Raw genomic sequence first — 144,179 nt, forward strand, 5'->3', positions numbered from 1 at the left:
CCCCCCACCCCCCACCGCCCTCCCCCCCCTCCCCCGCCCCCCCCCGGGCACATGGACATTTAATATGTCTATCCATTTGTGGGTCTCCTACCACTTTCAGCATGATGCCACCATCACAGAACACATCTCCTTCTCCCCTTCACTTTCAGCATTCCTTCCACAACATCCTAGCCCACTCCTCAGTTATTCTCAACAACCTTTGCCTTTCCTACAGCACCTTTTTACACAAGTGCAATGGGTAGAACACCTGCCCTTTTACTTCCCCTCTTCTTGCCATCCAAAACCCCAAACTCTCCTGCCGAGTGGAACAGTGATTTATTTGTACTCCCTTCATATTAATATTCTATATTTGCTGTTCACGTATTGTTATCTGGGGAGGTTAAACGTAGACTGGATAACCGCTTTGGGGAATGTCTTCATTCAGTCTGCAAGCATGACTACCAGCGCCCAGAAGTGGCACGGTGGCACAGGGGTTAGCACTGCTGCCTCACAGCACCAGAGATCTGGGTTCAATTCCCGGCTTGGGTCACTCTGTGCGGAGTCTGCATGGGTTTCCTTCGGGTGCTCTGGTCTGAAAGACGTGCTGGTTAGGTGCATTGGCCATGCTAAATTCTCCCTCAGTGTACACGAACTGGTGCCGGAGTGTGGCGACTAGGGGATTTTCACAATAACTTCATTGCAGTGTTAATGTAAGCCTACTTGTGACACTAATAAATAAACTTTCAACTTTTAAACAGCTGCTTATCGTTTCAATTGACATGCTACAAGATTCCAATGAAGCTCAATGCAAGCTCGAGGAACAGCATCCCATCGTTCACTGAGCACTTTACACCATTTTGGGCTCAATAGAGAGTTCAACAATCATAAAATGCAACATCTACCCCCATTTTGTTCCATGTATCTTTGCTGGTTTTATTTTTTTTCTCTTTTTGTTTCCTTTTGAATGTCGGCTGTCCTGCCATTCATACCTTCTCTGGACACAAATTTTATTTCTTTACTTGTCCCATTACTACTCTGTTTGACCATGCAACATGAAACCTTTTGTCATTAATCTCTACCCTATCACAGACCTTCCATTTTGTTCTTCCCACCATCCTCTTTCACCGCCTTATAGCCTATTACATTTCTAACTTCTCCCAGTTCTGAGGAAAGGTCACAGATGTGAATTCTTTTTCCCTCTCCATGGGTGCTGCCTGACTTGCTGAGTATTTCCAGCTTTCCACCATTTTTCATTTTTATTGCCTGTTTTGTTTCTTCAGTTAGTATCTAGGTTTTCCGATTGTGAGAATCTTCCAGTATAATAATAATGCAGTTTAACTATCCTACAAGTGTGCTGGAAATTGAATATAAATTGGTTTTAAAATGATAATTAAGGAAACTAACTCCAAAGATGTGTGGGTTAGGTTGATTGGGCATTCTCAATTACCCCTTACTGTCAGGAAAATTAGCAGGGTAAATATGTGGGGTTATGGGGATTGTTATGGGTGAGATTGTTTTCGGTGGAGGCTTGATGGGCCGGATGGCCTCTCTCTGCACTGGAGGGATTCCTATGATTCTTTGAAATTGTGTTCTTCTATATGACTAACAATTTTAATTATTAAACAACTTCACTTCTGACTGTCATCCTCTCTTTTTTAATTTAATAAATAAATAAAGCCTAAGGCTTGGAGTTTCATTCCCGGGTCGATGCACAGAGTCAGGAGAATTCAAAGCGGAGCTGACTTTTAAAAATGGCTGCCCAGGCTTCAGATTTTCAGCTGGGGAGTGCAGGCTATATTAAAGGTTGGGGTGGATGACCCCAGAAGTGGTGAGGACAATGCTGGATGTGGAGGTGGTCAGAAGACCTTGCCCAGAACTCCAGCACTGTGTCCAAAAGTTTTAAAAGAGACAATTAAGCATGAAAGATCTCTCCAGCCTTCAGTCCTCATGCTTGCACACACTCCGTGCCCCATCCATGTCACCTCATGCTCTGTACCCACCAGTATGACTCTATATAACCCATATGCCAATCAATGCTTCTGTACCCACTCCCATGGGCCCCCATACCCTCCTTGCCAATATATGTCCCAGTATCCACCACTAGGCCCTTTAGTCCCTAAGTCAACTCATGCCAACACATACCTTTGCTCTCACACCAACGATGCTAACTCACCCATGGGCAGATCTCAGGACTCGTGCAGAGATGAGATAAAATAAAGTTCTTTACATTATCATTCTAAGTATCTATTGCAGACTTCAATATGTTGAAAAAAATACTCGCTTATAAAATACCATTTACTACATTTATATTCCTTCAACTACATAAAGTCTTATAACAGCAAATATTTTAGTCAAGACCACAAACCCTTTTAACAACAAGCATTGGAGTTCGTAGTCCCATTTTGAATAGTCTATAACACTTGTGGCTGTCACTCAAACAGTAAAATAGCAGGCAACTTACTGTGGCAATGGATGGTTGTAAAATCAGTCTTGCAGCACTAATCCAGTCCGAGAAACACTCAGGCATAAGTCAACAGACAGTGCTTTTTCCTTTTTTTCCCTTTCTCATTGCTGGACCAGTCAAGAAAAGCAGTGTAACCGGCCTTTCTCTCCATACCATCACTTAGCTGCACCCCACTCTGGCTCCGCTCTCTTTGCACTGCCCCTGGCACAGCTATGGTGCCTGTTGGGCAGTGCTAGAGTGTCAGGCAGGCTGGCAGTGCCCCGTGAACACAGCCTGGCCCTGCCTCCGACCATCCAGGGGCTTCAGTGGCCTCCAATCCCCATCAGTGAGGCTATCACGCCTAGTCCCCGTTGATGTGGACCATACGTGATTCTCGCTGGGGAGAACCTCGGCCAGCGAGGTGGTTAAGGTAAGTGAGCGCCTGGGACTCGTAACTTTTAAGTTATACCAGCATGTGAAGCCAATCAGGGGAGGTGAAAACCGGGTGCGTACCTGATTTTTCGCCTCCCACCCGATCTTACCACTTCACCAGTCGAGCAGGACAAGGTTGTAAGATCGTGCCCATAGAGTGCGGTGAGAGAGAGAGCAAGGGAGAGAAACAGACTGTGATGTGATGAGTGAGGGAAAAACACATGGGAGAGAGAGAGCGTAAAAAACAAATGGGAGAGAGAAAAAAACATGTGAGAAAGAGAGAGAGAAACACAAACATGGAAGAGAGAGGGAAACGCAGACTGTGATGGGTTCCATGGTTCAATGGGAGAGAAGGAGTCACAGACAGTCATGGGAGAGAGAGAGAGAGAGCAGATGTCGATGTGTGTATGCTGTTGTACAATGTATTTTGTTTAGGACTCCAAGCAGCTTTGATAATAAGTTTTGAGAATTGAGCCTCTATTCCCCGAAGCTGGGTTTCAGTGGCGGTTCAGGGAGTCATTACACTTGTTTTTTATAATTTTTACCTGTGTACTGTATAAAGTCGCAAAACTAAAAGACACCTTTCGTTACAAGTTACTTATATGATGTTTTTGTTAAATCAGTGGTATTTATTTGTTGTATTTCTTTGGATTTGATGATTTAGAACAGGAACAGGTTTTACTTACAATCTAGAGGTCCTTAAATCATTCTAGTCTTTTGAGTTCGTTCTCTTTCTTGCCTTTTAGTTTGTATTTTTCTGTCTCTCCCGCGCCAAGATACATTCCTTATAAATTATGCTATCCATCTCACTGTAAAATAAAAAGTCAAAAGACTGAATCTTAACCATCAAAAATGGATGGGCTGGGGAGGGGTCAGATGAGATGTTAAAATTTTAAACATCTCTAATCTGACCCCATGCCACATCTGTGCTTAACATTATCTTGCAATTGTATCTTTGTCTATACATGCCGTGTTCGTGAAATCTACGTCTCCACTAACCAGACGAAGGAGTAGCGCTCCAAAAGCTCGTGATTCCAAATAAACCTGTTGGACTTTAACCTGATGTTGTGAGACTTCTTACTGTGCCCACCCAGTCCAATGCCGGCATCTCCACTTCATGTTTAACAGAGAAGGAACACTCTCAGGAGGTGGGTTGATTATTTTAATGAGGCTGGGGGACTGTGTTTCAACCTGCATTGCAATTTTAATCCTTGCCTAGTGAAATCCGGAAGCTAAAGGGAGGTGAGGGCAGCTTTAATAAGAAGGCACATACTATTAAGGCACTGCTTGTGGGTCGGAGGAGCAGGAACGTTTCTTCCTGACCCCCAAGTTCCCCCACTATCAGCCAACCCCTTCTTCACAACGACCGCTGGGATCAGAGATTGGACCTCCCCAAACTTTCCTGGAGTTGCAGATCAGGCAATTCCACCCTCCCTGGGACTGAATCCCTTTGGAATTGGTCCCCTCAGTGTTGGGGACCATGTTGGGGAAGTGTTTCCACCTTCTCTCTCCACCCCTACACACACGAGCAGATGCCCAGCAGCAAACTGAGCGGCTATAGCCTGACTCAGTGTGTTCTCCGCTCTACTGGAAGCAATGCCTGCCAATCATGTTAACTTCCCAGTGGCAAACCTACAGAGTCAGAACTCCACAGCAAGCCAGGAAATCCAGACTTCCCAACCGAGCCCTGCCTCGTTACTGGTGCAACTCAACTCTGTCAAAACCAGGAGCAGATATGTTACTTGGATTTGCTGATCCTAAGATTCTCAAATAGGGTAAATGCAAAAAGTAGGCAAATGTCATGTGATGATGCATCCTATAAGTGACATCATGTCATTAAATGTGATATGATTAAATGTCTCATGATCAAATCATGAATATATTAAACCAGAAATGTTAGCCCATCAGGAGTGGAAATGTATGTGTTTGTCAAGGACCCGCTGAAATGGTTTGTGACATATTAGGGACATGGAAGCAGTAATTTCATGGTTGAAGGAGGAGGAAGGCTAGGGTATCCTTCGGGATGTGATTTTGTCATATAAATTAAACACCAACTCCTGGGGGGTGATTTCAGGTAAAGTTAAGATGATGCAGGGAGGTGGAAGCTGTCAGGAATGTGATGGGAAATCTCTCTCTCCCTTCATATCCCACCATCTTAACTCTCTGCTGACACCATTCTCACTGATAGGTGGTTTGGAGATAACCTTTAATCGCAGTCAAATATCACAACCGCAATGGGATAATATTTTATGATTTATGATCTCTGGCAGAGATTAGCATGAATCATAAAATGAAATAAATTTAGGGTGCAATAGCTTAGTGATTGTGTTAATGGACGAGTAGCCCACAGGCCCCGACTGATAACCGAGAGTCTGTGTCCAAATCTTACCAGCTCATGACAGGGAGGAAGTTGGGAAGGCATTGGAAACATGCTTGGTTGCCACTCCATTTTGCCAAAAACAGGAGAACTGGCAGATCAATCACTCTCTGGCAGCCCGCTTGAGCTATTTACGTGACCAATTAAGAGCCACGGAAACCTGGCACCCAGTGAGCTCTGGTGTGGGCTCGGGGGGGAGGGTGGGGAGTGCTCCTTTTTGGGCACCCCACGGTTCACGGAGAGACCTCCCACAATGGCCAACCACATGGCAAAGGTACCACCTGTGCATCACGACCACTGCACCCATCCGTCTTACCTGACTGGCATCATCCATTTGACCATCTTTAGCAGTGGTGCTGCTGAGTTGATGGCCCTCTGGTTGGACTGGCAGCTCCTGGGCAGGAGTCACTCACTGTTCCCCACAGGGACAGCAGCAGCCAACAGTTGGGGTATTCTTCCCTAAGTCCCGCTGCCTGTCAAGTCGGGACACATCCTGTTTTTTGGTCTGGTGGCGGGACTTCTGCCACCGACACAGAATCCAGCACCAAGGGTTCAGGTCCCACCTGGTAAGAATTTGAGAGAACTGTTTCAAAAAGGATATTAAAAAGTGGCATCAATAAAAGTGACCATGAAGCCATCAGATTGTTAGGAAAGGTTCAACTGGTTCATTAGTTTCTTTTGGAGAAGGAACCCAGTTGTCTCTACCCAGTCCACTCCTATGTGACTCCATTCTCACATCACTGTAGCCTTAGTCGCCCTCTAAACTCGCCTAGTGAGCTAGCCAGTTGTATCAAAATGGTACAGCAGTTTAAGAAGGTGACCCAACATCATCTCAGGGCAACCAAGAGTGGGCAAACAATGTGTGTCATGGTGACGACATGCAAATTCTGAAAATATTTTTGATAGAAAATTTGTCACATTGTTATTTATTAAAATGATAATAAATGAATGATTGTTAAGTTGCCGGTGCAGACTCAATGGGCCGAAGGGCCTTTTCTGTGCTGTATGACTCTATGGGGGCGATTTTACTATTTTGTTTCAAAGTCTGGGTGCACATGAAACTGGGAGAGTTTCAGATCAGATCTTTGGGTGTGTTTTCTGGGCCCCCCCATACACACTCTGCCTGCAAAATTCTAAGCGAGCCTGTTGCTCGCTGCAGAAGCCTGTGGGGGGGCTTACTGCACCCGAAAGCCTGCAGTGGGAGGTAGTTTGCATGTGCAGGCCTCTGATGCTGCGTTAACAGTGGCAGGGGTCTGACAGAAAAGGGAGAGCTGTCAGGCCCCCGCTGGTGCAGGCTGCCTGAAGCATCTGCCCTCCCCCCTGCCCGCGGCCCGAGATGTAGCCCCTGCTGACCCCCACCCCCCCCCCCCCCCACCCCCCCCCCCCCCCCCCCCCCCCACCACCATCCCCCGCCTGCCAGACTGATCAGGGGGGGTTCGGCAGGGGCCGTCCCTCCCCCCAACAATCGTGGACCCGCCGCCCTCCCCCCACCAAAAGCTGCAGAGTAGCCTTGGACATGCTCTCCCTCCCACCCCTCCACCAATAGCTGCAGAGTGGCAGCGGGTGCCTCTCCATCTCTTCCCCCACAACCCCCCGATCCCTGCAGAGTGACTGCGGGCCCCCTCTCCCTCCCTCCCCCCACCACCGATCTCTGCAGAGTGGCAGTGGGCCCCCTCCCCCCATTAGCCCCTCTCCCTACTGCCCCCTATTGGCTCTGAACCCCTGGCACTGCCCAGTGGGCATTGCCCAGATGCCTACTGGGCATTTCCCAGGTGCCAGGGTGGCACTGCCAGTCTGACAGTGCCCAAGGGCCACTTCTCCACATGCCCTCGGCCTCCCCAGGGGGCCGCTATGGCCTTTGGTTCCACCGGCGAGGCCAAGTTAACTGCTGCCTGTTTATGGGGAGCATGTCTATTCCTCACTGGCGAGAACCTTTCCCGGCGAGGTCATAAAAGGGGGTGAGCCTGGACGATTGCGCGCCGGGCTCACTAAGCAGATGTTAAACAGCATTAAAATAAATATACATACATTAACCTGCCCCTCCCCCATTTCCGGTGCGGTGGCCGCAAATCCAGCACTCATAAAATTGCACTGGTCGTGAAAACTGGCGCTCATCGCGTTAAGCGCTTTACGCCCAAATTTCCCACCATGCTGTGCCCCAAAACGGGTGTAACACGATGGTAAAACCGCCTGCTGTGACTCTAAGTGGTAAAAGATTCAGGAACATTGAAATTCTAAACGATAAATGTTTGAAAAGCAGTAAGTGACACAAGATACTATGACTATTTGTTAATCATTAATTCCGGTTATGATAGTTAAGTAATGTTTAAAGTAAAGAGATAAGAAACGTTTAATCACTTCATGACTCATGTTTATTGACTGTTCATCATTTCTTTGTCACGCCAAGGCACGAAAACCTTCTCACTTACCTCTTCTTAGGCAATCCCTTGGAGTCGAGAATGATATGCTTCCACACTAAAAATGAGTTCTCAGGTGCCTGAGAAGTCTCGTGCGATCTACAGTCTCTGTCACAAGTGGGGTAGATTGTGGTTAGAGGAGTGGGTGGGTGAGGTACCCGGGTTGCCACTGACGGCCTTTCACTGACGACGTTTGGCCTTAGTTTGCTGTAGACCATGAGTTTGGTGCCGGTCTCGGTCTTCAAACATATTCTTTCTCAGATGACCGACAGCTGCGCTGACACACAAAACCTCATCGTCAATGTCTGCCCTTGTTGACAGTAGGCTCCCATTGTATCAAAGTGGTCCACATTGTCCAAGGCCTTAGGGTGGATTTTGATAACTGGGGGGGCAGTGCTGTGTGGTGGAGGGAAGTTTGTAGAGGATCTCTGTCTTATCGATGTTGAGTATATGGTCCATACTCTCGTACGTTTCAGTGAAGGTGTTGACGATGGCTTGGAGCCATACTGTAGTCCAATGATAGAGGATAGGAAGACCTTGGATCTGCGTTGTGGGTGGTGCAAGTTGAACAGATTCCCATTTGTTCTGCAGTTTAGTTCCACTCCAGTAGGGAGCTTGCTGAGGGTGAGATGGAGCATTGCAGCAAGGAAGATTGAGAAATGCATCGGTGTGCAGACACTGTCTTGCTTGACCTCAGTCCCAAATTGAACTAAGTCTGTGCTGGATCTGTTGATCAGATTACAGGTAGCATATCATTGTGAAGCAGGCTGAGGAAGGTGATAAACGTTTGGAGGCAGCCAAGATGGAGGATGTCACTCCATAACCCTTCTACTTCCACAGATCTACTTCTCCACTGTCAGGTATGGTGCACCGATTTATGCCATTGTCATGGGTAGCTCAAGCTGGGAAATGTCACAAATTGGCAGACCAACCTTGTTAGGCACTAACCCATCAGACCCAATTTTCTGTCTGGTGGGAGGCACAGATGCAGGATAGAGTCAGGCCTGCTGCCCCGAGAAGCAGATCAGAGAGGTCACAGGGGTTTTAAACAGCCTGCGGTCCTCTAGGACTTTGTCTCAATTGTTTCATTTAAGTTTAGGCTTTCTATCCCTCATCCCTGACAGCGCATTGCGTGCCATCCCCTCTCGATGTCAACCTATGCACCCCACCCACCAGCCTTGGCCCTTATACCCTTGATGCCAACTCACCTAGTATCTGCTATAGACAGAACGCACCTGGAACAACATGGTGTGCCTAATTCGAAACTCAACAAAACAATGCCTGGGGCTGCTTTTGGGGTTTGGGATGGAGGCCGCAAGCATCTCTGGACCCTGGAACACCACAGCAGTGGCTGGGGGGGGAGCACCTACTATCTGTGTTGAGTTTGCATGTTCTCCCTGTGTCTGCGTTTGTTTCCTCCAGGTGTTCCGATTTCCACCCACATTCCAAAGATGTGCGGGTTTGGTTGATTGGCCACGCTAAATTGCTCCTTAGTATCAGGGGGACTTGTAGGGTAAATACGTGAGATTATGGGGATAGGGCCTGGGTGGGATTGTTGTTGGTCAGGCTCGATGGGCTGAATGGCCTCCTTCGACACTGTAGGATTCTATGATTCTATGGATCTTCCAGCTTCAGTGTCATGGAGGAGGCTCATCTTCCAACCATTGGAGAGCCATCGTCTTTTTCCGAAGATCCGTCGTCTTTCTTCAGTGGTGGGTCAGTGATGTTGGGCATATTTTCAGAATGGCACCCAGATATGATGACAGGAATTGGGCCATCATGCCCCTGCTACGGAATATCCCTGGGTGATGGTTAATTAAGTTGGGCGAATGACCTGGCTGTTCTTCCCATTGGCCTCTACAGCGCGAAATACTCCACGTTCCCACCCCTACCACAGCACTTTGTCCCAGGATAAAAAAGTTCTGCCAATAGAGTTCAAGAGTAAAGAAATAATGATAAATTTGAACAATAAATTGGTTATGTCGCAGCTGGAATACTGTGTTCAGTTATCGGTAGCCATTATAGAAACAATTATAAAGCCAGACGTCAGGGATGTGTAACCAGTTATGAAGTAAGACTTGAGATGCAGGAATTATTTCCATTGAAAAGGCTAAAGAAATGTGTGTACACAATCTCCCAATTCACTTAGATTTGCACTTCCAAAATCCCAACCGTCTAGGCTTTGGCCCCCCTGTTCATCATGACATTTCTGCTGCTATGACCTTCTCAACAGCACCCTCACCTATTTGTTGATGCTCTCGGCTGACCTTGGCAGAGGTACTGAGGAGGGGTTTGCCAGACCCCGCGGGGCCATTTGGGGAAGGGGGATGGTTGCATTGTTGGGTCAAGTCGGCTGGTCCTCAGGTGGGGGGGCTGCTGGACCTTGGGAAAGGCTGTCAGGGGGGAGGAGGTCAGGCCTCGGGGAGAGGAATGCAGCCCTCGGGAACCATTTGGGGGGTGGATAGTCTAGCCTCAGGCTGGGTGTGGGGAGAGGGGGGGTGGGGGATGTCAGATCAGGTCAGCTGGTCCTGGGTATATGTGGGGCTGATGGGTCTCAGTGGGGGGGGGGGGAAGGGGGGGGATGTTGGGGGGGCGGTTTGGGTCTCAAGGAGTGAGTGTCGAGTCTTGGGGAAAGTGTTGGACATTGATAATTGTGTTCATCTAATTCTGGCTTCATGGGCATCACTATTCACTCCAGCGTTGGTGGTCTTGCCATCAGTTGTCTGAGCTCGAAGCTCTTGAAATCCATCTCTAACCCTTTGAACCTTCCTCTCCTCCTTTCTGGTGCTTCTTAATACCTACCTCTTTGACTAAGCAGCCCTCATGTTCTCTAATGTGACTCAGTGTCATATTTTGTTTTATGCTGCCTCTGTAAGCACTTTGGAATGTTTTATTAGGTTAAACCTGCTATATAAAAATTCAAGTTATTGTTCCTGTTCAGTTGTTGCAGTTCAGGTCAAAAGAAGTTTTGAGGTCATGCATTGGATTGGGCAGCACAGTGGTTAGCACTGCTGCTTCTCAGCGCCAGGGACCTGAGTACAATTCCAGCCTTGGGTGACTGTGTGGAGTTTCCACATTCTCCCCGTGTCTGCGTGGGTTTCCTCCGGGTGCTCCGGTTTCCTCCCACAGACCAAAGATCTGCATGTTAGTTTGATTGACCATGCTAAATTGGCCTTTAGTGTCAGGGGATTAGCAGGGTAAATACGTGGGGTTACGGGGATGGGGCCTGGGTGGGATTGTTGTTAGTGCAGACTGGAATGGCTGAATGGCCTCTTTCTGCACTGTAGAGATTCTATGATTCTATGAAAATGCTTTGCTACAGTATTCCAGGCCGCGACCATTTGAATTTGTTCAGGAAAATTTGAAACAGAGCGATATATGGGAGGAGAGTGGGCCAGCAGGATTCAATGCGGATTGCTCTAACCGAGTTGGCACAGACATCATGAACTGAGTCCCTCTTTGCTGAAACCCTGCGTAATTAAAAATAGAAAGTGCTGGAAATATGCAGCAGGTTACAGCAGCGTCAGCGGAGAGAGAAACAAAGTTAACGTTCTGGGTCGTGACCTTTAGCAGGAAGTTAAGAGATGTAATAGGTTTTGAGCAAGAGAAGGACAGCAGGAAGGTCGTGACAGGGTGACAGGCTGAATGTCTTGCAGGGTCAAAGAGAATGGTGATGGGGAAAAAATAGAAACAAAGAAACAAAAGATGTGCCCAGAGCAGATGTACTTACTGACTGGAAGCAAAAATAAGAGAGAAAAATGACACAAGCAAAGAAAAGGAAACAAATAAGTCTGAAATTGCTGAACTCAATCTGGAGTCTGGAAGGCTGTAAAGTGCCTAACTGAAAGATGAGATGCTGTTCCTCAAGCTCACAGGCACTGGAACAGTGAAGTCGGCTGAAAACAGATGTCAGCATGAGAGCAAGGTGGAGAATTAAAATGATAGGCCTGTGGAAGCTCAGGGTCATTGTCTGAGGACTAACTGGAGGTGTCCTGCAGAATGCTCACCCAATCTGCTTTTAGTCTCCCCAGTGTAGAGAAGGCCACATTGTGAGCAGCAAATACAGTAAACTAGATTGATAAGTACAGGAAAATCTCTGCTTACCTGGAAAAAGTGGGCAAAAATGTGGGGTTGAGGTTACAATCAGATCAGCCACGATCTTATTGAATGGAGGAGCAGGCTTGAGGGGCCGAGTGGCTTGCTCCGGCCCCTAATTCATATGTATGTTTTTAAGTGTTTAAGGTCTTGGGCAGGAAGGAAAGAGTAAATAAAAGCATTTACATAGAAAGGTGCCTGGGGAGGGGGTGGGATGTTAGAAGTGACTGTGGAATGGACTAGGGTATCACAGAAAGAATGGTCCCTTCGAAATGCTGATAAGGAGAGGGGAAGGGAAGATGTATTTAGTGGAGGCGTCATGCAAGAGGTAGCAGAAATAGCAGAAAATGATCCATTGAATAAGGCTGGTGGGGTGTAAGGTGAACAAGGGGATCCCTATCCTGTTTCTGAGAGGGAGGGGAAGGGTTGAGGTGAGATGTGCAGGAAATATGGCGGACACAGTTGAGGGCCGTGTCAACAACAGTAGAGGGAATCCTGAAAAAAAAGAGACAACTGAGAAATGCTGTGGAAGCTATCTTCACCGGAACAAACGTGACAGAGAAGGAGGAGCTGGGAGAGTGGAATGGAGTCCTTACAGGGGGTGTTAGGTGGAACAACATTCTATTGTGAGAGTGTCAATACTGTCACAGAAAACAGTGAGATCTTCAGCACCCACAACATGATTTGCAGCAAAGCAAGACTAAAGGTAAAAAGGTTGGTTTAATGGAACACATTAGATCCATGTGAATGACCATGGGAAGTCCAAGACCTCGTGCAAATACAACATTTCTTTTGCTTGATGTGGCTTGAGTGCATTGCACGGTGCACATCTGGAAACTTTCCTTTCCATGCCTGCGTACATGGAGAGCCAGTATTGTGATTCCTTGGCACTGTATCTGGTTGCTCCATTCATAGAGCTTTTATCAAACAATGTTGATTTAAGATTATATTAACATGTAAAGTAAGAAAATTAGCAAGAACTTTTACCAATTATAAACAAGAAACAAATCAACCACTATAATGTATAACCCTTAGCAAAGATATCTAATGTGTCCTAATCAAACCAACCTCCATAAACAGCCCTTTAAACAGGTTCAATACAGCAAAGTCCACTGCTCACGTGATAATGGAAATTGAGTCCTTTGGTTGAAGTCTGCAGTTCTCTTGATTCACTGTGAAGAGTTTGAAGATGAGGCAGCTTCCCAAAACACCAGACAGACTCTGGTCCAGCCCCCAAAAACAGCAGATTTTCACCCTTCAGGAAAACAAGATCTTGTTTTCAGCGAACCAACAGAATTTTCAAAACAACAGGGAGAGAGGGAAAGCATTTATTTTTAGCTTGCTGTCCCTTCTAAAACTAAAACTCAAACCTGCAGCTCCAAACTGAAACTGAAATAAAACTGTCTGAAAATACATAACCGTCCTCCTGACAATACAGGATCATAAAACTAATCCCAGAGTAAACACAAACAATCCCATTTAAGCCACTTAAGTAGCAATAAAAGGACATTTCCAGTCAAGCCCGGCAACAATGACATCACTGAAGCTGTGAGCTGCAGAAATCATGTTTTTAAAGAAAAACCTTTCTTAAAGATACAATGAGATACGTAGGTTAGAGGGATCAGCGGGTAAATATGGAGGGATATGGGGGTAGGGTCTGGGTGGGATTGTGGTCGGTGCAGACTCGATGGGCCAGATGGCCTCTTTCTGCACTGTAGGGTTTCTAAGTTTCTAAGTTAAGATACAGGGCATACTGGCTCTCCATGTATGCAGGCATGGAAAGGGAAGTTTCCAGAATGCACTCAAGTCACATCAAATAAAAGAAACGTTGCATTTGCACGAGATCCTGGACTTCCCATGGTCATTCACAGTAGCTGATGTCTTCCAAAGGAACGGTAAACAACAATTAGTCTGATTTGATTTGTATTCCAAGTTGTTTGAGCTCCGCTAGCTGCCAAACATCACAAGTAACTAGTCATCATCAAGCTCAAGAGACGTTTCACCACACACGGCATTCCACGGAGACTCGTGACAGACAACACTTGCAATTTGTCTCCACTGAAGTTCAAAATATTGCACATGTGTGACTTTGAGCATATCACAAGCATCCCCCAGTACCCACAGTCAAACGGTCTGGTGGAATGGGTGGTACACTCAGCTAAACATCTTCGAGAGAAATGTGCCTGGATCACACAGACTACAATGCTGCACTCCTCAGCCTGTGAAATCTACCACGACAGAGCCTGCCCTCGTCAGCACAATGACTCTTTTCCAGGCACACCAGGACCACGATTCCTACTACCAAGGCTCTGCTGCAGCCCAAACTTAAACTAATGTCAATGATGTCCTCATGCAATGCTGCTTGAGAAGCAAAGTGCACTATGATCGAGATGCCAGACTCGGTCCTGTAACACCAGGTCAAATAGTCAGGTTTCAGTCTGCACGTGGTCATGACAAGTTGGCGTTGGACACAGCAATGTCCCACAACCGAACAGTTACATGGTGGCCTCAATGGTGCCCACTGCATAGGCAGTCGCCGTCACTTCCTCCAGGTTTTGGAACCAGCACTAATGGATGCTACAGCCCTCCAGTCATCCACTTACAACATAGACCCCCTACATCAGTGGACATGCAGACTCCTCCAGAGGCCAGTGCAGTGAGCCCTGCACCCACCAAACATATTGACGGAATACCTAAGGTCATCCACACTGAGGACACCAGCCTGAGAAAAACTACTGAACAACTACCCACATAACCACACGCTATGGGCATGTGATCAAACTAAACACAAAGTTCCAAGAATATATTACAATCCAGTCTAGAACTGGCCTATAAATCTTCTCTTTCTACAACAGAAAATTATGGGGCAGAGTGGGGGAGGGGGGAGGGCAGGGGGAAGGAGAGATAATGGGCTGTGCACCAGCTGCAACAACTTAACTGTGCCTCGCCATATGTAAATAGTTATGTATTGTTAGCCTATTTAATTTGTATGTTATAAAATGGTCTGTACACAGTTTCCATTCACACACACTGTTACATCTCATGCCACCAGTTGCCCAACTAAATGGGGAAGGTGCAGACTGAGTGGTCACATGATGATGTGATGATGCGGCTACAAAAAAGGTCAAGAGTCGTGAGTGTGGGAGTTTTGCCAGGGAGCACAGGCAAAGTGCAGCATGGAGTAGCTGCTCAGCTAGTGATTAAACTACTGTCTGTTGCAAGTCCCTGTTGTCAGTGTTTCAGGAACCCAACACATTTACAGTGCATGAAACCAGGGAATGGGCAAAGATAGAGGGCAATACGCCAGGAACAGAATCCTGACCCCTGCGGAAGAGCAGCCTGCAGAACAGGCAGGGCAGGCTCCATGGGCTGAATATCTACCCTTATTTCTGTGTTCCAGCACTCTTTATTCAGGTGCATAGTGAACTGTGAAACACCTATAGACACCTTGGTAGATTAGAAGTGCTATTAAATGTAAATTGTTCTTTCAGATTGAATTGGCCTTTGTAGGTTAATTAATATTGGGGGGATTAAATCTGAGTCCGCAAGTACTTTTACACTCCTGGGCAGACAGACAATTCCTTGTTCACTTGCCATTTCCATCCTTTCTCCTACTGATTTCTGGAATCCCTTCAGAATTAAATTTGGCAGCAAATAATTATTGCTCCTTGATTTATTTCACCTTATCATTTATACTTTATACTTATACTTGGACCAAGGAGCGGTACAGGCTTGGAGGGCCAAAGGGCCTGTTTCCTGTGCTGTACTGTTCTTTGTTCTTTGTTCTTTTCAGTTTTGGCAGTGTTCTACGTTGAGGGCCTTGGCCTCTGGCATTGATTTCTCATTTTAAATAAATCAAGTTGTAGTACAATATTACTGGTTGAATTTGCCTTGGGACTATCATGAGAAAAACAGCTGCACTTATTTGGATAATATGACAATGAGTAATTTGCAAATCTGGAGGCGTCGCAGGTACATATCGAAGTTCAAAAGGAGAAGCTATCTGTTCTCTAGATAAGTCTGAAGTGCAAACAGCCACCTGTGGGACACAGCAGGTTAGTATGTAATGGATTTGTTGCTTTTCGTTGTAACCCGCACGGTTACACATGACATTTTACCGCTGGGGTAGGGCGTCTTGTAGCACGGGTGCGTTTAGACATTTCCTTGCTGGAAGATTTGTTGCATCCTAGCTTGGTGAGCTGATAATGGGGCAGCAAGGGCAACAGGGCATCTGGGACCTCAATTATTGCAGTACCAACAATATATCTCCTTAATGATGCAGAAATAAAAAAAGGGAAAAACGATGAGTGAACGATTAAAAGAAAAAGAGAAAAGAAAGGGAAATGAAAAACAATAATAAAAATCAAAGTTTGGCATTTTTAAAATCAACAATTGACTTCATGTAGTAATGAAATTGGACATTTTAAATTGTTCTCTCTCTAGGTTAGAGAGGTTGATGGTAATTGCACGAACAATATCATGTCAGCAAAAATGTTCCAGCCCTAACTCCCTACAGCATATTTAATGTGAATTTAATGTGCGGTTCAGGACTAGTTACTGTTTGTATGATGAAAACAGCAAAGCAGCACAAATTGATCTGTAACTCACAGTGGATCCCTCAACTTTCTGGTCGATTTGTGAGTTGACAATGCAGGAAACCGTTAATGTGTTGCTATTTTACGAGCTAAAGAAAAACCAGCCCTTCATTTTACTTAAAGAAACAGATAAGTATGGCAGGTAGAAAGATATTACATTGAAGAGTATAGCAATAACTGGAATATGGCATGTCAGTGATTTGAACATGGCTGGAATTCTCCGATCTCGCTCGTCCTGCGACTGCTGCCAGGGAGAATGGAGGATTTAGCGGAATGGAGGATTTAGCGGAATGGAGGATTTAGCGGAATGGAGGATTTAGCTCTCAGCAAAATCTCCATTCACAGTAGCGGAACCGGATAATCCCGGCCGCAGGTGAGGTCTGAGAATTCCGGCCAATATCTAAGGAACCGCATGCTTAATTTTTTTAATTTTGAATAATTTGAATATTTTAAAGAACCTGAATTTTTCACTGAAGCAAAACTTATGCAGTTATGTTATTATTTCAGTTAACAATGCAACCAGAGGGCACAGATTTGAGAAATGATAATTTGAGCGAAGCAAAATATAAGGAAAAGCCCATTGAAGATCCCAAGAAGAGCAATAGACAAAAGTAAGTGGTGGGTTATTTTCAATAAAACTCTACAATAAAATTCAACACCATGTAAAATAATGATTTGGTGTCACTTGACAATAAAATATCAACATCACATCAGTCACTGAACTAAATTCTTAAGTGTTGACTGATAACACCACAATTATTCAGGCATCTCCTACTGGATGGGCTGACTCTGTGATCGCATACTCCCAACAGGAAAAATTCAAAGGGGTTGTTGGCAGACGTACAGGAATTGTATGATACTGTAGCGTTGAGTCTTCAAACCATTAGGTGGGATTTTCCAGCCCTGCCCACCATCAAGAATGTCCAGTCTTGCCAAAAGTCAATGAACTTTTAGCTGGGCCCCTGGTCTCCTGTGGAATGGGTCCCACCATGACGGGTCTGGAAAATCCCAGACATCCTTTCAACATGTCTCCCTGCTGGGAATGAGGTATAATGTAATTGGCCGCGATGCACCCGAATTGAGACTAAGTCCACGCCAGCAGGAAACCCTCCAGGTTTCCCACTGGTGTTAGCAGCACTGAAATGGTGGGATTCTCCCAAAAAATAGATGCTAATTTACTTATATTGGGCAACCCACCGGCCAGCCCCGCTGTTCCAAGACCAGGCTGTCATTGTAAAAGGGCAACCTGATCCCTGTGCTTGGGGAACCCCCCCCCCCCCCCACTGCCCCCCCCCCCCCCCCCCCCACTTCCACAGAAGCATAAATAGTAGTCCCTACACTGATCTGGGGAGCACCACTAAACCCTCAGCAAAGAGGGGCATCGTCTCCTCATCCACCAATAATGAGAATCTTCCCCCCCTCCCACACCACGCAGGCATGAGGATGACCCGATCATCACCCCCCAACTCAACTCCCTTTCCCCCTTAGACTCTCATCAGCCCCATTCCCCTCTGACCTCCCATCCAGCCCCTCTCTCCTCTCGGAGCCCCCTCTCCCCTCAGACCTCCAACTCAACCTTCCTTCAGACCAAGCATCTTGGCAGTACCAACAGTGCAATGTCCCCTAGCACCCTGAAACTCAGAGCTGGCACCTTGGGCCCCATGGGAAAGGGTCCCTCAAGCGTCCTGGGGGTTGGGTAGCCTCAGGCTGGCGTCAAGGGGAGTGGTTTGCAAAAGAGGAAGTGAAACCATAGGCTGTCAATTAGGATTAGACTTTGTGTAAATTGTGGTCAGGATCAAGGGGGTACTTGAGGTGCAGTCAACTATGAAGGGAAATAAAAATAAACACCAGTGGCTGGAGGATGGTAAAAATCCATTGAGCTGACAGCTGAACTTTTTACGAGGCACTGCAGGTTGAACTTGTTACAGATCAAGGGCTTCAAGTGCAATGTAGAGGGTTTCAACCATTTCAGCTTGCTGGGAAGCCTCAGCAACTTCAAATCAAAGCTGTGTGTGTACATTAGGGCTGAGTGCACAGCTGGGAGACTGGAACCACCCCTCCTCGCCGACCCCAGAGGTGAAATTGACATCTCTGTCAGAGGACTTCAAAGGGGTTTGCTCTCACCTGCAGCTTCTGACAGGGAGGAAGAAAAATCTCTGCTGCAGAATAGAGCGCCACAATGATTTAAGATCCTGCCAGGTGACAGGGGGGGGGGGGGGGGGGGGGGCGGCGTGTGGCATGGAGGTTAAAGTGTCCTGGCTACTTCAGAATTTGCACAGCTGACAGAACAGATACAGAAATTGATCACAGGGCTCCCTGAAATCACCATGCCAGGGGTGATCTTCAGGTCTGCCAGGGCTAGAGGGTTATTTGGGAGCAAAAGTCACTAGCTTTCGGAACAGGCTGTTCCTTCGTCAGGTGAGTGGGAGTTCTGATCACAAACAGGGCAAAAAGACACAAACTCAATTTACATGAATAATGATTGGAATGTGAGTCTTCACAGCTAATCAAGTCTTAAAGGTACAGACAATGTGAGTGGAGGGAGCACTAAGCACAGGTTAAAGAGATGTGTATTGTCTCCAGACAGGACAGCTTGTGTGATTTTGCACATCCAGGCAAGTTGTGGGGGTTACAGATAGTGTGACATGAACACAATATCCTGGTTGAGGCCGTCCTCCTGTGTGCGGAACCTGGCTATCAGTCTCTGCTCAGTGACTCTGCAACGACAACGGATGAATGAACACCGCTCGACAATCACCAGGCAAGACTGTTCTCTTCCTGTTGGGGAGCACTTCAGCGGTCACGGGCATTCGGCCTCTGATATTCGGGTAAGCGTTCTCCAAGGCGGCCTTCACGACACACGACAGCGCAGAGTCGCTGAGCAGAAACTGATAGCCAGGTTCCGCACACATGAGGACGGCCTCAACTGGGATATTGGGTTCATGTCACACTATCTGTAACCCCCACAACTTGCCTGAATGTGCAAAATCTCACTAGCTGTCCTGTCTGGAGACAATACACATCTCTTTAACCTGTGCTTAATGCTCCCTCCACTCTCATTGTCTGTACCTTTAAGACTTGATTAGCTGTGAAGACTCACACTCCAATCATTATTCATGTTAATTGAGTTTGTGTCTTTGTGCCTTGTTTGTGATCAGAACTCCCACCCACCTGACGAAGGAACAGCCTGTTCCGAAAGCTTGTGGCTTTTACTACCAAATAAACCTGTTGGACTTTAACCTGGTGTTGGGAGACTTCTTACTGTGTTTACCCCAGTCCAACGCCGGCATCTCCACATCAGGGCTCGAGGGGGCAGTCAAGCCACGACATCCCCATCTTGGCAGAGAATCCCAAGATCAAGCCCTTGCCCCCAGCCTGAGACCTCTCCTAACCCCAGCCCCCTTGGGGACCCTCCCCCTTCAGCCTGGCAACAGCTGAGGGGCACATGCCTCCTTGAGCATCCCGTTGAAATCCAGTGTGATCAGGATGTAACTGCCAGCGTGCTCGTCCGAGGGGGGCAATGCAAGGTTGACACTGCCAAAGGGTGGGACCTTGAGGGTGGGATGTGGTAGGGGCCTGGGGGGGGATGGCCTGGGTAGAGGACCTGGGAGAGGCCTGGGGGGGCAAGGCTTGAGGGGATTCTATATTGAAGCATTTGTCTGATGGAGGGGGGCAGTGTTAGGCCACCCTCATGCCTGCATGATGTTGGGGTTAAGACCATAAGACCATAAGACATAGGAGCGGAAGTAAGGCCATTCGGCCCATCGAGTCCACTCCACCATTCAATCATGGTTGATTTCAACTCCATTTACCCGCTCTCTCCCCATAGCCCTTAATTCCTCGAGAAATCAAGAATTTATCAATTTCTGTCTTGAAGACGCTCAACGTCTCGGCCTCCACAGCTCTCTGTGGCAATGAATTCCACAGACCTACCACTCTCTGGCTGAAGAAATTTCTCCTCATCTCTGTTCTAAAGTGACTCCCTTTTATTCTAAGGCTGTGCCCCCGCGTCCTAGTCTCCCCTGCTAATGGAAACAACTTCCCTACGTCCATCCTATCTAAGCCGTTCATTATCTTGTAAGTTTCTATCAGATCTCCCCTCAACCTCCTAAACTCCAATGAATATAATCCCACGATCCTCAGACGTTCATCGTATGTCAGGCCTACCATTCCTGGGATCATCCGTGTGAATCTCCGCTGGACCCGCTCCAGTGCCAGTATGTCCTTCCTGAGGTGGAGGGCCCAAAATTGCTCACAGTACTCCAAATGGGGCCTAACCAGTGCTTTATAAAGCCTCAGAAGTACATCCCTGCTTTTGTATTCCAAGCCTCTTGAGATAAATGACAACATTACATTTGCTTTCTTAATTACGGACTCAACCTGCAAGTTTACCTTTAGAGAATCCTGGACTAGGACTCCCAAGTCCCTTTGCACTTTAGCATTATGAATTTTGTCACCGTTTAGAAAATAGTCCATGCCTCTATTCTTTTTTCCAAAGTGCAAGACCTCGCACTTGCCCACGTTGAATTTCATCAGCCACTTCTTGGACCACTCTCCTAAACTGTCTAAATCTTTCTGCAGCCTCCCCACCTCCTCAATACTACCTGCCCCTCCACCTATCTTTGTATCATCGGCAAACTTGGCCAGAATGCCCCCAGTCCCGTCATCTAGATCGTTAATATATAAAGAGAACAGCTGTGGCCCCAACACTGAACCCTGCGGGACACCACTTGTCACCGGTTGCCATTCTGAGAAAGAACCTTTTATCCCAACTCTCTGCCTTCTGTCTGACAGCCAATCGTCAATCCATGTTAGTACCTTGCCTCGAATACCATGGGCCCTTATTTTACTCAGCAGTCTCCCGTGAGGCACCTTGTCAAAGGCCTTTTGGAAGTCAAGATAGATAACATCCATTGGCTCTCCTTGGTCTAACCTATTTGTTATCTCTTCAAAGAACTCTAACAGGTTTGTCAGGCACGACCTCCCCTTACTAAATCCATGCTGACTTGTCCTAATCCGACCCTGCACTTCCAAGAATTTAGAAATCTCATCCTTAACGATGGATTCTAGAATTTTGCCAACAACTGAGGTTAGGCTAATTGGCCTATAATTTTCCATCTTTTTTCTTGTTCCCTTCTTGAACAGTGAGGTTACAACAGCGATTTTCCAATCCTCTGGGACTTTCCCTGACTCCAGTGACTTTTGAAAGATCATAACTAACGCCTCCACTATTTCTTCAGCTATCTCCTTTAGAAGTCTAGGATGTAGCCCATCTGGGCCCGGAGATTTATCAATTTTCAGACCTTTTAGTTTCTCTAGCACTTTCTCCTTTGTGATGGCAACCATATTCAACTCTGCCCCCTGACTTTCCTGAATTGTTGGGATATTACTCATGTCTTCTACTGTGAAGACTGACGCAAAGTACTTATTAAGTTCCTCAGCTATTTCCTTGTCTCCCATCACTAGATTACCAGCATCATTTTGGAGCGGCCCAATGTCTACTTTTGCCTCCCGTTTGTTTTTAATGTATTTAAAGAAACTTTTACTATCATTCCTAATGTTACTGGCTAGCCTACCTTCATATTTGATCCTCTCCTTCCTTATTTCTCTCTTTGTTATCCTCTGTTTGTTTTTATAGCCTTCCCAATCTTCTGACTTCCCACTACTCTTTGCCACATTATAGGCTCTCTCTTTTGCCTTGATGCATTCCCTGACTTCCTTTGTCAGCCATGGCTGCCTAATCCCCCCTCTGATAACCTTTCTTTTGTTTGGGATGAACCTCTGCACTGTGTCCTCAATTACTCCCAGAAACTCCTGCCATTGCTGTTCTACTGTCTTTCCCACTAGGCTCTGCTTCCAGTCGATTTTTGTCAGTTCCTCCCTCATGCGCCTGTAATTACCTTTATTTAACTGTAGAACCTTCACGTTCTCTTGTTGATGGCGGGGGGGGGGGGGGGGGGGGGTCCCCCTCTATACTGAGGGGTTGGGGAGGTTCACCTTTTCTGTTGTTGGGTGGAGGGAGAGGGGCCTCTGTCTGAATGCTGAGATCTGGATGCCTTTTAAAAATGGTGTGCTGATCTCTGAAATGCTGTTTCTCACGATGCATAAATTTGTATCAATCAGATCGGTGATGCTAACGCCAACAGGAAAAACTCCAGTTTTCCTGCTGGCTTGGGCACTTACAACCGATTCAGGTGAATTGTGGCCCGTGAGTCAGCAGCCTGCTTTACACTCCACTCACAACCAGCACAAAGCAACAGTTCCAAGCTCACCTAGTTTTACCTTTGATTAAAAGTCAGTAAGTTGTGGACTATGGAATCACAGAATAGAATCCCTACAGTGCAGAAGGAGGCATTCAGCCTCAAGCTGCACCAACAACAATCCCACCCAGGCCTTAACCCCACATAGTCACCCTGTTAATCCCCCTAAGGGGCAATTGAGCATGGCCAATCAACCTAACCTGCACATCTTTGGAGTGTGGGAGGAAACCCACGCAGACACAGGGAGTACATGCAAACTCCACACAGTCACCGAAGGCCGGAATTGAACCTGGGTCCCTGGTGCGGTGAGGCAGCAATTAATGCTAACCACTGTGCCACCATGCCGCTCTGTGCATGTTGCATATGATTTGCATCCCACAATAATACCCCTGAAGTGATCTTATCCCATCTTCTCAGATAGACCCCTTTGTTCGTGTCATCGCCTCCTGAGAAATGAAAACATTGCTTCATGCAGCAGCTGGAAGAGTGAGTGGAGTCATAGGACTGTTATATTTCAAAGTCTTTCACCATTATTTTTTTAGGCAACGTAAAGATGAAAAGGAAGTTGAAAAAGTACAATCAGTTGGTGCTCTACAGATGGTATGTATGTTTCTCTGAAAGACAATTTCACTGTTCTGCAGTTTCAGGTTAGAACACAGAATAAAACTGATTCAAATTTAGTGAACTATTAACTCTTACTGTGAGGCTATGTGGAGACAATGCTGTATGAATATTGGTGTACAAATGCTTAATGTGATGATGTGCAATATTTGGTCTAATCTTCAAGGACAGCATGTTTTTCTCAATGTTAGTGTCCCACTGTTATTTGAGCATGTATTTGAAAAGGAATTTGATGAAATCTAGGGGGCGATTCTCCCATCGCGACTCGCAAATTTTCTGGCGGGTCGGGTTGGGTCGGGAGATGAGCGTGTTGGCCATTTCGCAGGATTCGCGCATGCGTTCCCGATGCATGCACGTCTCCCAGAGCCAGAGAACAGGCGCAGTCGGGATCGCGCTGGAAAATGGCGGGAAGAGAGGTAAGTGATTTTAATCTGTTTTAAATATATTTTTGATCTATTTTAAATGTCATTATCGGGCCCGGCGCGGAACTTGCTGGGCCCGATAGCATCTCCCACCCCGCCAGGACTATTTCACTCCGGCGGGGTTTAAAGTAGCTCCCCACGTTCGGGGAGACCCCGCCGGATTGAAGGGGGCAATTGGGGCCCCCCAGGGGGTCGGGTGGCAGGGGAGTGGTGCCCCCTGGGCATTGGCACCCTGGCAGTGCCAGCCTGTGCCCCTTGGCACTGCCTGGGGGCAAAGTGCCCATGCCCAGGGGAAACCTTGGCACTGCCCATCGGGCATTGGGCAGTACCAAGGGGGCAGGGCCTATTGTGGGCGGGGCCTAGGGGGCATTTGTGGGGGTGGGGGGTCCCGCTGTGCATGGGGATCGGTCTGGGCTGGAGGGAGGCCAGCGATCAGGGTGGACTGGGGTGGGGGGGATACTCTGCTGGGGGGGAGTCTGTCTCCTGTTGGGGGGTCTGCCTCTGCGGGGGGGGGCGGTTAACGGTGGGTCTGCATGTGGTTGGGGGGGGGCGTGGGGGGATCGCCACTGCTGGGCGGGGGGGGCCTGGAGATCGGGGCGCTCCGGGACGGGGGGAGGGTGGGGGTTGGAGCTGGCCCAGGAATTGTCGTGGAGGCCGCGATCTGGCCATGGTGGCGTCGGGAGGGGCAGCACTGCGAGGGTCCCGGGCTGGCCAGCAATCGGGGAGTCTGACAGATTGGGGCCACTGCGCATGTGCAGAGTTCCAGAGCAGTCAGACTCCGGTGCCAATAGCCCCCTCCACCCCCCCACCCCCCCAGGTTTTTAATGATATTCACGATTGAGACCCCTGCATTGCACAGAGTGCAGAGATTCAGGTCTGAATTTGCACTAAGAAAAGTCAGGATCGAGAACAGTTTTCTTACCAATTCAGCACTTTTGGGAGAATCGCCTCCCCCTCCCCCTCTTAATTTTTTTTCTTATACAATCAAGAGATTTTCCTTCACTCAAAGGGGATTAAGGGAAATGGGAACAGAACCGACAACATCAACACAGACAGCTTGGAGCAAATGAATTGTTTCCATGTGGTACAATCTACATGCCTGTGTGTAAAATGTTGCTGATTGTTAAAGATTTTGGGCGTGATTAAACCATTTCACCACACCCGCCGATCAGCCGGCGAGCCAGGAAAATAGCAAGAGGCCAAAAATATGATTCACGCCTGCCGCAAATTGGATCGCTATCTTCCCGCCTCTTTTTATTGGTTCGAACTGCTTCATGCCCAGAAATGTAGTGAAGTTTATTAGCATCAGATTGCTCGCATTTCCATCTCGTGAGGGAGTTCGGCATGGCTGCTTACCCCTTCCTGGATGCTTTCCACCTCTCCGGAGCGACGGCACGCCGGTGTGATTTACTACTGGTCTCCACCAATGGTGACCAGGCGGCATGGCCACGCAACATACCGGCAGTTGAGCACTGTACTTGTGCCAGAGGTAGTGCCAAGTGGTAGGGGCCTGAGTAGGGGTAGGGCCTGAGTGGGGGCTGTGATGGGGGTCTATGATGGAGGGGGCTGCAGCAGGGGGGCTATAACGAGTGCCTATGCATGAGGTTCCAATGCACGGGGTGTAATGACAGTGCCAATGCACTGGGAGCCTATACTGGGGGCAGGAGGGGCTGGGGGGAGGAAGTTCAGCAGTGTATTGGAGGTCCGCCAGGGGCCCCATTAGGAGGGCCCTGATGTCCCAATGCTGGCAACCTATTTTGGTGTGAGGGGAGAACATGCCACCAACGAAGAGGGGGGTTGGTCCGATGTCCGTGGGGCCAGGAGGAGATCTCCCAGTTTACCAACAGATTATGAAGCCCTAGCGAAACAGAGCTCGAGTACTCTGAAGCTGGTTTCACTGATGTATTTAGGCTCCACCACAGCAAGGATATTAAGTTTATGAAACCCTAAGATCGAAGTTTCAGACTCACCGTAATCAAAACGAAAGCAGGAACAGGCTCAAGGGTCTAAATAACATCCTGCTGTTCTTGGGTTCCTCACTGTGGGCTGATCAAAATTCTGACCCAGGCAACAAAAGATAACACCTTATCTCGTGCTTGTACCACATTAGCAATATAGCACAATTACAACCTTGTTGTACTCTGTCTGCCAATTATTTCATATTTGCAATTCACTTAAATAAAAATAGCTCAGAGATAGAATAGTAAGAAACCAGAGTATTGAAATCCTTTTTGCATGATATTTTGCTATAATGATCTTTGGGGATTTAATATTGTTCAGTTTCCCCAAACTTGAATATGAGAAAATTAAAAATTCATTTACTTTCCACATCTCTTAGTTTCGTTTTGCAGATAGTCTGGACATTTTGCTGATGATAGTTGGAATTATAGCTGCAGTGGCTCATGGAATCTGCCTTCCGCTATTGACAGTTGTTTTTGGTGATATGACAAATGGCTTTATATGCCAGGCACAAACTGCCAATATATCATGTAAGTAGCATGTATTTTTTTTTGTAAACATTTTTATAACTGTTATGATACGTCAGGTGGTGATTACCAGACTGCACAAATCCCAAAGGGAAACTTGAACAAGCTATCACAACAATTTGCAATTTATATGTTATCACGGGAAATTATGTGTACTGAAATCAGGAGCGCTCTTGGAGATTTTGAGCATTAAATTAAAACAATCATTAACAAAAAGAAAATAAAACTTAAAACACACAAGGTTACTTTTACAGTTCAAAGCAGTCCTAGAAACATTTCCCAAAATAATCCTTCTTAGTTAAACTCATAACCAACAGTCCCTATCGAAAATTCCAGTAATATTACCACAAGACATCCACTGCAGCAATGGAGGAGGTATTTCGTGAAGCAACTTATTCTCTCACTCGATAAAGGAAATCCAAAGCTTGCAACAAACTTTGCTTTCTTGAACAAACAAACACTTTTCTGATGGTTGCTGAAGCTCACTTTGCTTTTTTCACAGCTCTCTCTAAATGCAGCACATTCTTCAGGTTATCACATGGATACTCTCTACTCTCTCAGCTTTCCATCTCCTTAAATACATCTTTTCTCTTTCATCTTTAAAACCATTGTTCGTAAACTCCTTTGGAAGTTGCCTTTCCCAGAACATAAAAATCTTTCATGTTCTTTTCATGATTACTAGTTTTAGGTAAATATAAATTTAATACTTTGCTTTATTCATTTATAATCTTTGCCAGTTGTAAATTTTTCTTTTGAAATACAATGGCTAAACTTATCTCCTAATGGAAATTTTTACTCATGCTGTCCCATCTTAACTTTGATTTTCCCCATTTCAACTGCTTACATTTACACCTAACCCCACTTGATGATTTAAACCTTGCAACCAACTATCTTCAGTTTATTTAAATTGATCTCATGCACAAGCCTGTTTCACAGTACACCAAGTCGACACTGAGAAACTATGGGGACGATTCTCCCAAAAGTGCTGAATTGGTGAGAAAACTGGTCTAGATCATAACTGTTTTTTCAGTGCAGCTTCAGACCTGAATCTCCGCACTCAGCCAGGGGCACAGCCTGGCACTGCCAGGCTGCCCATGCCCAGGAGGCATCACCCGCCTGCCACCTGACCCCTTGGGAGGCCCTGATTGCCCCCCCTTCACTCCAGTGGGGTCTCCCGCTAGTTCCCCAAATGTGGGGAGCTACTCTAAACCCCGCCGGAATGAAGTACTCCTGGCGGGGTGGGAGATGCTATCGGGCCCGGCATGGAACTTGCCGGGCCAAATAATCACATGTAAACTACATTTAAAATATATTAAAAACTGATTCAAATAAATTAGCTCTCTTCCCACCTGTTTCCAGTGTGTTCCCAACTACGACTGTTCCCTGGCTCTGGGAGACGTGCATGCGTCAGGAACACATGCGCGAATCCCGCAAAATGGCCAACACGTGACTCCCCCGACCAGACCCACCAGAAAATTTGCGGGTCGCAATGGGAGAATCACCCTCCATGATATTGCTTTGCACCAGTGCATGTTTCCATATAATACTGTCTATTTTGTTCCTGAAAACAGTTGAATAAATTGAAGGGAACTAAGCACTGATGTTGAAAAACCCAAAGCAAAGGTTACAAATGCTTGGCTGCAGCATGCAGTAACTTATTGTTTTGATCAGTTTAAACAGATAAGTTGTTGATTGCAATGGTAAATATAAATATTCAGGGATCACAGGCTGAGAATGAGAATGGAATTTAGCTGAGACATTTGTTCACCTAATGAGCAATAGTTCTGTGAATAAGTTATTGAGAAAAAGTATCAAAGTGGGCGGCAAAATCAAATCTGATAGACTATTGGATAATTTCTGAGGAGGGGAGCGATATTCTGGGTAGGTAGGATTAGTCTATCAAACGAGGACACGTTTAATGAGTCTTTCCTGTTCTGAACTCTTCCTATGCTTTAATCTGGCGGTCAGTTTAAAATCACAGTGTTGAATGTGTCACTTTCAGGACTTGATGACCACAGAAGAAGCATTCATAATCTGGTTCAACATGTTGATATTCAGCCCATGAATCTTTCCACCATTCCCCCACTATTCTCTAAAGGAGAGATATGCTTTAAAAATGTGGAATAATGGTCCAGATAAAATAGCGCAAGAAGTAGAGGTTAACATATTCCAGGCTAGGGAACATTAGTCATTCTTTTTGTAAGTAATGTGTGCGGAACTTGGCTATCAGTTTCTGCTCAGCGACTCTGCGCTGTCGTGTGTTGTGAAGGCCGCCTTGGAGAATGCTTACCCGAAGATCAGAGGCTGAATGCCCGTGACTGCTGAAGTGCTCCCCAACAGGAAGAGAACACTCTTGCTTGGTGATTGTCGAGCGGTGTTCATTTATCCATTGTCGTAGCGTCTGCATGGTCTCCCCATGCCTCGGGACATCCTTTCCTGCAGCATATATAGGCGGCACGGTAGCACAGTGGTTAGCACTGCTGCTTCACAGCTCCAGGGTCCCAGGTTCGATTCCCGGCTCGGGTCACTGTCTGTGTGGAGTTTGCACATTCTCCTCGTGTCTGCGTGGGTTTCCTCCGGGTGCTCCGGTTTCCTCCCACAGTCCAAAGATGTGCAGGTTAGGTTGATTGGCCAGGTTAAAAAAAAAAATTGCCCCTTAGAGTCCAGAGATGCATAGGTTAGAGGGATTAGCAGGTAAAATATGTGGGTAGGGCCTGGGTGGGATTGTGGTCGGTGCAGACTCGATGGGCCGAATGGCCTCCTTCTGCACTGTCGGGTTTCTATGATTTCTATGATATCAGATAGACAACGTTGGCCGAGTTGCAAGAGTATGTACCGTGTACCTGGTGGATGGTGTTCTCACATGAGATGATGGCATCCATGTCGATGATCCGGCACGTCTTGCAGAGGTTGCTGTGGCAGGATTGTGTGGCGTCGTGGTCACTGTTCTCCTGAAGGCTGGGTAGTTTGCTGCAGACAATGGTCTATTTGAGGTTGTGCGGTTGTTTGAAGGCAAGAAGTGGGGGGTGTGGGGATGGCCTTGGCAAGATGTTCATCTTCATCAATGACATGTTGAAGGCTCCGGAGAAGATGTCATAGCTTCTCTGCTCCAGGGAAGTACTGGTCGATGTAGGGTACTCTGTCCACCATGTCCCATGTTTGTCTTCTGAGGAGTTCGGTGCGGTTTCTCGCTGTGGCGCGTCGAAACTGTCGATCGATGAGTCGAGTGCCATATCCTGTTCTTATGAGGGCATCTTTCAGTGTCTGGAGGTGTCTGTTGCGATCCTCCTCACCTTAGCAGATCCTGTGTATCTGGAGGGCTTGTCCGTAGGGGATGGCTTCTTTAACGTGTTTAGGGTGGAAGCTGCAGAAGTGGAGCATCGTGAGGTTATCCGTGGGCTTATGGTACAGTGAAGTGCTGAGTGCTAAGTGTTCTCCAAGGCGGCCTTCACGACACACGACAGCGCAGAGTCGCTGAGCAGAGACTGATAGCCACATTCCGCACACATGAGGACGGCCTCAACCGGGATCTTGGGTTCATGTCACACTATCTGTAACCTCCATAACGACTTGCCTGGGCTTGCAAAATCTCACTAACTGTCCTGTCTGGAGACAATACACATCTCTTTAACCTGTGCTCAACGCTCTCTCCACTCACATTGTCTGTACCTTTAAGACTTGATTACCTGTAAAGACTCGCATTCCAATCATTATTTTGTAAATTGAGTTTGTGTCTTTACATGCCCTATTTGTGAATAGAACTCCCACTCACCTGACGAAGGAGCAGCGCTCCGAAAGCTAGTGGCTTTTGCTACCAAATAAACCTACTGGACTTTAACCTGGTGTTGTGAGACTTCTTACTGTGCTTACCCCAGTCCAACGCTGGCATCTCCACATCAGGACATTAGTAAGCCAGATGGACAATTGTTTCATGGCCACCATTAGACTTTTAATTTGGGATTCCTTACCGATTCCAGATTTCACCATCTACTGTGGTGGGGTTCGAACCCGTGTCCCCAGAGCATTACCCTGGGTCTCTGGATTACTGGTCGAGTGACAATACCACGATGCCACTGCATCCCCTATCCTCCTGGATGAATGGTCATGGCTGAGAAGGGAGCATGCAGGCAATGGTCTCTTTATAGTTTCTTGAGGGTGGAGATAGGTGGAATAATGTCATAGGGTGATTTCTTGCACATGGCTGTCATCACCCTGGGCAAAGAGCAATGCCCCCATCTGCATTCATACATGGACAGGAGGAACATCCATCTTTGGTCCATTACCTGGAAGAGGTGGAATTGGATGCCATGAAGGGCTTAGCACTTTCCTGCTGGCTTTAACATGGAGGGAGACCTGTAAAGGCCATGCTCACTAAATGTTTCACTTCAATTCATTCACACATCCACTGAGGTGTCGATGATGCAGGCTGCAGGAGTGCTGTCTTAGTCGTGGTTCTTGTCCAGATGAGGAGAATGAAGGCCTGTTGCCATTTGGCTCAGGGCCAGGAGAAGAAAGGGCAACAAGAGGCAGCGGGGCCTCTACAAAGCTAAGAGGCTGGTGAACATGGACCACTGCAACAACGAGCATTGACCTGACCATGGGTGTTTTGCCAGCGGTGCATTTATCTCAAAATGCCTGAAAAGGCAATGCTGGAGGTACCTTCATACATCCCTGGATGTGGTTGTTCATATCTGCCAACTTCTTCAGTTCAAGCTATGGCTGAAAGGGCTTTAAATTTAAATATAGCGCCACGACCTTCAACCTAGTAACAATGGGAGAGCAACTTCCTGCCCACCCCGCCATGAGAATGGCCAAACTCTTCGCTGATGTCTAATTAATTAGCTGAAAAGCGAAAGATTGCACTTGTCTACTGCCCCCCTCATCCTCAAAGCTGACATTTCCACATACCACTGGTCTGAGTGTCCAAAATTGAGAATTCCACCCTACATTAGTTGAGCATTTTATATGTACCTAAACCTGAAGCATAACTAACAGTAAGTAACCATTTGCAATGTTTAGATTAAACAAACAGAACAATGACTATCTCAACACAATAATCACCAACAATATATAAAGGCACAAACGTTGTAAATGGCTTCACATAAATTATTTGGCACATTTTCATCTAATAATAGTGATTCTAACTATTTAAGTACAATTTCCCAGTGTAGAAACAATAGAAATAATTTATTTTTTGCTTTCTGTCATTTATTTGTATTTTTATCATGCTTTATTGCAGTAAATATGACGGAATGTGATGAGACACCCTTTGAAGAACAAATGGCTATGTAAGTGCAATATTCAAAATATTGTACAGCGGGCAGATATATTTGCAAATCCACTGCATTCCCTAAATTATCAGATTTATAAAAAACTATATTTAGAAGTGACATACATACTTGCAGACATTACAACTCTCAGTTCTTCACTCTAAAGAATATCTAAATCAAAATCAAACCAGCTGCAGGGAGTACCCATTTTTCCCTCCGAGACCCTCCCCATGCTCAGGTTTGTGACATCAGGTTCACAAGTGAATGACTTGAACAGAATGGTCAGTGAGACAAGTTTCTTCTGATAATTCACATTCCTTTTATTGAATTACTCATAGCCCTCAAAGATGGTTTGCACTCAGCAATCACGAATTACATTTGCAACTAGAGATATGTTAGCCAGGACTCTGTTCCAATAGAGGCTAAACCCACATCCTGCTCCTAATTTAGTACTTAACTTTATATCCTAACTTAATACTTACAATCAGCCCTCGACTGGTCTTGGTCTTCCAGTGGTGTTGAAGGTCCTTCGATGGAGTTATCAGACACTACTGACTCCTGTGCCTGCAGAAACAATGGTATCCTCAGATTTCTGCTCCATTTCTATTGCTGGCCTGGCCAACTCGTTTTCCAAATTTGTCAACACTCCAAACTTTGAGTTCTGATTGGCAATTTGTGATCTCACCCTTGATATTCCCTTTTTAAAAAGGAGAGGGCTCTCCGTGAAAGACACAAGTAGCCAATTTCCTGCTCAGAATGGATCTTTGGAATACCAGTCTTCCACACCTCTGATTCTTTGTATGTACACCACATTGGGAGCTGAGCTCCTTCCATTGTCTGGTTCTTTAGGTCATCAGGTATTTGCCCCTTCCCCCTTTGTAGGTGCAGGATACATGATTATCGAGCCTTACTTCTCCATCGAACAATGTGATGGTCTGTTCCCATCAAAATGTGTAACTCCAGCGGAAGCTCAAATAAGGAGTTAACCCATTGTTGTCCTTCACTGCTTTGGGAATTTTTACCTTAATCGAAGAGGAATTGTGTTTGTTTCCAGAAAATAAACATTTATTGTTTCCATCTTAGGTTTTCCTATTACTATGTTGCAATTGGAGGAGGAGCACTACTATGTGCATACATCCAAGTTTCCTTTTGGGTTCTGACTTCAGCAAGACAGACAAGAAGACTAAGAAGGGTATTTTTTCAGACATTACTGAGAAAAGAGATTGGCTGGTTTGATATTAACCCAGCTGGACAACTCAACACGCGTCTGACAGCGTACGAATTATATTATATTTCCAGACTGAATAGATAAGTGCATTTTTATTCAAAAAAGTTTTGTTGCTGTAAAAAGTAGAATTTTAATTGCATTGGAATTTATTGTATTTTTTTGATGACCAGTGACATCAACAAAATCAATGAAGGAATTGGTGATAAGATTGGACTTTTGTTCCAGTACACCGCAACTTTTGGAGGAGGCATAATAATTGGTTTTGCAAAGGGTTGGAAGCTGACTCTGGTAATTCTGGCTGCCAGTCCCTTCCTTGCACTATCAGCTGTGCTGTGGTCTAAGGTAAGTTATTATTTTATTTATTCATGGGACATGGGCGTCGCTGGCTGGCCAGTATTTATTTCCCATCCCTAGTTGCCCTTGGAGGGCAGTTGAGAGTCAACCGCATTGCTGTGGATCTGGAGTCACACATAGGCCAGACCCGGTAAGGACAGCAGATTTCCTTCCCTAAAGGATATTAGTGAACCAAATGGGGGTTTTTCTGACAATCGACAATGGTTTCATGATCATCAGTAGATTCTTACTTCCAGCTTTTTTATTGAATTCAAATTCCACCACCTGTCGTGGCGGGATTCAAACCCGGGTCCCCAGAACACTAGCTGAGGTTCTTGATTAAAATTCTAGCCACAATACCACTAGGCCGTCGCCTCCAGTGCTAACAAAATAAAATGCTTATGAAAAAAATGAAGTACATGAATAAAGCAGGGTAGAACACAAATAACATCACCTTGTGAAGTAAACCTGGAGTATTGATATAAACAGAATGCTCAGTGTTGTTCTAATGGCCTGAATTTTGATCCAAGAAGTGAGTGGTTGGAGCCGAGGGGCGTGATCTTACTGCCTGTTCATGCCACACTCCTGTTGCAGCAAGGTCGGAAAAGTTGGCGGCCAGCCAATTCTTTGTTCACTTCGGCGAGATGGAAAAATCCTGCCAGCGTGAACAGTGATAAAATTCCGGCCGCGTTCTGCATGCCCACCTTGCCACCTTGGGAGAAAGTGGCAGCACAGGCTGAATTTTTGTTCCAGTTGGGGGGGGTGAGGTGAGCGGGGGTAGATGATGACACAGATGCTGACTGGACTTTGGAATGCCATCCCCAGAAACAGTTTGGAAACAGCCATGGGACTGCCAATTGCCAAGTTGTGCTGTCTATAAGACCTGCCATTGTCATCTGGGATTTCATCCCAGCTGTAATGATGACAGCAAGAACAGCCCTCTAGCTTTCACCTCTCACATCTCACACAGTCCCCCTGCTCCATTCATGCCAACTCATGCCCCCATCCAATTCATGGTCCCTCATACGCTCCATGCCAAGCCATTTCCATTCCTTTTTCACCCACTGTGCTGTTGATACAGAACCAACGAACCCTGTAGAATCAATCGGATGTGTGAAAAATATTTTCTAAAAAGTAATTTATTTACAACGTTATATTTTATTTTAAAATACTCCTTTCATTTTAGCTCTATAAAAGTGTCAATCATCCAGACCCTTGAAAGTATCAATATTCAAAACTTCAAGCACATGAAACGTCTTATCTTTTGCAAATAAACATAATACATTAATACTAAAGAGCAGAGAGCAAGTGTTGTCAATAAAGCAATACTTTCTCTGGGGCACAGCTGTGTCAATAGTCTAATGGATATAAGCCAAGAATACATAATGAGGCTTGGCTCATGATGAAAGTTTGTGATCGGAATTTGATCCTTTAAATCAATTCTCATCTCCAACCTCAGACCATAGTATCCTTGTGCCTGTTTGCTTGTCAAAGTATGCTTTTGCTTTATCTTGTCCCTTTGAAATGTTATCAGCTTTTGTTCTGATTAACTGGTGGCGATGGCTTTAGAATGGTGAGTGAAAGTTGTGACCTATTATCAATTCAGCTGGGGCTTTCTGATCAGAGAGTGTGACATGGATCAATATGTGTGCAGTAGGATGTGAATGGTTTGCCCACATGTTTTCCACTCTGACATACTCGCTCTCAGGCTGTCCTTTATCACCCTGTTGAATCGTTTGAAGATATAAATTAATTGCAGGTTGTGGTGTGATGGCAGATGGTGGTGAATTCTGTATCTTGCTAGGAACTGTGAACTGACTGAAAACAAACTGCAGTTCATTGCCTGTAGTGATAGTCTCCAGCAAACCCCATTTTGTAAATAATCTGGCTAGAATGTTAATGACTGAAGCGGTGGTTACGGAATTTGTTGTAGCAATTTCTGGCCATTTACCATATAGACCGGGGACAACAAGCAAGAAAAAATGATTTGCTTGCATGTTTCCTAAAGTATCAGCTGGAGTTGTTGCCATGATTTTGTTGGTAATGGGGATGGTTGTAGAGGTGCGAAACACTTTAACAGATTCATTTTGATTTGCTTTGATTTAATTTATTATTGTCACATGTATTAGTATACAGTGAAAAGTATTGTTTCTTGCACTATACAAGCCTCTTTGGACGCTGGACATGGCATTATGACTAATGAGCATTATCACAATTTGAAGGTCTCTAACCATGACAGGGTAATTGTTGACAACTGTTGCTGAGATCTCCTCCATAACCCTTGAACTTGAGCTGCTTTGGCAAGCTATATCAATGACCCTTAGTCATAGAATCATAGGTGGCATGGTGGCACAGTGGTTAGCACTGCTGCCTCACGGCACCATAGACTCTGGATCGATTCTTGGCTTGGGTCACTGTCTGTGCGGAGTCTGCACAGTCTCCCCGTGTCTGCGTGGGTTTCCTCCAGGTTCTCCAGTTTCCTCCCACAGTCCAAAGATGTGTGGGTTAGGTGGATTGGCCATGCTAAATTGCCTCTTAGTGTCAGGGGGCCGAGCTAGGGTAAATACATGCGGTTACAGGAATAGGGTTTGGGTGAAATTGTGGTCGGTACAGACTTGATGGGCCGAATGGCCTCCTCCTGTACTGTAGGATTCTATGATTCTATAAGTCATGCAACTTTTTTGAAAGTAAAATGGTAGATTTGATTTGTATATCCATTACTTTCTCCAAAGTTGAATCATCATCCTCCATGAGGAGATAATTCCTAATTTATGGATCTGAAATGTTTTCAATTATTTGGTCACAAATTAGTTCATTGGTTAACATACAAAATTTATATGTAGAAGTCAATTGCCACAATGCTGCCATGTATAGTTTAATGAGCTCATAATTTCCCTGGCATCTTTGATTAAATGTAAATCATTTGATCATTGCACTTTCCTTTGGCCCCAAATATTCTTTGAGTGCCATATCAAATGTAGATGTGCCTTCTATGATTTGCTCAAATATTTATTGGCATTTTGCTCCGAGACAATTCGTGAGTATTTCTTTCTTATGAATCACTACTAAATCTGGACTGTCCATCCTTGAAGTAAGTAGGTCTTGAACCCGAAATCCTTCAGACCCAAGTCATGGGAGGATCCGCCAGTGTTAAACTTTTGTCAACCATCTTTATCATCAATTTTGTTACTAATTTGTCAGTTTGCTATATTCCTTATCTTGAAATTATTTCAGAACAGTGCGGAGATGATAGTCATAAATCCAAAGAGGTATAATTATAGTATTTTTAAAGTATCATAGATCTCACAAGATTTTCTATACACACCCTTGCCTTAGCTCAGAGTTTCTCTAGAAACATCTTAGTTTCATTTGCTCACTGGTTCCAACCAAAGACTTAAGCAATCAAGTACAATGAACAAGGATCAGTAACCAGAATAAAATAATCAAACACAGATCAATCAAACCATTGGCCACTACAGGGAGAATTCCCCTTATCTTTATTTCATGTCATAGGAACCTTTATATTCATAAAAGAGGGATGATGGGGCCTTGGTTAAAATCTCACAGCAGCAGCAGTCCTTTAAGTACTACAATGAAAAACAGCCTTAATCATGTGCTCATATTTCTGACTGAGTAGTGAGAGTGCTACCACAAGTGAAGGTTGGCACTTCCGACCCTCATTTGGGGGCCAAAACAAACTTACTCCTTGTGTAATTTTCCAGATAGTATATCAGAATTTGCTAGGAGTTTCTCTTGCTCTTTTGTCACCTCTTTCATAGAAATGTGGAGCGGCAACAGGTCTGAGGCTTTAAGGTGATTCTTCTGGGTCTTTAGCCCTGCCTACCCAGACAAGGTGGTAATCATTGAAGTTTCAGGCCTCATTGTTTGATCTGATCTGACAATTTTCTCCTGACAAGTTACCTTGTATGTTCAGTCATTATATATTGCACTGGTGATTATAAAATACAAGTTAAACTTTGAATAATGACAAAAATAAAACAAATTTGCAACATGAAAATATTAGCCTGCAAATATAAATTGATTAACGGTATGGTCTGTGTCCTCTGTCCAAAAGCATGTTGCTGGCTCAATCTCTGTTAATGCTTCAACCTGAACTGTTTTTCTTGGCTGTTTTTGTGAGCATGGTTTACCTTCCACTTTTCAGAACAGGACAATGAGGCAGGTCCCAAATCTACCTCAGCCGGAATGGGAATCCAACTCACATATTTGGCATTATTCTGAACCATATAATAGCCATTTAGTCACCTGAACTAACCAACCCCAAACTGATTAATATTGCTGGTAAAATAATGTTCAGAGCAATTTAGAATGACCATTTTCCTATCGATATTGCCCATATCTAGACGATATGTTTATATAATAGACCGTATTTGGAGTACTGAATTCAGTTGTGTGCAGTGCACCTCAGGAAATATTTATTGGCCTAGGAGGGTGTGGTGGCTGGCTGAAAGGGGAATGGATGCAGTTCTGCAATATAGCAGTCAATTATGTTTGACAGACTAGTTGCAACATGCTTGCCCCCAATACTTAGGATAGTAAGAACAAAGAACAAAGAACAGTACAGCACAGGAAACAGGCCCTTCGGCCCTCCAAGCCTGTGCCGCTCCTTGGTCCAACTAGACCAATCGTTTGTATCCCTCCATTCCCAGGCTGCTCATGTGACTATCCAGGTAAGTCTTAAACGATGTCAGCGTGCCTGCCTCCACCACCCTACTTGGCAGCGCATTCCAGGCCCCCACCACCCTCTGTGTAAAAAACGTCCCTCTGATATCTGAGTTATACTTCGCCCCTCTCACCTTGAGCCCGTGACCCCTCGTGATCGTCACCTCCGACCTGGGAAAAAGCTTCCCACTGTTCACCCTATCTATACCCTTCATAATCTTGTACACCTCTATTAGATCTCCCCTCATTCTCCGTCTTTCCAGGGAGAACAACCCCAGTTTACCCAATCTCTCCTCATAGCTAAGACCCTCCATACCAGGCAACATCCTGGTAAACCTTCTCTGCACTCTCTCTAACGCCTCCACGTACTTCTGGTAGTGCGGCGACCAGAACTGGACGCAGTACTCCAAATGTGGCCTAACCAGCGTTCTATACAGCTGCATCATCAGACTCCAGCTTTTATACTCTATACCCCGTCCTATAAACGCAAGCATACCATATGCCTTCTTCACCACCTTCTCCACCTGTGTTGCCACCTTCAAGGATTTGTGGACTTGCACACCTAGGTCCCTCTGTGTTTCTATACTCCTGATGACTCTGCCATTTATTGTATAACTCCTCCCTACATTATTTCTTCCAAAATGCATCACTTCGCATTTATCCGGATTAAATTCCATCTGCCACCTCTCCGCCCAATTTTCCAGCCTATCTATATCCTGCTGTATTGCCCGACAATGCTCATCGCTATCCGCAAGTCCAGCCATCTTCGTGTCATCCGCAAACCTGCTGACTACACCAGTTACACCTTCTTCCAAATCATTTATATATATCACAAATAGCAGAGGTCCCAGTACAGAGCCCTGCGGAACACCACTGGTCACAGACCTCCAGCCGGAAAAAGACCCTTCGACCACTACCCTCTGTCTCCTATGGCCAAGCCAGTTCTCCACCCATCTAGCCACTTCTCCTTGTATCCCATGAGCCTTAACCTTCTTAACCAACCTGCCATGTGGGACTTTGTCAAATGCCTTACTGAAATCCATATAGACGACATCCACGGCCCTTCCTTCATCAACCGTTTTTGTCACTTCCTCAAAAAACTCCACCAAATTTGTAAGGCACGACCTCCCTCTTACAAAACCATGCTGTCTGTCACTAATGAGATTGTTCCATTCTAAATGCACATACATCCTGTCTCTAAGAATCCTCTCCAACAACTTCCCTACCACGGACGTCAAGCTCAGCGGCCTATAATTTCCTGGGTTATCCCTGCTACCCTTCTTAAACAACGGGACCACATTCGCTATCCTCCAATCCTCCGGGACCTCACCCGTGTCCAAAGAAGAGACAAAGATTTCCGTCAGAGGCCCAGCAATTTCACCTCTCGTCTCCCTGAGCAGTCGAAGATAGATGCCATCAGGCCCTGGGGCTTTGTCAGTTTTAATGTTCCCTAAAAAACCTAACACTTCCTCTCTTGTAATGGAGATTTTCTCTAACGGTTTTCTCAACACTTCCCTCCGAGACACTCCCGGTTAACACGCCCCTCTCCTTCGTGAATACCGATGCAAAGTATTCATTTAGGATCTCCCCTATTCCCTTGGGTTCTAAGCATAATTCCCCTTCTTTGTCCCTGAGAGGACCGATTTTCTCCCTGACAACTCTTTTGTTCCTAACGTATGAATAGAATGCCTTAGGATTCTCCTTAATCCTGCCTGCCAAGAACATCTCGTGACCTCTTTTTGCCCTTCTAACTCCCCGTTTGAGTTCTTTCCTACTCTCTCTGTATTCCTCCAGAGCTCCATCTGTTTTCAGTTGCCTGGACTTAACGTACGCCTCCCTTTTCATATTAATCAGATCCTCAATTTCCCTGGTTATCCACGGCTCTCGAATCCTACCTTTCCTATCTTTCCTTTTTACAGGCACATGCCTATCCTGCAGCCTTATCAATAGTTCCTTAAAAGACTCCCACATGCCAGACGCGGACTTACCCTCGAACATCCTCTCCCAATCAACATCCACCAATTCCTGCCTAATCCGGCTATAGTTAGCCTTCCCCCAATTTAGCACCCTGCCCGTAGGACAGCACTCATCCTTGTCCATTACTATCCTAAAGTTAACAGAGTTGTGGTCACTATTTGCCACATGTTCCCCTACCGAAACTTTGACGACCTGACCGGGCTCATTTCCCAGAACTAGGTCCAGTATAGCCCCCTCTCTAGTCGGGCTATCTACATACTATTCCAAAGAACCTTCCAGTACGCATTTTACAAATTCCTCCCCGTCCGGACCCCCAGCTCTAAGCACTTTCCAGTCTGTGCCAGGGAAATTAAAGTCCCCCACTACAACAACCCTATTTTTTCTGCACCTATCCAGAATCTCCTGACATATCCTTTCCTCCACTTCCCGTGGGCTGTTGGGTGGTCTGTAGTACACCCCCAGCATAGTGACTGCACCCTTCCTGTTTCTGAGTTCCACCCACAGCGACTCAGTACATGACCCCTCTAAGTTGTCTACCCTCTGCATCGCGGTAATATGCTCCTTAACTAATATCGCTATTCCCCCACCTTTTTTAGCCCCTCCTCTGTCTCGCCTAAAACACTTATACCCCGGAATATTCAGCTGCCAGTCCTGTCCTTCTTTTAACCAAGTTTCCGTCACTGCAACCACATCCAAATTCCGCATAAGCATTAAGGCCCTAAGTTCGTCTGTTTTACCCGTTACGCTCCTCGCATTGAAGCAGATGCACTCCAGACCTCCAGGCCCACTCAGGTCATCCTCCTCCAGAGTGCTCCTCTTCTTAGCTAGCCTTGCCCTGGCCCCCAGCTCAACCCCAGCCCCAGTATTTACTGACCTACTGTTTTGTTCCCCACCCCCCCACCACACTAGTTTAAATCCTGCCGAAACACTCTAGCAAAACTCCCAGCCAGGATATGTGCTCCCTTCCAGTTAAGGTGTAACCCATCCTTTCTGTACAGTTGCCATCCTGACTTGAAGATTTCCCAGTTATCTATGAATTTAAAACCCTCCTTCTTGCACCAGTCCTTTAGCCACGCGTTCAACTGTAGAATCTCCCTGTTCCGAGCCTCACTTGCACTAGACACCGGGAGCAGTCCAGAGATTGCTACCCTGGAGGCCTTACTTTTTAGCCTAACACCCAACTCCCTGAATTTCTCTCGTATGACCCCCCTGCTCTTCCTACCTACATCAATTTCACCAATGTGTATAATCACATCCGTTTGACTACCTTCCTTTTTAAATATGCTTCCTACCCTCTCGGAGACATCCAGTACCCCGGCACCAGGGAGGCAGACTACCATCCTGGATTCTCGTTCACTCCCACAGAACCGCCTGTCCGTGCCTCTAACCATTGCGTCCCCCACAACTATCGCTCTCCTAAACCCCTTCTTTCCCTTCCGGACCCCTGAGCCTGTCTCCGTGGAGGCGATCTGGTCCTCGTGGCTTACCCCTGGAGGGTTATCCCCCTCCACAGAATCCAAAACAATATACCTATTTTGGAGGGGGACAACCACAGGGGATCCCTCCACAGACTGCTCACTCCCTTCCCTTCTCCCATCTGTTGCCCATCCCTTTCTTTTATGGGAGACTGCCATTGGGGTACTTTCTAGCACATCACCCTTCTGACTATTACCCCTCCTAACTGTGACCCACGTGTCTTCCTTCCGAGACCCTGGTGTCACTACCTGACTATAACTTCTATCTATTAATCTCTCATTTTCCCTAACTAAACTGAGTTCATCGAGCCTCAGCTCCAGCTCCCTTACACGATCCTTCAGGAGTTGCAGTTCCACACATCTGGCACAGATATGGACTTCCGGGAGGCAAGTTGTCTCCAGGAACTCCCACATCCCACACCGAATGCAGTATACTGGCCTCCCACTCATACCAGCCATGTCCTTTTTAGTTTTTGGGAGATAAAACAAAAAAGGGGGTGTAACAGAAGAAAAACAAACAACCTTCCTCGCCTTCGCCGAAGCCCTGTGAGCCAAAGCCCTTACAGCTCACACTCTGCTCCCTGCTCACTCTGCTGCCCGCTCCAGACGCTGCCCGCTCAAAAGTCGGCCTGCTTTTAAACCCTCCAAAAAACCTTCCCCAGGCTGCTCCTGGGCCTACTCCCTGTTTTGAAAAAAAAAACCTCCTTTTTAAATTAGCCCTTTTTAAACCTTCCCCAGGCTGCTCCAACTGAGATTAAATCCAAACAAACTGAGATTAAATCCAAAACTGATATTCAATCCGAACAACTGATATTAAACCCAAACTGATATTAAATCCAAACAACTGACATTAAGCCCAAACAACTGAGATTAAATCCAAACAACTGAGATTAAATCCAAACAACAGTGTAAATTCTAATTTAATTCTAATTCATCTAAACTTGCTCCTTTAATTAGATCAGAACATTCAAAGGCACTTTACAACCAATAAAGTACTTTTGAAATCAAAAGAGAAAACGCTGGAAAATCTGAGCAGGTCTGGCAGTATCTGGAAGGAGAGAAAAGAGCTGGTGTTTCCGGCTCGGCACTTTACAGCCTTTCAGTCTCAACATCGAATTCAACAACTTCAGATGATTTTCTCGACCCCACCTTGTTTTCATTCTATTTTATTTAGTTTTGTACTGTTCTCTACCTTTTATTTCTTTATTATCTTTCTTCATTTTTCTTCCCCCCCCCCCTCCACTCTTTCCTTCCCCCTACTCCATCCCCCTTCCCTCACCTTTTCTCCTCCCCCGCTTACCCTTTTCTACATTCTACCTCTGTCCCATTCCCCTGCCCCCCCCCCCCCACCCCCCTACACCCCCAACATCTCCATCTGGCACAGCTTACAGCTTCTCTGCCATTTGGTCATTCACACCCTTTATTCTCTCTGTGGACAGCCATTCTTTTCCCCTGGTTTCTATGACTATGACTCATCTTTCATTCCCTCCCCCTGCAGTGTGAATATCTCTCACTTTCTATGCCTTTTAGCTTTGACGAAGGGTCATCTGGACTCGAAACGTCAGCTCTTTTCTCTCCTTACAGATCCTGCCTACACCCTCACAAGATTTTTATACCTCGCTGACGTGATGTCACATCAGCGAAGTTTACAATGGGGTCACCCAGACATGAACCTGTTGAGGGGAACCTCTCAGGAGTGAAAAGGTCACTATATCCCCTGGGAGAGAGGGACATGGCCAGGCAGTGCCCTGAAATGCCCCAGCACATGTTGGCACTGCCAACCTGACAGTTCAAACCTGCACCGGAGCAGTGCCAGGGGTGAGCTCTGGGGGCAAGCATCATATGCAGGGACTCATCTTTGTGGTGGGGGGGCAGACAGAGAACTATGGGGATGCTGGCAATGTTCGAGGGAGTGGGTGGGGCAGGTGGATGAAGGAGGGCGATGCTGGGGATGATCGCGGTAGTGGGGGGGGCAATGCTGGGGATGTTCATGGAGGGGGGTGGCCACAGATATTGACCTCCCTGGTGGATTGGGAGTGGCGGGGGTGATTAATGTTTCTTTAAGTGGAGTTGGTTCCTGGCTCTGAGATACCATTCTACCAGAGTGAAGGCACAAACCACGCCACCTCTTTTTGCAGTTAAAAGGACAAGATCTGGAGAGAAAACTGGCCTGTGGAGCTGGAGAGTTCCACACCAGTTTTCTCACCAAAACTGACACTGTGCCAAATTCTCCTAAGATTCTGCCCCTTGTCTGAAAAACAGCACCTCCAAAAGTGCAGCATGCTCTCAGTACTGCAGTGGGATTTCAGCCTTGATTTTTATGTTCAAACCTTGGAGGGGTCTTGAACCCACAACCTTCTGATTTAGCAGTGAAAGTGCCACCAACTGACCCATCACTGATGCATGAATGAGGGTAAGGTTGTGCCGACTAGGCTTGTATTGCCTCAAGTACAGGAGGTGAAGGCATTTTGTGGGGAGTCCAGAACAAGGGAAAGTAATCTTAAAATAGAAGAAAGCCATTCAGAGGTGAAATCAGGAACCAGTTCTTCATGCAAAATGTTGCAAAAATCTCTCCTGCAAAAAATTGTTGTGGTTAGGTCAATTTCAAAATTGAGATTGATAGATTTTTATTTGATAAAGATAAGAAAGGATACATAACCAGGCAGGAAAATGGAGTTGAGATAGAGATCAGCTGTGATCCAACTGAATGACAGAAAGGCATGGTGGAGTGAATGGCCTTTTCCATCGTTCCCGGTTTTGAATTAGATCTGTTTGAATGTTGGAGTAGTGATAAATGTCCACAGAATACAAACCTGTTGAGATGATAAAATTGATTGTCCCTCAATGATCCATCCTTAGTCTCTTATTTTTAATGTACATGCTGTCCCTTGGGAACGCCATTTGAAAACACAGCATCAGTTTCCATAGGTAGACTGATGACAGCCTTACCTCACCATCACCTCTCTCCATTGTCTTTAAGCCTCACAGATTTAAGGAGCAGAAAATTCCTCTAATTAAATGTTGGGAATACTGAAGCCATTGTCTTAAGTGCCCGCCACAAACTCTGCTCCCTCACCACTGACTCCATCCCCTTCCCTGGCAAGCATGTGAGGCTGAACCAGACCCTTCGCAACTTCAGTGTTATACTTGACCTTCAGATAAGCTTTCAACCACATATAAGCTGTCAAGGTAGATAAATCCCCGGGACCTGATGAAGTGCATCCCAGGACATTGTGGGAGGCTAGGGAGGAAATTGCAGGTCCCCGAGCAGAAATAATTGAATCATCGATAGTCACAGGTGAGGTATCTGAAGATTGAAGGGCAATAAATGTGCCTTTGTTTAAAAAGGGCTGCAGGAAAAAGCCTGGGAACTACAGGCCGGTGAGCCTCACATCTGTGGTGGGTAAGTTGTTGGAAGTTATTTTGAGAGACAGGGTCTACAGGCATTTAGAGATGCAAGGACTGATTAGGGACAGTCAGCATGGCTTTGTGAGTGGAAAATCATGTCTCGCAAATTTGATTGAGTTTTTTGAAGGGGTAAAGGGGTTAGGATGCCACTGGGACTTGATGGTTTGAGTTATAAGAAGAGGTTGGATAGACTGGGACTTTTTTCTCTGGAGCGTAGCAGGCTGAGGAGTGATCTTATAGAGGTCTATAAAATAATGAGGGGCACAGATCACTCGATAGTCAATATCTTTTCCCAAAGGTGGGGGAGTCTAAAACTAGAGGGCATAGGTTTAAGGTGAGAGGGGAGAGATACAAAAGGGTCCAGAGGGGCAATTTTTTCACGCAAAGGGCGGTGAGTATCTGGAATGAGCTGCCAGAGGTAGTAGTAGAATCATAGAAATCATAGAACCCTACAGTGCAGAAGGAGGCCATTCGGCCCATCGAGTCTGCACCGACCACAATCCCACCTAGGCCCAACCCCATATCCCTACATATTTACCCACTAATACCTCTAACCTACGCATCTCAGAACACTAAGGGCAATTTTAGCATGGCCAATCAACCTAACCCGCACATCTTTGGACTGTGGGAGGAAACCGGAGCACCCGGAGGAAACCCACGCAGACACGAGGAGAATGTGCAAACTCCACACAGACAGTGACCCAAGCCGGGAATCAAACCCAGGTCCCTGGAGTTGTGAAGCAGCAGTGCTAACCACTGTGCTACCGTGCCGCCCTTTAAGAGGCGGGTACAATTTTGTCTTTTAAAAAGCATTTAGACAGTTACATGGGTAAGATGGGTATAGAGGGATATAGGCCAAATGTGGGCAATTGGGACTAGCTTAGGGGTTTTAAAAAAGGGCGGCATGGACAAAGGGCCTGTTTCCATGCTGCAAACCCCTATGACTCTATGACTAAGACTGCCTGTTTTCATCTCTGGAATATCATCCAACTCAGTTAACTCTTCTGCTGACTGGCTCCTGGTTGAGTAATACATCAATTTTTAAATTCTCATTCTTGTTTTCAAATCCCTTAGTCCCGCTGGGGCCCCTCCTCCTCCCTATCTCTGTAATTTCCTCCAGTCCAAAACCGTTTGAGATTTCCACAATTATCTTATTCTGGTCTTAATCGCTCCACCATTGGTGCCTTCAGCAGAAGTTCTGAGCTCTGGAATTCCTTCTTAAAACTCTCTACCTCGCTTTTCTCCTTGAAGGCACTCCAAAAAAACCAATGGCCAGAATTTTATATTCCTTGGGCAGGCGGGCCCCAAAAGCGTCTGAAATAGCACGAGAAGATGTCGGACGCATGTCCCGATGTCTTCACGCATTTACACAATATTTTTATCAGCGGGCATGTGTGCGAGTTGTAAACGTGCCTGCCCACAATCAAGCAGGCAATTTAGCCAACTAAGAAGTTAACTGAACACAATTTTACATGACCCATCTGTTTGTACGGTGAGCGGGCGATTGGCCAGGCAGCCTTTATGTTTTAGCTGCCACCCCGGGCCAGGGCACGATGAAATGTCTGGCTGAAATAAAATTTAGAAACATATCCGGGGACTGAGGTTTCAATGTGCTGCCCAGACACACTTTGCATCGCTTTTCCATCGCAATTTGTTTTTTTAACAGATCTCAACTCCCTGAGACAGCTATTCGGTGGCTGTCCACCTGAGGGAGAACATGAGCAGCGCCAGCCCACACCCTCCGTTATCAGCCTTCCTGGCACTGTTGAGCCTTTACAACCGTGCATTTCACACTGGCTGCCTGTTAATTGACCAGCGTTTCATACCCGCTTCTAGGCCGAATGCATGCACCCAATCGGCGAAAACTTCAGGCCTGATCAAGCTTTTGATCATCTGGTTGATTTTGTTTATACTGCCGGGGGAATTTTCCGACCATTCACGCCAATGGGATTTTCTGGTCCAGCTGCAGTGAACGGAGATTTGGCTGAGCGCCAAATTTTCTGTCCTCACTTGCAGCGGCAGTGGGACGTGAGCAACCCATAAAATTTTGCCCTTTGTTATGTTATAAATACAAATTGCTGTTATGACTGGTTTGCTATATTACAAGTTATTAGCCCATTATAATTTCAGAGTAAAAAATGTAACGATCATTAGAAATATTTATAGTTTGCAGCAATAAGATAAAATATTTTAGGACTAAATATATTGATGACCCCAGTTTTTATGTTTTCTATGTTCAGCTCACAGTCTCATTCACCAACCTGGAAATGACAGCTTATGCAAAAGCTGGAGCTGTTGCAGAAGAAGTGCTGGGGGCAGTTCGAACAGTGGTGGCCTTCGGAGGGCAAAAGAAAGAAATTGAAAGGTCTACATAGTGAACATTGACAATTACCTAGTAGTATTTAGTGCTCAATTGTATAACTTAATCTTCCCTCATATATCTTTTAAAGGTACCAGAGGAATTTAGGAGAAGCAAAGAAGATTGGTATAAAGAAGGCTATGACTGCCAATCTGTCTGTTGGGTTTGCCAACTTCATAATATTTGGATCTTATGCAATTGGATTTTGGTATGGAACCACTTTAGTTCTTGAGAACTCAGGATACACCATTGGAACTGTCCTTACTGTAAGTACAGTATTATATTTGCAGCTTGTCTGAAATCCCATGGGATAATTTGACATGAGTTGTATTCCTTATATTTTTTATTATTCAACATTTTCTCATCTATGTTTCAAATAGACTTTCATTTGAGTAGCAGGATGGCAGAGTACCACGAAATGGTGCTGAAAAGAGTTCCACTGCAGTTTCAGTTCCCCAAATTGCTGAATGTTTCCTGCCTTATGGAGGAAAATCAGAGGAAACAATGTCCACAGGTTACCCTTGTATATGGCCTGACGTGGCCATGGTGCAGGTTGCTTGACCAACATGCTTTTCACAGATGATGCATGAGTCACGGACAATAGGGAATGGGGAACATCATAGAGTCCAAATATCCTCAGATTTTAAAAATTAATGGGAAACATTTTGATTTTGTGCAATAGTTTAAAATGGCCAATAACAAATCAGCAGCCCATTTTACATTTCTCCCAATTTTTATTTCCATCTCTTCCATTTTCTCTGTTCAAGATGCTAACTTCAACAGCTGTTAGATTCCATGGATGCTGGATACATTTTGGAAACTTGACCAAATAACATTTCTTTATAAATGAACCTACGTATTGAATGCTGTAACAGTTCAACTGTGAAGGGCCTTATAGCCAAACCTGATCCTGTATGTTTGTTCATATACATGCAATATCCAAGATGTTAATCCCTACCTAACCTTGACAGTAACACCTCCATACATCTGACAAGTAGTAGGGCTGATGGAATTTAATTGTTTCATGTGCTATACAAGAAATGAATGCAGATTAACTAAAGCAAAGTGGCATCCTTGTTGCAGCAAAAATGCTTTTCTATATTGCTGCTTAAAAAAAGTAAAACATCTATGGATAAAATTTTCAACTTTCACATGGGTGGGCAGTTGGCAGAAGAGGATGTTCTATCTTCCACCTTCCTATTGGAATCATTGGAATGGAGGATCAGATGGGGTATGTCAAGAAGAAAGAGGCACATGACATGCATAGGCAGCTGGGATCAAGTGGATCCCTTGAAAAGTACAGAGGGTGTATGTAGAGTGAAGAGAGAAATCAGGAGGGCAAAAAGGGGACACGAGATTGCTTTGGCAGATAAGGCAAAGGAGAATCCAAAGAGCATCTACAAATACATTAAGGGCAAAAGAGTAACTAGGGAGAGGGTAGGGCCGCTTAAGGATCAACAAGGTCATCTATATGCGGATTCACAAGAGATGGGTGAGGTGCTAAATGAATATTTCTCATCAGTGTTTACTGTTGAGAAAGGCATGGATGTTAGGGAACTTCGGGAAATAAATAGTGATGTCTTGAGGAGTGTACATATAACAGAGGAAAATGTGCTGGAAGTCTTAAAGCGTATCAAGGTAGATAAATCCCTGTGACCTGATGAAGTATATCCCAGGATGTTGTGGGAGATTAGGGAGGAAATTGTGGGTCCCCGAGCAGAGATATTTGAATCATCGCCAGCCACAGGTGAGGTTCCTGAAGATTGGAGGGTGGCAAATGTTGTCTTTGTTTAAAAAAGGCTGCAGGGAAAAGCCTGGGAACTACAGACCGGTGACCCTCACATCTGTTGTGGGTAAGTTATCAGAAGGTATTTTGAGAGACAGGATCTACAGGCATTTAGAGAGGCATGGACTCATTAGGGACAGTCAGCATGGCTTTGTGAGTGGAAAATCATGCCTCACAAATTTGATTGAGTTTTTTGAAGGGGTAACCAAGAAGGTAGATGAGGACAATGCAGTTGATGTTGTCTACATGGACTTTAGCAAGGCTTATGACAAGATACCGCATGGTAGGTGGTTGCATAAGATTAAGTCTCATGGGATCCAAGGTGAGGTAGCCAAATGGATACAAAATTGGCTTGATGAAGGAAGACAGAGGGTGGTTGTAGAGGGTTGTTTTTTAAACTGAAGGCCTGTGACCAGCGGTGTGCCTCAGGGATTGGTGCTGAGTCCACTGTTATTTGCCATTTATATTAATGATTTGGATGAGAATTTAGGAGGCATGGTTAGTAAGTTTGCAGATGGCACCAAGATTGGTGTCATAGTGGACAGTGAAGAAGGTTATCTAGGATTGCAACAGGATCTTGATCGATTGGGCCAGTGGGCTGACGAATGGCAGACGGAGTTTAATTTAGATAAATGTGAGGTGATGCATTTTAGTAGATTGAACCAGGGCAGGACTTAGTTAATGGTAGGGCATTGGCGAGAGTTACAGAGCAAAGAGATCTAGGGGTACAGGTTCATAGCTCCTTGAAAGTGGAGTCACAGGTGGACAGAGTGGTGAAGAAGGCATTCGGCATGCTTAGTTTCATGGAACATTGAATACAGGAGTTGGGACGTCTTGTTGAAGTTGTACAAGACATTAGTAAGGCCACACTTGGAATATTGTGTACAGTTCTGGTCACCCTATTATAGAAAGAATATTATTAAATTAGAAAGAGTGCAGAAGAGATTTACTAGGATGTTACTGTGACTTGATGGTTTGAGTTATAAGGAGAGGCTGGATAGACTGGGAATTTTTTCCCTGGAGTGTAGGATGCTTAGGGCTGATCTAATAGAGGTCTATAAAATAACGAGGAGCATAGATCAGCTAGATAGTCAATATCTTTTCCCAAAAGTAGGGGAGTCTAAAACTAGAGGGCATAGGTTTAAGACAAGAGGGAAGAGATAAAAAAGGGTCCAGAGGGGCAATTTTTTCACACAGAGGGTGGTGTGTGTCTGGAACAAGCTATCAGAGGTAAAAGTTTATTTATTTATTAGTCACAACTAAGGCATATATTAACACTGCAATGAAGTTACTGTGAAATTCCCCTAATCATCACAGTCCGGCGCCTGTTCGGGTCAATGCACCTAATCAGCACATCTTTCAGAATGTGGGAGGGAACCGGAGCACCCGGAGGAAACCCACACAGACACGGGAGAACATGCAAACTCCACACAGTGACCCAAGTCGGGAATCAAACCCCTGGTCCCTGGCGCTGTGAAGCAGCAGTGCTAGCCACTGTGCTACCGGTAGAGGCAGGGACAATTTTGTCTTTTAAATGCGTTTAGACAGTTAAATGGGTAAGATGGGTGTAGAGGGATATGGGCCAAGCGCAGACAATTGGGACTAGCTTAGTGGTTAAAAAAAAAGGGCGGCATGGACAAGTTGGGCCGAAGGGCCTGTTTCCAAGCTGTAAACCTCTATGACTCTATGACTCTATTGGCTGTTGATTCAGTTTGTCACCTCCTACAAATTTGCAAGATACCCTCTGTAATTTTATTTTTCACTGATTATAATAATGCTGCCTCTGACAATACTTCTCGGTAAGAAGTCTCACAACACCAGGTTAAAGTCCAACAGGTTTATTTGGTAGCAAATACCATAAGCTTTCGGAGCACTGCTCCTTCGTCAGATGGAGTGGAAGTGTGCTCTCAAACAGTGCAAACAGACAAAATCAAGTTGCAGAATACTGATTAGAATGCGAATCCTACAGCCAGCCAGGTCTTAAAGGTACAGACAATGTGGGTGGAGGGAACATTAAACACAGGTTAAAGAAATGTGTATTGTCTCCAGACAGACAGCTAGTGAGATTCTACAAGCCCAGGAGGCAAGCTGTGGGGGTTACTGATAATGTGTACCTTTAAGACCTGGCTGGCTGTAGGATTCGCATTCTAATCAGTATTCTGCAACTTGATTTTGTCTGTTTGCACTGTTTGAGAGCACATTTCCACTTCATCTGACGAAGGAGCAGTGCTCCGAAAGCTTATGGTATTTGCTACCAAATAAACATGTTGGACTTTAACCTGGTGTTGTGAGACTTCTTACCATGTTCACCCCAGTCCAACGCCGGAATCTCCACATCATGACTACTTCTCGGGAACAGAGATCATTTCAAACCATATTTAAGATGTTTCATCACTCATATTCTCACTTATCTTTCATCTATATTTTTAGATATTTTTCTGTGTCACATTTGGAACATTTTCTATTGGCCAAACAGCGCCTTACATTGAAGCATTTTCTAATGCCAGAGGAGCTGCATTTGCAATTTATAAAATATTAGATGAGGTAAGGAAGGAAATGCTAAATCGTATTCCTGTTTTGCTGTATGTTAAGATGGCAGCGTTTGACCGATAATGTACGAGATGTAGAGATTTTGCAGAAATGTTATCTCAACAATAAAAGCAAATCTTTATGTATTTTGATGTAATGCAGTTCTATAATGCAAACTGCAGCACTTGCAAGTCCCATGAGAGATATTGTTGGCTTGAGCATATTCACTTATCTGGTTCAATCTTCCTTTAGAAAGAAATAAAAGCTGTAAATCTCATTTAATGTCATGCGGATGAGTGAGTGTGACCAGTAATTGCTTCAAAATTGAAGTGAGTTAGTTAAGGAAGGGGCAGATGGTTTTAAATAAGCCAATGCGAGCAAAACATATAAATGTAGTTTGAACATAGCGACTGCAGATGCATGACTAGAGCTAAGAAAGGAAATAGTGTGATTATTCACTCTTCACTGAAAATATCCAATCATTGTAAAGATGTTGGCTGGAATTCTCCAACCATTCACACCTCGCTGCTGCTGCCAGCAAGAATGGAAAACTTGGTGCTCAGCCAAATCTTTGTTTACTGCAGCCAACCCCACCAACTCTTCAGGTGGCAGGCTGGGAACTGGCATCCAAAAATGCTGCTCCCTATGTTAACATGATTAGATTCTTTTCATGGAAAAATTGTGAAAATTTAGAGAACAACTACAGGGATAACTGTTCACACTCCAGGAGAGGGGAGATTGCACTCAACTATGGACACAACACTGCACGGTACCACTGGGATGTGTCTCCAAAGATGTTAACTTGTATACCATCCAATGTCGGTCCTTTCAGAAGGCAGTCCCTTTACGGCTTGCTGCTTTGATGGCCAAGCTGCTCAGAATGCTGACTGCAACATGCATGGTTGATACATTTCCAGGTACAGTACCTTTCACCAGTATAGTGAGAAGAGCATTTCTATTGTGGAATATGTACACAACATCTACCATATTGAGTGCTTTATGCTTGTAAAGCAGATACTGCGCCAACTAGCTTATACTCCACATTCCCCAGCATTAGGCGTCCAGGCCTCTATAAATCTAATATGTTACTGAAAAAAGGTAAAACATAATTTTCATCCTTTAAAAATTGATTTTCCACAACAGGGTTGATCACATACATAGAATCCCTCCAGTGCAGAAAGAGGCTATTTGGCCCATCGAGTCTGCACCGACCAGAATCCCACCCAAACCCTATTCCTGTAACCCCACATATTTACCGGTTGATCCCCCTGACACTAAGGGGCAATTTAGCATGACCAATCAACCTAACCCGCACATCTTTGGAGTGTGGGAGGAAACCGGAGCATCCGGACGAAACCCACGTAGACACAGGAAGAATGTGCAAACTCCACACAGACAGTGACCCGAGCCCGAAATTGATCCCGGGTCCCTGGCGCTGTGAGGCAGCAGTGCTAACCACTGTGCCACCGTGCCGCCCCTAAATATGTCAATAGGTTATTAATGGTAACTGATGAGCAGGCTAAAGAAGGAAAGGAATAAAGGTTATAGTGTATTGCTTGGGTGTACTTTAGTTAAAATAAAACTGAAAGAAATGATTTAATCCAGAAGGACAGTTTGCTTTTAAAGCATTTTAAGGCATTAAAATCAAAGAATCTGGTCCAAAGTAGTAGTGCTATGGTATCTTTCTCTATGAGGGGAAATATTTGAATTGTACACAAAAGGGATAATAAAGTGGTGGAGTGATCATGCTGCATGTATAAGCTTAAGGCCCAAAAAATAGTCAGGCAAAATTGCCCTGGTATACCTTCGTAAAAACAAGATCTGTCTAACCCAATTACTTGCTTCCCTATCAACCTCCTCCTAATCATTCGAAAAGTAATGGAATGAATCATTAATAATCTTCAAATAATGCCCACTCATCAATAAGCACTTCACTGGTGTTTAATTTGAGTTTCAGTAGAGGAACTCAGCTCTAAGTATGTACTTATCAAAGTAAGGTGCAAGAATAACCACAAAGTCGGCCTCTGAACTTAAACACTGGGAAATACTTTATATAGGCGTGCCCTGTCCCACAGTCAGAACTTAGACTGCTCAACCAGGGTCCACCCTGGGAGGAGCTAAGCCCACCTCAGTGGTCACATGACCCACTTACTTAAAGGAGCAGTATGCACCCCAAACCCCCAACATATATATATATATCACATAAACCTTCATTCAGAGGTGGACTCAAAAGCGGAGTGTCAGAGGAGAGAAGAGAAGAGTTGCCTTTGACATCAAGGCAACATTGACTGAATATGACACCAAGTAGACTGAACAAAATTTACACCAATGGAGATCAAAGGAAAAGCACTTCGTCAGAAGATATTCATAGCTGTCTGGAGTTGACTATCCTAGCTCCAGGACTTTACTGCAGGAGCCTGTCAACATCCAGGCCTAGGTTTATTTGCTCTACTTCATGGCTCAATCCTGGAAGGACCTCAAAGATCCAAGGAAGCATCAAGAATACATCAGAAGAACCACTGCATCTTCAGTGTATTGCACTGGGTCTCCAGCAAGGTGTTTATTAAGAATTCATGTGGTTGAATTTTGGCACGAGTTTTCCTGATTGTTTTTGAAAGATCTTCAAAATCGCCAGAGACATGTTAGAAATCCAACCCTTCTTAATTTTTGATTGGATTTACTTTCCGCGAAGGCAAAGATTATCAGTATTAGAAGATGGAAACTGCATTTCTGTTGAGCAGTGTATCGAGGACTCCAGCTTAGTTCAGAAAAGTGGCAAACTGTAAAATAATGAGTGGATTTTGTGAAATATCACAATGGTCATGCAAAGCTCCACCCACCAGGAGCACTAATTTATAGAATCCACACCTATAACTCCATTTACTCTGGTCCTAAAACAAGGCTCACTCACTGACATTGTGAAGACCCTCCAGACTGCACAAATGTGGACTTTTCCACGAAGCACATCGAGATGCTGAAATGGAAGGCTCATGTCCATAATACAGGCCACCACTGAAGTGAAGAGGCTAAAAGCCAAAAGGACTTCAAGTAGTGATTAGTTGGGTATAAGTTTCAGTTTCAAGGCACAAAATGTGTAGAAGGAAGGAAAGACTGAGGGCACAATCTTACCGGCCGTTCACTCCACACTCCTGCTGCAGCGAGGACGGAGAATTTGGCACCCAGCCAAATCTCCGTTCTCTGCAGCGGGGTGGGAAAATCCAACCGGTGTGAATGGCCATAACATTCCAGCCTGAGAGTAGTAAATAATTCCACAGTGTTGAGTTCTGGAAGAAGGCTAGAATTGGCTGCGGTTTTGTGAGATACTACTAGAAAGCTCTAAACTTTCGGAATGTTTAATATGTTTCCCCCTAGTGACCCACACTGTCATTTCAGAGCCTTAAAAAGTGTAAGGTTAGTGTTACCGGCTGGTAAACAAGCATACTGATCCCAGTGATTGCAATTTAAAAGTGAGGCAATTTGTGATTCAGTTGATTAGATGAAACACTCCAGCAGCAACAACATTAAGTCTGTTGTGCTTTTCTTTCCCCTTCAATTTCTCTATTAATGTCTTGAAATAAACAGTTTAATGTTAATTTAATCATTGGCTGAGATATCTTTCCAATTAGAAATCTTTAGTTTCTAACCAATGATAACAATTCCTAAGATGAGTTTTCTCCTTCATGACATGATGATAATCTTGTTTTCCTTTAAGAAATCTGCCATAGATGGTTTCTCAGAAGAAGGATATAAGCTTGATCAAATTAAAGGAAGCGTGGAATTTAAGAATGTGCATTTTAACTACCCATCACGAGCAGATGTAAAGGTATTGGATTTTTTTAACGTTTACAACAAACCACAAGTGAAAAGAAAATCTGTTTAATATTTCACATTTTAATTGACTTCTAATAATACTTAAAGGGGTTAATTTTCTCTTTACTTGAAATGGATTGAAATCTACATGAAGGGGCCAGTTAGTTCAGTTGGTTAGTGTGGTGTTTAATGATGATGGTTACACAGGGTTGAATTCCAGTAATGGCTGAGGTAGTTCTTAGGCCTGTCTCATCTCACTGTCCCCCAGTGATACAAGACCATAAGACATAGGAGCAGAGTTAGGCCACTCGGCCCATGGAGTCTGCTCCACCATTCAATCATGGCTGATATTTTTCTCATCCCCATTCTCCTGCCTTTTTCCCATAACCCCTGATCCCCTTATTAATCAAGAACCTATCTATCTGTCTTAAAGACACTCAATGACCTGGCCTCCACAGCCTTCTGCGGCAAAGAGTTCCACAGATACACCACTCTCTGGCTGAAGAAATTCCTCCTCACCTCTGTTTTAAAGGATCATCACTTTAGCCTGAGGTTGTGCCCTCTGGTTCTAGTTTTTCCTACTAATGGAAACATCCTCTCCACATCTACTCTATCCAGGCCTCGCAGTATCCTGTAAGTTTCAATAAGATCCCCCCTCATCCTTCTAAACTCCAACGAGTGCAGACCCAGAGTCCTCAACCATTCCTCATACGACAAGCTCTTAATTCCAGGGATCATTCTTGTGAACCTCCTCTGGGCTCATGGATATCATGGTATTAGCCATCATTCCAACAAAATAATTTAACTCTGCACAGACCACTGATTAAAAATGGGACTTTCCTTACAGGTGGCCCCTTTATCCATTGATGTAATCAGCTGAACCATCAGAATTAACTTTGCATTCTCTCACTTTTACAAAGCCCACAGTATCCACCTCCAGTCAGAGAAAACAAAAGTTGAAAACATTAAAATTGCAGAGGTAGATCAACATTTCTAAAGAGAACGGTCAAACTACCCAAAATAATCTAACCATATAATTAAAGTCCCTCATCTCTGGAACCATTCTCATGTATCTATTCTGCATTTTAACAAAGAACAAAGAAAATTACAGCACAGGAACAGGTCCTTCGGCCCTTCAAGCCTGCACTGACCATGATGCCCAACTGAACTAAAAACCCCCACCCTTCCGGGGACCGTATCCCTCCATTCCCATCCTATTCATGTATTTGTCCAGACGCCCCTTAAAACTCACTGTCGTATCCGCTTCCACTACCTCCCCTGGCAACATGTTCCAGGCACCCAACACTCTCTGTGTAAAAAACGTGCCTCGTACATTTCCTTTAAACCTTGCCCCTCGCACCTTAAACTTGTCCCCCCTAGTAATTGACTCTTCCACCCTGGGAAAAAGCTTCTGACTATCCATTCTGTCCATGCCCCTCATAATCTTGTAGACTTCTATCAGGTCGCCCCTCAACCTCCGTCGTTCCAGTGAGAACAAACCAAGTTTCTCCAACCTCTCCTCATAGCTAATGCCCTCCATTCCAGGCAACATCCTGGTAAATCTTTTCTGTATCCGCTCCAAAGCCTCCACATCCTTCTGGTAGTGGTATTTTCTCCAAAATCTTCACATCCTTCCTAAAATGTAGTGTCCAGAACTGGATGCAACTGGAGCTGAGACCGAACTGGTGACTTATACGAATTCAACTTCACCTCCTTGCTCTTTTACTCTGCCGTTATTAAAAAAGCCCAGTATACTGTACGCTTTATTAACAGCTCTCTCAATGTGTCTTGCCACCTTCAATGATTTATGCATATTTACACCCAGGTCTCTCTACTTCTCCTCCTTTAGAGTTGCCCCCTCTATTTTATATTGTCTCTGCTTCTTTCCACAGATTTTAAAAGGTCTGGATTTGAAAATTGACAGCGGGCAGACAGTGGCTCTGGTGGGAAGCAGTGGCTGTGGAAAAAGCACCACCATTCAGTTACTCCAGAGATTTTATGATCTGCAGGAAGGAGTGGTGAGAAACTAGACAGAGTCTGTGTTCGCCAAGTAATTATGAACTGTAGTAATCAATCATGCTAAAATAATCGTAATGTACTCTCATAGATCTTGAGCCTACTCTCTCCGTGCACAGGAATGGCAGTGTAGGTTCAAAAGGCGGAGAGTTTGAAAAAAAGGTGAATCGCTACAGGGACAGAGCAGTGGAATAGTACTAACTGGATTGCTTTGCTCAGAGCCAGCATGGTATTAATGGACTGAATGGCCTCTTTCTGTGCCATTACAAACCTACGGGCTGAATTGTTAATCAGCTCCTAAAATGAGGTTTGCACCAAGTGGTCCCAGCATTTCCCACCACCAGCTGATCCTTGCAGATTTCTCTTCCACAAGGCCAGATCCACTCGCGGGCACGCAGCCCAGCAAGTTTAATTCCCTCGTGTTGTTTAATTTTCATTCATTGTCTCCACTTTTATCAGGCAAGTGAAAAAGGGCATTACCACTTGCAGTGTAAAAAACCTGTTCCTCATATTGCTCTCATACGTCTTGCCAAAAATCTTAAACATCATCCAAAGCCAAGATGACATTGGACGTTTTTTAGGTGTCTTTGGGACACAGTGGACAGCCCTGTGAAATTGGCCCATTCTTTTCCCCTGGTTTTCCAAACCTGAAAACACTAACATTAATGACCAATTTCTACTGAAGATTAGTCACCTTGTGAAATAGTGCAGAGCTTCTGAAACTATGGAGCTATATGTACTTCATTGAAGATCGTCAGCTCATGAGAGTGGCTAAGTTTGTCAAAACTCCAGAACTGCTCTGATCCTCAGTAGAAAAAGATCATTGATGTTTGTGTTTTCAGCTTGGAAAACCAGGGGAAAAAAGGTTGACCAATTTCACAGAGCTGTACACTGTATCCCAAAGATGCCTGAAAAAGGTCCAATGTCATATTGACTTCGAGTCATAGAATTATAGAGGTTTACAGCATGGAAACAGGCCCTTCGTCTCAACTTGTCCATGCCGCCCTTCTTTTTAAACCCCTAAACTAATCCCAATTGCCTGCATTTGGCCCATATCCCTCTATACCCATCTTACCCATGTAACTGTCTAAATGCTTTTTAAAAGACATAATTGTACCCGCTTCTACTACTGCCTCTGGCAGCTTGTTCCAGACACTCACCACCCTCTGTGTGACACCCTCTGGACACTTTTGTATCGCTCCCCTCTCACCTTAAACCTATGCCCTCTAGTTTTAGACTCCCCTACCTTTGGGAAAAAATATTGACTATCTCGCTGATCTGTGCCCCTCATTATTTTATAGACCTCTATAAGACCACCCCTCAGCCTTCTACACTCAGGAGAAAAAAGTCCCAGTCTATCCAGCCTCTCCTTATAACTCAAACCATCAAGTCCCGGTAGCATCCTAGTAAATCTTTTCTGCACTCTTTCTAGTTTAATAATATCCTTTCTATAATAGGGTTTAGATGATTTTTAAACATCCTGGTGTATCTGCCTTAAACAGGCAATACCTACCCTATGTATGCTCATGAGGAGTATAGTGTTTTGTATTCTTGGAGGATATTGAGCTGTTTTGCCTTGGGCAGGACCAGTCGGCATGGTTGGATAACATGGATGTGGCTTAACAATCAGTCCTCATGAGAGCAGGAATAATTTAATATGCCTTCTTTAGGAATAAAAACTGAGAGATATCCATTGGGCTGTCAACTTATTATTGTTAAGAATTGGGGAAAATTAAGATAAGAAAAAGTAAAAGCAGGGAGTTGATTAGAAGCAGACGGCTAGAGAAATGATGAGATGCGAATTAGCCTATCAGTGGAAAACAAGTATTTTACATATGTGATCAAAAGAAACAATGGGGCTCCAGAAGTGGTAACTTCAAAGTGGAGAGTTAAGAAAATTGACATGAACCTGCCAAAAGTCGGCTCCACAGGAAGTATAAAATCAAAGGGAAAGAAATTGTATAAATTTAGTGCAATAAAAAGAAAAAAGGGAGGGACAGCTAGCATTAGAACTGCAGCAAGTTGCACAATAGTCTTCTGAGAGAAGCAGGAAAAAAAAACAACCATTTTCTGCCTTCACTGAACCAGAAGACTATTTCCCAGACATGACCACCTCAACCTGGTTGTGGCAATTGCTTGCAGGATTTAGCTCATAGAGTTCCTTAATATTGGATGTTGTTTGAGAAAATTGGTGTCTCAGAATTCAGATAAAACATTGTCAGTTTTGGGGACCAAGGGATTGTTTCATGTAAAATTATGTGTGTATAGCCATTCTTAAGTGTTGTAGAGTATTATAATCCTTCTGGTGGTGTGTGTTTTTGTTTTTATTTTAAGTTAATAAATATTCTTTATTAATTGTTCACATAACAACTGGACTGTTTCCTCACTGGATTCGACTAAATTGGGCCCTAGTGTCAGGGGGATTAATGGGGTAAATGTGTGGAGTTACGGGAATAGGGCCTGGGTGGGATTGTGGTCAGTACAGACTAGATGGGCCGAATGGCCTCCTTCTGTACTGTAGGGATTCTATGATTCTATGCATCGTTCTGCACATAATAGCAAAAAAGACTCATATACAACTAAGAACCAATGTTTCAAGTTACTCTTTTGGGTTTTGTGATTTCCTCACATTTAACATCAGTGTGGTTCCTAACAGTTATCTCTTGTTATTATTTACCCCTGGTGTGAATTTGAAGGAGCATTTGGTTTCTAATTGGAAGTGAAATTGAGATTGAGACAATAACCATTGCCATAACATAAAGAATGATCAATTGTGCTACCCTCACAATTTTCTTTTCCTTATTTTGAAGGTTTGAGTTGTATTTAAGTAGTAAGGGTGAAAGAAACTTAGACAATTTATAGATTATCTTATGTTCTTCGATTTGCTTCAAAAATAAATTAATTTGGTGTCCTAAAGAAATAATTACTGAATATTTTACAGTTTCTTTTGTGCTGATGCAACTTCAGGTTCACATTGATCCATAAGTGGCAGCATAGTTCAAAAGCTAAGTCCCGATCTGACTCCAATACATTGCTTGGGCTTTATACCTTGTAGAGTGTAAGCTGGTTGGTGTGTGGAGCCAGCTTTGAAAGGCATAGATATGTGCAGAGCTCTCCCTTAGTGAGAAGACTGCAGCATTGCTAAAGATGCTTTGCATTTTTTAATCATATATTTGAGACATGCAATTTATTATATCCACAACATTGGAGGCTTTGTTGGTAAAGATTCTCAAAGTGTTGGTCCAATTGTTGGGATGTTTTTAATTAAATGTTAGCTTACCTGTTTGATAAATATACCAGAATATCGATAAGTAACTATGTTATAGGTATATAATCTGTTTTACAATATAGAAAGAATATTTGGTGCAATATCTTTTCTGCTACCAGATTACAGTTGATGACCATGATATACGGTCACTAAATATCAGGCATTTTCGAAAGATGATTGGTGTGGTTAGCCAAGAGCCTGTACTTTTTGCTACAACGATTGCTGAAAACATACGACTTGGATATGAAGATGCTACGGATTCGGAAATTGAGATGGCGACAAAAGAAGCAAACGCATATGATTTTATCATGAAACTTCCTGATGTAAGTTGTAAAACTGCAACCTTTAAAGAGCTGTTCACCACATCAAAAAAATGTCTGAAAACACTTCTAATTGCTCTGTACTTAGGGTCAGGGTTGTGTTGTATCCTGTAATTACACAAAATACAACACAATGAATCAATGTTACAGAGTATATGGCACAATGGCGATGGCAGTGATAATAACAATGTTTGCTGATTACTTTTATACAAAGGCACAATTGTACAAAAAAATCAAAGTGCCGAACGAGTGAGAAAGCGGAAGAATTTCAGACTTATTCTTTGGGCACCATTGAAAATTGCAATCTTATGGCATTTAGTGCATAAAAAGTGGCAGGATGTGATTCTCACCAGTAGGGGGATTTGGAGCTGGAGCTCGTCAGTGAAGACAGCTGCTGAGCTCTAGGGGCGCCATGGTGCAAGGGCCCTGTTCTCCCAGTTCAGTGGGAGATCTCCTGCCACCACCCCCCACCTGCCCCATGGGCATCGAGACCCCCCATGGACATTGTTCCATGCAGTGTTCCCTCCCTGACTCCCCAATCAACCCCCCTAGCAGAGTTCCTCCCTACCCCCGTGGAGCTCTCTACTTGTCTCCACAAGCCCCCACCCTCACCATCACTTCACCTTCTGGCTCCTCTCCACTCTGGCTCAGCCCCTTGGCGCAGCCCCAGCAGAGCTATGGTGCCCAGTGGGCAGTGCCAGGGTGTCCAATGGGCAGTGGCAGAATGCCTGTCGGGCATTGCCAGGCTGGCACTACCCCATGGCCACTGCCCAGCTCTGCTGCCAACCACCCAGGGGCATCTCAGCCAGTGAGGTGATACAGGTAAATAGAACATAGAAAAGCTACAGCACAAACAGGCCCTTCGCCGAACATGTCCCTACCTACTAGGCTTAGCTATAACCCTCTATCTTACTAACTTCCATGGACTTATCCAAAAGTCTCTTAAAAGACCCTATCGAATACGCCTCCACCACCACTACCGGCAGCTGATTCCACGCACCCACCATCTTCTGAGTGAAAAACTTACCCCTAACATCTCCTCTGTACCTACTCCCCAGCACCCTAAATCTGTGACCTCTTGTGGCAACCATTTCAGCCCTGGGCAAAAGCCTCTGAGAATTCACTCTATCAATACCCCTCAACATCTTATGCACCTCTATCAGGTCACCTCTCATCCTTCGCCTCTCCAAGGAGAAAAGACCTAGCTCTCTCAACGTATCCTCATAAGGCATGCCACCTAATCCAGGCAACATCCTTGTAAGTCACCTCTGCACCCTTTCTATGGCTTCCACATCCTTTCTGTAATGAGGCGACCAGAACTGGGCACAGTACTCCAGGTGGGGTCTGACCAGGGTCCTATACAGCTGCAGCATTATCTCCCGATTTCTAAACTCAATTCCTCTATTGATGAAGGCCAGTATTTCATACGCCTTCTTAACCACAGCCTCTACCTGCGACGCTGCTTTGAGCATCCTATGAACCCGGACCCCAAGATCCTTCTGATCTTCCACACTGCCAGGCGTCTTGCCCTTAATATTATATTCTTTCATCCTATTCGACCTGCCAAAATGAACCACCACACACTTATCTGGGTTGAAGTCCATCTGCCACTTCTCCGCCCAGTCTTGCATTATCTATGTCACGTTGCAATTGCTGAGATCCCTCTACACTATCCACAACACCACCAACCTTTGTGTCATCAGCAAACTTGCCAACCCATCCTTCCACTTCCTCATCCAGGTCCTTTATAAAAATCACAAAGAGCAAGGGTCCCAGAACAGATCCCTGGGGCACTCCACTGGTGACTGACCTCCATGCTGAAAAAGACCCATCTACAACCACTCTTTGCCTTCTGTGGGCAAGCCAGTGCTGAATCCACAAAGCAATGTCCCCTTGTATCCCCTTCACTTTCTCAATGAGCCTTGCATGGGGCACCTTCTCAAACGCCTTGCTGAAATCCATATAAACTGCATCTACCGCTCTTCCCTCGTCTATGTGTCTAGTCTTCCCTCGTCTATGTGTCTAGTCTTCCCTCGTCTATGTGTCTAGTGAGCCCGGACGATAGGGTCCAGAACATGCAAAGCAAGTCAGTAATGTTTAAATTGGCTTTGTGTACTTTTACTGGCAAAACAGTGCCAGTAAGATCGCGGGAGGCAAAATACCAGGTGTGCACCTGATTTTTTTGCCTCCTACCCAATCTTACACCTCACTTCGCCGAAAGTCTGGTGGAACAAGGTCGTAAGATCGTAACCATGTTTCCTTTGTAACATGGCTTGTGAAAAAACCTTTATTTGAAATTGTACAGAGGGGAGTAATCTGATCAATAGGATTTTTTTTAATAGATGACATAGACATAGGTTGGAACCTGCCCCCACAGGAGTGAGGAAGCTGGAGGTGCAGCAGAGAATTTTGTGGGTTGGTGTCGGGACCAATACCTGATGCCTGCCTCCACTAGAAGCAAGTTCAAGGCAGTTGGCACATGGTTGACATTCCCACGCCACCTCCACTTGAGTCCCTTCAGTGACCATTTAGTGACCACCTAAGGGTCTCTTCTTACCTCCACAACAATTTTCACTAATCTGTTCATGATCAAGGGCATTGATGTGGGGAAGGCTGCTGACCATCACTCCCCGTGCTTGCTGCTGAACACCCATGGCCTCCATCTCCCCATGATCACCACCACTGAGACCGCCCCCCCCCCCCCCATGCCCCCCACACCCCCCACCCCAAGCAACACTTAATTCTTTCCAGGGTTGTTCCGACACATCATATCCGTTGAGATGTTTGAAAGTAAAAGAAGATTCAGAGGCTTTTTTGCTAAGTACCATGTGAATAGGACAAGAATGTTCGAAAAACTGGATTTAGTAGACAATTTTGATTCTAATTGCTGATGATCATAATTTGAACTTGCTTGGAGACGTTAGCCAGAAAAGTGTAGCTTTAACATTAAAGTACTGATTAAATGCAGTTTTGAATGGAGTGGTATATGTAGTCAAATTTTCCCCATGGAGGTGAGAACCAGGAGTTTGGACAGTTTCCGGCTCTTGAATCTTCCTCCAGTGGGAAATTGATATAAATTAAGATTTTCACAGGGGCGAGAGCTTAACTAGCATGGAGACAGTTTCCGTGTCCAATACTGGTGTCGGGTGGATTCTCCAGCTTCAGAAAAGAAGCCAGTCACACCATGCTGTAAATAACTCTGTGGGTGGTTCAGCAAGAAAAGTTCCCTTTCTGACACTTTTCAAACAAAAGGCAGTCAGACCACAAGGTGAAAGATGTCCCTCTGCAAGGTGGTCTTTGGCTTCACTCCCACCCAAACAGCAGGTAGGCCTGTTAGGAGCATTGGCACCACAACCAGCTGCTCAGGGTCTGCCTCCAGGCAGTTGATCCACTCCCTGTCACGTTGGAAAACTCAATGTCGACTGGAGATCCCACTACCTACTTTTAACAAGGCTCTAAACCAGCCTAATTTCCTGCCTGCCTCATGGGGGTAGATGGCTTTCCCAGGCCCCAAATCCATGTCCTGACCTTGTAACTTTCAGGCTCAGTTTGCCTCTTCACCTCTTTAGTAACTATACTATTCAACAGTAAAATGAAGTATTCAATCTTCCTCTTCATCTTTTGTTGTACCACCATTATAGAGAGGACACCTTTGACAAAATATTCTTTGGCTTCTGACAAGTCAGAACAAGGAAGTGAATGAGTAGCATGGATCACAGGAGTGTGTTGATAAACACTACCCTTGGATCCAAATAAATTACTTTATAGTTTTTAACAGGCCAGAGTGGGCAGAATTTAATGTAGGCAAAAGGAGTCTCACCCACCAGATGGAAAGCTAACAAAAGTCCCATGTCACCTCTTTCTGGAAGGTCCGCCACATTAAGTGTCAATTAGGTACTTATCTGGGTAGCAGAGGGCCTTACCTGGATCCTGGGGATAAAAGTCCAATGAGAGGCCGTAGTTCTTCATTGCTCGACAGCACCACATGGGAGTCAGTGGCTGTTGCCAGTAATGTACCCAACTCAGGATCTCCAAGAGAATCAGACCACAGGTGAGTGATGGCAGGTATTGCTGGATGGGAATCATAGAGGAAGGGCTTCACCAGCAAGGGCAGTAAGATGGCTCTCAGCAACCCCACCACCCGTTTCCAATGCCTAGTCGCTCCATCTGGCACTGAGTGCTTTCGAATGAGGGACATCCCCTGGAAGCCCATAAGCAACACAGACAGTATTTATTTTTCAGGCTTCTAACTTGGCAATTCCCCCGAGGCCCTTAAGTGGTCGTTGATTACCCATTTGAGGATCTCAATTAGTAGCAGGGTGGGAAGGCCATCCATGAGCCTTCCCGCCATAGACTTAATTGGAGTGGAGGTAGGAAGGTGGCAGGATCTGCACTTGCCATTCTCCCACCTGATTGATTGCCCTCTGCCACCAACTGAGGAATGGAGGTGGGAAGATGCACAACAGAGCCTATTCAGAGGACTGATGGGTATGGGCATATAGCACTAAGAAGTGAGGCCATGGAGGGATTTGTAAACAATAATGAAGAGGATGCTAAATTCAGTATGTTGGAGGATAAGGAGCAATGGCTCTTAGCAGTGTAAGGAATGCTGAGCAGGAAGGACATTGTTTCACAGGAGAATGTTGGTGATGTTTTCAGCAAATTATAGTTTATGTAGGATGAAATATGAGAGGCAAGCATTGGTGAGTTCAAAAACTTGCTTCCACCCTTTGTTTCCTAATAGAACAAAGAATAATACAGCACAGGAACAGGCCCTTTGGCCCTCCAAGCCCGAGCCGCTCCCTGGTCCAAACTAGACCATTCTTTTGTATCCCTCCATTCCCACTCTGTTCATGTGGCTATCTAGATAAGTCTTAAACATTCCCAGTGTGTCCGCCTCCACCACCTTGCCTGGCAGCGCATTCCAGGCCCCCACCACCCTCTGTGTAAAATACGTCCTTCTGATATCCGTGTTAAACCTCCCCCCGCTCACCTTGAACCTATGACCCCTTGTGAATGTCACCACCGACCTGGGAAAAAGCTTCCCTCCGTTCACCCTATCTATGCCTTTCATAATTTTATACACCTCTATTAGGTCACCCCTCATCCTCCGTCTTTCCAGTGAGAACAACCCCAGTTTACCCAATCTCTCCTCATAACTAAGCCCTTCCATACCAGGCAACATCCTGGTAAACCTCCTCTGCACTCTCTCTAAAGCCTCCACGTCCTTCTGGTAGTGTGGCGACCAGAACTGGGCACGGTATTCCAAATGCGGCTGAACCAACGTTCTATACAACTGCAACATCAGACCCCAACTTTTATACTCTATGCCCCGTCCTATAAAGGCAAGCATGCCATATGCCTTATTCACTACCTTCTCCACCTGTGACGTCACCTTCAAGGATCTGTGGACTTGCACACCCAGGTCCCTCTGCGTATCTACATCCTTTATGGTTCTGCCATTTATCGTATAGCTCCTCCCTAGGTTAATTCTACCAAAATGCATCCCTTCACATTTATCTGGATTGAACTCCATCTGCCATTTCTTTGCCCAAATTTCCAGCCTATCTATATCCTTCTGTAGCCTCTGACAATGTTCCTCACTATCTGCAAGTCCAGCCATTTTCATGTCGTCCGCAAACTTACTGATCACCCCAGTTACACCTTCTTCCAGATCATTTATATAAATCACAAACAGCAGAGGTCCCAATACAGAGCCCTGTGGAACACCACTAGTCACAGGCATCCAGCCGGAAAAAGACCCTTCCACTACCACCCTCTGTCTTCTGTGACCAAGATGTGGAGATGCCGGCGTTGGACTGGGGTAAACACAGTAAGAAGTTTAACAACACCAGGTTAAAGTCCAACAGGTTTATTTGGTAGCAAAAGCCACACAAGCTTTCGGAGCTCTAAGCCCCTTCTTCAGGTGAGTGGGAATTCTGTTCACAAACAGAGCATATAAAGACACAAACTCAATTTACATGAATAATGGTTGGAATGCGAATACTTACAACTAATCAAGTCTTTAAGAAACAAAACAATGTGAGTGGCGAGAGCATCAAGACAGGCTAATTTGGTGTTGACGCACCTCCTGACGGCTTGGGCATACATGTCAAGTCGAGGGCAGCGGCCTTCCGGAGGAGTCCAATTCGACTCTTTCCTCTTCGGATGCACTGCGGATCTCTCTGTCGGCTGTTCCAGTTCATTGGCTGTCCCATTGTGTTCGTTGTTGGCCTCTTGGGGTTTGTGGAAGAACTCCCTCAGCCTCATTCACCTGATGAATTCCTCTGTGTCTGCTGCGAGACTGATGGGGTCTATTTTGGTGGTGGGGCAAAAATTAAGCCCTTGGCTGAGAACTTCGATTTCATCTGGTTGAAGTGTGTAGTCGGACAAGTTGACAATGGACTTCCCTGCAGTGGTACTGTTTTCTACTGTGGTACAGGGGGAGGCTTGGTTGCTGCTGGTGGAGATGCCGTCAGGAGGTGCGTCAACACCAAATTAGCCTGTCTTGATGCTCTCTCCACTCACATTGTTTTGTTTCTTAAAGACTTGATTAGTTGTAAGTATTCGCATTCCAACCATTATTCATGTAAATTGAGTTTGTGTCTTTATATGCTCTGTTTGTGAACAGAATTCCCACTCACCTGAAGAAGGGGCTTAGAGCTCCGAAAGCTTGTGTGGCATTTGCTACCAAATAAACCTGTTGGACTTTAACCTGGTGTTGTTAAACTTATTCTGTGACCAAGCCAGGAACAAAATCCAAACTGGCCAATACTGTTGCCCATCAGAATTCGCACCACTTTTCAATATGTACCATTCACCTACAAGAGCTACTGTAAAGAAAGTGGCCTTCCAAAAAGAACTCAAGTTTTATTGCTTCAAGACATCGACTATCATATCTACCTGTTGGTCTCAAATGGCTGCCCTCTGCTGTAAATTCCTGCCCTTTCACTTACCGGGCACCACAGCTGCTCCAATACTGGGATAACTGCTGAGCCTCTTTACGGTAATTGCCTCCCTCCTGGAATTCCAATGAGTTCAGGCATATAAGCTACTGATGCGAGGGGGGTCCTGATGCACCATTGTTATGGAGCTGTGCTCGTGTATTTTCAAACTGAATGCATTCACATGACCATAACCTGTGTAGCGGGGATCATGGACTCAAGTTCAAATGAGGAAAGGTAACCTGTTCTTATTTGACCATTAACAAATTGCCTGGGAAAACAAGAAGGTGGATGATGTGACCAATATCAGAAGTGAACAGGAAATGTTCGCCACAGAAAGGCGTGTGTGTTTGTGTGTGTCCAAGTCCGAGAGTCGTAGGGCCACAAAGAACAAATAGAACATATTTTATGGATAGTTTCATTTCCCTTCCTTCTCTACCTTGTCTCCATCTGCACCACTCAATGCACCACAAGGCCTACAGGATAATTGATTATTCTTCCATCAGGGTTAGGAAATGCCCAATCTCTGCTCAGCACAACCACTGCGACAGTGTAACTAAGATACTTTGCATGTCGATCCCCTGTGCAAGCGTTCACTGCAACACATAATTATTTCTTACTGTGGGCTGTAAATGACACTGCTGTCCTTAAAAGTGTTAACTGTATGAAACAAGGATTTCTAATTCATTTTTTGTACAGTGAAGAATTTATAGAATCAATATTTTTATGTTTCGTTGCAGAAATTCAACACCCTTGTTGGGCAGAGGGGAACACAGCTGAGTGGAGGACAGAAACAGAGAATTGCCATCGCCCGGGCTCTGGTGCGCAACCCGAAGATTCTCTTGTTAGATGAAGCCACTTCTGCCCTTGACACGGAGAGTGAAGCAGTGGTTCAAGCAGCATTGGATAAGGTAGATGACGATTCTAGTTAGCAAACACATATAATTGCACATATTAAGCAAAAGGAAAAAAAGTGTTATCATATGTTTATGGAATATGTGCAATTGTTCTGGAACTGCAGTTGGAGGAAATGCCTAATATTATTCAGGAAATAAATAAGCATTTACTTTTAAACACAGTGAAAATTCAAGAACCATTTTTTTATAAAGACGGGTAAAGGGCAGTTGTTCATCCAAGCTTACTCTGTCTTTGCATAGTGGAACCTCCATATACCATTTCCTCCATTTCCATCCCTTCAATTCAATGTCATGCAATCACCCGGGAAAGGCAAAAAAGGGACAGATGTACAGTATTTCACTGAGGTTTACCTGCTCAGCAGTTATCCCAGTATCGGAGCAACCAAAGTTACAGCAATCAAGATAACTTTTATGAAAATTCACCCCCTTTGTTTTGTTTGCTTTAAGGATGTGGGTGATGTTGAAATGGATGTGTTTTTTATCGCACAAGACCACAATGTCTTGTGGTGCAGTGGGTAGTGTCCCTGTCTCTGAGCCAGAAGGTTCAGGAGTCCCATTACAGGACTTGATGATTCCAGAAGGTGCATTCATAATGTACCAAAAAGGTTGACTGTCAACCTGTAAATCCTTCCAACATGCCCATGGGAGACAGAAAGAGTGAGAGAGACGCCAGGTCAGCCTTGGTTTATGTTAGGTGGCACCCTTCAAGCTTTAGCTTAGTTTGTTCCAGGAAAGGCAAGCTATGGAAAACAACGGTAAGCATGTGCTTTGTCTGCCTCATGCATCTCTAGATGTGGGAAGGCTTTTAAGTTGAAGTCTACTCTGAGAATCAAGTGCATTAAAGGGTTGAATATTCACAAGAGGGTGGGGGTGTCCCTTGAATGCCTGCCGTAACTGTGCAAACCTTTGAGGATCATCTGCAAATTTCTTGCACAAATTGTTTTTCATATCAAATCATAAAATCTTGCATAAGTAACTCAGTTAACTTGTGAAAAGCTGATAATTTGTCACTGAGCACCTTCTCTAATTTCCACAGGCAAGTAAAGGGCGTACTACGATCTTGATTGCGCATCGCCTATCCACTATCAGGACTGCAGACATGATAGCAAGCTTCCAAAATGGTGTTTTAGTGGAACAAGGAACACATGCAGAACTGATGCAGAAAAATGGAGTTTATCACTCACTTGTATTGGCACAGGTACCGTTTTCTTTATTGGGGGATATCCTAAGATAAAGTATAACAACTGTAACTGGAAAACATAAACGCTATCATATCTTTATACTATATGAAGAGCTTATAGAACAACATTTTCCAAAGCAGAGTTGGATCATTGGCAAATAATGCATAAGATGTCACCATTGGCAGGAGGACTGGAGATTTTGCCTATTCTCTCTCCCTGTAACATTATAGAAATTTTAATTTTACTTGAGCGTTTGGTTTATGGCAGTATAAATCAGATAAAATTTGCTACAGTATGAGCCAATTGGGTCAATATCAGTAAAGGTACCATATTGTTGCAGTACTTGTCATAAGATATGCTAATTCCACAATGTAAGTTGCATGTACGGTATTATTTTGTTACGATTTACACACCTTTCAGTATGATCAATGTGTATAAGATCGCCAGAGTGAATCACTTGCACAACATCATTTTAATGTGAATCATGTGTACAATACCACTGCAGTATGAATGCATGTACAAAAACACGACATAAACTTTGCCAGCAAAGCTGAAGCCCATGGAATAAAAGGGACAGCAACAGCATGGATATGAAGTTGGCCGAGTGACAAGAAACAGAGAATAACAATGAACCTTTTTTTCTGGACTGGGAGAAGACTGGGGATTTCTCAGGGATCATCACTTGGTCCATTGATTTTCTTGATATTTATATATTATAAGATAGGCATGGGTGCACAGGGCAGAATTTCAAAATTTAGATTTACATAACTAAGAATATTGTGAACTATATGGAGGATAGTAATAGACTTGAAGAGGACATAAGCAGGCTAATGGAATGGATGGACTCATAGCAGATGAAATTTGATGCAAAGAAGAGTGAAGTAAGGAAGAATAAGGAAAGACATTATAAAGTAAAAGGACATGATTCCAAAACTGGTCGGGGAATACAAGGGATTTGGGGATATATATATGCAGAAATTGTTGAAGGTGTCCAGATAGGTTGAGAACGTGGTTAAAAAGGCATAAAGCATCCTGAGCTGTATAAATAGAGGAATAAGAGTACAAAAACAAGGAAATTATGATGAACCTTTATAAAACATTGGATTGGTCTCAAACAGAATATTGTGTCCAGTTCTGGGTGCTACACTACACGGAGGAAGTGAAAGCTTTAGAGAGGGTGCAAAAAAGATTCACAAGAATGATTCCAGGATGGGGGACTTCAGTTACGTGGACAGTTTGGAGATGCTGGGGTTGTTCTTCTTAGAGAAAAATGATTGGGATGAGATTTGATAGAGATATTCAAAATCATAAAGAGTCTAGACAGAGTAGATACAAGAGAAATGGTTCCCATTGGCAGAAGTATGGAGAACTAGTGGACCCTGATTTAAGGAGAACGGCAAAAGAACCAACAGCGACATGAAGGAAAATGCTTTTTCATGGTAGGTGGTTAAGATCTGGAAGGCACTGCCTGAGAGTCAGCTGGAATCCAATTCAATCATGGCTTTCAAAAGAGAATTGACTAAGCTCCTGAAGAGAGAAAAATTGCAGGGTTATGGTGAATTGCAGCAGAGGAGGGACTAGCTGATTTGCTTTTGTGACCTCTTGCTATGCTAGAAACATCCTATGAGTACCATACAATATCACTATAGTATGCATACCTATATGATATCACTATAGTATGTGCACCTATATATGACTCTAGTATGTGTACCTATGCATCATCATGATAGTATGAGTACCAAATGATATCACTATAGTATGCGTACCTATATGATATTACTATAGTATGCATACCTAAATATCACTATTTGTATGCATACCTATATGATATCACTGCAGCATAGCTATGTGTAGAATATTACTGCAATTTACATCATGTGTTGCCGTATCACTATGGTAACATAAGAGCTCAGATTGATGAGATTGGTAATGTATACTATAAGTCTTGCCATCTGGCATGCTACTCTCACTACTTTGCTCCAATTTTGCCGGTTATCTAATTGAAATATACGACCATGAGCACCACAGCAATTCAGACACTCACTGCCACAATTCATCTCAAACTGGTGTCAGTTTGGTAGCCTCATTCAGAGAGGCCAAAATTAACCTGTGCGCAGTGTATCACTGAAGCAACAGGCTGTATTGTTAAGTAAAAATCAATACTGTTTAATTACTGTGTCATTATTTGGAAGTTAACTACTGAAATTTATATAACTGACCAGAAGGTTCTATGGAAAGTAATACCTTTACAGAGACATACTAATGTAGTTGAGAGCTAAGTATCAAAGGTGACTGACTGACTCACAATCTGGTTATCAGTCTTCAAAATTAATCTTCCCTTCTGTTCTGTAAAGATGGAGTCAATATTGCCAAACATTACAAAACCAAAACAGCGTGTTAAATTACAATGATTCACAATTAAATTATTTTAAGTGGAAATGGAATTGTTCAGAAGTTACTATTCAAATGATCTCCAAGCAGAGAAAAAATGCAACTTACTCTTGTCAGCTGGTAAATTTACGTTCCGATTAATTACAATAAATGATTTCTTGTTTCATATATCTAAAGACGTTTAAAAGTACAGAGGAAGTAGAAGGAACAGAAAATGAAACAGAACCGGATGAATCTGAGAGTGTTCTTCATCAGCGCACATTATCTAACAAATCGAGTACTAAAAGCAACACTCAGATTGAAACCAAAGTGGAGGAAAACCAGGCAGAGGTAATGTAATCTTAATCTTGCATTTACTCCCGGTCTTGCAAGTAAAGCAACTGTAATTTTTAAAAATCTGATCTTGCTCATTCCTACTCACTAAATTATTCTCCACTTCACGAGAGAAATGTTTTGATCAGCTAGTTGCCTGACATTTGCAGAAAATCTTCATGTTTCAGAGACTAAAGTAGAGAGAAATCGCTACCCACTTGTAGGGTTTCCATTTGCAAAACATGAAGTGTGAACTCACGGGTGCAACTACTTGAGAGCATAGAATTTAAGTGCAGGTTGGTGCATGAAGCGTGCACTGCCGGAGTTTAACCAGCACATGCCATGCAACTTGCCAGAGCAGGACATCCTATTGGCTAGTCGGCAGAGTTCTCCAGGGCCAGACAACCCTGTGGCAGCATGACTGTGCGTTGATTGCAGTAGTGAACCAAAGAGCTTTATTGATAACGAACCATTTCCTGAAGTAACGTGGGTCTGCCTGGCTCAGGTATCAGATTACCAGATCTCTCGGGACTTTTTTTGATATTCAGAGGAGTCAATTTGGAGCTGTCATGACACCACCTTATCTCCAAAAGTGCCCCAACTAACTCAACCCCTTCTCCACCTCAAAAAGGCATGTCACTAGTTGGTCAAGAGTTCTCAAGTAAAACACATCCCTATTCAAACTATTAAAATCTATAAGGGCAGATATTGAAGAGAACCTATACATTGTCTAATAGGTTTAGTGGGTTGATGAAGTAACCAGTATGACTGATACCCCTCCAGCGAGCAGCAACATACACAGAGCAAAAACTATGAGGAGTTCATTGGATTTTTGGCTTGAAGATTGAGGTACTATAGGGGGCTGCAGCTCAGTGGGATGGGAGACGCAAGCGGAGGCCGTTCAGCGGGCTCCCTGCTGGGTGCCACAGCCTCCACGCGTCTCCGGTCACTGGATTTCCGGTGCCATAAGGTCTGCACCAATTTCTGGCGTGGAGCAGTATAAAATATTAAAATGAGGATATGCACCTTATTAGCGGGCCCAGGACCGAAGTCTCCGGGCCCGCTAGTCTCTTTTGCACCTCCTGCCAGGAATGTTTCACCCCATTCGGGTTTGCAATAGCTCCGCACTAGCGTGGAGCTGGTGGCCCAACCCCACTGGAGTGAAGGAAGGGCATGGAGGCACCCCAGGAGGTCGGGGGTAAGGTGGACGCCCCCTGGGCATTGACAGCTTGGCAGTGCCAGCCTGGCCCCCTGGTCCTGCTCAAGGAGCAAAGTGGCAATGCCCGGGGGCACCTTGGCACTGCCCACTGGGCATTGGTGGTGGGGCCTATAGGGGAGGGGCCTCTGGGGGCAATCATGGGGATGGGGGGTCCTGCTGCCAAGCTGCACTAGGGCTTGGTGACAGAGGGAGGGAGGCCAGTGATCGGGGCTGACCGTCGGGGTGGGGGGTCGGCCTGTTGTTGGGGGGGGTGTCAGTCTGTGGGGGGTGGTGTCAGGGCTTGGGGGGGGGGGGGGAGATGGAGGCAGGTGGAGAAGGATCGAGGCTGGCCCAGAGATGTCGGTGGGGCCAGCAATCAGGGCATGAGAGGGTCGGAGGGGCAGCGTTGCGGGGTCATGCGATCCCGGGTCGGGCCAGTGATTGAGCTGGCCAATGATTAGGAGGCCGGCAGCGTGGGCTACTGCACATGTGTTGATCTCGGTGTGACAGATCGCGCATGCGCAGTGGCCCACAGCGCAATGCTGATGGCCTCTCCAGCGGGAACAGGCCCCACCCACTGATTTTTTTTCACGAGGTTCAGGCTCGTGCATTCTGCAGTGCACAGAGTGTGGGCGATTCATTTTGAAAATCCCGCTGAAAAAACCAGCAGGATTTACTCCAGTTTTTACGCGAATTCGATGCTTAGAATGCTTTTGGGAGAATTTCACCCATGATCTGTTCCCATCCATCTCAGAATGTCTGCAACCATGGACATTGTTACGTCCACCATTCTCCTCTAAAGCTGCTGTCCGGCTGGATAGAATGACCCTAGTTAGATTGAAGCGCTGATCATCTGATGGTTGGAATTTTATACTCCATCTTAAGTGTAATGCCATTTTTACTTTACATGATCTTATCTTCACTAGAAAGCTCTTCAAGCATGGTGGATTATGCATCTGACTAAATATTCCATTGACTCTCATGTTCCTAAGAACTTGACTGTGTTTAATTATTGTCCTTTTTCTAATAGGAAGAAAAACTACGCAGTGTTTCGTTTCTAAAACTTTTTAAACTGAATAAGTCGGAGTGGCCGTACATATTTTTGGGTCTCATAGGGGCGAGTATCAATGGAGCAATTCACCCTGCTTTTTGCATTATATTTGCAAAGATTATTAGTGTAAGTGTGTAATGCTTTTTAAGTATTTATTTTGGTTTCTCACTATATGCAATAACTTGCTGTCTTTAGTTTTGCGTTCATTTATTTTATCGTTTGGGTTTAATTTCTTTGGAGTTTGCCTGGTATTTCAGTGTCCTCCTTCAGCTGATCTGGAGCAGTTGGAGCTGGAACACCGTTTGCGACCATGCTCAGCCATTACCCGGCCTCTTTTTGCATTTCCTGCTACCCAGGCTCTGTTGCAAATGGTTAAGTCCCACCCTCCCTATCCCCACACTGCCCATCCCCCCACCAGGTCCAGAAATTTATGCTTCCTCCCCCCTCCCCCTCCGGGGGGGTCGGGCATAAAATTGCAATGGATGGGATTCTCCCTGGAATCCTGCCACTTTATGGCCACTTAAGGGCCTTTTCCCACCCTGGCTCAATTTTTAAGCTGGCAGGCACAGGTCAGGGAAAGATGGGAAACAAAAAGAAACAATTCTCCATCTCGAATGGGAAGGAGGGAAAGGCACTTTAAACCGAAGGCCTCCTTCAGATTTGGGTTGCCCTTCCCTCCGGGATCTGCCCTCCCTCTCCCCCTGGCCTATACCCTGACACCACTACCATCCCCCTCCCATACCCCCAGGGTATCCCCCCCCCCACCTCAGGAACCCCCAAGAGTTAAGAACAGTCCAGGGCCTTAGTTCAAAGAACAAAGAACAAAGAGCAGTACAGCACAGGAAACAGGCCCTTCGGCCCTCCAAGCCTGTGCCGCTCCTTGGTCCAACTAGACCAATCGTTTGTATCCCTCCATTCCCAGGCTGCTCATGTGACTATCCAGGTAAGTCTTAAACGATGTCAGCGTGCCTGCCTCCACCACCCTACTTGGCAGCGCATTCCAGGCCCCCACCACCCTCTGTGTAAAAAACGTCCCTCTGATGTCTGAGTTATACTTCGCCCCTCTCAGCTTGAGCCCGTGACCCCTCATGATCGTCACCTCCGACCTGGGAAAAAGCTTCCCACTGTTCACCCTATCTATACCCTTCATAATCTTGTATACCTCTATTAGATCTCCCCTCATTCTCCGTCTTTCCAAGGAGAACAACCCCAGTCTACCCAATCTCTCCTCATAGCTAAGACCCTCCATACCAGGCAACATCCTGGTAAACCTTCTCTGCACTCTCTCCAATGCCTCCACGTCCTTCTGGTAGTGCGGCGACCAGAACTGGACGCAGTACTCCAAACGTGGCCTAACCAGCGTTCTATACAGCTGCATCATCAGACTCCAGCTTTTATACTCTATACCCCGTCCTATAAAGGCAAGCATACCATATGCCTTCTTCACCACCTTCTCCACCTGTGTTGCCACCTTCAAGGATTTGTGGACTTGCACACCTAGGTCCCTCTGTGTTTCTATACTCCTGATGACTCTGCCATTTATTGTATAACTCCTCCCTACATTATTTCTTCCAAAATGCATCACTTCGCATTTATCCGGATTAAATTCCATCTGCCACCTCTCCGCCCAATTTTCCAGCCTATCTATATCCTGCTGTATTGCCCGACAATGCTCATCGCTATCCGCAAGTCCAGCCATCTTCGTGTCATCCGCAAACTTGCTGATAACACCAGTTACACCTTCTTCCAAATCATTTATATATATCACAAATAGCAGAGGTCCCAGTACAGAGCCCTGCGGAACACCACTGTTCACAGACCTCCAGCCGGAAAAAGACCCTTCGACCACTACCCTCTGTCTCCTATGGCCAAGCCAGTTCTCCACCCATCTAGCCACTTCTCCTTGTATCCCATGAGCCTTAACCTTCTTAACCAACCTGCCATGTGGGACTTTGTCAAATGCCTTACTGAAATCCATATAGACGACATCCACGGCCCTTCCTTCATCAACCGTTTTTGTCACTTCCTCAAAAAACTCCACCAAATTTGTAAGGCACGACCTCCCTCTTACAAAACCATGCTGTCTGTCACTAATGAGATTGTTCCGTTCTAAATGCACATACATCCTGTCTCTAAGAATCCTCTCCAACAACTTCCCTACCACGGACGTCAAGCTCAGCGGCCTATAATTTCCTGGGTTATCTCTGCTACCCTTCTTAAACAACGGGACCACATTCGCTATCCTCCAATCCTCAGGGACCTCACCCGTGTCCAAAGAAGCGACAAAGATTTCCGTCAGAGGCCCAGCAGTTCCAGGCAAAGCACTGCAATTTTTCACTGCACCAGTTTTTAGTTTCCATCAATTTGGAGATTTAAAACCAAGTAAAAATGACAGTTAGGAAACTAGGCATCATCTCTGAACAAAATGTTGAGCTGTCATTCTGTTGAACATCAGTGGAAAGAAGATTGGGTTTTGTGAAAACTGGACTGCCCTTTCATTATACACTCATTCCCCACTGCTGGTGTAGTTCAAGTTCACCTCATTCTTTCCCATTGGTAGCAAGGTGATTAGTTATTTCATCTAGTGGAATTTTTAAGTGGAGGTGAAGTTGGAAAACATTGGATTGCAAGAAGGGATAGTAACTTGGAGAGTGGAGGAATGTGAGTAGCATGCATGAGAGGGAGGGTAAGAGACAAATGAAAGGAAATCAGTGGGACAGTTACGCAGGGATTGAAATCTTGCTATATGGTATTAGAAATAAACATATGAATTCATATTAATAAGTTTGTATGAAATTTATTTGTCTAAATAAGGAATTGCATTTATGTAGAGCTGTTGGCATAAGACGTTCATTATTAAAATTGCACAGCAAGATTTAATTCGCATTGAGATGAAGGCAATGGGTGGCAATGAGGAAGTGATAGCATTTGTGATCTATATGCTTCAGAACACAGCCTCAGCCCCTCAAGATTTTTCTACCCGATGTTATTTAACTCTGAACTAAAATACAATTTAATCTTTCAAAGTTAATTGATTTTGTTTCTCCTCCAGATCTTCACTGGAACTGATATAAAAGTGATCAGGCACCAAGCAAATCTTTATTCTATCTTGTTCTTTGTTATTGGTGTAGTTTCCTTTGTTACATATTTCTTACAAGTAAGTATCTTACACCACAAATAATATATTTAATAGTGATCTCAAGAAAGTAATGTTGTATTTTCAAAGTGAGTAAAACAAATAGAAAATTAGTCCTATGTTCAGTTGTCTAAAAATATAGCTTTGGGAACTTAGGATGGATAACTAACACCCAAAATATTGGAAAACATCTCTCAAATACAATTTTTATATATTATTTTGAACAAGTTGCACCACTGAAGGGATAAAGTAATCAAATGGAAAATAAGGGAAATAAAATTAAATTAAAAACACATAAATAATATGGACAAGCCATGAGTTTCCCATGAGTCAGTGGGTATGATTGCCAATGGGATATCAAACAGTTAGGATGGTAAAAGAGTGGGAAGGGATTATTATTTAATACATTCATTCGAAATTTTGACGAGTTGATATATGAATGATGTACTAGACATAATAACACAGCCATATGCATCCTAGCTGCCTGCAAAATGATTTAAGAGTTTTTGCATTTATTCTTTTATAAGCCAGCTCCACTCAGTTTATGCTACATATACCCAGAGTTGCTGGAGGAGCAAGTCCCAACTACTGCGTTCAGAGTGTTTGAGGACCAGGATCTAAGGTCATGATTTACCTGGCAGCAGTGATCCCCATGCTCATATATGATTCAGCAGCTTGGAGAATCTACAACAGACATCTTAAGGCACTGGATGAGAATGACCAGCAATGCATTTGCAAGAACCTCCAAGTCAATAAGCCTAAGAAAGGCAGTCCAACAGCAGCACCATCTCCCAAGCCAACTTGTTCAGCATCAAATTTCTGATCTAATCACTCAAAGTCTGCTCTGCTGGGTGGGACAAGTCATACATATGTCTGACACAAGACTCCCACAACAGCTCTACTCAGCACTTAATTGTGGCAGGAGACTCGCAGGAGAACAGTGGAAACACTTTAGGGAGGTCCTCAAAGCATCTCTGAAGAGGTCAAACATCCATGCCGACTCATGGGAACTCCTGGCTTGTAACCAATCAAAATGGAGATGGCTCATTTGGGAAGATGCTGAACACATTGAGCGACTTCATCAGAAATGTGTAGGGATGAAGTTGAGGCATCAGAGGCAGGGTACAAACCTCTAAACAACCCATCCATTCAACCCTTCAAGTACCACCTGTCTCAAGTGTGGCTGAGTCTGCAGATCGCACATTGTCTTATCAACCATCTCAGAACCCATCAAACCGGAGTGCAAGAATGTCATCCTTGATCCTAAGGATGCCTAACAATAAGAAAATACAAGCAAAATGATTTTTTTTTTCTGGTACCTTTGGAGGCAGCAGCACTGGAATGCCAGAGTAAATGATAGGCTATAACACCCATATTTCCCCATTGACATTAATTCTGGCATCAACCCACCTTTTTCAATTTGGTTAACACTATTTTTTTCATTCATTCGTGGGACATGGGCGTCGCTGGCTGGCCAGCATTTATTGTCCATCCTTAGTTGCCCCTGGGAAGGTGGTGGTGAGCTGCCTTCCTGAATTGCTGCAGTCCATGTGCTGTGGGTTGACCCACAATGCCGTTAGGGAGGGAATTCCAGGATTTTGACCCAGCGACTGCGAAAGAACGGTGATATATTTCCTAGTCAGGTTGGTGAGTGGCTTGGCGGGGAACTTGCAGGTGGTGGTGTTCCCATGTATCTACTGCCCTTGTCCTTCTCGATGAAAGTGGTTGCGGGTTTGAAAGGTGCTGTCTAAGTATCTTTGGTGAATTGCTGCAGTGCATCTTGTACATAGTACACACTGCTGCTACTGAGCGTCGGTGGTGGAGGGATTGAATGTTTGTAGATGTGGTGCCAATGTTCTGTTTTTTAAAATCAGGTTCCTCACAGGCACAGCCTCGCCACAACGATTCAAAATGATTTTTTTAATGATAAACTCATTTTCAGCTCTGTGAATAAAGAAGCAGGTCGTCAGGTGCAGGGAATTTATTGCCATTTAGTCCCTTTAATTTCTCCAGTTTATTTTTTTGCTTACACTTTAAGTCCTTGTTCCTGCTGGACCCTTGATTCCCCATTATTTCTGGAACTTATTTAGAGGAGTGCAGGTATCTTAAAGGGGTGGGGCTGGAACGGATGGGAGAGATCAGGAGCTATGAGGCATTTGAAGACATTGTGTAATGTCTTTGCCATTTCCCTATTCCCCATTTTAATTTCACCTCTCTCTGCCTGTAATGGGCTCATGCTTATTTTCACTAATCTCTTCCTGTTTGCAGCCCTGTAGAAAAGTTTACAATCTAGTGCTCTACTTTCATTTATTCTTTTCTCCGCCTTTGCTGAATTCTAAAATCCCCTCAATCCTCAGAATGATCACTTTTTTCAGGAACATTATAAGTTTGATCTAATACAATCTTCAGCTCCTCTTGTTAGCCCCAGTTGTGGGGTATTTCTGCTTTAAAGGATTGTATATTTGCTGTAAGGCATGTGTGAATTATGCAAATGTTTGTCTTTTATATCCTATATGTGGTATCCCAATCTATTTCAGCTAACTCTCCCCTCGTGGTTAAATAGCTTTGCTTTGTTTTGATCCAGGGCTCTAGCTTGGGACTTAATTAAATGACAGTGAAATTCGTTCTAACATCCTTGCGTGTTATGGCCATACTTTTCTAGAGGTTCCTTTATTACAGGGTTATTAATTAACCCTTTCTCATTGTACAATATTAAATCCAACTTAACCTGTTCCATAGTTGGTTCATCAACTTAATGATCCATAACATAACTTTGTACACACTCCATACATCCACTTTACTATCACTACAAATTTGATTTGCTCAGTCTACATGAAGAGGAAAGTGCCCCATGGATGCTATATTACACTAATTATATGCACCTCTAACTTCCTGATTTATAACCTGTCCGACACTGCAAATACTGTTAGGAGACCTTTAAACAAATCGCACCAATATTTTCTGCCTTGTTGTTTCTTAGTCACTTGTGTAGTAACAAACAGCTGCATGAGTTGATATCTTCAGAAAAAGATGTGAGAGACGACACTCACAGTATTAAACACTACCAGATGAATATTTTTATTTTCATTGAGATATGGTATGGTATAAAAATCATTTTTTAAAAAAGGACAATAGCATTGATACTGTTTGGACTTGCTAGCTTTTATGGAAAGGACAATCTAAATTATTTTAAGTAAATATTGTTAGGAAATATAATGATACAGTGCCCCCAATATATAGGTACCAGTTCTGAATCTGTGCAATATTAAAAAATCTCGGAATTAATGTGCTGTTCCCAGCTACTTTGTATTAGCATGGCTAATAAGTATTGTCACTGGCAGAGAGATGAAAACAGAATCTGATATTTGCAAAGTAAAATGAACATTGGCAGCACAGATCACTGAACTCTGTTAGCAATGTAAAACTTAATGTTTTGTCTTTTGGAACTTTCTGGTGATCAGTTAATGATCTAAAAATTATCATATGAAGTTTGTTCTGTTGTCTTCAGGGATTTATGTTTGGAAAAGCTGGAGAAACCCTCACTCAGAAACTGAGATATATGGCCTTCAAAGCGATGCTACGTCAGGTTAGTAAAGAGGATGGAAACATGATGTACTGTGATTTTAGTAAACTCTTGGATCAAAAACCTGACTGATTTATATTGTTGTATTAGGAATAAGCTGAGAAAAGTTTTCACAGCAAGCAATGTTCCCTTAGTTCCATCTTATGGTTAAGATAGAAACTGCAATAACAGTACTCTGTTCCCTGGTCACCTACTCCATGCCTCTCATCGTAACTGAGTCTTAGCCAGACTCTTTGCGATGTTGGTGTCATATCTGACCCTGTGATGAATTTCCAACAACATATCATGACATTACTAAGACCACTTTTTTCCACCTGAATAACATGGCCCAACTCTGCCTCAGCCTATATGCTGCTGAAACCCTCATTCAAGACACTTTTTATTTCTAAACTATACAAATACACTCCTGGCTGATCTCCTTCAATCTGCCCTCCTTAAACTTGAGGGGCCCAATTTTACCATTTTCATTCCAAATGCTGAGTCTGGGCGCAATTCAGATCCGACTTGGAAATCTGTTCTCAGGCGTCCTGATACGCGCTTAGCCTGAAAAAAAAATTGCGAGTCTGAATCGTGCTGTGGGCGGGGCTTAGCACGCCTGAAACGATCGGAGCTCTGAACTGCGTATGTACAGATAGAAAAAAATGTGAAAATCACGCCACTGTCACATCGTTCCCGGGTCGCAAAAAGCGGAGAAAGCGGCCCGGGAGTGATGGTCCCCACAGATATCATCCCCACTCCTACAACATAACTTTCCCCCTTATCCGCCCACCCCCCCGCTACCCAGACCAATCGCGACCCTCTACCCCCTTTCCTCCCCACCGATCCCCCGCGGAGTGGCAGCGGACCACCCCTGCTCCCCCGCCCCCCCACCAGAGATCCATCTGGCCCCCCCCCGGCAGAGAATGATCGCCCCCTCCCCTCCAGAGAATGATCGGGCATCCCCCCGCCCCCCCACAACCAAACACCAATCTGCCCTCCTCTTTCTCCCCCCGACCCACCAGAGAATGATTGGGCCCGCCCTGCCTCCCCCCCCCCCCCCACCAGACAATGATCTGCCCTCCTCCCCTCACCTCCCCCACCAGACAACGATCTGGCCTCCCTCCTCCCTCACCCCCATCCACCAGAGATACATCTAACTCGCCTCCCCCCCACTGCCACCAGAAAATGATCGGGCCACCCCACACCCCATCAGAGAATGATCTGACCCGTCTCTCAGTTGCCCCCCCGCACCACCGATCTGAGTCAGAGAGCCATTGGAAGCGCTGAACCTATCTCTTCAGCAGCTGGAGCGCCCGAAACAGACCTTTGCTGAGCAGGTCTGTTTCGCGCCGAATCTGGACATGCGAACACGATGGTAAAGGGGGAAATGCTGATAAAGTTGGGTGGGCAGTTCATTAATTCAATTTAAATGCATGCAAATGCATTTAAGTCACCGTTGCGCCCGTTTTGGGCGCGAATCGGATTGCGACCATTTTCGGGCCTCGGTAAAGTGGGCATCTGGGCAGATGTGGGCGTGGATCGCATTAATGGTCTCACGCCCGACTTTACCACGTTTCCGCGCCTGTTTAAAATTGGGCCCGAGATCATCCAAATCTCTGATGTCTGTTCACCTATCACCCCTTGTAGTGATTGTGGTGTCTGTGCCTTTAAGACAGAAGATGGTCACCTGGCTTGACGGACCAATGGGGAACAGAGAGCAAGCGATCACCTCAGAGGGTGCAGTCCTCTCTCAGGCAGAATACATCTTGAAGCCATGTCGTAAGCATGTAAAGACTGGAGCAGCCAGAGGCTGCTGCTCCAGGGCAGCCTAGGGCTGTAAACCTCTGAACATAGTTTCTCCTTATCAATTTGTGTTCCCAATTAAGGCGGAAGTGTCTTAACGATGCCAGAAGTGTTACTACATAACACTCCTGTTCTCAATGGCCTACATTAGTTCAGTCAAGCAATACCCCAGCTAAAATTCTCGTCCTCCATTTCAGATCCTTCCATGCCTCACACCTCCTGATCTTTGTAATTTCCTACAGCCCACATCCCTCTGAGATATTGCTGTGTCTTTTGGTGCCTGGACCCTAAGCTCTGGAACACCCTACCTACACCTCACCATCCCCTCTCTTTTGTGCTTCAAGCCTCTCCTTAAAACCCCCCTTTATGGCCAAGCTTTTGATCATCATCTCGTATAGTTTTATATTGCTCCTGTGAAGTGCCTTAGGATATTTTATTACATTATAAATACAATGTGTTGTTGGTGAACAGAACCAAAGAATCCAAAATGGAATAGAACTGTGGGTATTTATCATTTATCGGGTGGCACCGTGGTTAGCACTGCTGCCTCACAGCGCCAGGGACCTGGGTTCAATTCCTGGCTTGGGTCACAGTCTGTGTGGAGTTTGCACATTCTCAATGTGTCTGCTTGGGTTTCCTCTGGGTGTTCCGGTTTCCTCCCACGGTCTGAAAGATGTGCTGGTTAGGTGCCGGAGTGTGGCAACTAGGGGAATTTCACAGTAACTTCATTGCAGTGTTAATGTAAGACTTGTGACTAATAAATAAACTTTAAAAACTTTAATGGGAAGTATTTACTACTGAGTTTCGTACTCAGCTTTTCTCTTTATTTTCAGAGTTTTTTTTTTTAATGGTTTTGTTTATATTCTGCTTTCTAAACATCCACTGAAGTCAACACCTTTGAAGTTATAGCACGCAGTGGAACTCTTTGACCGGAACTCTACCACCTCGCCCGCTACAGAATTGGAGCGAGTGAGTGTCCGACAACGGAAATCACCGTTGACCTCGGGTGGGAATTTCCAGTCTTGCCCGAGCGAGCCCATAAAATCCTGCCCATGGTGTCCACTGTAAGGAATGAAGATTTGTGATAAAATTGTACTGGTCATAAATGTGTTTCTCAAAGTTTATTTTCCAAGTACTAACTGTTGTTAGGAATTGTTCTTTCGGCAAACTTCACATTCTCTCCTCCTTTAGGGATGGCATTTACAAGCTTCTTAGTCAAGCTTTTGGTGACTTGTCTCCTTGTATGTCTCGGACACACAGACAGACACACAGAGACACACTGACACACACACACACACAGACACACCCCAAGTGCTCACCATCCTGAAAATTCAGGCCATGAAAATCTTTACGGCAGTAAGGTTGAAAGAATGATATCAGAAAGACAGAACAGAGACTAAGGTTCACAGCTGTCACACCCAACAGATATCAGTCACCACAAAACTAATGAAAAATATGTTTTGATATGTTTTCAAGAGATTGGCCTTTCTACATTAAATGTGAGCACCCATACAGTGAAAGTTAACACACTCACACAAGGACATCTAGGCCACTGACCTAAAGCAGTGAAACAGCTGGAAAGTCCATGTTTTCTTAGCGTTTGATCATTCAATCTGTTTTCATAGTGTGTTTTTATGTGCAAAAGCCAAAGCTGCAAGTATGCAGCAATCCACAAGTCAAGAATAACAAGTTCCTGGTCTATTTCATTCTCTTGCTCCATTCTATTCATAGTCTGTGCTTCACTCTGTCTCTAGGAGATTGCTTGGTTTGATGATAAGAAAAACAGCACTGGAGCCCTGACTACAAGACTAGCTACAGAGGCATCACAAGTCCAAACAGTGCGTAACACACCTTTTATACATATTCCAAAATTCTGTATTTATCATGTTTTATCTGTTTCTGAAATCACTAATTTAGAAAATACCAACCTACAAGTTCCTGAATTGATGTATGATGATATCAAATACTGATAATGTTTTCAAGTATAATTTTGTAACCTCAAGGAAGATTTGACATTACAAGAAAGTAGCCCTTTCGGCCTAAGTGAAGCAAATGTACTACCCTCGGTCCCTAAAGGAAGTCTTTGACCTGCCCTCAGCTGATCGTGATCGTTCAGTCTCCACTACCCTGAATGCAGACCTCCACCCCAACCACTCAGCTGCATCAGCATTGATGTCCTCTCTTATCTGTAGTTGCAGCTGACTTCTCCCCTATCCCTGCCCCAAGTCCAAACGTTCAACCATCTCCTTCCCATGATGGCCACCCCAGTCGCCTAGCCCCACTCTGATCTTGCTCCCATCCCACAAAGATCTCTTTCTCCCTCCGCCACGTCCCAGATGGACTGCCCTAATGATCCCCGACTGTAACCTCCCACCGTTGGTTTTTTCACAGGGAGTCAAACAGCATCTCAGTTTGGCCAGCTGTCAGGTGGAAAGTGGAACAATTCAGCTGAACGTCCGTGTCGCTGGCCTTGGCGTGTTCCCTTGCCTCTCCATAAATATCAGGGTCCCGGTCTTTACATCCAATTTGGCTTTGGGTGCATATGCTACTGTTGTAATTTTCTGAGCGGTAAGAGAAAATGTTTGAATCCCACTACTGTGGACTTTCACCACTTATGAATGGTTGGGTGAGAGTAGGAAATTCAGCCACAAAAATCCATAGCAGTTGAAACTGGCACTCACGCAAATGACTGCTGTTTGAGTTTAACTGAACTGGATCTTACTAATCCCCTGTCATGGTCACCTTTACCCCTGTTCTTGCTGAAGTTTGCTAATCTTCCATTGCAAACTAACAGGAGGACAAGGGCAGAGACAGTGTTCAGGATAGACATTGACGCCATTCACTTTCTCTCTTTTGTAGACTTCTGTTTATTTTAAAACTTAAGTTACAATGAGCTAAACTTCTTACAGGATGCGTATCCATTTTCATTTCATTCCAGACTGTAGGCTCAAGACTAGGACTAATAGCACAAAATATTGCAAGCATGGGATCTGCGGTTATTATTTCATTCATATTTGGATGGCAGATGAGCTTATTGGTCCTGGCAATAGTACCCATTCTTGTTGTGGCCGGAGTGATTGAAATGAAATCTCTGACAGGATACACAAGTCGGGATCAAAAAGACCTTGAAGCAGCTGGAAAGGTGAAGTCAGCACTTTCTGATTGATCTCAAAGTCTTGTTCATTTTCATCAGTTTGGAAAAGCAGTATCGGTATGAACAAATAGCCTGGTTTTATTTAATTTAAAAGACTTTTAAAAACCGTGTGACATTTCCATTCCATTTCCGTCGACTTGCCACACACACAACACACAATTCCGATGGCAGCTGAAAGTGCATTTGGGAAATTTGAAAGTGTACAGCAAATGGTTTTCTGGCCATTAAAATGAATAATTAAATGATAATTCCTGTAAGGGACTGCCTCACTCTTGGAAGCACAGAAATTTAAAATGCTCCTCTATCAGCCCAGACTTCACATTAATGTATCACCTCAAACAGTTCATCAGATGTTAAACTAAAATATTAGTGACATTTTTGCATTTCAAAGTTATTTTAGAAATTGGTATGCTGAGAACTATCCCTTGAATATTCCGTTAGTACGATAAGACTTGGCAGAAATTCCTTACATCTACTATTTTTCACAGCCTTCAATGCATTTAAAATAGTTCTTGTGATCACATCAGATACTGGGGAGAATGTACAATTTATATCTCTCAAGGGGTAGCACGGTGGCACAGTGGTCAGCACTGCTGCCTCAAAGTGCCAGGGACCTGGGTTCAATTCCGACCTTGAGTGACCGTCTGTGCGGAGTTTGCATGTGCTCCCCGTGTCTGAGTGGGTTTCCTCCAGGTGCTCCGGTTCCTCCCACGGTCCAAATATGTGCGGGTTAGGTTTATTGGCCATGGTAAATTGCCCCATAATGACAGGGGGACTAACAGGGTAAATACATGGGGTTAGGTGGATAGGGCCCGGGTGGATTATGGTCGGTGCAGACTCAACGGGCCGAATGGCCTCCTTCTGCACTCTAGGGATTCTATGAAGGTTGTACTCACTGTTTCCTCCTTGGAGACATTCTAACGTTCCAAGGGCAAGCAAATAGTTCACAGCTTCCCACAAACACAGCAAGGAGAGTAATTTGCAATGAACCACCCTGACCCATTGACACGTCCCTCTGGGAGCTGAATGAATGGTATTACTGAGGCCTGGGTGCGCATTAAGAAATAGTGCAAGGAACAGGGGTGGTGCTGAGCAAAAACATTATCATCAAAAAAAAGGAAGGAAATGGATTCTTCTAAATAACATAAAAGCAAAATACTGCGGATGCTGGAAACTGAAACCAAAGCAGAAAATGCTGGAAAATCTCAGCAGGTCTGACAGCATCTGTGGAGAGAAAATAGAGCCAACATTTCGAGTCAGGGTGACAGAGCTCTGATGAAGGGTCATTCAGACTTGAAACGTTGGCTCTATTCTCTCCCTCCACAGGTGCTGTTAGCCCTTCTGAGATTTTCCAGCATTTTCTGTTTTTGTCTCCAAATTAACGTGCAGATTAAGGACACATTTTGTAAGAAGTTACAAATGGCAGTAAATAGCAATGAAAACTTGACACTGTAAATAATCTATAGTTTTCTTTTAACTCAAAGATAGCAACAGAAGCTGTGGAAAGTATTCGGACTGTTGTTTCTCTGACTGTGGAACCGGCATTTGAAAAAATGTACAATGAGAATCTCGAACTGCCGTACAGGTGTGTAAATCGAGACATTATTATGAAAATAAATTTTAAAATAACCGTCATTTTATTTAATAATCATAATTTTTTTTGGAATTCTCTGGGATCGAATAAAGCAGATTTGCAAGAGACTCTCAGTGAGAATTCATGCACAATGAAACACACAGTTTATCTCTAAAAGTCCTCAATACAACACTTAATAAAATTTGCAAGCTTTGATGGCATAAATCATTGAAACTCTGCCCCATAAGGCTGCATTTAATAAGACAAAAAAAATCACATAATCTTGTCCGTTTTAGCACTCATGGAGTTCTTAAATAAATCAGGAAAAATCCATTATTTTTGTGGTTACACTCTATGTACTCACAGATGACGCTGCAATATTGGGCAATTTCATATTGTTATCCGTATCAGTGCAGATTGTACAACCTCAGAAAAAAAAAAATCTTAATAGAATAAAACAAGCAATAATAAGATGCCAAAAGTCTTGTTTTACCGGCATTGTACCTCCTTTACACAATAGTTTCAGGCAAAATAGTAGAATCAGTTTAAGAACATGATGCAATCTCAGTACAAGGGGCACTCACTCACTCACCAGTTAACTTGTGATAGATGACATCAGGTTCTATGTTACAGAATGCAAATCATTCCCAAATATAGAACCAAGGTCTGTTCCTCAGAATTCTGGCAATTCTAAAAATCTGGAAGCCCCGATATAAAAATGAATAGAGGCTGCTACACTTGAGTGAGCTATCCAACCCACACTGTGGCAGCACGGTGGCACAGTGGTTAGCACTGCCGCTTCACAGCGCCAGGAACCTGGGTTCAATTCTGGCCTTAGGTGACTGCGTGGGTTTTCTCCGGGTGCCCCGGTTTCCTCCCATAGTCCAAATATGTACAGGTTGGGTGGATTGGCCATGGTAAATTATCCCGGAGTGTACCAAGATGTGTAGATTAGGGGGATTAGGGGGGTAAATAGGTGAGGGTATGGGGTTAGGGCCTGAGTAAGATGCTCTGACAGACAGTAGGTGCAGACTCGATGGGCCGAATGGCCTCTTTCTGCTCTGTTGGGATTCTATATATAGCATTTCCTCCAAGCGGGCTAATTGTTCTAATCACATTGGGCGGAATTTAATGGCCTCTCCCGAGATGTGTTTGATGGCAGTGTGAGACATTAAATTGGGCAAGAGGGATCCTGCCACCTTTTCATTTCTTCCCCAATTTATGCCCACTTAGGGGCTTCATCACACCATCACTGTCATTCAACCAATGGTGGGTAGGGAGCCTGAAAAACAAACCCTGTCCAGTTTGCTTGCAGGCTCTCAAGGACAATCCCTCCTTGTAAGGCATTCAATAGGCAGGATTTTCCAGCCCCATCACGGCATGTTTCCGGTTGCCGAAGCTCGCCATTGGCCAGCGGTGGGATCCTCTGCTTCTGCTGATATCTACAGTGTTTTGCATGGCTTGCCTGTCACGTTGCTGGGGAACCTGCCATGGGGGAGGGGGGAGGGAGCTGCTTTCAGTGGGACCAGAAGATCCGGCCAGGATGAGGGCAGGAAAATCCTACCCAGTAGCTGATGGAGGGACCTGACATTAGAGACTGGTGAGGGCCACACTCTGCCCTTTCTTCTGAACCTTTGCACCCTCAACTCCCCCCCCCCCCCCCCCCCCCCGCCCTCCCTCCAATTTCTTTTCTGCCTTCACTCACTTTTGGTTTTGGTCTGGGTCCCTGGTGGGAGTGGGGGCAGCAGCCATTGCTCCGAGTGACACTGCCTTCAATGGAGAGCTGCTAGTCTCTGATCAGCTGGAACTGCTGTGAGACTGGATTTCCACCTTTGGGGTCATTGATCCTGAGAAAGGCCTGCTTCCCCTGGCTGCTAATATACCTGTCTGGCATTTAACACAGGAGGTGGTGTGGGGTTCTTGCCAGCTCTCCAGCTGGTGGTAAGACCCCTGTCCCTAGGGTTAGATTCCATCCTCTTCCTGTAGCCCTTCAATGCCTTTTTCCTTTAACCATCTGTCCAATTAAATCTGAATATTAACATAAATTCTGCCCTAATCTTTGTTGGTTTTATATGGTCGGGACTAGAAAATATGAATTAAATGTGCACCCTGTAACTCTGTCTAATGTTTGCAAATATCAAGTTTATTATGTTCTGGATTTATTGTAATATGATATTGTACATGTATTACAGAAATGCTAAAAAGAAATCCCAGGTGTATGGTAGTGCTTTTGCACTGAGCCAGGCTATCCAATACTTGAGCTATGCAGCTAGTTTTCGATTTGGTGCATACCTGATATCAATAAATGCAATGGATGTAGAGGGTGTTTTCCTGTAAGTAACATGTGTACTTTATCTTAAATCTGTTAGGATAATTAATTTTGATCTCGAAAAAATTAAAGGACGATTGTCCAGTTCATAGTTTATGCTTCTGATTAACTATGTGAATTGCCCAAGGTGTGCAGGAGAGAGAACGAATGTGTCATTTGGATGAATATGATTTTCCTACTTTGTGGGAACTTGAAACAGATTTTTCAGCATTGGAATTTCTGAGTATGATCAGGGTGGGATTAACTTTATATTGAGTCATTTTTATACTGACCCTTACATCATAAAACTTGTACTGGCACCTGAGAGAGGCCTTGTGGAGAAGTGGTAGAATTCCTACCTCGGGGTCAGAAGGTCCGGGTTCAAGTCCCATTTCAGGATAGCCATGCAAGGTGTGTTCGTAATGTAGCCAAACAGATTGATTATCAGCCTGCCTGATAGCTGGCAGCAGGTATGGTCAGCTATGCTGCCAAACAAATCCCTGTAGCACTTTGCAAGCATAACCATGGACCAATGCCTCTTGGGTCATGGCTTCTGAAGGAGAAGGAACTGGCACTTGATTCAGGCAGAATGTTTCTTCACCAGGGGGCTGGAAGGCAATTCTAAAAGGTTTTGTTAAACAAAATAAATATTCATCTATCTGTCAACTTGACCTGTTTGAATGATTTAATATAATGGGAATTTGTGTCATACACTTTGGTTAATATTTCTTTCTAAAACCTCATTCTACAGTGTTTTTAATGCTATTGTGTTCGGTGCTGTGGCAATTGGACAAAGCAGTTCTTTTGCTCCTGATTATGCCAAGGCAAAAGTTGCTGCAATGAACTTGTTTGCACTCTTTGAGCGTGTGCCACTTATAGACAGCTATAGTACCGATGGGCTGACATTGGTAAGTATTTTAAATACAAGGATTAAACTAAAAATAAATGTGCTTTAAGACCAAAGAATCAAACCAAAATTGATATTGATGCTTAATGTTTGCCAAAAATTCTATTCTTTACCTATGTATATATACAGTATACAAGTAATATGCAAATCACTGTCACTTTGCTTGATTGCTATTCAGAAATGTTTATCTTTCTGGAATGATCCATTCTTTTTGTTCCGATATGATTATATGGAGCACTTGTGCAATTTTCAATTTCAAATTCCATATCTTGTAAGATTCCCATTGATGCCTGTGCGATCAGGGCCGCAATTCTCCCATCGCGACCCACAACTTTTCTGGCAGGTCGCGGTGGGAGATGCGCGTCGCCGGCCTTGTTCTGGGATTTGCGCATGCGCTGGGAACGCACGCGCATCTTCCAGAGCCGGCGAACAGTCGCCAGTCAGACCACGCTGGAAACCGGCGGGAAGGCAGGTAAGTCATTTAAATCTGTTTTAAATGTATTTTAAATATGTTTTCAATCTAATTATCAAGAACTTTCCGGTCGCGATTGAATCTCCCACCCCGCCAGAGGTACTTCATTCTGGCGGAGTTTAGACTAGCACCCCACGTTCGGGGAACTAGTGGGAGACCCTGCCAGAATGAAGGGGGGTCAATCGGGGCCCCCCCGGGGTCGGGCGGCAAGTGAGTGGTGCCCCCTGGGCATGGGCACCCTGGCAGTGCCAGCCTGTGCCCCCGGCACTGCTCAAGGGTCAAAGTGCCCAAACTCAAGGGGCACCTTGGCCCTGCACATCAGGCATCGGGCAGTGCCAAGAGGGTGGATGGAGCCGAGGGGCGATCGGTGGGGGTGGGGGGACCCGCTGCCACTCTGCAGACAGGATCAGTCTGGGATGGAGGGAGGACAGTGATTGGGGCAGGCTGGAGGGAGGTGGTCTGCCGGGGGGGAGCCTGCCTCTGGGTGGGGGTCTGACCCCGGAGGGGATCACCGGGGGGGGGGGGGGGGGGGGCGCGGTCTGCCAGGGTGAGCGGGGTGGGGGGCATTGCCACTGCTGGGTGGGGGGAGAGTGGGCTGTACATCGGGGCAATCCGAGACGGGGGGGATTTCAGGGCTGGCCCGGGAATTGTTGTGGGGGCCGCGATCGGGCCATGAGGGCTGGAGGGGCAGCATCACGGGGGTCCCGGGCTGGCCAGCGATTCAGCTGGCCAGCAAACGGAAAGTCTCATAGATCGGGACCAGTGCGCATGCACAGAGTTCCGGAACTGTCAGACTCTGGCATGAGCAGGCCCCACCTCCCAGGGTTTTTAATGATATTCACGACTGGGGCCGCTGCAGTGCAGAGTGCGGAGATTCAGGTGAGAAGCTGAACTGACAAAACAGTCGGGATCTAGAACAGTTTTCCCTCCAATTCAGTGCTTTTGGGAGAATCGCGGCCCAGATTTGTTTCTCATTAGGTTACATAGGTATATTGGATGGATTTTCCATTGAATCCCATGAAAATCCATTTCTTTCGTCCATGGGTCCAATGGTATGGCATTCGTGAATCTCCGCATAGAGTCACATTCTGTCCAATCATTTTATTTGTGTGGTAGTAGCTATTGTTTTACAGTATGATTGGAAATGTAACATTATAATATGGCAATGACTTGGAAAACCTGTAAGGTGGAAATTTCACTCTATTCAGTTCAAATACTTGTTTCCTTCAGATAGAATTGATGTGTTTGGTGTTTTATGAATTTCACTGCTATAATGTAAAAATAATTTAATACAAAAAAATGCATAGTTATATATTTTAGGGAAGTAATGAAAAATGCATTGTTTCATGTAAATTACATGCACATATTTGAAATACCATTATTCTTTTGCAATATGTATTTGTTTCGTCATTGTTGAGTTGAACCTGTACTTCTTCGGAGTCAATGGGCCCGATTTTTTTTGGGCGCGAAAACTTGGTAAAGTCGGACGTGAGGCGAGAAGCACGATCCACGCCCGCCTCCGCGCCAGTTCCCCCTTTACCAAGGCCCGCTAATGGCTGCGATCAGGACCGCGCCCGAAACGGGTGTGACGGTCATTTAAATGCCTTTAAGTTGACTCAATAGGCTGCACGCTCAACCTTACCGACACTTCCCACTTTACCACTGAGTTTGCCCTTCCAGAATCGGTGCAAAACAGACATGCTCCTCAAAAGTCCGATTCGGGCACTCCAGTTAGTGAGGAGGTAGATGCCTAGCGTCCGACGGCTCTCTGCTTGAGATTGGTGGGGTGGGATGGGGGCTTCGCTGCCACTTTGCCTGAGATTAGTGGAGGGCTGGGGGAAGGGGGAGAGAGGCCCATGATCGGTCTGGGTGGTGGGGGATGGGGGGGATAAGGGGGTCAGTAATGTTGTGGGGGTGGGGCAATGTCTGTGGAGTCCAGCGGGAGGCATTATCCGGCCTGGGAGCGATGTGGCAGGGGAGCCACATTCTATCAATTTTTGTCTGTGCATGCGCAGTTGGAGGCGCTGATCGGAGCTGCAAGGTTTCGGGCCCGTTAAGCCCCACCCACAGGCTTGTGCAGCGCGAGTCGGAATCGTTGATATTTTTTCAGGCAGAGTGCGTATGGGGGCACCTCAGAACGGGTCTAAAAGTCGGATCTGAAACACTCCCAGTTTCAAGTCACCCCAACACTTAGAATCAAAATGGTTAAATAAGGTCCAATGACTTTGCTACTGCTTGGAGCTGCATTCTGCCACTTGCTACAAAAAATGATAAAGTTGGCTAAACTCACAAGCAAGCTGAACATTGCAAATACAATTTCCCGCATTAATTATGAGTGTCTCTTTTTCTTCGGTAATAACCAATTAATTACATTATATTCCCAGAGATTGCACTTTCAAAGTCTTCTGTTCTCTGCTTTGTTGATTAGTCATTAATTGTTGAGAAAAATAGGCAGTCTTCATGACTTTGCTGGCAGTAATTCCGCTCACACGTGAGACCTGAACCCTGTTTAGGTGTACTGTGATGTACTGCAAATGCTACCACATCGGTTTTGCTAATATATTAACTAATAACTATTTCAATGGGCGTGTAGCATTTATGTAGTATCTTTACATTATAAATGAGTAGTTTGCTGTGGGTTTCAATTCCCTATAATGTCCCATTGTTGAATTCTTTATGGGATTATAGTTACTTTTCCACAGTTGTGACTCATGTTAAATAGCCCCAGAGTGTGACCTACCTTTTGGTTGCTAATTGATAAAGAGGGGTTCAAATATACATTTTTAAAAATTAATTTGAGATGTGGGTTTTGCTGGCTAGGCCAGCATTTATTACCCACCCCTAACTGACCTTGAGAAAGTGGTGGTGAACTGCTTCCTTGAAGCGCTGCAGTCCATGTGGCACAGATACTCCCACAGTTCTGTAAGGGATGGAGTTCCAGGATTTTGATCCAGCAACAGTGAAGAAGCACTGATATATTTCCAAGTCAGGATGGTGGTTGACTTGGAGGGGAATTTCCAGGTGGTGGTGTTCCCAAGTGTCTGCTGCCCTTGTACTTTTATGATGTGGAGATGCTGGCGTTGGACTGGGGTGGGCACAGTAAGAAATCTCACAACCACAAGTTAAAGTCCAACAGATTTATTTGGAATCACAAGCTTTTGGAGCTCTGCTCCTTCATCAGGTGAGTGGAGAGGTGTTTGTGAACCTACCTCTCACCTGATGAAGGAGCAGCACTCCAAAAGCTCGTGATTCCAAATAAACCTGTTGGACTTTAACCTGGTATTGTGAGACTTCTTACTTGTCCTTCTAGATGGTAGTGGTTGTGGGTTTGGAAGATGTGGCTTAAAATGTAGCTTGGTGATGTTTCAACATTTTTCGAATATCTCTTAATTCTCTTTTTGTATTTCAATAATCTTGTCTGTTGTGAACATGGATTTTAATTGAACATTGAAATTGATGGTCCAATATAGAATGGTGGGTCAGTAACCTGAACATGTTCCTGGAAAACCAACAAGAGTCCTGAAGTGTATGCATACTTACTTAGAGTTTTTGACTGAAATTAAACCCATAATGCAGAGGTAATCATTGCAGCAGGCAACTTCATTGCTGAAATCACCTTTGCCGTTCCATATGTTTTCTCACAGGATGAATTTAATGGTGAATTAAAGTTCTCCAACGTTCACTTCAGATATCAGAGTCGTCCAGATGTATCCGTGCTCGAAAATCTATCATTCAAGGTTGGAAAAACACAGACTTTAGCACTGGTTGGCAGCAGTGGATGTGGTAAAAGCACCTCAGTGCAGCTCATAGAAAGATTTTACAATCCACTGAGAGGAGATGTGGTAAGAGTTGTTTAATGCATCATTAAATCAAAGGAATGCCTTAAGAAATCCAGATTTAATAGACTCCAACAGCTGCAACTTTACCCCAGCTTGATCTGTGGTCCAGGAAATGGCTCAGAGACCCCCACCGTTTTTCATTTTTCCCCCACTTATTAAGTTCAACATTCACTCCCCTTCTCTTGGCCTCTGCACCCACTCCATCTCTTCTATTCAATGACCCCCATCTTTATGTTCCCCCCCCTCCACCCCCCGCAACACGAAGACCATCAGCGTGTTGCAACCCTCATGTTGCCATTCACCTACTGGGGAGTCCACTGGAGCGATGGCCTGCCTAATTGATAGAACACGGGGTGCTCAGGAAACCACCAGCTTCAGAGTCCTTCATCATCTCCAGCACCAACAAACTGTCACAGGCCTCCATCCACGTAATTCCGGACAAGCGGAGGATGCCACGTTGGTCTGGACATGTTCATACTGGCAGGAGGGGTGTTTGAGTGGACAGGGTGCAAATTCCAGTCAGGGATAATTTGAATCCCGTGATTGGAATGCAAACGGGCTTCCCAATGGACTGTGATGGGATTGGTGACATGTCATTATCCTGCCACGATGGTCAGGACCGCAAGTACCTGTCGTCAAATCCCACCTTCCGGAAGCTGATTTTCATGTTCCTCGGGAATTGTCTGCCCTGACACCATGATGCTTGCCAGTGGCAGCAGAGGGACTATACTGCTCTGTCTTTTCCTAAATCTGTTCAGCAATTGTCTTTGTTTGTTCACCCTCCACAGCATTTCGTCATTTGTTAATTTCTCGTTCCAACAGATCTTTACAAGTTTCCTCTTGAGTTATTTATTCAACTTTCTGGTTAACAACCTTCTTACCAAAAACATTCTTCCCTACTGTTAACCTTGTTCTTATTTCTTTGTTGCTTCTTCCATCTGCAACTATCACGCTTCCTGCACACTTGAATTCTTGCACCTGTGCTACTTTCTATCAATGTAGGATTCCTGGCAATTTTGAAATATGCATCACTTTGGTTTTGCTGATGTTCACTTTTATTCCAAATTTCATACCTGCTTTTCCTAGTCGATCTGCTAATTCTTGTAATCCTTCTTCTGTGTTTGTTACAAGTGCTTCGTCATCTGCAAAGCTAACTGATGTTATCATTCACCCCCAGTCATAACAGATTATGTACCTTCCAATGCTTCTTTAATCATTGCTTCTGCATTAACATTGAAGAGAACTGGTGATAAACACCAACCCTGTCGAACTCCTCTTCCAGTTACACATGGTTCTGACTCCCCATTGCCTGCTCCAACTGTGGTGTTTGTACAGATTTCTTCTGGGTCATCTACCTCTCCAGTCTACTCCAATGTCTTTCATATAAACATACGAAATAGGAGCAGGAGTAGGCCATTCAGCCCTGCGTGCCTGCTCTGTCATTCAATAAGATCATGGCTGACCTGATTGTAGTCTCAAGCCCACATTCCTGCCTACCCCTCCAATATCCTTTGACACTCATGTTAGTCATGAACATATCTACCCCGCCTTAAAAATATTTTTTGTCCCTCCCTCCATCACTCTGAGGAAGAGAGTTCCAAAAATTCATGACCCTCTGAGAGAAACACATTCTCTTCAACTCCATTTCAAATGGGAGACTCCTTATTTTTAAACTGTGTCCCCTAGTTGCAGTTTCTCCCACAAGGAGAAACATCCTTTCATCATCCACCCTGTCAAGTCCCCTCAGGATCTTGCATGTTTCAGTAAGATCACCTCTCAATCCTCTAAACTTTAATGCGTACAGGCCCAACTTGTCCAGCCTTTCCTGATTGGGTAACCCCTTCATCCCAGGAATCAGTTGAGTGAACCTTTCCTGAACTGCTTCTCATGTATTTATATCCTTCCTTAAATAAGGAGACTAAAACTGTACACGGTACTAGAGATGTGACCTCACCAACACTCTACAACTGCAGAAAAATATCTCCACTTTTATTTTCCATTTCTTTGGCAATAAACGACAACATTCCATTTACCTTCCCTATCACTTGCTGAACTAGCATACTAGCTTTTCCTGATTCATGTACCAGGACACCTAGATCCCCCTGTACACTGAGTTCTGCAATATCTTACCATTTAAATAATATACAGTAAAAATTCTTCCTGGCAAAGTGGACAAGTTCACATGTTCCCGCATCATATTCCATCTGCCAAATTTCTGCCCACTCACCTAACCCTTTACAGGATCCTTATGTCCTCTTCACAACTTCCTTATGTCTTCTTCACAACTTACCTTAACCCTATCCCTTTACAGGATCCTTATGTCCTCTTCACACTTACTTTCCTACCTAGCTTTGTGTTACCAGCAAATTTAGGCACCTTACATTCAATCCCTTCATCCGAGTCATTGATAGAAATTGTAAACGGTTGAGTATTGTCAAGAGCTTAATCCAATCAAAATTTACAAAACAACTTGTCCAAACTCTAAACTGTGTTCACTCATGAAGCTTATAATGTTTCTCATGTCCTTCTCCCTCCCTGGAATCCAAACTAATCCTCTTCATGTAGTTCTGCACCTTCCCACCCATTCTTCGTTAGAACTGCCAACACAACCTTCATGGGGTGAACAATCAGACTAATTGTCTGAAAGCCACAACATGGGCATGCCTTTGGTTTTTTTCTTAGTGTGATTGTTACTGTCTGCATGAAGTCCTCTGGCCATCTTCCTGATCGAACGTATAAAACTTCAATCTGTACACACCTGTCAGCTTTTTCCAATACACATTCTGGTATATCATGCAAACCGCCTGTGCAAGTTTGTCATGTTGCAAACACGTTTGTAGTGCAGGCTGGGTAATATTGAATTGGCATCCTAATTTATATCCTCCCTGATTAACTCCAATGGGAAAGAAAATCGGACTTGGTGCAAAAGCGATCACATTTCTCAGTTCCTTGTTTATGTAAATAATGGCTCTTTTGCAAGAATATGATCCAAGTAAACGATCAGAAACTCTGAATAAATATTGACAGCATGGCACTGAAGTAGAATCAACTGCATTCGTCCCACTCATTGATTCCAATTAGGTAAACCACTTGTCTCTCCTGAAATTATTCTTTCAATACTGTGCGTAATGATCTGAATTTATTGCACCTCCCAGCTGATCAGCTGCCTTTCTCCTCAAACTATCCTGACCCAGCAATCCGGGGACACTGGTGCAGACACCAACCTAGTAGTTATTGGAGCACTTGCTATTTCTTATCCTCTGAATAACTATAGCAAAAGGGCTAGCAATACTCTGACAGAACTTTCATCTTTTGAGAGGAATCTCACATGTTGGACAATTTCTCAATGGCGCAATCACTCTTCCCAATGGTGCAATGCTACTTCCTGCCCAGCACTGTCCGCCCATACTATTTCAAAAGTAGAGTGAGTGACAGGGACAGACTGGGGTTTGGGCCCCTGCCTCCTGCCGGAATGGAGGTGGATGGATTTCAGACAGGTTAGAAGGCCCACTTAAGTTCAGTGGGATATCAGCCAGTTCTGCACATGAGCATTCGGCACCCTGGCCCTCATCTCTCATACTCATCAAGCCCTCTAGGGCTCCCTCCATATTCCCCCACGTGCCTCCCCATTTCCCCTCAGGTCCACTCATTCAGTGTCCATCACAGACAGAAGCCATGAGCTCTGCAATAGCATTGGGAAGTCTTTGAGTTCATAAAACTGTCAAAGTAAAGAAACGGCCATTCAAAAGCCTCTTCAAAATAATTTAATCCTCTTCAGAGTTAAGCTGAATCCATTTGTGGGGGGTTTAGATCTCAGCCAAGCATTCACAATAGAATTCTATTGCACAACAATGTTAGCAAAACCACCAGAGTCGAATACATTAAAGTCTTTGAAGTAATGGAACAGATGGACATTTTTTGATTGTTGCATTGGTTCAAAGGCTGAACAAATGGCTAAGCTGTCAGTGAATGTAAAGATCAAAACACAGAGTACAACTGACATACTAAAATATGAATCACAACCTGTTCGATGCAGAGGAACACTTAATACACTGAATAAATTAATTTAATACCTCTGAAGATTTTTTACTTTCATAACGCTGATCAATTGAATGGATACATCTTTAAAAAAACTCTATCATCATCAGTCACTGAAATAAAAATATACTTAACATACTTATCATACAATATTTGAAGTAGGCAACACCTTTTGAAATTACCTGTCAATGGGTTCCCAACGCTAGACCCGGGTTCGCCCATGGTTCATCCTTTCATGCCCTTTGACTGTGCCTTTGACCTACTTTCTGGAATGCTGTAATGGTCTGTCCACCTTTCTGCTATTCAATGAGCTATTTTATTTAGAGTAGGCAAATTGTTACTGCTGAATGCCTGAAGTGACTGAGATCTGATTAAAAGTCTAGGTCAGTATGATCCCAGACCTTGGTAAATGTGGTTTTTCATCTATGTAAGGCTATATACCCAGCCAGGCTATTCTCCAGCGATCGGTTCAGCATCGCCTTGATAATATGGTTATTACCTTTTGGTTTTTTTCTGGGAGCTCTGGCTTAGTGGTAGTGATGATGTGGAGATGCCGGCGTTGGACTGGGGTAAGCACAGTAAGAAGTCTCACAACACCAGGTTAAAGTCCAACAGGTTTATTTGGTAGCAAATACCATAAGCTTTCGGAGCAATGCTCCTTCGTCAGATGGAGTGGTCTCTGTTCTCAAATAGGGCACAGACACAGAAATCAAATTACAGAATACTGATTAGAATGCAAATCTCTACAGCCAGCCAGGTCTTAAATGTACAGACAATGTGGGTGGAGGGAGCATTCAACACAGGTTAAAGAGATGTGTATTGTCTCCAGACAGTAAGCTGTACTGTCTGGAGACAATACACATCTCTTTAACCTGTGTTGAATGCTCCCTCCACCCACATTGTCTGTACATTTAAGACCTGGCTGGCTGTAGAGATTTGCATTCTAATCAGTATTCTGTAATTTGATTTCTGTGTCTGTGCCCTGTTTGAGAACAGAGACCACTCCATCTGACGAAGGAGCATTGCTCCGAAAGCTTATGGTATTTGCTACCAAATAAACCTGTTGGACTTTAACCTGGTGTTGTGAGACTTCTTATTAGTGGTCGTGAGCATTCTTTGCACATATGATCCCCCACTATATCCGTACGCTTCACCTTTCACAGTTTTCCCATTACTTTATGGTTCCCATATTCACTGGCCCAGGCAGAAACATTTCAGGATGGAATTTTTAAAGCAGTGGGCACAAGCCACAGAGCAATGCAGGCATGAGTTCAGATCCTCTGTACTGGGTAAGGAGAGTTGGATGGTGAGTGACATTGCCAATAGTTCTGAATCTTGTCACAAAAAACCACAATCAACAGTCCTTGACAGGCAACAGCTCCATCTGGTGCCACAAAGAATAATACACAGTTAGTTTCACATTGATCGCACCCACTTGTGCCCTGAAATTTTAGAATCCAGAGTACAAATATTAACTGTATTCGTCTGGCCATCACTTCTGCCATCACATCACCTGATGAAGGAGGAGCGCTCCGAAAGCTCGCGATTCCAAATAAACCTGTTGGACTTTAACCTGGTGTTGTGAGACTTCTCACTGTGCTTACCCCAGTCCAACGCCGACATCTCCATATCATGTATTCGTCTGGAGTTCTTTGTGCAATTTTAAAGGTGGTATTTCACCAGATTAGAACAGATTGGGTAACACCTTTGCTGAAATGAAGAGAAGTTTGAGATGAATGACAAAAATGTTCACAGCACAGTCCATACTGTAATTACCGAGTCATGTTAGGTTTTCGATCTGCATGTTAAAATGAAAATATTCCCATCAGTTTTCAACAAGAAACATATTCAGCATAATTTTAGAAAGTAAGGTACAATAAATTCCACCATTTCACCCTGAGGGGTAGAATAGGAGTAGGCCACCTAGTTCAGAATACTAAGAGCGACACTAAATGAGTCTGAACATGATATCCCATTTAAAACTATTCAAATATGATGATTATCTCTATCATAGAAACCAAGCACAACTTAGTTGTCACCTCATTGAGCAGATAGATGCAGGGAGTTAATTTACTTCAAGGATATTCCGGGTGGGTGGATTGCCCATGATAAATGCACGGTGTTACGGGGATAGGGTGGAGGGAAGGGCCTGGGTGGATGCTCTTTCGGAGAGTTGGTGCAGAATCGATGGACCAGATGGCCTTTTTCTGCGCTACAGGGATTCTATGATTCTCCTACTGCATATACAAACGTAAAACATTGAGGACATTACTCCCATTTGCAAATACTGTATAAATACATGGATCATTGCATCATAAGCTTGCAGACAATTAACATTTATTTAAAAGTGTAGTTTTTAGATGGAATTGATGTCCAAAAGCTCAACATCCAATGGCTTCGATCTCAAATTGGAATTGTATCCCAGGAGCCTGTGCTCTTCAACTGCAGCATTGCTGAGAATATTGCCTATGGTGACAACAACAGGGTTGTATCACAGGAAGACATTGAGAAGGCAGCAAAAGCAGCAAATGCTCACTCATTCATTGAACAACTCCCCGATGTAAGTTCATCCATTATTAAACAGCAATAATAATAAGGGTTTTACAGTCATGTACATGTATAAATTGACTCTGCAGTTAGAATATAAACAACAGGAGCCCTTCAAGCCTGCCCTGCCATTCAGTAAAGTCATACCTGATCTTCCACCTTTCCATACTATTCCCAACTTCTTTATTTCTCTTAGTATTCAGAAATCTATTTATCTCAGTGTTGAAAATACTCAACTGCTGAGGATCCACAGCCCCCTGGGTAGGAGAATTCCAGAGAGCCAAAACCCTTGAGCGAACAAATTTATCTTCCTCTCAGTCCTGTGAAGGAGTGGGCTGGGAGGTGGGTGGGTGTTGGGGGGGCTGCATAATTGAGCAGGAAGGTACACGCTTGAAAGCCTGTCACTTCCTGTTTGGGCACCCTGCGTCTCACAGAGGGCCTTGCCAGCGACCGGGGCCACCACCCTGTCAGAGACCTACTCCCAGCACCACATCCCTATCAACGGAGCCTGGCTGAGCCCTGCCCTCTTACCTCTCTTCTATGCCTCCAGCAATGCTCCTGGTCCAGTCCCGCTGTAGTCCTAGTGGTGGCCACTTCTCCGGGTGGTGCCTTTGGAATTAAATAGCTGCTGGCCATCTGATTGGCTGCCAACTCTTGGAAATGGAGTCCCAAAGGTGGGCAACAGACTGCCTGACGGGCATTTAATTTTGTCAGAACTCCCAGAAATTACCCCGGCAGAGTCGCCATCAGCCTCCTGCCAATGAATGTGATCAGCTCCACAGCCATTATACTCAGCCTATTCTATCAATCCTCCATGTTCTTGCCCACTCACTTAACCTATGCAGCCCCTTTACATCCTCCTCACTGCTTTCCCACCTAGCTCTGTGTCATCAGAAAACTTGGATGCATTATACTCATTTCCCGTCTCATTGAAGTTGTTGATGTAAATGGTAAACAGCCAAGGCCCAGCACTAATCCTTGTGGTATTCCTTTTAGTTACAGTCAGCCAACCTGAAAATTACCCATTTATTCCGACTGTCTTGTTTCCTGGCCATTAATCAATCCACAATCCATGCTAATATGTCACTCTCAATTCAATGAGCTGTAATTTTGTGTATCTTTGATAAGGTGGCACCTTACCGAATGTTTTTTGAATATCCAATCACACTGCACTCTGGACTTTCCCCTTGTGTGCCCTGCCAGGTAAAACCTCAAAAAACACAAGGAGATTTGTCAGACCCTATTTCCCTTGAAGAAATCTGGGCTAATTCTGCTTATTCATGTGATGCATCTCTAGGTGCTCAGTAACCACATCCCAAAGTGGGTAAATGAATTAGCATTCAACATCACAGTTACAAAACAACGGATGATTCCGATTGTAAAATGACTTGGATTAAATCTTCAGAAATGTCATTATTGAAGCAGAAAAACATGGAGAGCAATAACAATAAAAGTGTTGACGTTCACTTTATTCTCGCGCATTTTATGAAGCATTGTGCAATGGCACCTAAGCTTTAGAATTACAATGTGGCATCGCTTTATTCTTTTTTTTCTCATTTTAATGTTAAAGGAATGTTATCGCCCTTTTGGGATGTTCTCCAACAAGCTTAGATCATGGAACAGCTGGGAGCAGCCTGCGCCAAAATCCTTGCATTAAAACCACCACATTATCCACCATGAAAGGCTGTGCTGCACCAGATGTGGGATCAGCTGCAGCTCCATAATAATGCCATTTCACGGAGTCGTTTATTTTTTAAAAATCCTTAAAGACTTTTTTTTAACCAGAGACTTGATCAGCAATGTGATAACTGTCAGATCACCAATCACATATTTGCATATCTTAATTTACTGATCGTTCATCGTAGCTCTTCAGGCCCATAAAATGTATCAATCATTTCACAATAATGCATTTATTGTCCAGAACTGGGAGAAATGGTCCACACTAAATCGCATTCTTAATTTCCTTTGCCTAATCCCACTGTTCATTTTTTTAAAGTTTTTTTATTTATTAGTCACAAGTGGGCTTACATTAACACTGCAATGAAGTTACTGTAAAAATCCCCTAGTCGCCACACTCTAGCGCCTGAGGGAGAATTTAGCATGGCCAATCCACCTAACCAGCAAGTCTTTTGGACTGTGGGAGGAAACCGGAGCACCCAGAGGAAACACACACAGACACAGGGAGAACATGCAGACTCCGCACTGACAGTGGCCCAAGCCGGGAATTGAACCCAGGTCCCTTGCGCTGTGAGGCAGCAGTGCTAACCACTGTGCCACCGTGTCACCCCGTGCCGTTTATATGATACTTTTTAAAAAATATTTTAAGCAAAAACTTGGGCAGCACGATGGCACAGTGGTTAGCACTGCTACCTCACAGCGCCAGGGACCCGGGTTCGATTCCCGGCTTGGGTCACCGTCTGTGTGGAGTTTGCACGTTCTCCCCATATCTGCGTGGGTTTCCTCCGGGTGCTCCAGTTTCCTCCCACAGTCCAAAGACGTGCGGGTTAGGTGGATTGGCCATGGTAAATTGCCCCTTAGTGTCAGGGGGACTAGCTAGGGTAAATGCATGGGGTAGTGGAGATGGGGCCTGGGTGGGATTGTGGTTGGTGCAGACTCGATGGGCCGAATGGTCTCCTTCTGCACTGTAGGGATTCTATGTAAGCTGGATTTGTGATGCCACAGAAAAATAACGGGATAACATCAGTCAAGACCTAACCTGCCACAGAGTATAACTTGAATGTAACATCAAGTGTAGTTTAAAACTGTACTCTTAATACAAGAGATGTGAACATTAATGAGCAAATCTTACAACTGGGCAAAAGAACTGCAACTGTGCAGTATAAATAAAGTGCTGACAGCTGTGAACAGATGATAGATTCAGCCCTCCCACTGACATTTCCTAGTTTGCTGTGATTAATCCAAGTACTTGTGGCAATTTTACCTTGACAATCAATAATTTTCTCAAAACGCTAGTACGACTAACTTACAGTCCTTATGTATTGGTGGTGCCACAGGTAATTGTGCTATTAAACATCAGCCTAGTGGAGTAGGACACTTTAGGAACTTTCAAACGGTTATTGGATAGACACATGGAGCACACCAGAATGATAGGGAGTGGGATAGCTCGATCTTGGTTTCAGACAAAGCTCGGCACAACATCAAGGGCTGAAAGGCCTGTACTGTGCTGTACTGTTCTATGTTCTAAAGTAATTCAGGACCCGTGAATTTAGGAAGGAAGCTTTCATTCAAAGCAACATCTGCTGGAGAGCTGAAATAAAACCAGGAAGTATATTTTCTGATTTTGATAAAGGAAATGGTCCTCTGCTGTGTGATAATAGCTCGGGTAAAAGGAAAATGCTGTCAAACTCATTTGAAACTTAATAGCACGTGTGAATATTCAGTCAAGTACTGTGAATTCTGCATGCATTTTAAACTGTGATTCTTTTCACAATTAGAAATACAACACTAGAGTTGGGGAAAAAGGGGCTCAGCTTTCTGGTGGACAAAAGCAACGAGTGGCTATCGCAAGAGCCCTCATACGGGAGCCAAAGATTCTGCTGTTGGACGAGGCAACATCTGCACTTGATACAGAGAGTGAAAAGGTAAGACCCCATTCTTAAACAAAACAACACAATTCTTAAAAATGCTGGAAATCTGAAATTGAAAATGGTGGAAATGCTGAATAGATCAGTCGGCAACTCTGGGAAGTACAGATAGAGGTAATTTTCAGTTATAGGTGGATCTAGGTCCAGCAAATATTCTCATCATTATTGCATGGCCTTGCCCCTCCCTGTCTCTGTCACCTCCTCTGGCACTACGACCTTCTGAGGTCTCTGCATTTGTCCAATGTTGGCCTCTTCCACGTCTCTGATTTCTACTGTTCCACTGTAGACAGTTGTGCTCTCAGCTCCTTTAACTTCAAGCTCTGGAATTTCCTCCCTGAACCTCCTCACCTGTCTATCTTTCCCTCCTCCTTTAAGTGGCAGTATAGTGGTTATGTTACTAGGCCAATGATCAAAGGACCTGGACTAATAATCAAGTGATGTGAGTTCAAATCCCATGATAACAGTTTGTAAATTCAATTCAGTATATTAAGTGGAAAATCTTGAATAAGAATCTAGCATAAGTAATGTTGTAAAAGCCCAACTGGTTCTCTTAATACCCTGCAGGCTGTGCATATCTGACTTGTATGTAACTAGGGGCGGCACGGTAGCACAGTGGTTAGCACTGCTGCTTCACAGCTCCAGGGACCTGGGTTCGATTCCCGGCTTGGGTCACTGTCTGTGTGGAGTTTGCACATTCTCCTCGTGTCTGCGTGGGTTTCCTCCGGGTGCTCCGGTTTCCTCCCACAGTCCAAAGATGTGTGGGTTAGGTTGATTGGCCATGCTAAAATTGCTCCTTAGTGTACTGAGATGTGTAGGTTCGAGGGATTAGCGGGTTAATATGTAGGGGTATGGGGGTAGGGCCTGGGTGGGATTGTGGTCGGTGCAGACTCGATGGGCCAAATGGCCTCTTTCTGCACTGTAGGGTTTCTATGATTTCTATGATTTTATGAACTCCAGTCTGCTCCAATGTGGTTCACTCTTAACTGCCCTTTGAAATGAGATTAATGAACCACTCACTCAAAGTGTATCAGATCTGCTACAAAATATTCACCACATGGAACTGCTGTGGTTTAAGAAGGGGACCTTCTTGCAGACATTAGGGGATGGGCAATAAATGCTGGCCTTGCCAGTGATGCCCACATTCCATGAGTAAAGAAAAAAAGCTTTTGATCACCTTGGTCTCTTTGTCTGGCTTGGTGCCAAATTTTGTTAGCTAACTCTTCTGCAGGGCATTTTAGGATATTGTTATGATATCAAAGGCGCTATATGAATGCACATTGTCGCTGTAGGTGTATGGCAATTTGAAGTACCCTGCTCGATAAATTTAATTCTCTCACCTCAGCAGTGTGTTTGCGATGCCAGTCTTTGGGTGTCCAAATGAATCACTGAAGCAACATCTGCATTGTGTTAGACCGCCACAAATGCTGCGGAATTCTGAAGCATTGAGTCGTGTGCAGCCAAAAGTTCAAACTGCTGGAACTTGCTAAAAACCAGCAATACAGGAAATATCGCTTTAAAAGATGGCCTGTCTCAGCAGCTGGTTTTGGCATGCCCGGCTGTTTCACATTTGGCTTGCAGCTGACATGAGACCCAAGATTTGGGGATCAGGCACCACTGCGGTGGGGTCTCAGAAACATCTGGCTGAAGAGGTCCCTTGCAAAGAACAATCCAAATTAAGCACCCAATTTAGAAACAGTCGAAGAAATAATTGATCTCAAGAAAACCATAAGAAAAGTTCTCATCCAAAGTGTTTTGTGCAGTGACACCAGATTTGCATATTAAGGGGGGAAAACCACCTCATTCAGGAATGTTAATGTTGACTGGAAGCAGTGGTTGAAACCTGATAGGCTTGTTTTATTGAAATGCGATCAGTTGCCAGAGAAACTCAGGCAGTCGTTTGTAGTATTCTTCCAGATCTCTCAACAACATACAGACAACTGAAGCAAATCCTCGACAGGATTTTAGATGGAAAAATACATTTGTACACCAGTTAGGGTTACCATTCTTACCTGGCCCTGGAGTATTCAAGAATTAAAAATGAGTCTTCTGGATGTGATGGCAAACAACGCAAGAAAAAAATTCACGGAAAATTTAAAATAAATTTGTTTCTTGAACCTTTTGTTTATTTGTTATAAAAATTATTGGGGGTGGGAGTAAAGGCTGTTTGACTATGCGCGGTGATTGGATGAGGCAGGAGGTCATGTGATGAAACCTCCAGGAATTTGCCCAAATCAGACTGGCAGCCCTAACCCTGATACCTGAGTAACCACCAATTAGCACTCTCACCTCTGAGTCCAATGATTATTGGTTCAGTCACACTGTTGATTTGGATATCAACTTCAGATTGCTAAATAGGTGCAGTACTGAGCGAATGCTGAATCATTGGAGGTGCTGTCTCTCAGGTGAAAGATCACATAGCACTAACCAAAAAAAACCAGGTTATTTTGAATGTCCTGGTCAGCAGTTCTCTCACCTCCAACACCACTAAGCCTAGTTGTTGGTCTCGTTTTCTATTTATGAGATTTTGTTCAATTTGTGTTCAAATTGGCTGCTGTTTTGTCTACACAATAAAGGATAGTGCTTCAAAATAACTCACTAATCAGGATTTTTAGGGTGGCGAGGTTTCCCTTCCTGCCATCCGAAGATTTGGGGGCAAATACCCATGCATCCAATGAGCATTAATTGACTGAAAATTGGACCTCTGCCCCTCACACATGAGGAGGTCCTGCCTCAGAGCACTGCCGCTCAATCTGATTGGTCATAGCTCTCTAGCCCAAGCAGCACCAGAAGCTAGAGTGGACTGGACTTGGATTAGAAGCAGTCCTCAGAGTCTTAAGTCCTGGAGGTCCAGGTAACAGTGGGGAGTCTTAGGGTAGGTAATGAGTTGAGGCCGGGGAGGAGAGGGCATTGGGGTTTTGGTGGGGATGGGTAAGGGGCCTGGGAATGTGTTGGTGGAGAAGCCAAGGGAGTAGAGGGCACACGCAGGAGCCAGGCTTTGTGGATGGGGGCTGCCCTGATGTTGAAAGGAGGTTTTTCATGGAGGCACCCACTCCCCACCCCACTTTTTGCCCAAGGTTTGAGCAGCATCATTTTCAAAGCATTCCCCCTGCCTCTGAACTCCTCCTGCCAGCCTGAAAATTGAGGCTGGGCAGGAGGCAGTTCTTAAGTGGTCATTAACTTTTAAAGGCCTCAGTTTGGCCAAGAGTGGGTAGCTGGCTGGCCGAGGCCTCACTCATCCCACCATAAAATTGCGGAGAGGTCGAAGCAGATGGGAGGTCACTGGGAAGGCCATCAGAAGAATTCTACAGACCCCTCTACCGCTGGCTGAGGAGCGTAATATTCTAACAATTGTCTCTCTGCCACTTTTGGCAGTGATGCGGGGCTATATAATCACAGTCCTTTTCATTTTTCCCTCTCAGTCCAAGCCCCTTGCAAACTATAAGACGTCCCTCTCCCCCAGAGCCACTGGTACTCCTAATTCACACAATATTGCCCAGAAAATTGGTTCAGTCAGATTGAACATAGCAGAGGTTTTCATTTTCAAAAGGAGAATTTAGCCAGTGAACTTCCTCGTGAATATTTATTATGATTGTACGTGACACCAAGTAAATTTCCTGCGCATGAATCGGTAATAAGTAAGACTGGCGTGCCAATTCCACCAAACTGTGAAGAAAACTCATTGCAAAAAAAAGCTGAATTCCTCCCCTCCAGTTTGTTTTCTATCTTTCAGTTTGCCATTGTGAAATAACTCCTCAGAGGCTGGTGTCCCTTCACCAGATTCCCTTTATTTACAAACTCAGTTTGACTCCTAGGAGTGCTTCAGGTACAAAGTCAAAGTCCAGAGCATCAGGAGTCCTAACACTTCTCAATATACATACAGGTGAGACTCCCTGATTGGGCAGGTAATCATCACCTCAATCAGGGAGCTCATACTCCAAGAAGCCGACCTCATGGGCTTTGTTGAGGTCATTACACATTGACATTGCTTGTGCCATGCTTTAGTCTCACAATCAGTTATTGAAACATGCACAGGAAAGGAGCAGCAGGATGTTGGGATCAGACATCCCTTTAGCAGCCCCTGCAGAACAAAACTATCACCATCGAGTAGATGGCTCAGTGCAATGATGCACATGAGCATAACCACATGATTTGGCACATTACTGATGCTGCACTATGTTCTCAGAATCGCAATAGTCTATACTGCGTATTTAAGGGGAGGCAGTGGCACAGTGGTATTGTCACTAGACTAATAATCCAGAGCCCAGGGTAATGCTCTGGGGACCCGGGTTCATATCCCACCATGGCAGATGGTGAAATTTGAATCTGGAAAAGTCTGGAATTAGAAGTCTAATGCTGACCATGAAATCATCGTCAATTGTTGTAAAAACCCATCTGGTTCACGAATGCCTCTTTCGGAAAGGAAATCTGCATGCTTATCTGGTCTGGCCTACATGTGACTAGGGGATTTTCACAGTCACTTCATTGCAGTGTTAATGTAAGCATACTTATGACAGTAATAAATAAACTTTTAAACTTTAAACATTTAGCAACGTGGTTGACTCTCAAATGCCTTCTGAAATGGAGGATTGGGGATTGGCAATAAATGCTCGTCCAACCAGCAACGTCTAAATACTGTAAATGAATTTTAAAAACATATATTTCATCTATAAAAAGAAAAAATAATGAACTTGCATTTATATAGAGGACACAGGAAAATTAGAGATAGTATTAGATCCAGGAAAAAGGGATACAAATTGGCCAGAAAAAACAGCAGACATGAGGACTGGGAGCAGTTTAGAATTCAGCAAAGGAGGACAAAGGGATTGATTAAGAAGGGGAGATAAAGTATTAAAGTAAGCTTACAGGGAACATAAAAACTGACTGTAAAAGCTTGTACAGATATGTGAAGAGAAAAAGATTGATGAAGACACTGTAGGTCCCTTACAGTCGGAAACAGAGGAATTTATAATAGGGGAACAAAAATCGCTGACAAACTAAATACATACTTTGGTTCGGTCTTTACAGAGGAGGCCACATGTAGTGTATCAGAAATGGTGGGGAACACAGGTTTTAATGAGAGAGAGGAACTGAAGGAAATCAGTATTAATAGGGAAATGTTGGGGAAATTGATGGAATTGAAGGCCAATAAACCCCCAGGTCCTGATGATCTACATCCCAGAGTACTTAAGGAAGTGGCCCAAGAAATTGTGAATGTATTGGTGGTCATTTTCCATTATTCTATAGACTCTGGAACAGTTCCTACAGGTTGGAGGGCAGCTAATGTAACCCCACTATTTAAAAAGGGAGGTAGAGAGAAAACAGGGTATTATAGACCAGCCTGACGTTGGTAGAGGGAAAAATGCTAGAGTCCATTATAAAAAATTTAATAGCAGAGCATTTGGAAGACAAGATCGGACAGAGTCAAATGAATTTACGAAAGGAAAATCATGTTTGACAAACCTACTGGAATTCTTCTAGAATGTAACTAGTAGAGTTGACGAGGGGAAGCCAGTGGATAGAGTTTATTTGGATTTTCAGAAAGCTTTCGACAAAGCCCTACTCATAGCTTTTAAAATTAAAAAGAATGGGAGTTGGGGTAGTGTATTGAAATGGGTAGAAAACTGGTTAGCAGACAGGAAACAAAGAATAGGAATAAGTAGGTCTTTATCCAAGTGGCAGGCAGTGACTAGCGGGGTACCGCATGGATCAGTGCTAGGGCCCAACTATTCACATATATTAATGATTTAGATGAGGGAACTAAATGTAATATCTCCAAATTTGCAGATGACACGAAGCTGGGTGGGAGGGTGAGCTGTGAGGAGGATGCGGAGATCCTTCAGTGTGATTTAGACAAGTTGAGTGAGTGGGCAAATGCATGTACAACATGGATAAATGTGAGATTATCCACTTTGGTAGCAAAAACAAAAAGGCAGATTATTATCTGGATGTCCAATGAGAACTGGGTGTCCTTGTAAACCAGTTACTGAAGATAAGCATGCAGGTTCAGCAGGCAGTAAAGAAGGCAAATGGAATGTTGACCTTCTTAACAAGAGGATTCAAGTGCAGGAGCAGGAACGTCTTGCTGCAATTATACAGGACCTTGGTGAGACCACACCTGCAATATTATGTGCAGTTTTGGCCTCCTTATCTGAGGAAGGATGTTCTTGATATGGAAGGAGTGCAGCGAAGGTTTACCAGACTGATTCCTGGGATGGCAGGACTGACATACGAGGAGAGATTGAGTCAGTTAGGATTATATTCAGAGGAGTTTCAAAGAATGAAACCTATAAAATTCTAAGGATGACTCAGGATAGATGCAGGAAGGACGTTCCTGATGGCGGGGAAGACCAGAACCAGGGGTCACAGTCTAAGGATGCGGGATAAACCATTTAGGGCTGAGGTGAGGAGAAATTTCTTCACCCAGAGAGTGGTCAGCCTGTGGAATTTTCTATCACAAAAATCAGCAGAGGCGAAAACATTGTATGTTTTCAAGAAACAGTTCGATATATTTCTTGGGGCGAAAGGGGTCAAAGGACATGGAGGGAAAATGGGAACAGGTTTCTGAGTTGGATATTCATCCATGATCATAATGAATGGTGGAGCCGGCTAGAAGGGCCGAGTGACCTACTCCTGCTCCTATTTTCTATGTTAAGATAGCGATGAGGAGAAACCTTTTCTCTGAGGAACACTCTACCCCAGAGAGAAGTACAGGCAAGGTCATTGAATATTTTTAGGACAGAGGTAGATAGATTCTTGACTAACAAGGGAATCAAAGGGTAAGGGGGATTTTGGAGTTGAGACCATAATCAGATCAGCCATTATCTTACCGAATAGCAGAGCAGATTCGAGGGGCTGAATGGCCACACTTGCTCCTAAATCGTATGTTTGTTCATTCATATGTTGCAGCAAATTACATACTTTTGTAATGTAGCCACTGTTGTAGGGAAACGCAGCAACAAATTTGCATAGTGTAATGCCTCAGAAAAAGCCCTGAGGGCGGGTGACCAAATCATTTCCATAGTTCCAACCACAACATGCTTTCCATTTCTGAAATGTTAACTCCCTTTTTCTCTCGGCAGTTGCTGCCTGACATTTTGGGTATTTCCAGCATTTTCTGTCTTTCTTTCAGATTCCCAGCATCTGCAGTATGTGTTTAATTCACTGCCCCTTCTCTTCCAGGAGTGTCCACCTTGAAGATCTTCTGCTCCTCTTTCCAACTGGAGTTCTGTTTGTCACTTTTATCTCATTCACCTTCATTGTTTTCTACTTTCTTTCTCATGTGTGATGGTAGTTCTGATGTATAGTCATTGACCCAAATGGTTGACTCCTTATTTCCCTCCGCAGGATGATCCTGGCAGCGCGCGGGGCTGAAAAAGCACGCCATCCCGGCAGTGGGCAGGGCCAGAAAATCCTGCCATATTACTTTGCCCTACAAAATATAGAATATAGAACAGTATAGCACAGTACAGGCCCTTCGGCCCATGATGTTGTGCCGAGCTTTGTCCGAAGCCAAGATCAAGCTACCCCACTCCCTATCATTCTAGTGTGTTCCATGTGCCTATCCAATAACCGCTTGAAAGTTCCTAAAGTGTCTGACTCCACTATCACAGCAGGCAGTCCATTCCACACCCCAACCACTCTCTGAGTAAAGAACCTACCTCGGACATCCCTCCTATATCTCCCACCATGAACCTTATAGTTATGCCCCCTAGTAACAGCTACATCCACCCGAGAAAATAGTCTCTGAACGTCCACTCTATCTATCCCCCTCATCATCTTATAAACCTCTATTAAGTCGCCTCTCAACCTCCTCCGCTCTAAAGAGAAAAGCCCTAGCTCCCTCAGCCTTTCCTCATAAGACCTACCCTCCAAACCAGCAGCATCCTAGTAAATCTCTTTTGCACTCTTTCCAGTGCTTCCACATCCTTCTTATAGTGAGGTGACCAGAACTGCACACAATATTCCAAATGTGGTTTCACCAAGGTCCTGTACAGTTGCAGCATAACGCCACAATCATCAAAATTTGGTATTCACCACCCAGCTGTCTGTGGAGGCTGAATCATTGGATATATTCAAGGCTGGGGTGAAGAGATTCATAAGGGGGTTATAGGGAATATGAGTGGGCTGCACGGTGGCACAGTGGTTAGCACTGCTGCCTCACAGTGTCTGGGACCCAGGTTCAATTCCTGCCTCGGGTGACTGTCTGTGTGGAGTGTGCACATTCTCCCCGTGTCTGCGTGGGTTTCCTCCAGGTGCTCTAGTTTCCTTCCACAGTCCAAAAGACGTGCTAGTTAGGTGCATTAGCCATGCTAAATTTACCCTCAGTGTCACCGAACAGGTTAGGTGGATTGGCCATGATAAATTGACCCTCAGTGCCAGAGGAATTAGCAGGGCAAATATGTGGGGTTGCGGGGATAGGGCCTGGGTGGGATTGTGGTTGGTGCAGGCTCGATAGGCCAAATGGCCTCCTTCTGCACTGAAGAGATTCTATGAATATACAGGAAGGTGGAGTAGAGGCTGAGATCAGATCAATCATGATCTTACTGAAAAGCGGATCAGGTTTGATGAGCCATTTGACCTATTCTTGCTTCTATTTCGTATGTTCTCATTAATTAAATAAGAGGAAACCACACTTATCAATATACTTTTATCAATAGCCAAAATTCATGAAAATTGAAAGTAACAGAGATTTGACTTGTTGCATTAACTCATTTTAAAGCAAAATTCCTTATTTTTCAGATTGTCCAGGAGGCTCTTGACAAAGCAAGGGAAGGAAGGACCTGTGTAGTAATAGCTCACCGTCTGACCACAGTACAGAATGCAGATGTGATAGTTGTTATTGACAATGGAAAAGTCATAGAACGGGGGACACATGAGGTGCTACTAGCAAAACACGGGGCTTACTATAATCTAGTAAATGCCCAGGTCATTCAATAAAACTGCTCATTAATTTTGTATGCAGTAATGATTTTCACTGTGCGCTGATGGAGTAATGGGGTATATTTTGAGAGTGAGCTCTTCATCTATCGGGGGCACCGAAGCTGGAAGGTATGAAATCACTGCTAGGAAGCAGGTTCATGCCAGTTTGAATTCATGACACGTGCTACATCTTAGAAATGCTCTGGCAACCATGTGGCTGTCCTGCAGTCAGTATAAACCTACTTTCCAAAATATTGACAGGGGTAGGATGAGGCCCTTAAGTGGCCATTAATTGGCCATGTAAGAGCCTCGATAGGCCGAAGGGTGGAAAAGTTGTGCAAAGCCACTCTAGTCCCGTGTGTAAAATTTCAGACAGGTCGGAGTAGGTGGCAGGAAGGCCATCCTCTGGATTTTAGGTGCCCCACTCAGCCCACCTTCAAATCTGCCGGCAAGGCACTGTTAAAATCCAGTCTCTCGGGTTACCAAGATGACAGCTGCAACCGATATGCAAGTCAAGAAACATTTTGATGTAGTCAGTTAGCATGTTGTGCAAAGGTTTGTACCTGCTGATGTATCCAATCAAACACATGCCTACTGCTGTACTTTTATACAATTTAGGGCAAAGTTCCTGCAACATCAAAGGTTGGTTTGGGATCGACCTAATTTGAGTAATTTTGGCAGGATTTAGGAGCCCATCATGGGAAGAAGTAGGTATTGGGAAATGGCCATTGCAGGCCTCAGCCAAGTGCTGCAGCAGACCCAAGCCTGCAGATACCCAAGGAAGATCTCAGAATGTAATCAATCCCTGGCAATCAATTGTATTGCTTAAAGGGACCTTTTAAAATTGAAGTCTTTTCCCACATGCCACAGTAACTTTAGATGGCAGGAACATACTGTCATTCCTTCTCTCAGTATTAACAGAGTGCACATTTCCTCCATTATTGTGGCATAGACTGCCTATATTTGGGTAGACACACTATCATTGCTAACATTGGTCAGAGATGAGCCACTGGCATGGATCCCAGTCACCTTCCTGCTCCCACTTTGCTGAAATTGGGAAGAATGCGAGTGGAAATTAAGTCTCACTTGGTTGTTATCATTCCAATCAGTTAAAAGAGTTCAGATTTCTCAAAGCAAGCAATTTGATACTTTGAAAATAACTGATCTTTTTAACTATTGGCTCCATTATATCCACAGGAAGCATTTAATAAAAACACATTTATCAGACACCTTATTAATTACATATCATTTGAAGAAATGAGTGAACCTTTATAGGTTCTTGGTGCTGTATTCAGTTATTGCATCATGTAATAGTAAGGTTATGGGCCAGAACTCAGTTGGCACAAATGTCTATTGCTTCCTTTCAGCTCTGTAACATAAATGAACAATAAAATATTTAAATCCTATTGAGGTTAGCCGTGTCAGTTTGCAGTTGTCAATTTCAGGATTTTTAAAGTAGTTTTCCACACTTAGGATACAAGTTGTTTCAAAATATATGAGAACTTGCTCCAGGGTATAACATTTACAGGTGAAGTTTATATCCAATTTCAAACATGGCATCTGAAAACTACATCTCAGGACATAGAAGGATAGTGAGCTGTTGCACTGATTGCGGGGGGTTTCTGTCCTGGTTTCCAGAGGATGGGAATAGGGAAGGGGGTGGAGAATCAAGATGGAGTCCCAAAACAACTTTTTCACCAATGGGATTTCCACACTTGATCGTCCCCGCTCCCTGTCAGTGGCATAATGGGTTCCCGCCACGCAATGACGGGACCCTTTTCAAATACATTTTAATACAATGGGTGTGATCTTTCCACCCTGTTGTGCTGGTCGATTGGCACAGCGAGCCGAGAGGATGGCACTTTAGCATCAGGTGCAAACCGATCTCATGCCAAAAGTCATCTTCCCGGCCGTGTTTTGCTGGCACGATTGGCTTCGCACTCAAAAAGGGCGCAAAGCCGATTTAAATATTACTGATACACTTTGCATGCGTCCACCTCGGCCATTTCCGGCTTCCTGGATTTTTCTGCCGATGAGAATCGCTCATGGTCCCCACCAATGGGGATCAGATGTGATGGCCATGCCAGGGGGATCAGAGGCCATTAAAAATTTGGTGGGAAAAGCCAGCAGTGCAGCCAGTGGGCTACACACCACTTTCCCCGCCCATGTTGATACTGAAAAAGAAATTGGAAAATTCCGCCCATTGTTGTTGCACCAATCCTATTAATTTATTTTCTCATTGGTGCAAAGGATCAGGAGAAGGTCATTGAGACTTTCCCACCATTCACTTTTGATCATAGCTAATCTTAATCTTAAATCCATTTACATACTTTGGTTCCATGTCCCTCAATGTCCTGGCCAAGTTAAATCCTTTCAATCCCACTTTTGAAATTTTCAACTAACTTCACCTCAATAGCTTTTTGCAACCAAGCGTTTCCGGATTCCCACTTTGTGTGAAAAAGTGTTGTCCCTGACATCACCTCTAAGTGTCTTGGCTCTAATTTTGATCTGGATTCCCTCTCTCGGGGAGTTTCTCTCTATCTACTCCACCAAATAATTTCATTACCTTAAACACCTCAAATTGATCACCCCTTAATTTTCTAAATTCAAGGAAATACAAGTCCAGATTTTGTAACTCCACAGCAATTGTTGCTCATTTCAGGAAGTTTTCTCTGCTCTTGAAATCAGTTTATATATTGTGCAATGGTTTAAAAAAACACTCAGAGACCAACCAGGGCAGTCTGGCTTTTGGGCACTAGTTCTAAATAGTGAAGTTCGTGGAGAGGAGGTTCCGTCACAAGACTGTGGAGCCGAATGTGGAAGACTTCTGTCTCAGTAAAGTAGGATGGCTTGCTAAAGCAGGATACCATCGCATGTATATCTTCCATAAATCTAAGGTGTCCATTTGTACTGAGTGACCATGATTGACTGATTGCTACATACATATAATCTTACTGTGGATTATGATTCAAACCAAATGTTCCCTTCATCCTATATTAACTCAATCCACCATCAGAGAGATTGCAGAAATGTGCATGCAAACAGCATCAATATTTGATTCATTTCACAATAGAGTTCTATTTCTGACATTACAACTACACTTCAAAAGTACTTCACTGGCTGTAAAGCATTCTGGGACATCCTGAGCTTGTGAAAGTTGCTGAATAAATGTAATTGTACAAGTAGTAAATAGCACAGTGAGTCAGCTTCCATATAGTAAGACCTTCAGACTGCTTAAGAGAACAAGTGTTACCCAGTACAATTGTACCAGATGTGATTGTGGAGACTGATCAATGAGACAAGTGTGACAGAATTATGTAATTTCCTGAAGCAAACTAATGAAGCTACTTTGAGGACAAGAATGACTTCATCAGTGAATGCTAAGATAAGAACTGATTTGAGTTATTTTGCTACTCTTTTTACATTTGCTGGGAAATTATGTGGTCACAAAGGGACAGAGATCCACAGCAGCCCTCTGCCTCTATAATGTTGCCTACAAATATCCAGGGCTCCCCTGTGGCAGTAATACCAACGTAGAAAATATTCTAATGAAGCCAGGGTATAGAATCATAGAATCCCTATGGTATAGAAGGAGGCCATTCAGCCCATCGAATCTGCCTGACTCTCCAAAAGAGCACCTTTACCCAGGCCCAACACCCTGCACTATCTCCACAACTCCGCGCATTTAGCATGGCCAGTCCACCTACCCTGTACACCTTTCAGACTGTGGGAGGAAACCGGAGCACCCAGAGAAAACCCACGCAAGCACGGGGCGAATGTGCAAACTCCACACAGACAGTCATCTGAGGCTGGAATTGAATCCGGGTCCTTGGCGCTGTGAGGCAGTCAAGCTAACCACTGTGCTACCATGCCACCCATACAAAGGTTTACAGATAAACACTTACACCATCACTAATAAGTCTTCTTCGCTGCCCTCACCACCTCTCCCCAAGCTCCAATCCCACTATCCTGCCATTCACACCTATTTTACCACATTCTGACCAAAATCTTCCAAGTCCCGGAGTGGCGAAATCTGGACTTAAGCCTGTGAAATGTGTCAGGACTATCAGAAGTCCTGGGGTTCACAGTCAAGGTCAAAGACTTTGGTCATAGATGAAGGGGTTAAACGGATACTTACCCAGGAAATGTTACACAATTTGATTAGCAAGCACCAGTACATTAGCAAGGAGTAATTGAATTGAGTACCTAATTACCGCCTACCCGACACTGACCCAACGACCATCCCTCCCCACCCCTGACCCAACTACTACCTTCCCCGACCCTGTCCGAACCACCGTCCCTCTGACCCTGACCCAACCACCGCCTGCCCGACCCTGACCCAACTACTGTCCCATGACTCTGATCCAAATACCATCCCCCAACGCTGACCCAACTTGCGCCTCCTGACCCTGACCTGACACCCTCCCTCTTGACCCCGACTCTGACCCAACTATCGCCCTCTCAACTGAACCCAACTAACTCCTCCCATACCGAATTCAACTAACCCCTGTCCCAAGCACATGACCTGACCCAACTACCCATGACCCAACCAGGCTAACACTTTCAACCTGACTACCTTCCCCTGAACCAACTAACCCCCTCTGAGCTAACATCCCCAACCACCTGACTACTCCTTGACCCAATTAGGCCTGAACCTGATTGCACGCTCCAATCCCATTGCCCACTCAACCCTCTACACACTCAGTCTCCTCTCACTCACTCACTCACCCACTCACTCACCCACCCACTTGCTCACCCACACGCTCAGTCACCCGCCTGCTCCCTCGCTCGTTCACTTACCCACTCAGTTTCTGTCTCCACACTTGCTGTCTGTCAGAATGTTTTCAGGTTTCCAGCATCAGCAGTATTTTATGTTTATGTTAGTAACCAAAAGGCCAGTTTGGTTACAAAAGTAAGGCTCACTCTTGTAATTCTCCATTAGCTATACAATAATGTTTTGCACACTTACTTTGGTATAAATAAACAGCATATACACTTGATATGGATGGTCAGAGTTTCTGGGGGCCCTTTCCATGTCTGTGGACTGAAATGTGTGCGGAGCCAGCTTCTCCTCCAACTGTAGTTTCTCAGCTACCACTTTCTGGTGCTGCTACTGCGATTGTTTGGAATTGGACACTGGAAGGGAAGTGTGTTAAGATTGGAATATGCAGTTCATGTGATATAACATCAGGATAATCACTAACCTTGGTGAACAATTCTCCTGAGGCCAGATGTCTTTCTCGGATGAAAATGTTGCCTATGTATTGTCTAGCCATCATTCTCATTTAGGAAGCATCTTTGTTCAAGTCGCAGATGTGGAACTAAAGGTGATTCGCTATGCTGAGATGGAGTGAGATTTGATGGAAGTGTGGGACCAGTGGGAAAATAATTGGGGATGGTTCATTCATACACTTGAATGAACATGAGACCTTGCATCACATTGATTAGCCACTGAATACCTGAGACTTGGAGAGGGATAAAGGTGAAATATATTTTCAAAATTGCAGATTATATACAGTGAATGAACTGTATACAATGTGCCACCATTGTACATCCAAAACTTCTTAATTTTTCAAACCCAACTGTTACTTCTTGGTGCATCCCTGACATCCATAGCAGAGCTGGAGGCAGCCAGTTGGCTACTATGCCCTGTTGTTTGAAATTACTTTGGCGGGCATCCTCTGAAGGCCCAAGGCCTGAAGGGCCCCATCATGCTCATTGTCTCCTGCTCTGGGGAAGGTGCACCCTCCTCGGCCTGCCCTGCTGGAGCTGATAGGGTCACAGGCAGAGGGGATTTAAGAGTGGCAGGGCACCTTTGGAGTATCCTGAGTGGATGCCCCCAGGGGGTCTGACTGGTGGTCCTCCTCCCCTTGGGTGCCCAATGCCCTTTTCCCGAATACTTGAGGAAAAGGAGTACCTGGAAAGGGGCCAAGGTACCCTAACCTCTTCCCGTCTAGCTGCTGCTGAAATTCATTCATGGCTGGAGTCATGGTGTACTGGCCCAAGCTCAAATTTAGCAGAAACTGCTGGACCTGGATCTCCAAGAAGGCTGCTACTCTTCCCATGGAAACTTTGATGCACTCCCAAACTATGACACCAAACAAGTCTCGTCTATCCTTTGTACCAGTCTGCTAATGGCCTCTGACAAAACTAACTGATGTTCTGTTGTCTGTCTTTGCATCTCCAATATTTTACTCAGGACTGATTGCAGAGGCTTATCTTCACTCTCGGACTCAGCCAGGGCCTGGTCTCCAGCAGTCCTCCATGTGTCAGAAAGCTCAACCTTCACTGCCTGCACCTGCTGTGTACACACGTCAGTGAGGTGATCACCAGAATGTGATCCTGAGCCTTATTCTAGAATGAGAGCCCCCCCAAGGTGTGCTGCAACGGTGAAGGGTGCAGGTGAATGCAGTCATGGGTCTTTATTCGATAGTTCCTCCCGCTCATCCTCATCTGATGTGCTCTGGGGACGAGGGCTGAAACACTTGCTGGTGGTCTTACTCAGCCTTTCTTTTCGCTGGTAGCTGAAATAGAAAGAAGAGATATTTAGTGATTGACTAGGCAAGCTTCAACATTATAGGTCATTTACAGTCATCGTCTCCATGTTGTCGATGTATGCTGGATGGACTCTCACTGGCTTTTTGGGGATGGCCGATCTCGCTTTCTGCACAGGAACCATCTCTGTCCTCTTCAGCGAGCTGTGCCACCTGCACCTTGTGCTCCACCACGGTGGCACAAGTGGTTAGAGGTATAGAGGTATTCACAGACATCTTCAACCTCTCTTTACAACAATCTGAGGTCCGTATCTGCTTCAAGAAGATGACCATCATCCCGGTATCTAAGAAAAACCAAGCAGCGTGCCTTAATGACTATCGGCCGGTGGCTCTGACATCCATCATTATGAAGTGCTTCGAAAGGTTAGTCACGGCACGAATCAATTCCAGCCTCCCGGACTACCTGGATCTATTACAGTTTGCCTATCGCCGCAACAGATCCACAGCAGATGCCATCTCCCTGGCCCTACACTCAACCCTGGAACACCTAGATAACAAGGACACCTATGTCAGACTTCTATTTATTGACTACAGCTCAGCCTTCAACACTGTTATTCCCATGAAACTCATCTCCAAACTCTGTGGCCTGGGCCTCGGCACCTCCCTCTGTGACTGGATCCTGAACTTCCTAACACACAGACCACAATCAGTAAGGATAAGCAACAACACCTCCTCCACGATAATCCTCAACACCGGTGCCCCACAAGGCTGTGTTCTCAGCCCCCTACTATACTCCTTGTACACCTATGACTGTGCGGCCAAATTCCCCTCCAATTTGATTTTCAAGTTTGCTGACGACACCACCGTAGTGGGTCGGATCTCAAACAATGACGAGACAGAGTACAGGAATGAGATAGAGAATCTGGTGAACTGGTGCGACAACAATAATCTCTCCCTCAATGTCAACAAAACGAAGGAGATTGTCATCGACTTCAGGATGCGTAAAGGAGAACATGCCCCTGTCTACGTCAATGGGGACGAAGTAGAAAGGGTTGAGAGCTTCAAGTTTTTAGGTGTCCAGATCACCAACAACCTGTCCTGGTCCTCCCATGCCGACACTATAGTTAAGAAAGCCCACCAATGCTACTACTTTCTCAGAAGACTAAGGAAATTTGGCATGCCAGCTATGGCTCTCACCAACTTTTACAGATGCACCATAGAAAGCATTCTTTCTGGTTGTATCACAGCTTGGTATGGCTCCCGCTCTGCCCAAGACCGCAAGGAACTACAAAAGGTCATGAATATAGCCCAATCCATCATGCAAACCAGCCTCCCATCCATTGACTCTGTCTACACTTCCCACTGCCTCGGCAAAGCAGCCAGCATAATTAAGGACCCCACACACCCCGGACATTCTCTCTTCCACCTTCTTCCTTCGGGAAAAAGATACAGAAGTTTGAGGTCATGTACCAACCGACTCAAGAACAGCTTCTTTCCTGCTGCTGTCAGACTTTTGAATGGACTTACCTTGCATTAAGTTGATCTTTCTCTACACCCTAGCTATGACTGTAACACTACATTCTGCACTCTCTCATTTCCTTCTCTATGGACGGTATGTTTTGTCTGTATAGCACGCAAGAAACAATACTTTTCACTGTATGTTAATACATGTGACAATAATAAATCAAATCAAATCAAAAAGTTAGCGCTGCTGCCTCACAGTGCCAGGTGAAGTTTACATGTTCTTCCCAAGTCTGTGTGGGTTTCCTCCAGATGCTCTAGTTTCCTCCCACAGTCCAAAGATGTGCAGGTTAGGTGGACTGACCATGCTAAATTGCCCCTTAATGTCAATGGAAGTGTAGGTTCAATGGATTAGCCAAGGTAAATGTATGGGGTTATGGAGATAGGGCGGAGGGGTGAGCCTGGATAAGATGCTCTTTTGTAGAGTCAGTGCAGATTGGATGGGCTAAATGGCCTTCTTCTGCACTATGGGGATTCTATAAATCTATGGGTCCTATCTCTGGTCTTGGCTCTCTCCCATCAGTTGTGAGAGATCTTGTCCTGGATTAACTGTGAGCACTATCAATGAGATAGCATTTTAGAAGTATGCATGCTTGTTGTGTCCGCTAAAGGATCAAGATACCATTTGGACAGAATCTGACATGAGATGGTGATCTCAAAGTGGCTGGCAGACATGCAGTGCTAATGTTCCGTCTGCTGGTAGTGTGTGACACTTTTGTGAACTCTAACCCTTGGGCTGCCTGATGCCCTTATGACAGCGTGAGTTTGGAGAAAGTAAGTTTCATTTCCCCTGGTGGACCAGAGAAGATCTTTCATCCCTTTCCTGCGTTGCAGAGCAGTCTTTTTGTATTGGTCACGGCCGCTGACCATCCAGACCTGCATGGTCAGGTGAGAGGACCTCCTGCTGCCAACCTGAGGAAAGAGATCCACCTGCCTTTCCTGGTTAGCCTGGACAAGAATCCTCTGGGAGGCCTCCCTGAGCTGGAGAACTGAGGGCTTTGTATGTTTGAGTGCCATGGTAAAGCAGAATTTTACACCACACCTGGCCTGCAGTCAGTGAATGTCTGCGCGGGTGCCGTTTAAATATGGTGCCAGGACCTTTGATCTCATGATGTAACAGTGGGGTGGACGGATTCCTACCCTCTCCACCACAAGAATTGATGAGCTCCTCATTGACGCATAACTAATGAACTAGAAATCAGGTGGACAAATCCACTCCACCGCCCAATAGGAATCATTCCGACTTTCCCACCCACCACTGCACTTTGCAATTCTCATTTCATCTGTTCTAATCAAAATATCCCATTCCCATTTTAAAAATAAATAACTCTGATAGCATCTTCCAATTACAAATCTACAATTGACATCCACCACAAGAATTTCCTTGATGTCAGCAGTGACATTATGCATCAGAAAATTGCACTGTTAAAACAGTTCCACCGGAAGTGGTGTGACTGCACTCTAAAAGCACAGTGAGCAGCTGAGGGTCCAGGAAATTTCAGGAACATAACTGAATTAGCCTTGCAAGCCACTGGAAACACATATAGACCAGACGGGAGAAGGGAAGCCTGTGACTTTCCTCAATAATGAATCATTTGGGTTTTTGTGGCCACCCAACAGTTTCATAAATACACTGTGGCCTCACCATTTCCAGAATCTTTGGGGCTAAATCATTTCTGGATTTCAGAATTTCCTGGATTGTAGAATAATGTTAGAATGATGAACCACACAAGTATGACAGCCAGAAAATATCTCAGAAAATATCAAAAGACTTACCGGAAACATCAAACAGGGATAAAACATTATAAGGCAGTAGTAAAAATTGTCTTACTTGTCGAAACACTGCATCTTCCATTTTTATGCTCCCAAAATACTGTACTAAAATTATGTTTTGAGTAGTTTGGACCTGCTCGTCAAATTTGTGGACAGCTGGTGTTTTCAACCAAAGGTTCTGGACTGCAGAGGTTACAGTGTGCCGGGTTTGTATTTGTTAATGTTTAAAAGCTGAATTCAAATTCCCAAACTGCTATGGTGAGATTTGAACTCACTTCCACGGGGATTATTAATCCAGATCTCTGGATTACTTGTCTAACAGCATAACCAGAATTCTACTGAACTACTGCTCCTCCATTGCTGTGCACTTTATTCTTCGAGGCGTGAGTGGGACAATGGTTAGCACTGCTGCTTCACAGCGCCAGTGACCTGGGTTAGATTCCCGGCTTGGGTCACTGTCTGTGCGGAGTCTGCACGTTCTCCCCATGTTGGCTTTGGTTTCCTCCAGGTGCTCCAGTTTGCTCCCACAGTCTGAAAGACATGCTGGTTAGGTGCATCGGCCTTGCTAAAATTCTCCCTCAGTGTACCCGAACAGATGCTGGAGTGTGGCGACTGGGGGATTCTCACAGTAACTTCATTGCAGTGTTAATGTAAGCCTACTTGTGACCAATAAATAAATAAAAATTTCCTCTCCTCATTTGGAGTTTCTCTCACTAAAATTATGAATAGTCACAGCCTGGATTTGCCCACAGGCATTCTTGGCAGGGCAGCATATTGCCAAATAGACTTCTTTTTTCACTGTCAGATCTGCAATCCTTTTTGAAAAGAGGTACAAGACAAGACAGACAGAGTTTTGGTTGTGGTGAATGCCAGTCTTGTTGCCAAGTGGGAGAGTACACTGGTGCTCACTGTCAATGTTTTCTGGAATGTTGCCTTATTCTGCCCATTCTGCAGTTCAGGCACTAGGATGATACACTGAGGTATATGTCTATAGGGAATGCCTTACTAACCTTGCCTTTCCATACATTCATTCTGAGTGTATGAAAAGGCAGCAAGGAAGAACTGAAAATGTCGAGGTAGGATTAGACTGCAACACTATGAGAGGGGTTCAAGTGAAAGTCTCTGCAAAAGTGTGGGGGAAAAAAATGGTTAACGGCAAAAATTAGCAACAAAAAGTATGAGGATTCTTCAAATTTCTGAAACTCCTCAAAGCCACTCAGTTTAAATGAAATGGGGAGTAGTTATACCTGTTTGATCCCAGAGTGTTGCAGTGGTGCAATATTAAAGCAGGTTTTCATGCAGACAATCTAGAGATTTTGGTGCTAATAAACCTCAGAAAGTGTTCAGAAAGATTAAGGAAACTCACTCCTAGCACGTTAATGTGTTGAGCAATGCAATGCATGCTGTTTCAATCTTTTTAGTGCAAAAATGCTGGACACAGTAAGGAAATTTAAGGCCTTTCTTCAACTTTTTTACACAGAGAGTAGGGGGTGCCTGGAACTCATTGCCGGGAGAGGTAGTGGAAGCGGCTACGGTAGTGACTTTTAAGGGATGTCTTGACAAATACATGAATAGGATGGGAATAGAGGGATATGGTCCCCGGAAGGGTAGGGAGTTTTAGTTAAGTCGGGCAGCATGGTCGGTGCAGGTTTGGAGGGCAGAAGGGCCTGTTCCTGTGCTGTAATTTTCTTTGTTCTTTGTTCTTTTTATACTTATAGATCTTACATTCAATGTTTGACCATATAAATCTGGGCAGCTGCGATTACTTTTCATATTTAACAATTAAACGTGTCCGATTTGCTCCTGATGCCAGAAGATTAGAACTAACTTTGGTTGTAGCTGAAACCGAACTTACATTGAAGGCAAGATTACAGTACTAGCCTCCTGTCAGTGAATTAGGCTGTGTTGTACAAGTTTATCTTCAATTTGCAGTCAAAGCTGCTCAGCAAACATTAATGTGTCTGCCTCCTATCTCCTTCCATACAATTCAAATAAGTTGTGACAGGATGTTTGCACAGTAATTGGTAATACAAGTAGCAAGGTGAATGCAGTTTTGAAGTATAAATTAAATTACAACTGTGCAGTCATTCGGTGCTGCCCAGAGGAAAATACTTAGCTCTCAAACTAAATGTTAAACATGATTTTTCTGAAAGTTGATGTGTAGCTAACTTTTGTCAATGAACTATCAACCAACGTTTATGAGCCCCTAACTTGTTCCTTTAAGAAAAATGGCTCACTGTGTCTTTACTCGTAATGTCACATTAACTAGTTTTTTCCCCCTTTCCAATTTTTTTTTGACTCTCTTACGCTGCTACATTACATTGGAACTCTCCTACTTTGCCCATTATCTAGTGACCCTTGATAAATTGCTGGCAAACTATCCAACTGTGGAGTAGATCATGTCACACCAATCCTCCTCTCTCAATTATTCAGGTGTACACATTCCCTGCAGTGTTCATTACACAACAATCAGATCTGGAAACTTGGCTGATTCTTTTCGTTCCTGGCCAAGGATTAATGTGGTCAATTGATAGCTCCACTGAGATCATTTAAAGCAACTTGCATATGTATAGGACCTTTAACATGGTAAAACAGCCTGAGGCATTCTCGAGTGGTTTCAGACATGTTCTAACATTGATCCACATCGGAAAATATGAGGACAGGAGTTGGTTTCAAATTGTGTCTTCACGGAAGAGGGAGAAGTTGATAGGCAAAGAAATTTAAAGGGGAAATTCATGAGCTTAATGATGAGACAGATGAAGGCACAGCCACCAAGGTGGGGCAAGGAAATCAGGACTGCATGAAATACCAGAATTGGAGGAACAAAGAGAACTTAGAGAGTTGTAGGGCTGGAGGAAGTTATAGATATATGGGTAGTGCAGTGGTTAGCACTGCTGCCTCACAGCACCAGGGATCCGGGTTCAATTCCAGCCTTGGGTGACTGCACCTTCTCACCGTGTCTGCCTGGGTTTCCTCCAGGTGCTCCGGTTTCGTCCCACAGTCCAAAAATGTGCAGGTTACGTGGATTGGCCATGCTAAGTTGTCCCTCAGTGTCAGGCGGATCAGCGGGGTGGATACATGTGTTGTAGGTATAGAGAGCCTGTGTGGGATTGTTGTTCGTGCAAGCTCGATGGGCCGAATGGCCTCCTTCTGCACTGTTGAGATTCTATGATTATATGAAAGGTGACTAGCAATCAGCTGTAAAGACCAGCAAAGGCCAGGATTTTATGCTTTACAACCCTAATGTATAGCCCTAAATGAGAAATCTGCAGCCAATCAATCCAAACAGTGATTGTTTCAAATATTTTCAAGTCTGAGCACAAGTGTTATTGCAGCGGGAACCCACCAAAACCAGCAAGACCCTTTGTCTTCAAATGAACGGTGACGCCATCTTGAATTTCAACAACATCTTAAAGCTGAACTCCACTCGAACATTGCTTAATCTTGGATCAGCAATCCACTTTTCCAGATCAATTTGGATTATACTATTGATCAAATAGTATAATTGGGTACTTGGGAGAGAATGATTCTTTAGATACATGATTGGTTTAAGTCTGGACAAGTTAACACACTGTTTTATTCTGTAGGTCCATTAGCAGATAACATTATTGCTAGACAAGGAATCACCCATTCGTCTGCTAAATTTAAAGAAGAACTAAAATCATTCAGCGCTTATTTTAGGTAAAAAGTAACACAATCCTCGAAAGGGTTACATTTAATAAATGTTTTCAGTAACCAAGAGAACCTGTTGACTCAATCACTGATGAACTCTACAGGAGGGCTAAAGGCTGTGAATACAGAGACCTAAAATCTGAACTTATCAGGGATAGAATAGTAGACACACTCTCAGACATGCTGTAAGCAAAGGAAGATCTAAAACTTGTGAAAGATATCCAGATTGATAGGCAGTCTGAACTCCGAGTGCAGCACAGGTCCACTTGAAGAAGAGAAAATAAATCACAGTGGACCATAAGGCCATAAGACACAGAATTAGGCCACTCAGCCCATCGAGTCTGCTCCTCCATTCAATCATGGCTGATATTTTTCTCATCCCCATTCTCCTGCCTTTTCCCCAAAGGTACAAAGGAAGGAAACCCTGCAGTACAGTCAGTTAAACGGATCAGAAACATTCCACACCAAGGGAAGTAATACCCTAACTGACCAGTAGAGCATCCATGCCAGTGCAATGGTCCAAAGCACCCACAGATGAGATCAATGTCCTGCATTTTCAGCCCGATGCTTTTGGTGTAACAGAACTGGACACTTGGGCAACCTGTGCAAAGCCAAAACATCTAAACGCACAGAAGACTCAGATAATTCATGAAGTCAAGACAACACACTAAGACGATTCAGCTATGCTTCTTTAGTGAGGTTTAAGATCCAAGCTTTTTGGAATGCAAACATTTCGGTTCATGGCCATTTCACAAACTTCAGTCTGGGCACAGAAGCCAATGTCATGGTTCCAACGGGAAGGAACCACAATTGAGAGACCTCTGGCTTCAAACAAAAGACACACCACTCTGTGAAACTGGAGGAACCTGACTTCCAGCCATAGGCACGATTCTCGATCCATCAAGGTATGGCGTCAAACAAATCCTTAAGCTGCTGTACATCATCCTCAAACAGTCTTTTATTGTCTTCAGCTGAGATTCCTATGTATCCTTGAATCTCCTCCAGATGGCAGAAGAGACCAAGATAACCACTGTCTTAAATCATGCAGAGCTGCAATTTCCTGAGAGCTCAAACACGAAAGAGTATCCTGACTGGGACTTCAGCTCTGAACTGTTCTCTCTTTGTAGAACACGTTAGTCCATTTTCATTGCAGGCGCTGGAAGGTCCTCGTTTTCAGACCAGCCACTTTCTCAGATGGGTCACCTCCATTGGAGGATAGGCAAGAGAGAAACCAACAACTAGAAAGATTTCAACGTCCAACTCCAATGATTGTTGAGGAGATCAATACTCTGCTACGGAACAAATGCTGCAACTCCCTGCCTGCATGACAGTGCCGTAGATGATGCTGGAACCCAATTGCAGCCATCTATTGCTGACAACACATCACATATATATAAAGGTGAGTTTAACAAAAACCCACATCCTCATAACAGGAATAACCATCTTCCAACTCAGAGGACATCATGATGAAGAAAAAGAAGAGGAAAAAAATGACATGGAGATGAGCACAATGTTCATCCACCCTACAAGAAAAGGATAGAATAACAACCATCCATCACCACTACTGCTAAATCAACAAAGAGTGATTCAATACCAAGGGATTGAAAAGTGGATAAAAACATACCCAGATGCCAGAGCAACTTCCAAATCAACAGAGGTTACCTCCAACGAAAGAGCCTACCACTTCTCTGATGGTAGTGTGGATGAGATACTTAAGGGTTATAATGCCTGCAAATCGACTGGATTAGCCAGGGTAAATGTGTGGGGTTATGGGGATACGGCAGGGGACAGGGCCTGTGGAATATACTCTGTCGGAGAGTCGGTGCAAACGCAATCGGCTGAATGGCCTCCTTCTGCACTGTAGGGATTCTATGGGCAGAATTTTCCCGTCCCACCCACAGGAATCGTGGCAGGTGGGAGCACGGATCATGCAACATTCTTACCAAATTGGGACACCAGAGGGCACAAGCAGGCACCATAAGAGGAGCCTCCGCCATGTTCCTGGACCTCGGGTGGGATTTTCCGGTTTTGGGACGAGCGAGGCCGGAAAATCCCATCCTATGAGTTCTTCACCTAAACAAGGATCAACCACATTCTTACCAAATTGGGACTTCAGAGGGAGTCTGTACCAATATAAACTTCTTTGTAACTTTAGCAACACTGCTTCATGCTGACCAAGCATCATGGATAGCGACAACAAAACAGATCACTGACCATGTTCGATGATTGAGCTTCTACACTCCTATGTAATCGAGAATTCCACCATCGTCACCTCAGTCTGAAATTGGCTGCCCCTTGTTCTGAGCTTGTCTCCTCTGGTTCTAGACTCTCCAGCCAGAGAAAACATCCTGGCCAGGATTTTCTGGGCCTGTTCGTCGCAGACATAAATCCTGTTATGGCCACTAACTCTCACGAGAGAGCCATAGTAGGATTTGCACCAGGGAGATCACAGAGTATCCAGATAATAAAAGTCCAAACTGCAGCAAGTGCTATAAAAGTGCCAGGAAGCTGATGCTGTATTGGCGTACTCACATTGATTAGAGACTGTTCAGGTGCTCTCACTGCGGGATGGGGTTCAGATGAGCATCTCAGCTCTCTGTGCACCAATGAATTCACACTGGGGAGAGGCTGCCCACCTACTGTATGTGTGGGAAGGGATTCATTGATTCATCCACTCTGCAGAAATACATGAGAGTGTGGAGTGGGCTTTGGTGCCCCGATGCTGGCAATGTTGAGGGAGGGGGCTTCCTTTAACTGCAATTTGAGATCGAGGGGCCCCAGTCTCTCTGGAACACATCTCAAGAATGATAGCACAAAACACCCCTCCCCCCCAACTTATTTTTCACAAATTCCACCCCCTATCTACATCTACCCTGTCATGCCCTGGTAATAATTTTGTAAGTTTCAACGAGATAACTTCTCCTTCTTCAAAACTCTAAAAGTACACAGGCCCTGTCTCCTCAACTCCCCTCATAAAACAATCCCACCATCCCAGGGCTCAGATGAACCTCTGTTGTACTACCTCTATAGCAAGTATATCCTTCCTCAGATGTCTGAGACTGATGGAGGCAGGTTCAACTAAAGAATTCAGAAGGGAATTAGACTGTTTCCTGTAAAGGAAGAATGTGTGGGGACACGAGGAGAAGGTGGTGGAATGGCACTAGGTGAATTGTTCATTCAGAAAGCTGGTGAAGACAGGATGGGCCGAATAGCCTCCTTCTCAACTGTGACAATTCTGTGATATTGTGAATATTATAGAAAGGATATTATTAAACTAGAAAGAGAGCAGAAAAGATTTACGAGGATGCCACCAGGACTTGATGGTTTGAGTTATAAGGAGAGGCTGGATAGACTGGGACTTTTTTCTCTGGAGCGTAGAAGGCTGAAGGGTGATCTTATAGCGGTCTATAAAATAATGAGGGGTATAGATCAGCTAGATAGTCAATATCTTTTCCCAAAGGTAGAAGAGTCTAAAACTAGAGGGCATAGGTTTAAGGTGAGAGGGGAGAGATACAAAAGTGTCCAGAGGGGCAATTTTTTCTCACACAGGGTGGTGAGTGTCTGGAACAAGCTGCCAGAGGTAGTAGTAGAGGCGGGTACAATTTTGTCTTTTAAAAAGCATTTAGACAGTTACATGGGTAAAATGGGTATAGAGGGATATGGGCCAAATGTGGGCAATTGGGATTAGCTTAGGGGTTTAAAAAAAAGGGTGGCATGGACAAGTTGGGCCAAAGGACCTGTTTCCATGCTGCAAATCTCTATGACTCTATGACTAAGTGTGAATTCAATAGAAAGATACTGAAGACATGGAGACTTAGAGACACAAAGTTAATTTATTCTAAAGCCAGATAATGTAGTATGAAACCAGATGTTGAGAAAACTACATATATTTTCAGAATGCAACACTATAAATATCTGCCACCTCCCAAACAAACAACCAGTGTCCCAGAAGTTTCACTTTTGAAAACAAAATGACCAATTGAAATAAACTAATGATCACCCCATTGGAAGGGGATGCCATAACTGTGCTGCAACTAAAACAAAAACTTTAATGAAACTTTTCAAGGCATATTAAAATTTAATTTGACATGGAGATAATGCACTCCAGCTCCTGCTGCACCCATCAGTTGTGGAAGGCCTCAAGTGTACCAGTGGAAACTGTCCACTCCCTCTTCAGGTACAGACATAAGCATGGAAAGGGGGCAGGCGGAATGACCTTTCTCACCTGCCCATTGCCAGAACCTGTTTATGGCCACCTTGGCCAGGCCCAGGCCCAGGAAAAGGCTAATGAGGAGGTCGTCCAATCTGTCCACACCACAGTTACTCTGGGTGGCCACAGGTCAGGAGTGTGGGGCTAAAGTCCAAACGAACGGGCGGCACGGTAGCACAGTGGTTAGCACTGCTGCTTCACAGCTCCAGGGACCTGGGTTCGATTCCCGGCTTGGGTCACTGTCTGTGTGGAGTTTGCACGTTCTCCTCGTGTCTGCGTGGGTTTCCTCCGGGTGCTCCGGTTTCCTCCCACAGTCCAAAGATGTGCGGGTTAGGTTGATTGGCCATGCTAAAATTGCCCCTTAGTGCCCTGGGATGTGTAGGTTAGAGGGATTAGTGGGTAAAATATGTAGGGATATGGGAGTAGGGTCTGGGTGGGATTGTGGTCGGTGCAGACTCGATGGGCCAAATGGCCTCTTTCTGTACTGTAGGGTTTCGATGATTCTATGAAACTTGAGGAGCAGCCTCTCAAATAATCCAAAGGGGGCTGCAACCTTGCACAACTATACAGACACAAAACACAGGTTTCTCATGGCTGCAGAAAAGGTCTCTATAGAATTAATCTTCAAAACAGGCACACTGACCAATATGGTGATGGAACCCACAACTCTTCATCCTCTAGCCAGCTGAGCTAACCAGCTGCCCAGGCCTCTATTTATATTTGTTTGAGTGTAACCAATACAACTAATTAACTAAGGAAAACTAAAGAACCATCTCTTAAAGAAGCACAGTAACAAAAGCAAAACTTCAATGAAAATTTATCAAATCCAATAAAATAATGCTCCTAGGATTGATGCTGCACCCCAGCTCTGAGTGCTCATTGGCCATGAAGGCCGTAAGCAAACCACTGGACACCACATGTTCCCTCCCTAGGGACACCCAGGTACAAACATAGTCATGGAAGATTGGCGCCAAGTGCCCCCTACCCACCCTCAACTCACCACCCCCTGGACCTGTTAACGGCCACTGTACCAGGCCTACCAGCAGGCTAACAAGGATGTTCTCTGCGCTGCCCATCCCCCTCAGCACTGGGTGGCTAAAGATCAGGAACATGCAGCTGAAGTGCAAACAAAACCTGAGGAGCAGCACCCTCAAAAGGTGTAACCTCAACAAACTTGGAACACAGACACTTCAAGGCCTGCAGAAAAGGTTTCTCTCCATGTGATTTTCTTAGAAGAGGCACACTGGCCAGAATGGAGATGGAACTCATGGCCATGGCATTATTAGCCACCCTCTAATCATCTGAGCTTATCTGCAGCCCAGGTCACTCTTTGTAATCTTATCATCAACCTTAGCCCTAAAGGCTTTCCTGTGTCTATTGACACATGAGGCTGACAAGACAGATGCTTTGGTTTTTTTCCATTCCTCGCTTTCCCTGGAGCAGGTTGCTAGCCTGTTGCCAGAGGTTTTAGCTTGAGGGGTGCCACTCTGCATCAAACGTGGCTGACCAGGAGAATCTCCTACTCCTCTCACCTGCCATAGACAAATTGAAAGGATCTGCAGGTTAATAATTATGATGTGAATGCACTTTCCATCCCATCGAATCCTGGGGTGGGGAATGAACCAAGAGGTGCTGGCCCAGGAGGCGAGACGCTGCCTTCTGCACAACTGGACCTCCAAAAGGTCTCTCTTTATATGATTATTTTTTCAGAACAGGCATGCTGGCTGATATGGAGATGGAACCCGAGACCTTGGTGTTATTAAAACCACTCTCTAATATAGGAACACAGAAACATTGGATGGGATTCTCTGGCCTCCTCAAGGTGTCTTTCTTGTGGCGGGAGGCGGCGTGTCATTGGCCGTTAGTGGGATCTTCTGGTCCCGCCACTGTCAATGAAATTACCTATTGACTCCACCCCATACCACTGGGAAACCTGTGGCGGGGGTATGTGCTGTTGGCAGGACTAGAAGATCCCGCCACTGTGAACAGCCGGAAAGTTCCGGCCATCAAAAATAGGAGCAGAAATAGGCCATTCGGCCCCTGAGCCTGCTCCACCATTCAGTATGATCATGGCTGGTCCTCTATCTCAACACCATACTCCTGTACTTTCCCCATACCCCTTGACACATTTAGAGTCTTGAAATCTATCTATTTTCTTGTTTAATACATTCAGTGAATTGGCCTCCATGTCCTTCTGTGGTAGAGAATTCCACAGTTCACCACTCTCTGAGTGAAGGCGTTTCTCCTCATCTCAGTCCTAAATGGCCTACCCCATATTCTGGAACTGTGACACCTTGTTCGAGACACCCCAGACATAGGAAACAACAGCCCTCAATCCAGTCTGTCCAGCCCAGTTGGATAAATTTCAATTAGATCCCCTCTCATTCTTCTAAGTTCCAGTGACTGCAGGCCCAGTCAACCCAATCTCTACACCTATAACAATCCTGCCATCCCAGGAATCACTCTGGTGAATATCTCCCTCTAAGGCAAGTGTATCTTTTTCTTAGGTAAGAAGACCAAAATTGCACATGATACTCCAGGCGTGGTCTCACCAATGCCCTGTACAGTGGCAGTTAGATATCCTCACTCCTGTACTCAAGACCTCTTGCAATGAAGGCCGACATATCATTTGCTTTCCTAATTGCTTGCTGTACCTGCATGCTTGCTGTCACTGACTTGTGTACTAGGACACCCAGATCCATTTGTACGTCAACATTTCCCAATGTATCACCATTTAAATAATACTTTGCCATCCTGTTTCTCTAACTGAAGTGGGTAACATTATATTTATCCATATTATACTGCACCAGCCATATATTTTCCCATTCACTGAGCTTGTCTAAATCACCTAGAAGCATCTTAACATCCTCCTCGCCAATCATATTCCTACCAAGTTTCGTGGCATCAGCAAACTTGGAAATATTACATTTGCTTTCTTCAACCAAATCATTGATGTGCATTGTGAATAGGTTGGGCCCAAATAATGATCCCACAGAACCCCATAGCCACTGCCTGCTACTTTGAAAAAGACCCCATTTATTCCTGCTCTCTGTTTCCTGTCAACTAACCAATTCTTAATCCATGCCAATATATTACCTCCAGTCCCATGCACTTTAATTTTGCTTACTAACCTCTTATCTGGGACAAATGTTTTCTGAAAATCCAAATACAACACATCCACTGGTTCACCCTTATCCATTCTACTAGTTAGGTCCTCAAAAAACTCAAAAATAGTTCTGTCAAATGTGACTTCCTTTTCGTAAATCCACGTTGACTTTGTCTAATCCTGTCAATGTTTTCTAAATATCCTGTTATCGCATCCTTTTATAATAGACTCTATCATTTGCCCTACTACAGATGTTAGGATAACCAGTCTGTGATTCCCTGTTTTCTCCCTTCCATCCTTCTTTAAATAACGGGGTTACATTTGCCATCCTGCAATCTGCCAGGTTGATTCCAGAATCTATAGAATTTTGGAAGATGAGAACCAGTGCATCCACTATTTCCAGCTCCTTTAGTAGCCTGGGATGTAGATTATCAGGATCCCAGGATTTCGCAGCTTTCAGTTCTATTAATTTCACCAGCACTATTTTTCTAATAATACTACTTTCCTTCACACCAGACCCTTGACTTAAAGTTTCTGTGAAGTTATTTGTGTTTTCCTCCGTGAAGACAGAACTAAAATAGTTGTTTAATTATCCTGCCATTTCCTGTTTCTCTATTATAAATTCTCCTATTTCGGACTGTAATGGACCTATATTTGCCTTCACTGACTTTTTAAATTTTTTTTATATACTTGTAGCAGCTTTCATTGTCCACTTCTACGTTACTTGCAAATTTACTCTCATACTCAGTTTACCCAATGCATATGTAGATTAAAGTCACTCATGATTACTGTAGTGTCCTCGTTACATGTGTCTCTAATTTCATGTTTAATGCCAACCACTATCTTACCAATACTATTTAGAGGTCTATAGACATCTCCAACTAATACATTTCTGTCCCTTGTTTGTTCTTAGCTCCACCCAGACTGATTCAACATCTAGATTTCCTGAGCCAAAATCCTCTCTTACTATAGTCAGATAGTGGATAGTCAGAGGCTTTTTCCCAGGATGGAAGCATCAGTTACAAGGGGGCACACGGTGAGAGGGGGAAAGCTTAAGGGAGATGTGTGGGGGAAGTTTTTCATGCAGGAAGCGGTGAGTGCCTGGAACACGCTGCCAGAGGAGGAGGTGGAAGCAGGCACATTAGCAACATTTAAGAGGCACCTGAATGGGTACATGAATAAGCAGGGAATAGAGGGATAGGGACCGAGTAAGAGCAAAAGGTTTTTTTTAGTTTAGGACATCATGATCAGCAAGGGCTTGAAGGGCCAAAGGGCCTGTTCCTGTGCTGCATTTTTCTTTGTTCTTTGTTCATTGTTTTTATTGCACCAATTTCATCCTTTACTAACAACACCACCTCACCTACTTTGCTTTTTTGTCTGTCCTTCCTAAATATTGAGTACCCTCAGATATTCAGTTCCAGCCTTGGTCACCCTGCAGCCACGTCTCTGTAATTGCAGTCATATCATGCTGTGTATACCAATTAATGTTGGTAATTTGTCTGCCTTATTGCAAATGCTTCATGCATTCAGATACAGTACCTTTAGATTTGCCTTTTTAACATCTTTACACATAGTTTTTGTACTCTGGCCATATTTGCTGCTCGCCCGTGTTTCCTCTGCTTTGCACGTTTGCTTTCTACTTTTCTGATTTTCATTTCTATCTTTGTTTCTCTCTCTTGTCTCTTCCTGCTCAGGTTCCCATCCTCCTGCCACTTTAATTTGAACTCTCCCCAATAACACTAGCAAATGCTCCTGTGAGGATATTGGTCCCAATTCTGCTAGTGTGGAACCCATCCAACTTGTACAGGTCCCATCTTCCCCAGAATTGATCCTCATGCCTCAGGAATCCAAATTCCTCCCTCTTACACCATCTCTCCAGCTATTAGACTCCAGATAGTCAATATCTTTTCCCAAAGGTAGGGGAGTCTGAAACCAGAGGGCATAAGTTTAAGGTGAGAGGGGAGAGATACAAAAGGGTCCAAAGGGGCAATTGTTTTCACTCAGAGGGTGGTGAGTGTCTGGAATAAGCTGCCAGAGGTAGTAGTAGTGGCAAGTACAATTTTGTCTTTTAAAAAGCATTTAGTTATATGAGTAAGATGGCTATTCAGGGATATGGGCCAAATGCGGGCAATTGGGACTAGCTTAGTTATTTTAAAAAAGGGCAGCATGGACAAGTTGGGTCGAAGGGCCTGTTTCCATGCTGTAAACCTTTATGACTCTATGCATTCATCTGGTCTATTCTTTCTGCTCTTGCTAGCATGTGGCACTGGGAGTAATCCTGAGATCATTGCCTTTGAGGATTTGCTTTTTAATTAATTTACTAACTTCCTATATTCGGCTTTCAGGACCTCACCCCTCTTTGTACCTACATTATCAGTATCTCTATACATTACGATCTCTAGATGTTCACCCTCCTCCTTCAGAACCATCGCAGCTATGAGCTCAAGTTACTTAATTAATCAATATCCTTCACCTCTGTATTCTTAATTTTAATAATTCCATTAACATACCATTGACAACAATATGCAGTGCCAGTACATAAAACTGCAGAAAAGGTTAACAGCAGTTTTATAAATAGAGGCAGCATCAAGCTAAGATTCACAAAGATGATACTGAGATAAAGAGAGACTTGAGTTACTGGGATTATTTCCACTTAAACAAGCAAAGTTAAAAGGAAACTCAATAAATGTTTTTTTAAATTATAAAAGACATTGATAAGGTAATTGGACAAAAGTTACTATATCTGCTTCAGGAATCAGTGGCGATTGGTCATAAATTCAAATCTGTCACTGAGGGAGAGTTTAGGAGAAATTTCTTTATGGAGAGAGTTGTTAGGGCATGGAATTCATTGCCACAGGAAACGTTTGAGACAGAGACTATTAGATCTTTTCAAAGGAGCATAGATAAACACTTGAAGAGATAAAGATACAAAGCCATGGAAAGACAATGGGATTAGTTTTCGGCTGCTTCTGCAAAGAGCCAGCATAGACACGATCCTTTGGTGTGGACTCTGTTGGTGTTATAAATGTCTATGGCTGTATAAGCGCTAAGTACATTATAAAGACAAGCTGTTTTTATATAGGATTAAGGGGGGCGCTGGTGATTGCAGCTCCCGGCATGCTGCTCTCACGCAAGGAAATCTCGCCAAAGTTCACTAAAGCTGGTGACTGGGAAAACATTAATTTTCTGCTGGGGTTGGCACACACATCAGGATCTTACAGCACCAGCAGAGGCATCTGGCATTAGAAAATCAACTATAAGCAGATTGATTTTTAAATGTTTTGAAAGTACAGCTGCTCTCACTCAAGCTTTAAGAAAAACCTTTTAAATTTACCAGCTAGAAGCAGAGCTCTCTCTCCGTAACGAAGAGTAGGATATGTTGACGGCTGAAAATTAATATGCAATTGAGATCGAGAGCTTGGTTGTAGTCTCAGATATAAAGGCAAAAACTTGAACTGCAAACATCCAAATGTTTGACTCTTTTTCCTTTACAAAGTCCTAAACAATCTTCCTGTGATAGCTCTACTTGTTTTTGCAGTTGCTCCACAACTACCACTAGGCTGTGCTCTTAAACCAGTAACATGCAACTGATATATTTTTGTGAATCACGAACCAGTTAATTCAGACTACAGAAGTCACCATTACCGGCCAGCAGAGAGGCACTGTTACATCAATCTTCAGGACACTTGCAATGATATTACTGGTGCTTCTGCATATTTAAGGGGTTATTTTACTGAAAAGATAAAAACAGATGCTGTGTACTGTGTCTGTTCGAAAGTTTTGTTTTAGCAAACAATGTTAAACCTCATTGTCGATTGGCTGAAGGCACTGAAATACATATCTGCAAGTTTATCCCCCAAGCTCTAGTCAGAAGCATCGGTCACAGAGCTGTAATACATGCACACTCCCACTGAAGGTATCGAATACACAGCTTGCCAAACAACAGCAGATTTCAAGATGACTCAAGGACTGAGGGGGAGGATACGAAGTTCTTAGATGCAGCACTGCAGTCTCCAGTGAACGAGGTCCGGGGGGAGGGGGGGGGGGGCGGGGGTGGGATGTCCTGTATCCACAGGGGGAAGGAGCCCACTTTGCCCTCATGTACTCCTGTACCTCTGTCCTATGGCAGCTGGTGCTGCTCAGTTTGCCCTCATGTCCTCCACCCATTTCTTCTGCAGATCAACAGGGTGCCCACCGAATAAGATGACCTTAACTTTTCTCCTTTAAGGGCTTTTTTTTACTAAGTCAAGCTATGAGAATCCTGTTTTAATAGAAGTCAAAGAAAGGACAATCGCCACAGAGGCCATCAGAGAATTTCCAGAATAATTATTACTTGAGTGTCAGTGATACCTTGACAAAGTCTCCCAATAAGGTCTGTCAAACCTCCAGCAGCAGATGAACAGTGGAAGCTGAGAATGACTGCACTTGAAATTCTCAGAAATGACATTCTTTTTACCTCTATGTAGCCGCTTGCTGCCACGAAAAGGTATTAATTGAAGAATTAGCCACAAATTTTTGTACACCGTCTTTAATGAGCCTAGTGAAGGAACAATTCTCCTTTAATGATACTCTGGGCAGTCATTCCTAATGCACTTTAATTCTTTTACTATGATGACACCTTATGCTAAGTGTGGTTTGAGAACCAGCATTGCAGTTCAAGATCCCTTCTTGGAAGCTCTTTAGTGCCAAAAGTAGCTGGGCAAAATCGCCCACTCAAGTTAACATAGAAATGTAGAAGATAGGAACAGGAGGAGGCCATTTGGCCCTTCAAGCCTGCTCCACCATTCATCATGATCATGGCAGGTCGTCCAACTCAAGAGTCTAATCCTGCTTTCTCCCTATAACCTTTGTTCCCATTCGCCCCAAGTGCTATATCCAGCCGCCTCTTGAATACATTCAATGTTTTGGCATCAACTACTTCCTGTGGTAGTAAATTCCACAGGCTCACCATTCTTTGGGTGAAGAGATGTCTCCTCATCTCCGTCTTAAATGGTCTACCCTGAGCCCTCAGGCTGTGACCCCTGGTTCTGAACTCCTTTGATTTAACTTAAGATGCTTCAGTGCTCTAGAGGGTAATTAAACTTTTAGTGATGATGTAAAATGTGTGTTATAGGATTCGCCGCTTATAACATTCCCAATTCTAATTTCTATTAGCTTCAATTGATGGGGGTTTATAACAAGTGACTGATCAAATATTAACTGGTGTACATTATTGCTAAATGATTTTTTTAAAAACCTTCAAATGTAGCAGTTGTTTTACACCAAACATTTGCTGAAACCCCCTTTATTTGAATAAGATACTTCAGGATTATCTTTTATTTTGAATAAAATGTTATTGCTGTTTAGTTTAAAATACAATCTGCAACAGTAACATCTCAGTTGAATGACCACAGGGCAACCAGTGGCCCAATGTAATAGTTTGGCAGAATCAAAGTGTATAACATTCTTGTGAATTAGTAATTTCTTGTGAAAGCATGTGAGAAATGAGTAGTTGGCCAAAAATTAAATTTAAATAAATATTCCCATTAACATTTAGCCATTAAGTCATTTTGCTTCTTTTAAGTGTGAGCATTACTGTAATTTGTCACAATTCTTGTATATAGAAACATAGAAAATAGGGCCATTTGGCCCTTCGAGCCTGCACCACCATTCCACATGATCATGCACTTTCAGTATCTCACTCACGCTTTCTCTCCATACCCGTTGATCCCTTTAGTCACAAGAACCATGTCCAGCTCCTCTTGGACATATCTAACGAACTGGCCCAACAGCTTTCTGTGGTAGAGAGTGTTTTATGCTGGAAAAGAACGACAACACTTTACATTTTGGGAATTCAGTTGTTAATATTAAATATTCAGTTATTATTATTAAGTATTCCCAGCTCAGGTGAAATGCAAGTAAAGCTCATTGTGCATCAGCCAGAAGCCCTATTGTAGAAATTTGACCTTTTCCATTTACCAACCAGTTATCCTACAGCATCCTGCGACAAAATTCAGAATTTAACATCAAGTAGAACTGATCAAGGATAGCGTTCTCTTTTGAATAGATCAAATGATCAATAAATTAAACGAATGAGAGGGGGTGACAGCCCCTGGTGGGACACTATAACAAAAATCAAAACTTTGAAAGGAAGCTTAACATATCAAATTAAAATTGTGTTACGGGGGCTGAATGTGCACTTTAGTGCCAGTGGTGCCCACCAGTCACAGAAGGCCTCAAGCATACCAGTGGACACAGCATGTTCCCACTGCAGGGTCACCCAGCCGTGAACCTAGCTATGAATCTAAGGGTAGTATCTGTCATAGGAATTGTTATTCAGCAAATTGGAAACTTTCCTCCCATTAAGCAGAGTCAGATTTGAACCTGGGGCATAGAGTTTAACGGCAAATGTTGAATCTATATTTCTGAGATATGTATAAAGACATACAACAGAGAATTTCAACTCGCTTCATCCGACAAAGATCAGGAATTAAAATGAGAGCAGTATTCTCCCCTACTTCCTGAGTCTTTTTCTTTTGATTGTCATTCTAAATGGCTGTCTCAGATGGCCATCTCATTCAAAGCTGAGACCTCCCAGCTTTTTAACAGTTTTAATGTGCAATTTTACTCGTCAACAGTCACCACCTTGGTCCGGCACTAGTGGGCTGCCTTATTGCAAAAGGAAGCCAGTATATTCCACAAAGGAGTAGAAGGGAAGAAAATAATGACTTTGGGTGACTGTTTGCGTGGGTTTCCTCTGGGTACTCTGGTTTCCTCCCACAGTCCAAAGATGTGCGGGTTAGGTTGATTGGCTATGCTAAAATTGCCCCTTAGTGTCCTGGGATGCGTGGACTAGCGGGTAAAATATGTAGGGATATGGGGGTGGGATTGTGGTCGGTGCAGACTCGATGGGCCGAATGGCCTCTTTCTGTACTGTAGGGTTTCTATGATTTCTATGATGTGTGGGTTAGGTTGATTGGCCATGCTAAATTGCCCCTTATCATCAGGGGATTAGCAAGATGTATACATGGGGTTACAGGGATAGGGTCTGGCTGGGATTGTTTTTGGTGCAGGCTCGAAGGGCCAAATAGCCTCCTTCTGCACTGTAGGGATTCTATAATTCTAACTCTCTGGGTCTCAGAATACAATTTGCACCCCACCTGCTTTCAGCTCACTGAAATGCGCTGGGAGTTAAAATTGGCCCCCATTGTATTCATTTCCTGTTAATAACATGGGTTGTAGGATTTAATCATTCAGTACACTTCTTTCTCACTAGACATAATCTTGCACTACTTTAAACAAAATTGACCAAATTAATATAAAAGTTCAAAACATCAGAAGTCACCGAGGTTGAATTTCTCCGAACCAATAGCATGCACAGTAATAACTAAAGTGCAACTTGCAGCTTTCTGATGGATTAAATTCTATCTGTCAGCAGATGCTGAGCATTTACTGGAAAAACATCAGTCTGACAACATGTCAGATCAGTAAAGAATAAGTGTTGTTTCGCTTGCATCAAATGTTTTAAGAAAATATATCCTTTAAAAGAGATTCTGCACTCAAATTAAAAATCAGCTGCCCCATGTTTTTATCCAGTCCCTAACGCAAACTATCCAAATGAAATCATAGGGGTGATTCTCCCATAAGTGCTGAACTGGCGAGAAAACTGGTCCAGATCACGACTGTTTTTTCAGTGCAGCTTCAGACCTGAATCTCCGCACTCTGTGCGCTGCAGAGGTCACAATCGTGAATATCATTAAAAACCCGGGGGGCCGAGTCTAGTCGCACCGGAGGCTGACAGCTTTGGAACTCTGCACATGTGCAGTGACCCCAATCTGTCAGTCTCCCCATTTGCTGGCCAGCTCAATCGCAGTGGCGATCCCCCAACCCTCCCCACTACAGCAGGCCCCCCCTGCTAATCCCCCCCAGGCAGAACTCCCCCTCCCCCCAAGGCAGACGGGAGGCAGAACCCCCTGGCAGAGCACCTCCCCCCCCAGCCCGCCCTGCTCACTGGCTTCCCTCCTGCCCAGACCGATCCCCAAGCAGAGTGGCAGCGGGGCTCCTCACCCCGACCAATGGCCCCTAGGCCCTGCCCACAATAGGCCTCGCCCCCATGGCACTGCCCGATGCCCAATGGGCAGTGTCAAGGTGCCCTGGGCATGGGCACTTTGCCCCTTGGGCAGTGCCAGAGGCACAGGCTGGCACTGCCAGGGTATCCATGCCCAGAGGGCACCACCCCTTCACCGCCCAACCCCCTGGGGAGGCCCCGATTGCCCCCCCTTCATTCCACTGGGGTCTCCCATTGGTTCCCTGAAGGTGGGGAGCCACTCTAAACCCCGCCGGAATGAAGTACTCCTGGCGAGGTGGGAGATGCTATCGGGCCCGGCATGGAACTTGACCGGAAATGACATTTAAACCACATTTAAAATATATTTAAAACAGATTACAATCACTTGCCTCTCTTCCTGCTGGTTTCCAGTGTGGCCCCGACTGCGCCTGTTCCCTGGCTTTGGGAGACGCAGTGTCGGGAATGCATGCGCGAATCCCGCGAAATGGCCGATACGCGATTCTCCGGACCGGACCCACCAGAAAACTTGCGGGTTGCGATGGGAGTATAGCCCCCTTAGTTTTTGAGAGAAAACAAAACCCTCAACATCAAACGTTATTCTTGCCATCTATTTATATTGAAGAAAAAGGTATCTTCCAACCACATCAATAGTCAAAATGGGACAAAGTAGATAATTGAACAGAACTAATTTCCTATAGAAAAGTTTTGCATTAAATTCCATTTCAGATCACACTAAACCACATCCTGTTTCTTGAAGCAATGAACTCTACTGGACTCTATATGAATTTGTATACACATAAGATGTATATGGATAGTAAGTTAAACCTATGATTGACGATTGGTCAAGACAAATATTTAATGGTCGCTGTTCTGATGAAATGCCATCGATCTGAAATACTGGGTGGGATTT

The 144,179-nt window shown here is 44.4% G+C and overlaps 1 protein-coding gene across 3 annotated transcripts; it reads left to right on the top strand.

Annotated features, from left to right (window-relative positions):
- The first annotated feature begins 8,336 nt into the window (after positions 1–8,336).
- On the top strand, positions 8,337–114,515 carry LOC144509744 (ATP-dependent translocase ABCB1-like). Of its 3 annotated transcripts, none has more exons than XM_078238543.1 (28): positions 8,337–8,508; positions 16,846–16,949; positions 23,141–23,198; positions 25,980–26,130; positions 31,367–31,415; positions 32,481–32,672; positions 32,796–32,967; positions 46,742–46,866; positions 46,952–47,126; positions 51,077–51,190; positions 54,888–54,998; positions 56,878–57,003; positions 60,389–60,592; positions 68,274–68,444; positions 69,487–69,648; positions 72,200–72,352; positions 74,563–74,709; positions 77,636–77,740; positions 81,228–81,305; positions 84,839–84,922; positions 86,023–86,226; positions 87,723–87,823; positions 90,004–90,144; positions 90,871–91,027; positions 95,143–95,340; positions 101,729–101,935; positions 105,378–105,524; positions 112,707–112,768. In XM_078238543.1, the coding sequence occupies exons 1-28, from the start codon at positions 8,458–8,460 to the stop codon at positions 112,719–112,721; spliced, it is 3,702 nt and encodes a 1,233-aa protein (XP_078094669.1). In that variant the 5' UTR covers positions 8,337–8,457; the 3' UTR covers positions 112,722–112,768. The 3 variants fall into 3 exon arrangements, with proteins under 3 accessions (XP_078094669.1, XP_078094654.1, XP_078094662.1); XM_078238528.1 differs by lacking the exon at positions 112,707–112,768 and adding an exon at positions 114,267–114,515 and having other exon boundaries at positions 8,341–8,508; XM_078238536.1 differs by lacking the exons at positions 8,337–8,508; positions 112,707–112,768 and adding exons at positions 15,503–15,798; positions 114,267–114,515.
- Positions 114,516–144,179: the final 29,664 nt, after the last annotated feature.

Source organism: Mustelus asterias, chromosome 2 (genome assembly GCF_964213995.1).
Source record: "Mustelus asterias chromosome 2, sMusAst1.hap1.1, whole genome shotgun sequence".
Classification (NCBI taxonomy): Eukaryota; Metazoa; Chordata; class Chondrichthyes; order Carcharhiniformes; family Triakidae; genus Mustelus; species Mustelus asterias.

Coding starts and splice junctions, on each gene's coding strand:
- LOC144509744 (XM_078238528.1), top strand. CDS start 8,458: ATGTCACTCCATAACCCTTCTACTTCCACAGATCTACTTCTCCACTGT. Junction 32,673..32,795: donor CTCAACACGCGTCTGACAGC/GTACGAATTATA, acceptor TTTGATGACCAG/TGACATCAACAAAATCAATG. Junction 77,741..81,227: donor TTGTTACATATTTCTTACAA/GTAAGTATCTTA, acceptor TGTTGTCTTCAG/GGATTTATGTTTGGAAAAGC.